This window comes from Cyprinus carpio, chromosome A13 (genome assembly GCF_018340385.1).
Source record: "Cyprinus carpio isolate SPL01 chromosome A13, ASM1834038v1, whole genome shotgun sequence".
NCBI lineage: Eukaryota > Metazoa > Chordata > Actinopteri > Cypriniformes > Cyprinidae > Cyprinus > Cyprinus carpio.
In genome coordinates this window covers 24,034,298-24,178,476 of record NC_056584.1, presented here as the reverse complement: position 1 = coordinate 24,178,476, position 144,179 = coordinate 24,034,298, and the positions used below count along the sequence as shown (strand labels likewise).

Sequence of the window (144,179 nt, the reverse complement as noted above, 5' to 3'; positions counted from 1 at the left end):
TGAGGAATAAAAACCAAATAAAGTCAGATAAGAATCTTTAATATGTGAACGTCCCTCATCTGCACAGAGAAATTGTTTATTTGACTGTTTGTTCTTTCTTTCCATTCATTGCTGCTTACTTTTATTCATCTGCATTCTTATTGACAGCTTTTGTGATAGTCGCCACTTCTCTCAGTGCTGTGAACCTCTTTAGTTCAACAGTAACCTACTCCTCTTGTATTTACTGCCAGTCAGGAAAACACCTACGCTGTGTCTTTATTATGAATTCTCTCCATTTTAGAACAGGAAAGTCATTAAATCTCTGAAATCAAACTCACATCACTCACGGCCCAATATGCCAGATAAAGTGCAACATTGTGAATTCATGAACTTCAACTGCAAATGTATGTCCTGTCCAAAAACATCTTGGTATTGCTGACATGTCAGCTGAAAACCCCCTTTTTTTTTAAAAAATACGGTGTAAAAAAATGGACTTGACATGCCTAATTTAAATATGCGGTGAGGATAGCTTGGCTGAATATTGAGCCTGTGCATTTACCAGGTTCCCAGTGACAAATAAATGACAGGATCACTGTCACTCTAGCGCTCACTTCCAGTTATGCTGCTCAGGAAACTGTCAGTCAGAGAGTCTGTGATGTCTCCATCAAGGTGATTTGTGATAAATGTTCTTTCAGCTCTAAATAATAAAGAGATCTCCAACCGCGGTTATTGTCCTCCCTAGAGAGATTCAGTTGCTGAGGTTACGAGATGGAATGCAATGATCTATAAATACACACATTCACTGAGAGGAAGGGCCCAAACTGCCTCCCCATTTTAAAACACCACTTCACAACACTGATATATATGTGTATGTATGTAAATGTGTATGTATGTATATATATATATATATATATTATATATATATATATATAATATATATATATATATATATATATATGGTATGTATGTATATGTGTATGTATGTATATATATATATATATATATATATATATATATATATATATATATATATATATATATATATACACACACACATATACACACACATATATATATATATATATATATATATATATATACATACACATATATACACACACAACACTCTAAAAAATGCTGGGATAAAATGCCGGTGTGACGCTGAAATTTAACTGACTGATATCTCGTCCATTTAAGTTGCGTTGTGTAAAATAAAATCATTTAAAACACAGTAAAGACTTTATGGATGAAATAAAACATATGTAAACCTTTATTTTACTGAAGAAGTGCACCAGTTAGGAGGCTCTGAGAACCACTGTCTCCTGAAGAGGATGCAGAAAGCCTGCACTCTGACTGTTACTCAAGTGCTGGGTTGTTTTGTCAGAGGGAGGGGGGTGGGGTGTATTTTCAGCTGCCAGTGAGATTGACCCAGCCACTAATCCAACAGATGGGTAACACAAAAACTACCCAACAATGGAAAAAGCAACCCAACACATGACCTAACAGGCTCAACTCAGCGGTTGGTTAGAAAGAAGTATCCCAGTATTTTTTAGAGTGTAAAATTAATTTGATATATTATTAATACCTCGGAATTCTGACTTTTATTCTTGCAATTATGACCTTTTATTTTGTAATTATTAACTTTTTCTCAGAATTCTGAGTTTGCGTCTCACGGTTCAGTTTATTTTCCTGTAGCATAATATATGTATACATATATATATATATATATACATATATATACATATATATACATATATACATATATATATATATATATATATATATATATATATATATATATATATATATATATATATATATATATATATATATATATTAATAGAATTGCAACTTTTTATCTCACAATTCTATCTCACAGTTATGAGTTTATACCACAAAATTCTGACCATTTTCTCAGTATTTGGATTCTGGATTCAAATATTTTTTTTTTTTTTTTTTTATCTTGTGGTGGAAACAAGCTTCTATATTTATTTTACTGGTATTTTATTACATTTGTAAAGCAATTTGTTTTTATTCATTTATTTACTCATTTTGTTTTATATTATTTTTGTTTAATTGATTTTACGTTGTACTTTTTTGTATTACCATAATGACGCCTTATTTTTCTGTCACTTTTAGGCTTCGCTTTAGATATAATGTGTGTAAAAACATACATTTAGTCATATGAGAATGCATAAAGTTATTGATATATGCTAAAATAGCAAAATGCATGAAATGGACACATTTTTCTACAATCATGTGCTCTAGAACTCCACTACATACACACCTATAAAGTCATTTGAAACTGAAAATTGAATTGCTCATAATGGTTAATGAAATGGGTAATATAATCAGCATCACAAAAGAACATTGACTCCCATGTTATAATCACTGTCATCATGTTATCGTTGTGACTTTACCCATTCACTGCTGCTGATGCGATTTTAAAAAAGGGACACAAATAAATCATTACGGGGTAAATGTGAGGCAGGGAAATAGACACTGATATCAACCACAGCATGATGAAACACCCAAAATAATGAGGGTCTGAGAGACAGTGCATCTACCTCCTCTGCAGCGCATGTCGACATGTCCAACTGCTGGCGCCTGGGCACATAGAGTCTGCAAAGGGCAAGATGCCATTAAGAGGTTGAATTTCACCCTCTGACATTTAGAGGTAAGGTTAAAGCACGCACAACAGCAGAACCTGACAATACTGAGGCAGAACTGAGGTGATGCTTCTACAGGACGGGAATATTCTGCAGCTTCTGAAGGATGAATACACAGTTGCATCACTTTTGCGTCTTATTAACCACTCAAAATTCAGCGTACCTTTATATTGACTGAACCGGTTGCATGAGTTTGGGGCGGGACTATCTGTTTGTCCAACCAATAGCAAATGGTGGGAGTATATGGAAAAACCCTTTGAAGAGAGTTTTTACATTTCTGTTAGATGATATTAGTTTTGCGGAATGTCAGCTTTAAAACATTGTCATTCTTTCTGTAAATTAGTCTTATCATAGATTGCATTTTACTCACAGAAGTCAGTGCTGCTGATTTTAAGAGGAGACTTTTGTTTACCTTTTCTTGCATTAATAAACAATGCTATCAAGCAGGCACAGTGCATTAAATGAGTTTCCCTACATGTCTTTATTGATGCCAGAAAAAGAGATAACAATATTCTCTGTTTAATTGCTGTCTTCAGGACTTGATTTCCATTGCACTGTTAATAATTTGTATAATTGCATTAGTGCAGATTGTAAGGAGCGTGTGACGCATGAATGCAAACGGTATGATAAAATGACTCACACATTATTAGGATGACAGCGGATTTGCGGAGGAGAGAAAGGTTCTTATTTCTTTGATTAGAGGTAATAAAACAAGCATTACTGTTTCTGTTTCTCATTGTTAGGGATCAGGATCAGACCTCATACCTGTAAAAATGAGCTACAGATATGAATGATACCTCAAGTCACATGCCTTGTTGAGGAGAAGTTTGATACTAGTTTTCTAAACAGTCAGAGTCAAGATTTAAAAAAAAAAAAAAATAAATAATAATAATAATAATAATAATAATAGAATAAATTCAATATATAGAATATAATATATATTAAAACTCAGAAACTCAACAGCTGAGTACAGTGGAGGTTCTTGTGGTCAGGAGAGGGTTAAACTATTGGACTTTAATATGCCGCCTTCTTCATTAAAATGACAAACAAAAGCATAAAATGAGAGGGTGTTGGAATCTTTTTATTATTATTATTGGGGGGATTAGCCCACTCTAGTCCTGGCTGCTCATTAGCCAGCTAAACCACTGAAGCGAGATCCTGGCCTAATCAAATAATTGGTCTGAGGAGATAGTGGTCTCTGTGACAGATACACTCCTCAACTGAGGCTCAAAGGGGACCAGCGGAGAACAGGGCGATGAAGATGACAGGAACCGGTTGGCAGTTTGTCCTATAGTGTCAGGCATTTGCAGAGATAGAGTGACTGTAGCTGCCAGCACATGCTGGACAGGGCCGGCAGAATGGATATCTGTCTAAGAAGTATGACTTGATTAAGAGATGATGAAAAGACTGAGACTAAAAGCTGCTGGAATAATAGAGACTATTGCACACTCTGTTATCTACAGTAGTTCAGAGTTTCCCAACTCAGAGTTTGCAATGGAACTGCAAGTCAAACTGAATGAAAAATGCATAATTTAAAATATGTGTAAAAATAAAAATAAATAAAAATATATTGCTTTAATCTTATATGAAAAATGGATTTACATAATTGCATAACATAATATTTACAGAAAGGTAAGATTACCTAAAACCAGGTAACTAACAAGTAGGCTAAACCAATAAATTAATTAATAAATAAATAAATAAATAAATAAATAAATAAATAAATAAATAAATAAATCTGAATATTTTTATATGGCTGCCACATCTTCTTTACACTACTTCAACTTCAACTTTATTTATTTATAAAGCACTTTCAAGACCACAATGTGGTAAGCAAAGTGCTGTACAGGAAATATAAATATAAGAATAAAATCAAGCATAAAACATTATAAACATATACCACAACAACAACAACAAAGAACAAATTACAAAACATTTTCAAATGCTAATGAAAACAAATGATCTTTAAACTCACTCCACAGCAATCAGATGCAATTTGCAAAACTCTGCAGAACTGCTTAAGTTCAGTTAAATCTGAGGGTGAGTTTTTGTGGACTGCAGTCTTTAAATCATTCCACAGATTTTCAATGGGGTTTAATGTCATGCAAGGACATTCACCTTTTTCTCATTCAACCACTGTGTGGTCAGTTTCACTGTGTGCTTTGGGTTATTGTCATATTTGAAGGCAAACCTTCTTCCCATTGACAACTTTCTGGCAGAGGGCAGCAGATTTTCCTCAAGAATTTGATAGTATTTTTCGCCATCCATTTTTCCTTCTATCCTGAAGGAAGTGCTCCAGTCCCTGCTGCAGAGAAACAACCCCATGACATCAACATCTGCATGCATTAGCAATGGTGTTATTTGGATTTGGATATATCATTTGGTGTTGAGGCCAAATAATTTAATTGTAGTCTCACGTGGCCTAAGAATATTCAAGGTGTGTTTTGGCAAAACTCAGTCGAGACTGCATGTGGCCTTTCTTGAGGAGTGGCCTTTTTCTTGCGACCCTCCCATACAAGCCACATTTGTGGAGATTTTGTGATGTTGTCACATGCACACAACGACCACTCTTTGCCATAAATTCCTGCAACTGCTTCAGAGCCGCTGTAGGCCTCATGGTTGCCTCTGACCAGTTTCCTCCTGGCTCTTTCATCCAGTTTGGAGTGACGTCCTGATCCAAGGAGGGTCTGTGTTGTACCAAATACCTTCCACTTCTTAATAATAGACTTCACTCTGCTACTAGGTATTGATAAAGCCTTTGAATTTTTTTTGTATCCATCTCCTGTCTTGTGCCTGTCCATAACTTTATCCTGGAGATCTTTTGACAGTGCTTTGCCACCCATAGTTGATTGTTTGCTTCAGTTGCACTACAAAGGACCGGAATGCTTCAGGAAAGCTCTTTTAATGCTGAGCTAATCAAAATGATTAGATGGAAAAAGATGGCGCCACGCATGGCTGCCTCGGTTTGAAAATCCTTGGTACTTTAACTATAATTGTTTGTTTGTCCTGTTTTAAGTAACTTGTTTTCTGATCTGCTTTACTAGGGACGGACTCCTAGACATCAGAAATAGCACACCAAATAACTTTTTGCCAACGTTTGAGCATTCAGACATTTCACTGGACAGTCTAGACATTATTAACTTTAAGCCTTTTTATTCGCACCGAGAGTTTTACACATTGAATGTATACATGCCTCCTGACGTGTGTGAGCTCAGCACTAGAACAGCTGGCTGATCAGATCAAACACACGGAGCAGCATTACCAAAACTCTTTCATTATCATTCCCGGTGATTTAATAAAGCTAATCTCGCCCCCAAATTGCCTAAATACAGACAGAACATCACATGCCCCACCAGGGACAGCAATATACTGGACCATTGCTACATAATTTTAAAGGATGCATACCACTCTGTCCCCCGAGTGGCTCTGGGACTCTCTGAACACTGGTTTGGTTCATCTTCTACCAGCTTACAAGCAGAAACTTAAATCTGCTAATCCTGTAGTAAGAACTGTGAAGAGATGGACTAATGAAGTAGAGCGGAATTTACAAGTCTGCTTCGACAGCACTGACTGAGGTGTTTTTGAGGCTGCAGCCAGTGATCTGGATGAGCTCACTGACACTGTGACATCGTACATCAGTTTCTGTGAGGATTTGTATTTCAACCAGGACTTATTAAACATTTAACAATGACCAACTTTGGTACAAACAGGCAAAGTACAGACTGAATAGGGAGATAAGAGTAGCTATGAGAAGATACTCTGAAAAGCTGAAAAAACAGTTTTCAAGCAACAAGCCTACATTAGTGTTGAAGGCCCTGAAAGCCATCACCAGCTACAAGACTTCATTCCCCAGTACTGTGTAGAATCAACTTTAGCTGACGGTTTGAATGAGTTTTACTGCAGGTTTATAAAGCCTGTTCTCACACCCCACACCTGCTCTGACCATCTCACAACACAGCCATCAACAACCTTCACCCCTCTACTGCTTCTCAGCCTGCACTTAAGATCTGGTAGATGATGTACACAAAGCCTTCAGGAAATAGAAGGTAAGAAAAGTCAAAGCCCAGACGGTGTCTCTCCAGCCTGCCTCAAACCCTGTGCTGTCATCCATCTTCACACTGTTCTTCAACAGATCACTGGAGCTGTGTGAAGTCCGCTCCTGCTTCAAACACTCCATCATCATTCCTGTTTGTCTGTGGTCTGTGGTCATGAAGTCATTTGAGAGACTGGTGTTGGCGTACTTGAAGGACATTACTGGACCCTTGCTGGACTCCCAGCAGTTTGTATACCGAGCAAACAGGTCTGTGGATGATGCAGTCAACATGGGACTTCACTACATCCTCCAACATCTGTACAAACCAGGGACTTATGCAAAGATCCTCTTTGTGGACTTCAGTTCCACTTTCAACACCATCATCCAGGATACCCTCCTGGAAAAACTGACACAGCTCTCTGTACCCACCTCCATGTGCCAGTGGAGCTTTCACAAGCTTTCTAAAAGACAGGCAGCAACTAGTGAGGCTGGGAAAACTCACATCCAATACCTGCACCAGCAGCACTGGAGCTCCTCAGGGGTGTGTGCTCTTTCCACTGCTCTTCTCCCTCTAAACAAATGACTGCACCACTAAAGACCCCTCTGTCAAACTCCTGAAGTCTGCAGATGACACTACAGTCATCGTCCTCATCCAGGACAGCGACGAGTCAGCTTACAGACAATAGGTTGAGCAGCTGGCTGTCTGGTGCAGTCACAACAACCTGGATCTGAACACGCTCAAAACCCTGGAGATGATAGTGGACTTTAGGAGAAACCCCCTTGTTCTCCCCCCACTCACCATCATGAACAGCACTGTGGCTGCAGTAGTGTCATTCACGTTCCTGGGCACCACCATCTCACAAGACCTGAAGTAGGACAATCACATTGACTCCATTGTGAGAAAGGCCCAGCAGAAGTTGTACTTCCTTCGTCAACTGAAAAAGTTCAACCTTCCACAGGCTCAGATGACACAGTTTTGCCGTTATTGAGTCGGTTCTGTGCTCTTCTATAAATGCCTTGTTTGGGTCAGCCAGCAAATCAGATATAAGAAGACTGCAATGGAAAGTTTTTCCCCCATGCCATCTCCAGCCTAAACAGCTAACACAGAAATTACCACCTGTCTTCTGTAAATAATTTCTTAATAACTAACTATAGCCTCTCTCTCAAGTATTATGTAAATACTGTACAGTACATATACATATTTTATTTATGATTCATTTCTATTCTCACTGTATATGGTTTTATATAATAAATGCAGGTAAAGCAGGAAGCACTATATCCAACTTTTAAAATATCACCAGATGATAACATACATGTTTCAACAATAAACTGTAACAATTAAGCAGTTGAAATAGATACTGCTTAATGTGAGTGTACTGGATGAATATACTTCTCCTTTAATTTGATTACAACAGCCAGGCCATGATTGACCTGCCAGGGAAATTATGCTTCTTATGGCCAGGTAGTCCCTGGAAGTAGGGAACAAAGACAGAGAGAGTGACATAAGGTGATCTGATGTGTCCACACTTGTCTGACACAGAGACATGCGATAAGATGGGACACGGTGACAGGAGAAGCTGGTTCAGGAGGTGGCAGCTGTGGAGGGTGACTTGAATCACAGATACTTTCGGCTGCTGTCGTAGTTTTCAGCAATGCTAAACAGCGTGCAGATATTAACTGTCATTCATCGCGTCATATGCTGTTTCAGCACTGCGCCACAGCGTGAGGGAATCTGACACCCTATGGCGGTTAATTACCTGAGCAAGAGCGAGGTCACCTTTCACTTCTCTACCTCCAGGCCAAATATCTTTTCAAACACATGGGCACCCCAGTGGGGCTGAATCATGAGGTGTCAGGAAAGCCTTTCTTGCTCTCTTTCTCTTTCAGACACCTGGCTGCATCCGAAAACTGAAAAATGCTGCCTTCGGAGGACGCATTCCAAGGTAGGAAGGCATCAAGGCTCATCCGAATTCAATGTTAGCTTCAGTTCCTGTCTGCTGAGATGCCTTCATCTGGCCGATTTTTGAAGGCAGCATAGATGTATCCTTCGCTGCCTTTGATATCCCACAATCCTGTGCGTTCTATTCAGTGACAGTTAAGCCAAAAAATAAAGATGGCATCTGAAAGTTGTGGTCGGTGGTCAGTTTGTGTGTAAATGTATGTTTTTGCTCAACGTTTTCCACTTTTCATATAATTTCTAGCGAGAAATTTATATTGCAGTAATGAAATATCCACTTAGTTATCACCAAAGCCCTCTATATTTTGCTGTAGATCATTAAACCATTACTCTGCCTCAGAAGCCTGTCCAAAATCAGTTTCATGAGGTGCCTTGGTGCAAAAACGCTGCCTGCAAAGTCATTGCCTGATACGGCAGCGAGGCAGCAAGTTTTAGGATGCAGCCCCCATGTCTCAAATGACTATATAATATTTAATAGTACTTACAGCTGTTCGGTGTAAGCTCTCGGTGTGGTGATTCCTTCTGTCGTTTGCCCTCAGCAGTGACACCAACTGGCATAGTAATGCATGAAAATGCACAAACCCTAAGGGTACTTAGTGGTGCTCAAAGTGGGCCGGTTCTCACTGTACACAGTACTGTTCGCTTGTATAAAGCCAGCTCTCATAAACAGTACACAGACGAACAGTACCGGTCTCTCTTGCTCTTCTGCTCGACTAGACTCTCTGCACTATTGCATTCACTACAAACAGACTATTAGTTTCACAAGCAGTTGACTAATAGCATTCAACCAATTACATATTCAAACAATTACATATGCTAATCTGATCAAGAATCATCTATTCAAAGGAAGACCTCTGGTTGATATGTTAAAAGGTTTTCACTCAAATATAACTCACTCTCATGTCATTCCAAACCCGGTAGATTTTGTCAAGCAACAGTGTGTTTTTGTGTACATATTTGAGTTGAGAATACGTCCTATGAGAACGTTTTATTAGAAAGTAAGGTTTATCTTGACAGACCTTCAGTGTTAGCTTAAAACATTTTTATAGATGGATGGATGTAGTTGGTTTTGAAATATGAAACATTGTTCAAAACAAAAAATCTCGGACACAGTAAATAAAAAAAAAAAAAAAAAAATTTAAAAAATTAAACTTTAGAAAAGTGAAACAGTCATAAAAAAAATCCAATTACTTCTTGATACCATAATACTATGAACTGTACACTGATTTGTTATGGATGTGCAAATAGTTATATATGTGGGTGAACGTCTAAAACTACACAACGTACACACATTAGTATACATGAACTAAGTAAATGGACTGCTATAGTGCATCATCTTTTGCAGTGATCTAAAGAAAGCAGAACATTACCATTTCACTATTTTTTTTTTTTACAAATATATAAATATAAATAAATAAATAAATAATAGCCATGATATAAAAGAAAAGAGGGAATTATATCAAGTCTACCCAATGAATTTTATTTGTGTGTTTGCTTGTTTATGTATATATTTTGTGAATCTGTGATGTGTTTTTTTTATATTTTATTTTACTTGCACAGTTTCTATAAGATAGACTTTATATGAAATTATATGAAAACACATGATTAACCCGCTAAAACACAAGACCATTCACTTTCATGAGACAACACAGTCGGCCCTTGAGTTCTCAGATTCAAAAGCTCTCAATCCCACAAGCCCTCTCCAGACAATTATCATGAGCCATTTAACCATTTCTAATTACCTCTCTCAATGTACAGTATAATGGAGAAATCCAAATAAGTGGCAATAGCTTTCTCACAGACACACACACACACACACTTCTGACTTTCTCTCACTGCATGTGAAATCGTCTGGAACACGATCACATTCCTTCTGTTCAGGTATGTGATCCAGACAGCTTCTAAAACTGCATTACATCCCTGCCTTTGGCTTTTCTTCTGTAAAGCCATTACACCAAGGGACCATCACTCTAGCGTAAAAATGTCTGCTTAGCACACCTTTCTTCCCCTTCAGAAATGTAATATTGGTATTTCAGTGTAATGAATTTCCAGTGTCATCCACAGAGATCCTAGTGCAATAAAAATGACATTCTAACACCTCTGATGCAATTTGCATTCGGCATAATTCTATTGGAGAATCACTCGATATAATGCTGTCACGTTATGAGCATGTTCCTGCTACCCGGGCTAATAAAACTCAGACAGAACTTCTGAATTTTGAATGATGTGCAGCGAATGGCAGACCACTCTCGTATAATTCTTTATTTCACATGCCAAGGGGGTTCCTGCCTGGCACCGAGAGAGAAAGACAGAGAGCAAAATTACAGAAGAATGGATGGAAAGTCTCCAGAGAGACTGGGGGGGTTATTGAAGAGGGGAATGTGGTGACAAACAGGAGGAAGGGAAAGAGTTTTCTCCTTCAGCTCATAATCAGCTGTGAACATTTCCCTCAAAGCTAGGTGATCATTGAAATTTGTGTCATTATTTACTCACCTTCATGCTATTTTTCCTGTGGAACATGGAGAAGAACCTTTATGCAGCTCTTTTCATACAACAATAGCTATCAAACAAACCAAAAAACTATGTTCAGAATCTTCTGAAGCCATGCAATAGCTATTTATTCAGGGATAAAGTAAACAGAGTGTGTTCAGGTCGGTTTGGTCAGTACCGTAGAGGTCGGGTCATATTTGCAGACCTCTGCCATTTTTAATTCATAGATTAGGTCATTGAGGTCTTGTAGAGATTTTTTTAAAGCATTTCCATCATACATTACCACAGAGACTGAAGCAAAAAAAAAAGAGGATAAATTGCAAATTACCAACATTTGACGTCAAGCAATGCTGATGATTCATCTTTGGAACTGTAATCTTGCATTGGAGGGTTTAATAGATTCATGATTAAAATAAGTTGTGTCTTTATTTTCTTGTCATTTTTTGCTCTCTGCCTGTGCTAATTATAAACGGACAACATTTCCCTAGAACAGTGCTTCCCAAACCTGTCCTGGAGGCCCCCCTGCCCTGTACTTTTTGTATGTCTCCCTTATCTAACACACCTGATTCCACTCATCAGCTCGTTAGTAGAGACTGCAATAACTAAATTGGGTTTGTCTGATTAGGGAGACATACAAAATGTGCAGAGCAGGGGTCCTCCAGGACAGGTTTGGGAAGCACTGGGCTAGAAGCATCAACCTGTAGTTACAGACTTTCATTAATACATATACACAAACTAAATATTTATCACTCGTGTATAATAACAGTTATAAAAACACCCAACTCAACTCACCAGAGCGGCAACATATCAAATCTTGTACAGCTAATAATGACTACATAGTGGTGTTAGTTTGTAATATTAATGCAATGAAGGAATGTTACAAGAAACAAACGTGTTTACATTCTATGTGGTTTCTTTAAGCTTTGAGTTGGTTGAAAGCAAGGCAATTAAAAGAAAAAAAAAACATTCAAATCTATTAAAAAACGTGTATTCAATTACCAAACTAATTATTTGCAGTAACATCAGTATGAATCCAGAGGGATACAGATTCTTAAACACCTGCCTTTCAATATGCGCTAATATATCATAACTTGAAGCTGTGACTGACATAAGACTGATATGTGTATCCCTGTCGAGAATAGAGATAAAATATAGCAATATGCAATAAGAAAAATCTATAGTAATATGTCTAACAAAGAAAAAAAAACAATCAATTTATCCTGACTCTGGCAACTTGATTCCGAGAAAGTTCCATCCTTTCAAGCAGAAGTAGAAAGTAAATTGCAACAGTTTGTTCCTAATTTGTTGAGTTTGGGCCATTTTTGTTAAATGCACTCACGGGGATTGCAGTAATAGGACAAATAAAGCCAGTGTGTATGAGCAATAAAGGAGCAAATGAGGCCCTTCTTCACAACAACGACATCACTCTGCCCTGTAAGCACTTTTAGTAAATTGTCAACAGAAACGTTTGGAAAAATCGAAGATATAGCCTAGAACGTTCTGACCAGACAGCTAAAGAAACTTTGTTCTGGAAGTGGCCTAATAGGTTCAATTTACATCAGTAACTGACTGAAAGGCTCAATATTATTATTTTAATAGTCGAAAAAAGAAAAAAATGTTTTTACCCTTTCAGGTACAGAAACCAAGTATTTTTTGCACCTCTCACTTTGCAGTGAAGTAGGAACATTTCAATTTTGTTATAATATTTTTTTGTTTTATATGGCAAGGAAAAAAAGTAGCATGTAGGTGAGTGCACTTCTAAAGTTTCTCTCTAGCTAAAATGGGTTGACTTTTGCACACATTGAATAAAATATATAGACTGTGTATGGAAAGTGTGTTTTTGCACAATTCAGTCAGATACATAGTGGTCACTAAGAAAAAAAAATCCTTATAAATGACCTTCGACCCCAAGCCTTAGGAATCCAAATCCATACACATGGTAATTTGATGGTTTGTCAAGGTTTCATGGCAAAATAAATAAATATATCTGACAGAGAGTCTGCCATTGTGCCTAAAAGGGTATAAAACCTGTTCTTCAGAGCTCACATCTATAAACACACATTCGTATTAAACATGTAAATGAATACTCACGATGTCACAGTGGAACAACTTTGAGTTTTTCATCCTGGCCCACGTGAATCTTGACTGTTGCCATGAAAACAGACCACTCGCTGTGTCTCTGTCAAAAAATGACGCAGACATGTTTTGGTTTTCACAAAGATGAAAACTCCTGCTGTTGAGTTTTACACTACAAGGACATTAAAATGTACATTTAAATTACATGAAAAGAAAATGGAAGAAACAAAGCCTAAAACCACATTTTCCTTTTGGAAGAGCACTGTTTCAAACCCTGGTGTGTTGCCTAGCTAGACAGCATTTTGAGGCGTCATAGCCAAGCTCTCAAGGTTGTCCCTAAAGTTAGTTCACGTTTGGCCAAAATCTAAGGTAGCATTCATTATAACCTTGGCAAATAAAGCAATCCTAGAATGCGAAAAGCTCTGTGAAAGAAAGAAAAAAGCTAAATAGCAGAAGAGATATGTCAATTATATGTGTTGTTCAGTATCAAAAAACATATAGATGAAAATATATAATAAAAGTATGTGTGTGTGCTCTGTTTGTTTGTGCCAATTAGAGTATTACATTATCTTTGCACCACTTTCTAACAGCAGAACAAAACTGTTTCAAGGGATTGTGAAGCTTTCAGTTACTGTACTACCATGAACGATAGCTCCCTATGTAGACTATAGGCAGCTCACTAGGGTTTGCAACAGAGTTACTGGCTCTCTTCCAAATCCTAGTGAGCTGCCCTGCTGTCTACTGCCTACGTAGGAAGCAACTCACACAAATAGCGACCCTCACAAAGCACATCCGGAACTTGAGTCACATCTCACATCTTAACAATAGTTTTCAAATTAGCACGTTGCTACTATACTAAATAATACTCACAAATATTTTCATTTATTTAAATGCCACTCCTCTCATTTCATGCACAATACTGGATGGATTTTTTCAAATAAAGTGTGTTGGAATGCATCATGGGACTGCCTTCTTTGCAAAGAATACATGCAACCTAGGCTCACTGGAAACATTTCTGCAAAATAATATTATGTTGCTTCTTTGAAATTTCCAAGTGAACTGTTCAGTGAGTGGTGCTAAAAAGACTGCGCTTTTATGTCAAAAAGGGGAATGTGAATCTGTCAACATTTTAAAGTTAGTTGTTGTATGCAGTTCAGAAATGAAGTATCCATTATTTGGCGGAAAAGGTTAATGAAAATAATTGACCAACTACACTAAACTACCTTAAATCTAATCAAATGTGAGATATAACATGTTTGCTGAAGTAACCATGCAAATCCGGCTTTGAGATTTCATGCAATGTTTCATGTTTCATGCGATACTGTACCAGTTGAGCTACCGAGCAAGTTTACTACGTCAGAAAAGCCATACCTTTCTAGCTGGTTATGTGATGCAAATGTCTGAATGTGTTAGTTTACAAATTCTGCACTATGGTAAAAGTGTTTTGAGGTCATAACATAGTATTGTGAAAGGAAACACAAAATAAGTCTTTAGCAATGTGCTTCTGTAATCACAATTTGTGTGAAAAGGAATAAAAGTTGTTGGTGTTTTACTGACACTAGCATTTATTTCAACTGGAAACTGCAGTGAATTGTATGTATAGGTACATTTTGGCTCGGAGGGTATAAAAGATTTCAACCTTTTAAACAGCCTAACTATCACTAACACTAGTCATAATCTTATCTACCCCCAAGACTGCAATTATTCTGTGTGTTTATAATGTGAACATACAGAGCCTTGATCAAATAGAAGCTCTGTAAGCTCACAGAAACTCCCGACACTGATACCAACATCAAACAGACTAAATTATGGGCTACAAATCACGAGTCACATTCAAACAGAAGTTCAGTCATATCAGAGAAATGCAAACCTGGCTGTACAATTATAATGTATGATATGTCAGAGTTATGAATGACCTGTGATGTGTTCTAGTTACAGAGACACATACATACACAAACTGTAGGAAAGCATCCATTCAGACAGAGATTTGTAACCTTATTATCTTGAATGACAGAACATTTTGCTTTGGACATCAGAGAATAAGTCTAAAGTGTTCTTTATGAACATTTTATAAACATAAATACAATAATGATAAACCACTGAACCTTGAGAGTACACCAAATGCTTTGAGTTCAGAGCCGAAAATCTCTGTAAATTATTTTTGGCTCTACTCAAAAGCTCTCTAATCCGCTGGGCTCTCCTGTGATATCAGGGACTTTATCAGACAGACTGCGCCCATGACTAAAACAAATGACATCCAGGTCATTTTTTTCTCTCTTTTTGTGGTGTTGTTGCTCCCTCCTTCACTTAACCCAAAGTAAACTATTATGGCAGCTTGTCAATGGCGGCTGTGAGCTGTGTTAGTCTGCTCTCTGGTGGTCATCAGAGAAAGTTTAAGTAGGTTCACCAGGGTGAAGAAGATGCTTTGGATCATGGTGTGAGGATGTGAGAAGAAAATGTCAAGATTAAAGGTTTGTCTTTTATATGAATGTTTCTTTTGAAAGAAATCATCAAAGTAATCAGGATACTCTCTCCTGTCTCAAAGCAAAATTGATGGAAAATTAAAGGTCCATGCTATACTTTGTCAAGTAATTATTATTATTATTATTTTTTTTTCAGTATCTATTTAAAAAGTAGCTGGGTAAAAGATAAAAGAACAACTACTGAGCTGAACAATGATAATATACGGTATAACAATGCAATTACTTCACATCATGGCCACATAATCACCTAAAGTATCAATTAATTTTCTTTAGTGTGCATTAACTCTAGTAGTTTTTGCAAATGGTATGAAAGCATTCAATTCCAATTCAATAATCCTAAGAAAACTGCCATTGGTGAGTATTAAAAAAATAAACTTTCTGATCAGCGTTCATCAGACTAATGCTGACAGCACCACACAGGCCTGAGGAGCTCTACAGCTTTAACAGACACTTGAGGGACAGGCACTAGTTGTCACACACAGACAGTGTGAAATGACAAAGGTGAGGAAAGGAGAAGAAATCGATGAAGGGGGAGAAAAAGCCACCTCGCGTTTACACCAGCCCAATTAGAGCAGCTGCAATGAGCTGCTGACATTTGAAGGGAGAGTTATGTGTCTCCATGGCCAAGTTCGCCGCAGTTCAGAAGTAATTACGGAAGCGGCAGAGAAATAGAGCGAGAAAGAGATAGAAGGAAAAGGGATTTAGAGGCTCACATTCTCTAGAGCTACCTGTTCTTCTCTGCATTTTGGAGAATAAACATTGAGGTTCATTTATCATTCGTTGATTGCTGTCGCAGATAGAACTGAGATATAATGACTGCAACCAATGAGATGTCTGCGTTTTCCCAAATGTTTGTCCTGGGTCAGGACTGCTCATCACCTCTTAATGACTTCAGTTTTAGATAATTTGTCCTCACAGGAGTGTGGCAACATGGGATTTGTTAACTAATAGTCTAGACCTACTTCATAACCAGAATAGAGAGAGAGAGACTGTAGGAAAGAACAATCACAAATGAGATCCCTTTAATATATATATATATATATATATATATATTTTTTTTTTTTTTTTTTTTTTTTTTTTTTTTTTTTATGGAAAGCAACTTACTTTGGTCTCTCGCTTCTCAGATTATTCTCTTCAGAAAAAGGCCCAATTTAGAGTTCAACAGATCTCAGCAATGTCTCAAACTGCTCAATGTATCAATTTCTTCAAGATTTGAACATAAACTTTATTCCCAGGGTCATGTCAAAGGTAACCGATGCAAATACGCATTGTGCATTGCTTAAATCTATAGTACCATGGCAAAAGTAATTATAATTCACCTTAAGTTGTGAGCTTGCAGTGTGAAATTAATGTGATGAAAAAATGCAAAATAATAGCAAAAAAGTATTTCTATTAAATCATTGAACATTGCATGCAAAAACAAAGTTTGTCCAATTCACTAACAAATCACTCATATGAACCTTTCGTTTAAGTTGAATCAAAAAGATACAGCACTGCCAGTGTAGTTCAGTTCATGAACAAATGACTCCTATAAGTTGGTTCTTTTTAGTAAATCAAAAAGATACAGCGCAGAGCAGGCTGTTTCACAAACAAATAACTATTACGAGCCAGTTCTCTGCAGTGAATCAAAACCAGACAGTGCAACCAGTATAATCAGATTCACTAACAAATGGCTCTTATGAACAATATTGTAACTGAATCAAAATCATACTGTGCGACTCATTTGAGCTAGTTCTTTTCAGTGAGTCAAAAAAGTACATGTAAGCAACGTAATCCGGTTCACGAACAAATAGCTTTTACAATGCAGTTATTTTTAGTGAATCATAACCATACCGTGCAACCATAATTTTTATGACCCGGATCTCTTAGAGAATCATTCAATAAGACATTGTGACGAATCCTGTTCTGAATGAACTCTGAATCAACATCTGACTCACTTCATGATCTGCAAGACTCTGTACTTTCAGTGAAAACTGAGTTCATTATGAAACTCTGTGTATGGTATCAGTTATGCTGAGATCTGGGAACTTTAAAACTCCAAATGATTTCTTACCAGAACACATACAAGTTATTTTTATGTGTATAAAAAATGAACACTAATGCACATACAAATCCACTATTTCCATGAGATTCCAGTCAAAAACAAGGATAGCTTATTCTTCTAACTGCGCTCTTATTAACATGTATTATAAAGCGATCTGAATAAGTTACTTTTCTGGTAATGCATTCTTAATCTGTACTTTTTGATATCCTAAAATATTTGCTCAAAGGCCTCCTGGGACCCTCAGTCAATACTTAAATGATCCGTAACTGAGAACTCCTGAATCTCCTGAAAGAGCAACCTCTGAGCCGTAAAATTTCCCTCTGGGAATCCACTTCACAGCTGCAATCTGGAGAATAATGGCACGTAAAAGCCTTTTTGGATTTTCACTGTTTCCGACACAGCACTGACGTTTTCAAAAACAGTTTAATAGGTAGGGCAAGCCTCCACCTTCAAACACGACTCTGCCATTTCTTCTTTCTTTCTGTCTCTCTCTCTCTCAAAGCTGTCAGGATCGCCTCTGCTTTGGCACAGCAAGAATAGCTCTGAATGAGAGGCAGGGTGTCTATTCTAGGCATCTGAGTGTCTTTATCAGTTCAAGGCTAGAGGGATGCAGAGGTCATGTGTCTGAATGAGACAATACAGAAAAAGTAAGAGAGAACAGTCGCAAGCAAAAAAGTAACGGGGTAAAGGAAAGGATATATATATATAAGAGAAGACATGTAGATGACTTTTAGCACTGGATTTTACAGCCGGCGCCGTGAGACATGTCCAAAAGATGATTCATGCAGAATCCTCTGGCCAATCATAAGTCTGACTATGTGTAAAGTTTTCTAGATATGACTCATAAGATATTTCGAGCGGCAGCAGTATCTGGTATCTCACTGGTTTATCGATTTGATATGTGACAGGTAAATCTGATATTTCATGCCCTGAAAGAATCATTAATTTTTAGTCTGACTGAGGTGTGCGTCAGTGATGACTGTATGGCTGCGGTACATTTATAAACCTGCATACGTGTGTGTAAAGGATGACCTACGGTGATGAATACTGGGGTTGGAAGCTGTCACTGAAAATTTACATCTATCCAGAACTCTGAGATTTACTGGACATACTTTTTATCACATACACATCAATACTCACTCGAAAGCTTTCGGCAACAGGTCTGAATGAACGTAATAGCTGATGGAATAAATGTGGTGAATTTTAGACAGCGGTGTGTATTAATACTAGTACAGGGTTTCTGCAGGTTTGATGAATGTACTGTAAATTTAAGAGCTTTTTAAGAGCACAATGAGTTATATTAGCAACAATTTATAGCCTTCAGGTCACACTGCAAAGAAAGTGATGTTCTTCTGCAGTACTTTTGCCTTGTTTTCCAGTGCAAAAGAGGTGAGTTCATGCTTAAAAAAATAAATAAATATAAAATAAGAAAAAAAAAACCTTAATTCAAAGGAAGATAAAAAGGTTCTTTCTACATGTAAAAAACTAGATTACTGCATTATTTTCAATTCCTCTGCACTCAATAGCTGTTTTTAAACACCTGTAAATGGCCTTTTAGTGTATATTCAAACATGGCAGGTCAAGATGTGTTGCTCCAGATTTGACATCAATAATGACATGGCACGTTTGGATATGTCAAAGCACATATGACATCTGAGAGCTGCAGCAGAAGTCAAGATTTTCAGTGCGTAACGACTTAAAATGTCTAATTTCCACACCATTAGTGTCACCAAAAGGAACGAAAGATAATTAATGTTTTCAATCAATTCCCCTGGTCTGCCACTGACAGAAAAAAAAAAAACATACAGTCCCACCTTAAACTTACTATTAAACTCAATTTTAACATCAAGGAAATTACACACATCCCATCTGTATTCCATAGGAGAAAGTCAGTCATACAGGTTTGGAACAACATAATGGTGAGTAAACAGAATTGTCATTTTTTTAACCGCCCATTGCGGTAACGTTTTGATATGTATTGTGCAAAACCATTTAGCTTTTCATTTCAAATACATCTGTTAATGTGAGACATCTTTTTTTTTTCTATGTAAAATGAATTTTACTGACTGGTGTGAAAGATTTATATCTGTGTTGTGTCTCTTTTAAGGACAAACAGAACGTGGCGTTGTCTGTCCATTAGTCTTATCATCCTTTCCTCCGGTGCTCTCTATATCTGTGACCTTTCTTTTCTCTCTTTTCTTTTTTGTTCCTCTTTTTCACAGACAACCGCACCATACATCATCTCACATGGGACGATTCTGTCTCTCTGTCTCTCTTTTCAGAACCTCGACTGCATTGGTGACATTTGATCCCTGTATGTCTGTGTGGATTCATATGGTAAGTTTGTGTTCATATCAGATTCTAAAGGACTGGGAAGAGATGTGTGTCTACAGCATTTCTATGGAATCATAATATCTCTCAAAAACAGGTTCAGGTCATATTTCACCCAAAAAAATCAAAGGAAAAGAAACATACAAAACTGTTTTAAACACCATAAGCCTGTTTTTAAGCCATTTTGTTTGGCTCAGTTAGCATTCACGTATGTCTAATCTTGTAAAATGCGCTGCGTGAGCTGCTGTTGGTTGTTTTGGCTGAGGGGATGATGGTCTTATCTTCCCAAGATCCATGTGATGCTATTGGCAGGTTTTGTATTATTACACTTCAGTCCACTGAGGACTCTATATTCTTCTGATGCTCCAAATGTAGTGACTTTAAAACACACAGCTGATGGACACTGAGACCGAGAGAGAGAGAGAGATTGAGATGAAGCAAGACTTTCTATCTCTTTTTACCTGCTTCACTGGCTTTGTGGATGTGTGAGCAACAAAAGAGACTGTGTGTGTGTGTGTGTGTGTGTGTGTGTGTGTGTGTGTGTGTGTGTGTGTGTGTGTGTGTGTGTGTGTGTGTGTGTGTGTGTGTGTGTGTGTGTGTGTGTGTGTGAGAGAGAGAGAGAGAGAGTGAGAAAGAGAGCTAGTGAAGAACTGATTGAGTTTACTTTTCTCTTTCAGCAGTCTGTTCGTCCTCAACACCTACACACCTCTGAAATCTAATTTAATTTGCACTTTATTTATTCAGCGCCTTTCCAGCAAACAACGGCATACAAAGTGCCTCACATGAACGGGATGACAAACAAGAATGATCAAAGGTAGAGATAATAAATAAAATAAACATGTATTAAATTGAAGTCAAACAAATAGCGCAAAAGATATGACAAACTGCCTAAAATAAATATGAATTTAATTTGTTTACCAAATTAATTAGAAGGATTAGATAAACCCAAGGCAAAAGTTATTTACAGACTTTTCAACCAAGCCTTTTTTCCAGGTAAGTAAAACATTTATTTAACAACAATAATTTAATAACACTGTTAAGTGTAGAATGTTGTGATACCTTAAAATTATATATTTTAGTTTGTATTTGTGTTTTAATAGTCAGTATTGATCAATATTGTATAAACATTGGCTGATATTGCATATTTAATTGTGCATGTCCACTAATTTTATCTTTAGACAGCAGCTTTGCCAACGACTAAATATTAAAAATAGTTTTTTAAAACAATATAAACTTTTTAAAAACAGTTAAAACAAATATATATTACTGTACATTATAATATTATGATGTCTAAATTCACTTGTAGTGATTTAATGTGTTTATTTTACATACATCTGCATTTATTGGCTATTCATTTGTTAGTTGAAATTGGCTGATATTGGATATTTAATTCTACATGTTTCTCCTAGACAGCAGTATGATTAAAATTAAGCAGTGGTTGATTGCTGTCGCAGACAGTATTGCAATAATAATTTATGCAACCAATGAGATTTCTGCATTTTCCCAAAGGTTTGTCTCAGGTCAGTTTTGTTAATAACCTTTTAATGACTTCAGTTTCAGATAATTTATCTGCACAGGAGTGTGGCATCATGAGACTTTTTTTGACTAATAGTTCACTACCCGGTATGTTATGAGAGAATAGAACAGAAAGAGTTGCAATTTTAGCTCTTAGACAGCTTGGGGTCGGTAAGGCTCTTAATGTTTTTGAAAGAAGTCTCTTCTGCTCACCAAGGCTGCGATTATTTGATCAATACAGTAAAAACAGTAATATTGTGAAATATTATGACAATTTTAAATGTATTTTAAATGTAATTTATTCCTGTGATGCAAAGATGCCAGCATCATTACTCCAGTCTTCAGTGTCACATGATCCTTTAGAAATCATTCTAATATGCAGATTTGGTGCTAATTTGAATCAAACAACATTATAAATGTCTTTACTGTTACTTTTGATCAATTTAATGCATTCTTGTTGAATCGAAGTATGCATTTTATTCTTAACTTCTGAACAGTAACTCTACTTTTGTTAACAACAGTCTCATTTTTGTCTGTTATATTTCTTCTAGGAATTCTGAATATGTCCTGAATATTTCTCAGTTGTTTTGAAGAAGTTTTGTTATTAGTGGAGTCTGTATCTGGAGTGAACTGAGATTTTGGCATGGTTAGTGGTGGATAAGGCTACTAATTGAAATGCGTGTTTGTGTATGACTGCGCGGTCGGCAGCAGCCGGGGTCGGTGTAATTGGGTGGGTGGTTAGCTGTCGGGTCAGAGCTCTGAAGGTCAAAATCATAGAGAGAGGTTGAAACCAGCAACCCTGTTTAATGAGAACAGCGGGGGAGGCCAGACGGATCAGTGCTCAGGGGCTCTGATAAGAAAAGCATTTGTCTCTGTTACTAGTCTATTGTCTGTTCTGGCCCTCAAGCCACCTACAACAGACAGAACTTTACACATGCATTTGATTATGTTGAGTCCATCAGCATGTACAGTACACTACAATATCTTGACTGGATGGTTGTGCACACAGCTCATTTAAAGGAGTGATTAAAAGTTCTTTACTGGCATGTGCGATTCCAAGAAGAACATCCATTGCACAAAAGGTTCTTTATTTTCAACAGTGTAAAGAACCTTTTTCCACTATAAAGAACATTTTGTGGAATAAAAACATTCAATGGAGATTTAAGATTCTTCATGGAACCAAAGAACCTTGCATTGAACAGTTCTTAAAAGAACCTTTTTTATTTGCTTAATGTGAAGACCATTTTAAAATTGAAGAACATTTTTCCGATATAAAGAACATTTTGTGGAAATGGAAAGATTCCATGGATGTTAAAGGTTCTTCACTGAAAGCATCGATGCTACTAAAGAACCTTTATCTTTAAGAGTGTAGATTTTTTTATTTATTATTATTGAAATGTTCTTAATAGGACACTTCTTTTTCTTATTGTGAATAGCATTTCAATAAAAGTTTTTTTGGGGAACCCAGAATGGATTCTGTTGCATCACTGTGAAACCCCTTGATTTTTAAGAATGTATACTGTACTAATTTTACTTTCATTTTAAAGATGTAACTTTCAAAACTCAGAGTCTCAAAGGATCAGGGAAAAATCTATTCCTCATGAAATGTCCCCTTTAACAACCTGTCCAGTCTGTCATTAGATAAGATAGCCTTCTATACATCTACATATCACACTTACATCCACAGTATGATAGAAATGAAATATCAAACCTTATTAAAGCAAACAAAAGGAGAAAAACAACATCTGCTTTTTAAGAGGCCATTATTAAAGCACAGAATAAGAAAATTGCAAAAACATACAGTTGAATAAGAAAATAAAGATCTCATCTAGGCAACCTATGGAGCATGTTTTTCCAAAACCATTCATTCCAGCATCAACACTGCATTAGTCATATCTGTCTGCTCCGTCTGTCCTTTTTATCCCTCCAAATGTGCCTCAGCATGAGCACCAGAGAGAATAGAGCATCTATCTGCAAATGCTTAGCCTGGTTTACAGCACGCACACCAGCCAACACAGAACCAACAACTCCATCTGATCCCAGCGTGCATCTGTAGGCCTGCTGCACTGTGAAAGAGAAGTATTGGAGAAGAGAAAGCAGCAAAACTGCAGGAAATATACTACTGCCACATTCAGCACAGCATTGCATCATGGGAACTGCCAAGTGCAATAATTTTTAATAAAATTTTCTGCCCCTTACAAAGAATTGAAAAGATTTAGTTCTGATTATGCTGGTGAATAAAATGTGTGGAAATTGTGTTCTTTCATACTTAGACTTCTAACATTTTGCAGCTTATCTGGTCAGAAAGAACCAGAATATCTGACTCAAGAACGTCAGTGAAGCATTGACAACACTTTTTATATTAAAAAATCTTTGGAAAAGTTTAAATATACCATTTAAAAGTTTGGGTAAGGTAAGATTTTGAAATGGTTTTAAAAGAAGTTTCTCAGGTTCACCATGGCTGCATTTATTTGATCACAAATACTGTACAAAGAGTAATATTGTGAAATATTATTACTGTTTTCTCTTTGAACATATTTTAGAACATAATTTATTCCTGTGATGTAAAGCTGAATTTTCAGCATCATTACTCCAGTCTTCAGTGTCACATGATCCTTCAGAAATCATTCTAATATGCTGATTTGCTGCTCAGTATTTTTTTTTTATTATTATTATTCTTATCAATGTTGAAAACAGTTGTGCTGATTAACAGTTTTTTTGAAATCATGTTTTTTGTTGTTGTTGTTGTTGTTGTTGTTGTTTTTTAGGATTCTTTGATGAATAGAACATTTAAACGATTAGCATTTATTTTAAATGTAAATCTTTTGTAACATTATAAATCTCTTTACTGTCACTTTTGATCAATGTAATGCATCCTTGCTGAATTAAAGTATTAATTTCTTAAAAAAAAAAAAAAAAAAAAATCAAACAGTGTACATACAACCCATATATATCAGCACACAGGTCATATGGTTTTATATTGTTTTTGCATATTTTTAAGCTTAAGTTATATGTAGGATTCAGATTTTCTTTTAGTCTTTAATCATGAAAATGAAAAAGGACCTGCAGAGTGTGTACTCCATCCACAGTGGCATTTTCTCTTGCCCTTTTGACTCTATAAACGACATACTAACACCTGTCCAACAGCATTTATTAGAGACAACAATGTTGTGCTGATGATTTGACAATTAGAGATGTTAACATCCAGCAGAGACAGTAGTGGATAATGTTTGTAGGTGAGCTGTCAGCATGTATTAAAATGCATCTTGTGAATTCCCCCACTGTTAAACAATAGCTCTTCAGGGCGGCTGTTTATAAAAGAACCAGACAACTAGTCTTATTGACAGCACTGCACTGTTGAGATATCAGAGCGACTGCACAAAAAGAAACTGTCTGCACAGATACAGCATTTCCTAGAAATCTCTCTCATCTCTCGCCACCATAGAGAGGGTTTGAATTCATCTCCAGCCGTCTCTGTTTCTGCCATCCCTCCGGAGCAAAACGTCTGAACAGCTGCATCCCTGTCTGTTAGTAAGCCAGAAAGCATGACATTTATGTTGGTGAAAGGCGATCGTATCATGTCTGCAAGCACACTTTAGCGTAATTCACAGAGGTTTAGGTACATATCAGCACTTCTCAATTAAATCTCACTACTTGTATTTTATGCCTTTTGCTCAGCTCATTGTCACATCACATACCCCTTTATGTATCTTATAAATGGATTCTTTTTCCATTTTGCTTGACCATTTTTGCTTTTCTGCATATTTCTCCTGAATTGTTCCCCAACACAGAGGGGATTTTTTGGCCAATTTTTGCTGTTACACACTCTTACACGCTCTTTATGATGTCAGTTATGTATTAATGCATTTCTACCATTCGAAAGTGAAAACTTGAAAACTTTTTATGCTCACCAAGGCTGCATTTATTTGATCAAATACAGTAAAAAGAATAAAACTGTAAAATATTATTATTAATATTATTATTAATTTAAAATAACTGTTTCCTTTTTTAATATATTCAAAATGCAATTTATTCCTGTTATGGCAATGCTGAATTCTCAGCCATTTGTGCTTAGGAAACATTTCTTATTTTCATCAATGTTGAAACAAAATGTTGCACAGCTTAATATTATCATTATTATTATTATTTATTTTATTTTTTGTGTGTGTATATATATATATATATATATATATATATATATATATATATATATATATATATATATATATATATATATATATAATTTTTTTCAGGATTCTATGATCAATAGAAAGTTTAAAAGAACAGTATTTGTTTGAAATATAAATCTATATGTTACTTTTCATCAATGTATTGCATCCTTGCTGAAAAAAGTATATTAATTTCTTTGAAAAAAAAAGTACATAAAATAAAATCTAGTAACACTTTACAAAGGTACATTAGTTAATGTTAATTAATGCATTAACTAATAATTATTAATTAACTTTAATTAATAAAAGTACAACTGTTCATTCTAAGTTCATGTTAGCCCATGTCCATTAATTAATATTAGCAGATAAAACTTTGGATTTTAAATAATGTATTAGTGAATGTTGAAATTAATATGAACTGAGATTAATGAATGCTTCACAAGTATTTTCCATTGTTAGTTAATTTTAACCATTAAATGCAGCAGCATAATCCCCAGGCACCGCAGCATAAATGGCTGCCCACTGCTCCAGGTGTGTGTTCACGGTGTGTGTGTGTGTTCACGGTGTGTGTGTGCACTTTGGATGGGTTAAATGCAGAGCACGAATTCTGAGTATGGGTCACCATACTTGGCTGTATGTCACGTCACTTTCACTTTTCACTTTCACTTTAATTTTAACTAATGCACTTAACTAATGTAACCTTATTGTAAGGTGTTACCAAAAATCTTACTGACTTAAACTTTAGAATGGTAGTGTACAGTTTGTGTGTTTATTTGTTGATGTATCTGTATAAAATACTATTTAAAAAAGGAACATGAATGTAAACCTAAATATCAGATCTTTCTTGTTGCACGGTATAAACTGTCGAAAGGATATCTTTTTTTTCTGCTGAGAGCTATTAAAAATTAGTTGTTCATTTTTTTTGTGTTATTTATTTATTTATTTTGTTTTTAATTATTTATTTGTGTGTGTGTGTGTGTGTGTGTGTGTGTGTGTGTGTGTGTGTGTGTGTGTGTGTTCGTGTGTGTGTTCGTGTGTGTGTGTGTACATTTAACAAAAAGTTTTTCAAACCTCTAAAAAGTCTTCTTATTAACAGCTACAGACATTAACTAAAAAATCTTTTCTTAATCTCATAAGTTAAGTTACATTTTTTCCATGAGGTTTGGAGTTCAAAACGTTTCTATGAGCAGAAGAGCGAACGAACGGATGAGATAAAGGTTTTGTTGGGTGCATTATTGATCTGTGGACTGTGGAAAATCCGTTTCCAAACACAGTGTCTCATTACAAACAGAAACTCATTAAGGGTGTGGGGGACCAAGGTGGCTTTTGTTTCAGGGCAGGCAACAATTAGCTCTCTCCCTTTGAAAACTTACTAATGAACAGCGAGCCCTAAGAGCACACACGGTCTCTCTCTCAGACACAATCACTTTAAATTAACCCCAGACCTCATCTCCTCTCTCCCAGGCCAATTTGCTGAGCATATATTAGTATTTACTGTTCAATTCCACTGAATTAAACAGCTTGAGCAAGACTCGACAACAAGAAGGTTTAGCTAGGCCCACATTTTTCCCACAATTTAATTAATCACAGGAAGAGTGATTGTGTTTCTCGCAGTCTCCAAGAAAACAGAATATTAATCAGCCTTGGCCTGTCACGTGCTGCATTCATCCCGGTTCAGAAGGCAATAGTCACGAAAGCGCTTTAATCCCCGACCGACAGCGATACGAATCGGAGCTTTCATGCATTAGCATAGTCCCTACGGTCACAGCGACAGATGGCTGGGCCGTCTTTGCGTTTCTTTGTTAAAGATTATAACATGTTGTAATTTTTACAATGCAATTAGATGCTAATGATCCAGGATGAAAAGGTGCCCTGCGAAAACTTTTTCGGCATTAATTATCCTCCGCGTCTGAATGAACACATTTCAAAATATGCCTCCTCTCTTTAAAAATATGTCATTAGGAGTGCGGTACTTTGAAATACAAAAAAAAAGGCATTTAATGGTTGTTGTAATATAAGAACGCATTGAGAGATCACAGCAGGCTTCTTCCCTCGTGGGAGAGTCGGTCTGCAACGATCTGAACTGTGTGAAAAGGAAAACTGAAGCTAAATGAATTATTGCTAAAGTTGACAAAAATCACTTTAATTTAAAATATAGAGACAACCAATAATAATAATCATTCTTGTACTCAGACTGCCATCCTTTACACCAGCATTTGGCAGCAAGTGACTGTTTTTATGAGTGAGACTTTATGCTTATGAATCACTCAGTCATTTGGTTCAAAAACACTGATTCATTCAGGAACAAAATAAGTTACCGTCTTTTTGAGTGAACCATTGAATCAATCACTTAGCCAATTGTTCAGTAGCGGCTCCTGACTGTGATAAATTGTAGCGCTATTTTATAATAAACTCAAGAAAGCTGAACACATGCACACAGAGATCCAATGTTCTTGTGTTATTCAGCCAGTGGGCAGCACGCTAATGTTGATTAACAGGCTTGAAGTACACTCACACAGAAACCTACTACAGAATTATTACCTTAATATTGTCTCTGAATGTTGATTTAGAATGTTACAAGTTGTAGTGGAACTTAAGTGAGGAAACGAATATCATGTAACATAAAACAAACACAACAGAAGTGGACTGTTATATAGTGGACTATTTATTTGTTAATGTTAAAACTGTACAAATGTAAAAAAAAAAGAAAGAAAGAAAGAAAGAAAGAAAGAAAGAAAGAAAGAAAGAAAGAAAGAAAGAAAGAAAGAAAGAAAGAAAGAAAGAAAGAAAGAAAGAAAGAAAGAAAGAAAGAAAGAAAGAAAGAAAGAAAGAACAAGGTGTGGTTGTTCGGCCAAAAAGGAAAGCTTTAAATGATTACAATTAATAAACATCTAATAAACGTCTACCTTTCAGTGTGTTCTGAATTTAAGAGCTAGCTAATTCACTTCACATCCACCTTGTATCGTTATTGGATAATGTAATAATGTTTAAATGAGGCAATCAGTCCTTTTGTAAAAAATGGTTTTAATTTCCTTATTTTAAAAAATTGGGTCAGGTTGTTAGCGGCCCTGAATTATCTCATTTTTTATTCTTTATTCTTCCTCATTATCTGTCTTTTAAAAGCTCCTCTTGGAAGCTAATATTCCATTTTTATTCAGACATTGTAGAAAAGCTGGTAATGGCTAATTTGTTATTATTTCTGAAATTGATTTCCACAACTGATCCTGCTTTTAAGAGGCACCTCAATCATTAAAGCCTTTTACTGAAGGCTACCTAATTACCTTTAATCATTCTTTAGAAATCATTTACATGCAGAAAATGTCCTGTAATAAACTAAGTAATTCCAGAATTTATTAAAGTGCAGAGTTATAAAGTTCCAAAAGGTCCTGGCTCTACATATCCATTCAAGCTCTAAAAGTTTTCCGGTTGGCAGCAACAATAGAAATTTAAAAAGTAGCAAAAAGTATAAGTAAAATAAAGTCATAAACATTTTGTGTGCCACAGATGGTTCTGTGTGGGGAAAAAACTATATATAATTTTTATAACTTATAAGAAATTATTCTTTGTCCAGATTCACTAATTGTTGTCCTCTGCATTATCATTTATTCACTTAAGTCTGCTGCAACCAACAAATGTATAAAGTAGTTCTGAAGTAACACTTGGTCTGTACTTTAAAATCTGTAAACTTTTACAAGACACGGTGGAAATGGAAATCTCCAAGACCGAATAAATCTTCTGCAAATGAAAGTCTCCAAGCTAAACTTATTGGCTGGATTTTATTTTGATTTGGGAGGACCGAGAGAGCACAGAGATATTCATCAATATGAGGAGCCAGTGGTCAAACAGTGATATCAGAGACTTGTCACTTTGCAGATGTTTTTATGCAATAATCTGTCTGCATCATAAACACAGCAAATATAGCCTGTAGGAAAGAAAATAAAATCAAAATCTGGATCTCTTTAATATCTCAATTACAAGATAAAATGTCTCTACTAGAGTTTCAGAAGAGATCAATTTCATAAAATGTGTTCATATTTGCAACCATAACAATCATAAAAGTCAGATTTCAATATGAACTCATTAAATTTGCCCCCCCAAAAATGCTGTTTATTTAACTATTTAACTGTACTTTGCTTGGAAAAAATCATTCACATTTAAATCTTTAATCAGCTAAAGAATAGCAGAAATTAATGATTAAAAAAATAACCATCAAAACAGTGTTATTCCAATATTCCAACAATGGTTTTGTTTTCTGTCTGTTAAAAGCACGTCTGTGCACTAGCCTCATCCTCTGACAGCCTCTTCACTTTCATTTATCTCCTCATTCTTTTTTCTTTCGGACCATAGTAAGGGTATCCCCATGTGCTTGTGTGTGTGTGTGTGTGTGTGTGTGTGTGTGTGTGTGTGTGTGTGTGTGTGTGTGTGTGTGTGTGTGTGTGTGTGTGTGTGTGTGTATGCAGTTGGCTTTCCATTTGTCATTTCAAATGTCTTGTTTCATTTAGTTTCTGTCTTTGAAAGGAGTCTAAAGGAGCTTGCTGATCCACAGCTGGTCGAACTCTTCATAGGAAGTCAAACATAACAGTCTGAATCAAAGTTGAGCACTCATTTGATGTCAACACCTCACACACAATGAAGTAATGAGAAAAAACAGTCATTATAAAATACCATTTGACTTCCACAAATGGTCATACAATAATACACATAGAAACTACTTTCCCTGCATCCAAATATGCCTACTTGCCCACCATATAAAATGTGAAAGTGACGTAACATACAGCCAAGTATGGTGACCCATACTCAGAATTCATGCTCTGCATTTAAACCATCCAAAGTGCACACACACAGCAGTGTGCACATACACACTGTGAACACACACCCGGAGCAGTGGGCAGCCATTTATGCTGTGGCACCCAGGGAGCAGTTGGGGGTTCGGTGCCTTGCTCAAGGGCACCTAAGTCGCGGTCCGAGAGGTCGAACCCACAACATTAGGGTTAGGAGTCAAACTCACTAACCATTAGGCCACGACTTCCCATATAGTAGCCAAAAAAATAGTAGTAATTCATAGCATTTGTAGAACAGTAGCCAAAATGTACATGGATGACCCTCAGTACTTCCTCTGGCATGATTCTTAAGAGCGCATTCAGTGAATTTGTATGTTTGTTTCGCTTTAGTTTGTTCACTATAATGAAAATACTTTTTTATTGGTTGTGAATTAAGTTTCAAAACAAATGTAGTAACTATTCAGTTTTTAAGGCTTTCAGACTTTAAGACCAAGTATATTTAAAGAATAAACTGAAGAGTATATCATAGTTTAAGGCATGAATAGTTCTACTCCCAAACACTAGAATATGGAAATAACCTGTTTTCAGCCTGATCTCACGGCAATTCATACATCTTTGAGAAGGTGGCTAATTTGTACCTCATAAAATACGTATGAATTGGGCGTGAAATAGTGTTGCTTGTTTTCCAGTGCAATGTTTAATGCTATGGCTGAATAAATTTAAGACTTTCATCTCTAATTTAGCACCTCTTAAGGACTTAATTTGTGGAATTTAAATTCTGCTACTTAGAAGGTATGCGATTTCAGACACAGCTTTTCTGATCAGAATTTTTGTTCATTCAAAATAAATACATATGGATTATTTCACAGACGGAAAAGGAAGCAAAATGTACTAGTCTGTAATAGCAAACTGTGATTATAATTCAAAGAAACTAAAAAACTTGAAAATTAAACAAGTTTCTTTTTTTAAATCAAACCTTAAAAAAAAAAAAAAAAAAAAAAAAAAACTGAATGAGAATGTCAGGAGTAATCATTAAAAATAATTTTTCCTATGCTAGCTGAACGCATATTAATGGTGGGCTGCACAGCAAAACTACCTACAGTATTCAAAGAGCTCTTGAGGCATGGATTTTGGTGTGTACAGTAAATGGTTTGCATAAATGCCTTCAGGTTCATAGGTTTTGATCGTTTAGCAGTACATTTTGTTTGATAAAAAGCCTCTTTCTTTTAGCTTTAGTGTGCAAGACTTTCAAGTTAAAGGCAAGCCACTGTTTTGAACAGGTTTGGTGAGTGACCATTATACAAACGTTCACTTGATCTATCCTGCCAACCTGATGGCTTTGTGTAATATTCTGTACCCACTTGACATCTCTCGTTTGGCATTAGTACTTGCGGGCTTTCAAGGCTGTCAAGACTAGCTTTTGGAGAGCCCACATCCCTGTGCTGTCATGGTAACAGTCTTCAGTGCCAGGTGAGTAATGAATATTTACACAACTAAAAGCCAAGTGCGTTAAGTAGAAGTAACTGCATAAAATAATATAATATAATAATAAAATAATAAAATAATATATATATTTTTTTATGTTTCTGAAAGAAGTCTCTTATCCTCACCAAGGCTGCATTTATTTGATTAAATAAACAGTAATATTGTGAAATATTATTACAATTTAAAATAACTATTTTCTATTTTAATATACAAGCTGAATTTTCAGCATCATTACTCCAGCCTTCAGAGTCACATGATCTTTCAGAAATTATTCTAATATGCGGATTTGCTCCTCAAGAAACATTTCTTATTATCAATGTTGAAAACAGTTGATGCTTAATGTTTTGTTTTGTTTATGTTTATTTTTTTATTTTTTATTTTTTTGAGGGCTGAAATAGAAAGTTCACAAACAACATTTATTTTAAATATAATTTTCTGGAAAAATGTAAATGACTTTAATGTAACTTTTGATCAATGTAATGCATCTTGCTGAATGAACGTATTAATTTCTAATATATTATATTCCATAGAATTCCATATATTACTTTAATAGTATTTTATTTATAATATTATAGAGAGAGAGAGAGAGAGAGAGAGAGAGAGAGAGTTAGAGTTCAGATGCAAAAGCCTCTAAGTGGCATTTGAAATTTTCCTGTAAAATTAGCTTTTTTATTAAGCTCCTGTGTTTAGGTTCGGTAATTTTACTCAAATGGCAATGTATAGGTCCTTTCCTATGCAATTACAGTGAAATAATTGAACATAAATATAGGAGCCTGATAAAAATGCTCATTTTAGAAGAAAATTTCAGATTGCACTTAGAGGCTTTTGCATCTGAACTCTTTATATATATATATATATATATATATATATATATATATATATATATATATATATATATATATATATAAAGAGTTCAGATGCAAAAGCCTCTAAGTGCAATCTGAAATTTTCTTATATATATGTTTTTTTTTTTTTTTTTTTTTTTTTTGTGAACTATGCCTTTATTTGTAGACATGTACTCAAATGATTAAACATCAATTTGTTCAAAAACTAAAATTGTGCTAAAAACATTTTGCTAAAAATATTTCAGTGGGTCAGTGGTGGTGACTAGTTGATTCTTCGATGTTCTGATTTCATCAAATGTGAACTAAAATGTTTCAAATTTACCAGTGCAAATAACCCAGCAGCACATAGTGCCATTTTAAAAACACAACCTCTTTTTATTAAACACATCAGACAACTAGTGGAGATGTCTTTAAAATGATCTCTGTGTTCTTCCTGAGAGCAGTAAGAGTCTCTCTAGGTGAGAGTCACTGCAGATTGGATCAAGATCAAACAGTGTTGAGAAATGCTATGGGACCGAGCAGCAAAGAGCCTTATTATTTCTTTCTCACCTCTAATTTACTCCCGTACATTTAGAATCTTGTCTCTTTAAGTGCTTGTGTAATGGAGAACAGTTATGCTGATGCATGTTCAGGAAAGACACTGACTCACTCAGGAAAGGCGTGAAATTAGTACAATTTCTCAGAGGGGCAGAGGACCAAGCAGCGTAAATTGCTCCGTTTTCAATGGACAGAAACCAATTTCCAACACTCTGTGCAACGCGAGGCCTATAGAGACCCTACTGGGGCATTTTTCAGAAGCAGGAGCTGGCAGATTACATCTGGAGAGCTCTCAGTCAGCATGGAGACAAAGCAAGAGGTGAAGATTGACTATCACTATGACCGTTTTATATTTCAAATCAATGGCAGATTACAGTCATTACAGTGACACTCTAAATCCGAAACAATCTTCTTAGGAATGCCAGAACACAGCATATATCTCTTTTTGGTCTCTTATTTAAGAAAGTGACTCCTGTTGAAATTCTGGGCCACATCATGAGGAATTAACTGAGTTCATAGCACTATGAAAACATACAGTAAGATTCGCTTGATTTGTTACCTATTCCTGTGGCTCAGTGGTAGAGCATTGCGTTAGAAGCACAATGGGTTGTGGGTTCAACTCCTAGGGAACACACATACTGGTAAAAAAAAAAAAAATGTATAGCCTGAATGCATTGTAAGTTGCTTTGGATAAAAGTGTCTGCTAAATGCATAAATGTAAAAAAAAAAAAAAAATAAATATTGAATGCATTAATATATGACTGCCTACATTTATACGTCAATGATGCATGTTCACTCTGGTCTCATGAGAAGCCATCAATATGTTTGAGACGACAAAATTATGACCCCTCCCAAACCTAAACTAAACCCAAACCATTAAGCTCAATCCCAAAACTTACTGCATCAAACAATTTCACCATCTCACAAATTATGAGTTGCTGTGAAATTGTGTTGTACATAACAATAGTGTTGTTAAAAAGCACAGATGCTTCAGTACAAAATCTATATTTAATTTTAAAAATGTAATGATACCAGCCTTTCCAAAGTACCAAGTACCGGGTCGATTCAGTAGCTGCTAATAAGCAACGGTTTCAATTTACAAAAGGTTTCCATTTTTGCTATAACCAAAAACTATAAAGAATATATAAATAAGAGAATCATTGTGCAGTATAGACAGATTTTTCTGAATATAACGTGCTTGTGCTGCAGCTGAACTGAAGTGATATCAGCTTCATTGATTATAAAGGGAAAGCTCTTTGCTAAGTTTTTTGTATATAACCCAACTATAATTTGAAGTGAAGTGGCATGACATTTGGCCAAGTATGGGTAACCCATACTCAGAAGCTGTGCGCAACATTTAACCCATCCAAGCACACAGTGAGTAGTGAACACATACACAGCATGAACACACAGGCAGCCATTGCTGTGGCGCCCAGGAAGCAATTGGGGGGTTCGGTGCCTTGCTCAAAGGCACCTCAGTTGCGGGCATTGAAAGTAGAAGAGAGCGCTGTACATTCACTCCTCCCACCTACAACTCCTGCCAGTACTGAGACTCAAACCCCCAACCTTTGAGTTACACAGCCAACTCTCTAACCATAAGGCCACAACTGCCCCTAACTTGAATAAAGCTTTAATTTTCATGCAGCAAAATATACACTGGAAAGTTTTGGGTGTAACAACTGTATTTAAATGTGGGCCTGAATCTAAAATTGCAATGTTTGACACAGTGATAATAGGAAAGACAAAAAGAAAACCCTGATGTGTCAAAATAGATCTGTGCATTAAGTCTTGCGGTGTAAATTCAATAGACCTGCCACTTTTTGTTAACTATAATGTGTTTCTACACTCTATTTTATTAATTTAATTTGATCTTTTTGATTCAATGTTTATATAATTGAACAATATTGGAAGTCTACATGCTAATGTGTCTGATGGAATTATCATCATGAAGGTGAAATCTCTGTAAGCTTAGTTTTATCTTTATAAAACAAGTCAATCTAGCATTCTTTTCAATAATTTTACATCACCACAAGTGACCTCAAAACTCTGCATTCAGCATCAAATCATTTTCAGAGAGAGAAAAAAAAGAAGTGTGTGTGATATGATAAATAGAGTGATTGATTGAACTATTTGAGCTGAATATGAATTAATTTGAAATATTTTATTGAACTATTTTCAAAGTATTTCAGCTGTCATGGTTGGCATGGTCCAGTCAGCCCCTACTGGTAAATGCCATAACTAAACTTTGTGGGAAAAATGCATCTTTCTCCTTTGACAATACAGCTTTGTATTGTAGTAGCATTTGCAATTAATATGTTGCTTGCAAAATGTATTTCTTCAGAATGCATGACTATTTTAAAATGTCCATCAGTGCAGAAACAGTCACTTTGCTCACATAATATACTTTAACATAAGTACCATTTACAAAGTACCGCTTTAATTTTCAAAGTTTTCTGTAATGAGCTAACAATAATGCGCATTTCAAAGTGTCACCAAAGTCTGAGATTTCTCTCTCAACTGTTAACCAGCTGAATATGTTTTCATTTATGTTAAAACACCTTTTCAATCGAATGTTTGCACCCACAGCGCTGATTTTTAAGGAGTTAAAGAACACGGATATTAGATGTTTCTGACAACGTGCCGTGTTTACTTGAAGTATGTCAGAGTCGGTTCTCTGTGGCAAGGGGCCGACGAGGCATCTGATTTGATCAGGGAAAACCAAAGACCCCAGTTAGAACTGCTGTAATTGGGGGTCAAAATGAAGAAAAGTTGCAGTTATATTGCCTGTAATTCAGTGCAAGCACAACATCTATTAGGATATATTGAGCCCTCGGGATACAGAAATAGCAGGGGATGGAGGGGTCAGAAAGTACCATGTTCCTCCTCACAGAGGATTGTGTGCTATAGAACGTTCTGGAATCACTCAGGGAGATTAAAAGGAGAGTTCGGTGAGGGAAAGAGAAAGAGAGAGAGAGGCTTTGTGAATCTACTGAACCTCCGTTGACTTTATAAATGCGATTGGATCTACAAAGCAATTGGATTACAGAGCTCTTATTTCATTACACATTCTCTTCTTGATTGTATTATTTCAGAAAGAGTTGGAAACAAGTCTAATAGCTTTTTAAACAGGTTCCTGTCAGTGGCGTTTTAAGCTGCTGTTATTTACCATGAGCGTCTCTTCTAAGCAATCGATCAGACGCCTTCATTTCAGCATTTTGCTGTCACTCTGAGATGAAGCTGTGAAATAGATTTGAGGACAGGAGGGTGGAAAACTGAACGAAAGCCGCATTTCTCCCCAGCATGGCTGGCCACAATATAGCATTTGGTTTCTTTTCTGCCAAAGACGCGTTCTTCTGCCTTTGAATATAACACTAGTGACAGATCTATTAAGAGCTTCAGAATTAAATTAAATTCAAAAAGCTGTGAAAAACATAAGAGTGCAGCTATTTAACCTGAACCTGCTTCTGGCCTTGTGCTGCATGCTTGAACACTCTGGCAGGTAATATCTCACTCTCTGAAGTGTCACAGAAATACTGGAGTGAAATGGAAGAGATCTGCAAAGAACTTTACCGTTTATAATCCAGTATCGATCATCGTTCCCTCAGAACATTTAAGAGACTGAATATTTACAAACAGTATCATACTTTTTGTTAAAGGGTGAATCTCATAATAATAATACATTTTTTAGGACAATGATGTATCTGCCATTGTTTTATTATAGAAAATTAATAGTTACATTTGCTAATTTAGTTGTTATAGCACAAAACAAAGTATTATGCACATAAAATATTATGCACATTAATCATTGCATAATCATATTATGCAATGATTAAGATATTATTTAAAGTGTCAGTGATGTAAAATACTCAGCTATTCTGTGTAAAATTTAATTTTGAAAGTTTAGTTGTGTAATTAAATAACAGACGACAGACATCTAAGGAAAAGAGATTCATCTGAAAAGTTAAATTATTATATAACTTATAATATACAGACATATAAATATTTACAAATTTAAATGCCCATGTTTTAATTAAAAAAAAAATATATATATATGTCATAATAGCAACACCCTAAATGCAAGTTCAGTGATTTCACTCAATTAACCTTTAGGTTTTACTGAAAGTGAAGGTGTCTCAAATGTACATCTAATTCATGGAAATATTAAATAATAATCCCATTAGTTATAGAATGTAAAAAAAATAATAATAATAATTACTCCACAAATCTAAAAACATAAATGTGTCTGCATATCCTTCATTAACATACACACACACAAAATGATACTCAACATAATGCAGATCATTATTTTCCAGAGAAATAAAATTTGATCAGTTAACCTCAAAATTGTTATGACTGACTATATCTCACAAATGTTGATATTCAGATGAAATGAAAAAAAAAAAATAGTGTAGACATTTATCAAAATATCTGAGATGAGATTTTGTGCCATCTATGATCAAAAGAAACATGATAGCAGAGTAAAAGTACAAAACATGCTGCCGCTTGTCATTAAAGGGATAGTTCACATAGACAGCACTCTCCTGTTGTCCCAAACCTGTATTAAATTCTTTCTTGTGCTGTATACAAAAGAAGATATTTTGAAGAATATGGGTATACAAACAGTTGCTGGCCCCACTGACTGATAATAAGGGGGAAAATACTGTGGAAGTTAATTCAGTTTCTTGAATGCTACTGCTAAATACACCTACTGTACCTGAAAAATATAGCACTATCTGTTTTATTTGTATAGTATGTGTATTTGTAATGTGTATCTCTGTTCTTATTTTATAATAACAATGATTTTTATCTTCGCCCACTTGTCTGCCATTCTTTTTTATTTTATATTTTGTCACCTTGTAAGGCTTTGTTATTCAAATAGGCAAATTAGTTTGGCTGTACTGTTCTATGTTAACTGAACATCTCGATAAAGAAAAATAGAAAAAGAACATTTATCATCCTTTGAACATTTTAAATAAAGATATTGAGTAGTTGCTAGGCAGTTGATAATGTCTTCCGAATGGTCGCTAGCCTGTTGCTAAGGCATCTGAATGGTTGCTAGGTAGTTGTTCTGGCATTGCTAGGTGGTGACTAAGGTGTTCCAAATGAATGCTAAGTCAAATAATGAACAAGCTCTAGGAAAAGTTACAATCAGAAGTTTTGAAAATAGAAAATTATATATAGTTTTGTATATAATATATATAACAATATTATGACAAAACTGGAATACTGAGATGGCCCTGTTTCTATGGTTACTGTCTCCACTAAATACTCTACATCCAGCCATGTAACCCTGCATAACGCTACATCATCTCCTAAATAGTCACAAAAATATATTTAATTATACTGATTATATTTTATTTTGTAGTTAATTACTGTAATGTGAAACAATATATATATTTCCTTTTATTTTGGGTAGAACTGTTACATGTTTACATGAGATTCATATATAAACCCTATTTACAAAAAGTTATGAATGTATATTTCACAACTGCCAACAGCAGAAAATAAACGCATTACTGTAAGAAGGGATAAACTCTGTAGGACCATATCCTTTTACCACTGTATGATTCAATCCTGCAACCTGTGTAAATGCAGACCAAGGCATAAAGAAGAGGTGATTTGTGGTTTGGTGAAAGCTGCAGTAAGGAATTCATAATGAACGAATAGACAGGAGAAGATGAAAAACAACAGGGGAGACCCATTAAGAGAGGGAACAATCACTGCTATCAGGATCATTATAATCATCAGGCGCATGTAATAAATGATTAACATCTCTGAACAGCATCTTTACCACAGAGATAATGTTTGTTTGTTAAAAAGACAGGTGTTGGACACCACAACCAGAAGATAATGAAATCACAGGACTCTGTATTTAAAGTTAAACACTTGGGAATGCATACTGTAAAAGAAAGGATGCATAGTGTAAAAATACTGTTAATGAATATATTATTATTAGAATAAATAACTATGCACCTATGTTAGACGAATCTCTATTTTTTTATTATTTATTTATGTATTTATTTATTTATTTAACTTTGAGCAGAACTCACACTTCACCTTTTTTTTTTTTTGCTGTATCTATGCTGGTGTACTCTATCTTCTGTAAACTTCTTTCAAAAGAACTGAACATTAAATATATATGTAAGGGGAGAGAGAGAGAGAAAGTAAAGGAGAAAGACCAAACTCAGAGAGAATTTGGGGAAAGTAGCAGGGGTCTTTAACTTTTAATATCTCCAACATATCAGTCCAACCTCCATAATACCAGAATTCAGAGGCAAGCAGCACCTATGGTGACACGATCACAAAGTCCCGTCCAACACTCAGAAAACTTTACAAAAGTAATTCCGCAGATTGTCTAACCCAATACTTTTCAATTCCAGCAGATTTACTGAACAACCAAAACAAATGGAGTCATACCGGTACGCCTTGCACAAAATTCAACCACTTGCTCCTGCATCTCAAGCCATGCATTTATCTCCAGCATTGTGCTGTTCTGCTAAATCAGGATGAGAGTCACTCCTGAAAATAAACCTCAATAAAACAATTAAGACAAGAAACATGGGATCTGTGAGAAGCATACATTTGTAATACAAATCACATGTGGCAAGCTGCATAAAGGACAAAAAAAAAAGGTACCTTTTTAAAAGGCACAACTTTGTACCTAAAGAGTCCATGTTGGTTCCTTAAAGGTTCATATTAGTACCTAAAGTGTACATCTTAGTACCTTAAAGGTACAAAAGTGTACCTTTTGAAAAGGTACCGCCCCAGTGACAGCTTTTGTACCTTTTTTTCCAGATAGTGTACTGCAAGTAATACGATAGTTTTGTGCGAGGAATACAATGAAACTGAAGAATTTAAGCACATTGTAAACTTGATTGCTGATGTGCTTGACATCACATGTAGCACACGACATTGCAGCCATTCAAATATACAGAATGGAGAATGAAATTTGAAAGATTTTAATATAAAAGAAGAGAAGTGAAGATTTACAGTGATTTTGGGTTCCTCACAAATCAGTTGTATGAGTAAAAAACACAGGTCATATATATAATGCCTCTTTTATATCTTCTTTGAAGTCGTTTTGCTTCAGTCACGATTTCTTGTTGCATGATTTAAAAAATGTTTAGAACAAAATGAGGGTCAGAGAATATTAACTGAAGTTTCATCATTTGGAAGAACTATTCCTTTAATCACTAGCTGAATCTGTGAAAGTGTTTTTTTTTTCTTTGAGAGACAGTATCTGACCTTGATTTGCCATGAACACTCTCAAAGCCTTGAACTTCTCTGCATCATGATCATGATTGAGTGATGCCTCCAGTTTCGAAGCAAGAAGATGGAGAAAAAAAATCGGATAGTACAAAAAGCTTTTGATCCAGAAAATACCACATCAGCTGGCAAAGTCAAGGCTGACCATACTGTGCATTTAACAGTACAGTTTTCCACTGATTTAAGATCAAATTCTTACTATAGCAGGCTGATGTGAACCACTGAAACACAAATCACACTCCTTATCGGAGACAGGGAAGGTTGGATGAGCAGAAAAGGCTGCATCCTGTGATCTTTCTGGAGTTTTTGTGATTGGTGAACCACATGCCAATGTGATGCAATTAAGTTCCTTTCGGAGCAATCCCCTAACCCTCCTCCAGCTCCAATTTATTCCACAGCGTTACCAACCTCTGGTGTTTTAATGACAGATATTTTGAAAACTGCTACAAACTGTAATAAAGATTTTGTCACTGGTTTGTCCAAATTTACAAAGTTACTGCCAAGTAATCTTTTTAAGAATTTTGGTAAACAGTTGCAAGTAAATTTTGATGCTTATTCAATTATTAATTATAATTAAGTCAACTGCTAGATTGCTATGCTTGTCCAATTCATATCTGCATTAGTGATGGTGAATTTTCATTAACTCTTACTGCAAGTTACATGGTTACACCAATAGGTGGCAATAAGTATTTTCACTGGAAGAGCGAAATCAAAAGAACTTAATGTCAGTATTTTTTTGTTTTTCTAAAAATTGCTCAATATTAATTTCTTGTTTAAAGGGATTGTTCACCCAAGTTTCTTTCTTCTGCTGAACACCAATTATGATGTTTTGGAGAATGTTGGTAACCAAACAGTTGCTGGTAGCCATTGGCCTCCATAGAATGGGAGGGGAAAAAAACATCAGTGGCTACCAGCAACTGTCAACTCTCCAAATTTCACATTTATTTACATAGCACCAAATACAAAACAGAAGTAGCTTTGAAAAAAAAAATCCATTCATCTCCATTTTATTTTTTGTTTTCATTTATTACTCGAGCAAGCTGTCGAGCAGTATCGACACCTTTTCCACTGATTCTTTTTAGTAAATTGGAATGTATGCAAATATTGTGTTGGTGTTTCGAGGATACAAAGACAACACATTAGGATGCAGCCAAAGCCGCTCTAAGGCAAACTTCCAAGATTAGCAACAAAAGTGTAACGCTGCATGGAGGGAGACCACAGGCCATTTTTTTATTGGATGTCAATGAAGGAGAAGCTCAACTACACTGAATAAACTGCTTATGTGTTAAAACAGCTTATCATTTAATGAATGACAAACTATCTGCAAACCTTCAACATGTTTCCCTTTAAAATGTATTCTGAATTGATCCATTTTTAGGGTTTACACCAAAAATGGCTGTTTTATAAGAGAAGTCACTATTTTTTGACTATTCGGATACTTCTCTTTAATTTCTATGATATCAGCGAACAGTGACTGACTGTCACACAACTCTGACAGAAATTCAATGACTTCAATGCTTTAATCAAGACACATATGATCCAAACTGAACATTAAACTTTCTCCAATTGTAAAGCTGGTATCTCTAAATAATAAGGCCATCTCTGATTGAGAAATACTCTGTCATTTAGTTTACAGTAAGCAGTCCCTAACATTAATCTCTAAAGAACAATTCCTTACATCTCATCTTGTTTCTGTTATTACCAAAAATCAAGAAATTCTCATGTGACTGAGTGGGCGGGCCTTTCACCCTGTAAATGACTGCTTGTAAACACACTTGTGTCTAATTCTAACAATGTCTTCATAGGTTCTACTTTACTGCACGCGGATTGAATACTGCTTGTGGTAATTACAACTAGACTCCTATTATGAATGTGTTTCATGCCTTAATTTAATTACATTTATTAATCAGTGCTAGAGAGCAAAAGAGCTGCAGAGAGAGAAGTGAAGAAGAAAATATAGAGCCAGGAAGAGAATATGAGTTGATGGGGGTGTTTATTTGTTCTAGCTTAGGTAGAGAGATATTGCATTGTGCTTTGCTGCCCATAATTGGATCTGATAATGATGAATTATGGAACATTTCCAGGAGATAAAACATCGCCCAGGCGCTTATTTGAAGCTGGGGCAATATACATCAAAATGAGAGGTGTGGAACAGCCACCCCCCCTCACTGAGTGGAGGTGGGGGCCTTGGTGGCCTTTCACCATCAATTTCATTTATTTCTCTCAAGGAGTTATGTCTATAAACAATTCTGCAGTAGCTGCACAAAGCCAGATTAGGGATGAAAAGTGGACTGGTTGTGTTTAAAGTAATAAGGGTGAAGGCTGTTTAGTGGATAGATTGAGTACACAGCCAGGCCCAGAAATATTTTTGAGCCACTTAAGTCACATTTAAAAATGTGCAAATGTTATTTCATGAGATAACACAATAGTGGCATTTATTTTAAAGCAGCACAATTACACTTTTCCAGCAATCATGATTACAAAATATATATATATATATATATATATATATATATATATATATATATATATATATATATATATATATATATATATATATATATATATATATATATATAGATATAGATATATATATAGATATATCTCAGCAATACAGAAAACATGACTGAAAATATCTGATCTTTGAGATGGTATAATGTAATATATACACTTTTTTTTTTTCCTAAACTCAGAAAACAAGAGGGAATTTATAGTTCTGTTCTTGTGTTTCAAACAAAACTCTAATTTTAACTTGCTCATTGTATCAGTGTGTTACTTTGTAAACATGACTTTGCTTCTAGGTAGATAAATAAATCAGTGAAATTTTTGTCTTTGCTGTAATGGAAAGCAGGATTGTGATTGTATTAACAGGGTGCTAGTTTAAACTAGCTACAGTTTGATTGTGTGTGTGTGTGTTTAACTCCTTGCCCTGCTGGTTGACATTAAGCTGATGAAAGTAAAGGCCATTTCCACAGCAGTGCCGAGGATATGAGAGATCACAGTGTGGGTTTTAACAGGAGCTACTTATAACTATAAGTGTTTTCTAATAAGATCCCTTGCGGAACAAACAGCCATAGAGAGAGGAAGAATCCAGGCACCTAGGCCAGACAGTGATAGAGAGAGGTAAAGGGTAATGAGTAGTAGAAGGACAAAAATGACAAGTAGAAGTTCTGCAAAAGACAGGTCTGCTTTTGATATGAAGAAAACAACAAATAATCTGGTCACGGTGCCTGACGAAAAATATAATATTACAATTATTATTTTTTTTTAAAATGCACAAAAGTAATCATTGTATTCATGTTGGTTTCATCTTTTAAAACTATTATATCATTTTCAACAAAATATATTTGAAAAAAGATTTTCAAGTAGGTCTTTTTAAATTTAAGTCATGTCTGTATTTTAATGTATTTTTGAAACATTATAGATCTGGACCTAAAACAGAAATAAAGTGAGACACATCAATGACCAGAATATGTTAATAAATAAATAAATAAAATATTAGCATATTATTAAATATTAAGCTTTTATAATTTAGACTTTTTTGGCGAGTGTGTGTCTTTATTGGATAGGATAGTAGGGGAAAGTACAGAAAGAGAGAGATACAAGATAAATGCAGAGAGGAAATAGGATACATGTTTAATGATACTTAACTGCATTATATTCAAAATGCAGCTTTTAAAGATTTATGATCATACAAACTGTATTTGTGATTTTATATGAGGCTATGTTCCTCATGAGGGCAGCAGAGAGACACAAAGTGCACGCTGCACAATGCTGGATTTCATGGATCTTGACTCTCCTCTACTGTTCATTCAAAAAACTATTTTCCATTACAGCTGGATTTTTTTTTTTTTTTTTTTTTTTTTTTTTTTTTTTTTTTACTTTAACATAAAACAAATGTAATTTCAATACGATCTAAAGATAAGCTGCAGGTCTGTGCATTAAACTGTGTGATGAATACAGCAAAACCAAACAAATTCATATTTCACTGAACACAGATGCAAGTGCTAATATTATTGCCTATGTTTGCAAATAGAATACTAGCTCACTACACAGTTTTCTGCAGTAATTTAGTGACACGTGACCTTATAATGCTACATGTGAGTGAAACCAGTTATCAGTAAAATATATATATTTTTTAAATCTAATTTTGTAAAATATATATATATATATTATTTTATTAAATTGGAAATGGAAGGTCAAATTGAGTGCATTGCATTGTGGGATGTTTTCCACCAAGTGTACTTTGTTGTATACTGCATACAGTAAAACAACTTATTAAATGCTTGCTAAATTTAACATACACAATTATATTTGAGCCAAGATAGAACAACTTTCACTTTCAATGTTTGAAATGATTCATTGTCAGAAAGGATGATAATTATAAAATAATTATATAATTAAATATGAATATTTAAATATGAAAATTAAAAAAATGTTTCTGCAAAAAATAAATATTGTTATGCTGACTATCATTTGTAGTGGGATAAAAAAGGGGGGAAAAAGTTAAGATTTTCTTTCATTGAACTAAGAGATGCTTTAGAGATGCTTTATATATAAATATTTTCAAATCTGGAGAACGTTAATCAGGTTAATCACAAATTCAAGTTTCAATTACTTATTATACTGATTGATGGAGAGGAAAAAAAAAAACTTTAATTAAAAAAAGAATGCTGCACAATAGACAACATACATTGCTAATAAAGTTAACACCATCATTGCCCCTTTAGTCCATTCCGCACATACTGAAAGCTTATCTGCACTCCTCCTCTCTCACAGCATGTCTGGAAGTTAGTGAAAAATGAATGGATTTTGTTCAAGTCTCCTGATACTGTAGAGAGACGCCTCTCTTCCATATTCTGAATGTTTTACACACCTACAGCTTTACTAAACACGCTATTTTACACCCCCAACATCATACCCTTGTTGTGACAACCTGCTGACGACTGACCCACAATCAGTTATTTACTGCTGTGAGCATGTAGACAAACTCAATAAGATCAGACTTGAGGGATGCAGGGAAAGTGATTAGCATCCAGTAACAGCTCAAACCAGCATCAATACAAACCTCAAACATGAAAACTTTAGCTTCACTGTGGTGCAATAACAAGCGAACAAAAAGAGTTTCTCACAAACACCGAGTTTAGTTTAGTTTAGTTTAGTTTAGTTTAGTTCGATAGGAAAATTAGTTTACCATTCGTTTGAAATAAGAAGGGCTGAAACCAAGTGGTTTTAAGATGTTTAAGAAGGTTGATAGATCTTGTCCCAAATGGTCCGCACAGCACATGACTGTCCACAATATGGTGTCCCATTTGTTATTTTATGACAAGCAAATTAATTTAGCAAATCCTCTTCCACATTTTCAATATCTGCATTAGTGTTAGAAGAGCTATAATAGTGTAATGTCTTGGTTTCTCTAGTCTAATTAAACTGAATGAATGTCTTGATCTGTTGTCAGATGAAAACAAGAGGGCAGCAGCAGCCCATCACCAGAAAAAGATCATGACTGTGTTCAGAACAGATCTCAATCATCCTAGACACCATATTGAACTGAACTAAAGCAGACTGAGTTATTGACTTACAATGGCATGCACTGTATAAAGGTTCTAGATCATGTCATTTTCACAACTCACTGCTTTCAAAATTGTTTTATGTAGTTTTGCTTGTACGGAGTATTGCTTGTTTTTTTCCTTTCATTTCAGAAAGAACCCATCAGAACAATCAGAACAGTACAATCTATTAAACAAACTGCTTCAATCTCTTACAGGCCCGACAACTGAGATCCCTGTTTAATACAAACAGATATGTCAACTGTATTTCATGCTACTCGTGTAGGGTGCGTAAAGCACAGTGGCTTACAATAGGTAGTTTTGAAATTGGTGTCCAGGGACCACAAAGGGGCTACAAGGGAGTGCTAGGGGATCCACTGAATAGCCTACTTTAGACAAAAACACTGTAAAAATAGATAAATAAATAAATAACTACATAAGAAAACAGTGTGAAATTAAAGTAAGATTTAACTAGATTTAACTTTAGGTAAGTTGAGAAACCTCATTAAATCACTTTATATGCATTTTTCACAACATATTTGTGCCTTTATTACCATGCATATGTCGTTTTCTTTTGAAAAAAAAAACAGCTTTTTTAAATTACAGTTATTTTAAGAGGGCTTTGACATGCAAACATGAGTGAGTGATTTAAAAAAATAAATAAATAAAATAAAAAAAACACCCGGTATTGCTGTGATCTAAGCTTATTTTTCATTCAAATGTCTGGGGTCTATTTAACGAATCCTGATGAAAAAAAGGCCTATTTATCACATTTAGGCCCGGTTTCATAGACAGGGCTTAGCCTAAGCCAGGATTAGGCCATAGTTTAGTTAGCACATTTAAGTAATTTTTATAAACATGCCTTAGAAAAAAAGCATTACTGGTGTGCATCTTAAGACAAAACAAAGACATGTTTTAAGATCAGTCAGTGCAAGTTTCTATTAGCTGAAACAGCTCAGATTTACATAGCCTTAAGCCTTGGGGTTAACATCTGTTTTTGTTGTTTTTTAACAAAAACAAATCAGCATATTACAATGATTTCTGAAGTATCATGTAACTGAAGACTAATGATGCTGAAAATTCAGCTTTAATCACATAAATTACATTTGAAAATATATTCACATAAAAACAGTTGTTCTGAATTGTAATATAATTTCACTGTGTTACTGTTTTACTGTATTTTGAAGCATAAGAGACTTCTTTCAAAGATGAAATAAAAAAAAATCATACTGCCCCCCAAACTTTTGAATGGTAGAGTAAATTATAATTATGATGGCCTATGTTTGTTCCACTTAAATGATACTGTGCTATATACACTCCATATACATATAGCCTACTCTATACCATTGAGACTGTGTCTTTTCCCTGAATAATGAGGATAAATAATACATTTATTAAGGGATCTAGAATAAAATCTGATTGTTATTAAACCAGAGAATAGCTTAATAAGGTCACAAAACTCTGGACTGTTGATATACCCAGGATAGGCGAACAAAGGCCAGTAAAGGAGGCAGAGCTCTTTCGCATTTTACTCCTAAACTCTGCAAACAGCCTTCCTGATCATCTTTGAGGCTCAGAAACACTCTCCTAGTATAAATCTAGATTAAAAACATATCTTTTAGCCAAGCCAAGTTGGTGAAGTTTAAGATATATTTGAGTTGTCGATAGGTGTCTAAAAAATTTACTTTCCACCTAATATATGAACATGATAATGCATGAAAGGTCAAGGAGATTGTTTGGTTGTATGTAGAGTGTTCTTGTTTTCATAAAGCTTCAGTTTCTGGTCTATTGTGTAGTGGACACAAGAGGGCAGCAGCAGTCCATCATGAGAGCGTGGAGATGATTCCTCTGCAGCCCTCTGAGAAGGATGAATGAAACCTGCCATCTGTTGCAAAAAGGACATTTCTGCATCACAAACAAAAAGTCATTTTTCACACCTAATAAAAGGATTTTTTTTTAAAATATGTTTAAAATTACACTGACATGGGATGAAGACTTAAGCTGTATTAGTGGCTTAGGAATTTTTTTTTTTTCTCTACGTCAGGGTGGCCATCATGTCATCAATGTACACCAAAAAGCCTGATATTTTAATTTAATTTAAATTAACATACATATAAAATTCCAAAGGTCTGAGATCAAGTGAAAATGTTTCTATTTTTATATAATTTAAATAATGTATGTATGCATGCAAACATGCATATTTATTTTAAGAAGGCATGAATGTTGTAATATACACAATCATTTTCTAATGTATTTTATGAACTTTTAGCCCAGTACTTAAATTTAAAAAATGTCAAGACCTGAAAAACGTTCTCAAGTAAATGAATACAGATATAAATTGGTCAGTCGTGGACTGAAGATGTTTATTTGGTGTACATGAAAAACTGAAAATTAACAAACAAAACCTGATGACCTAGAACAAAGTTTAATATGACTCCAGGCAATCTGGCCGCTTTAATTTCAGTTTTCTAAAAAAGGGAAATCTTGCTCTGCAGACGCAAACACATTTCTAAAAAATTACGACCTGAAACATCATTCTGTAGTGTAGGAAAAACAAGTGTTTCAAATATGTTTAGAAAGAAAACATAACTACACATTGTAAATACTTGGGCAGTAAAAAGCACATACTCGGGAGTTTGTGTTAAAATAAGAATATCTGACAAAATATATTTAGTTTACAAAACTTTGATACGTGAGACTACACTTAAAGCATCTGTTAAATGGTGTTTATATATTATCATACATGTCCATATTGCACGAGAATCGTCGGAAAACTTGGTCCCCCCTCTTGGCACAGACAGAGAGGTTGTAAGTAAATCTGTCTCAACAGGGAGTAGAAGCAAAAGATTGAATAGAAATCATACAAGCATCTTAGAGTACATGTAAGACTGAATAACACATAATACTTGGTTTTAATCTCTCTCCCCTCCGTTTTGTTCTGTCTCCAGCACTGTGTCATTTCACTGGTCCCTTGACTCATACAACAGTTTGGCAGCCTAGAGACAAAACGGAATAGAAAACATAATATTATATAATACAGTTCAAAAACTCACTTGTTTACAACTAGGGCTGGGTGATTTGTCAGATATTAAAATGTGCAGATTAACATTACGATTGCTACCATACCATTATTATCAGGTTTGACTGCTGATTTGAAATATATTAAAAATATGTTTGACAAACAGTTTTGGAGATTTTCTTCCTATTTAAATAGAATATACTTAAAGCTGACTTGCCTTTAAGGGACTTATTTAAAGCAATTTATGTAATTAGAGACCTATTTATTTAATTGCAGGTAACGTTTAGAATATATTCACACATTAATTTTGCTAGAAATTTAAAATTAAACTTGATTACATATTATACTACGGGGCCGTTGAATACTTGAATCTGATTGGCTGATGTTCTGAGGTGTGCAATTATTTTCAGGGAAACGCACAGCGAACGTAGTAACATATGTCGCGTTCCAGGCAACCCGTAACCCGTGTTTTTCCAACCTTCTACCTGTGAAAGTCCAATGGAACAGCAGCTAAACCCATGACTTCCCACCGAGAGGCAACCTCCCGCTCTCTCGTGTGAAGCCAACACGGAAGTGACTAAAATTCATCGACTGGCTGCTTGAGGCTGGCTGCAAAAGGGAGTCAGTCCCATAGACTCTCCATGTTAAAAATGCCCAACTTTACAGCAAAAAAAAAAAAAAATATATATATATATATATATATATATATATATATATATATATATATATACATATACATATATGTTTACAGCCTGGTTCAAAAAATGATTTTGGTCTATATAGCTAATTTTGCCCTTCATGACAACTGTGAGGGATGTGAATTTTTTTATAACTCATCCGTTTAAGTGTAATAACGGAAATTAGCATACAGTACCTATACAGCACACAGGACTAACAAAAACAACAACAGGACGAGAAAAGAAAATACACATGATATTTCTCACTACCTCGAGGTAATAACAGCGCGTTTTAGAGACGCTTCTGCAGAACACTGTTGAGGGACTCTCTCTCTTTCTTTTTCTTTCTCTGTGTGTCTCTGTCTCTCTCGCTCCCTTTCTAATAACTTCATTAATAACTGCATTAGAATGCTATCAACGGCTCAAGCCTCCATTACCAGCTTTAAGATGACGTTTTGGAACAATAGCGATTTAAGTACAAAAACCGGACAAATACCTTTAAATATATCATCTGATCGATGTCTTGAGGTGTGGGAACCGTAGTATAAGCGGAATAATTGACAACAGGCCGTTGAATATTAGAAAAATAATGCACACCCGAGGTGTAACGGCCACGACGCGAATCACCACCTCAGGTGTGCATTATTTTTCAAATAATCAATGGCCCGTTGTCAATTATTCCTTACATAAATGCAATTACGGCAATTAAACCAAAAGCATGTCCGATTTAGATTTCAGTTAAAAACTAAGAGTGGTAAGATTTAAATTATTATTCCTCAGTGGAAAAACCCACCACTCATTTCAGAATACCGACATAAATTTTTATACCTCTTTGACACTCTAAACAAAAATAAAATGTCCTTTTTTTTTTTTACAGTGCACTCTTTCACTCACACCTACTTTGTGCATGGCTGCGAGCCAGGCAGACGCGACGCGCTTGTCATCGGCTGTGTCCATGTGGAGCTGCTGAAGGTTCAGAGATCCTGGTGGCTTGTACTGAAGCACCATGCCACTGGCTCGAAGAGACCCTCCTGAAAACAGGTCAAAGTCAGTGGTACAGATTTGGGTTTTTCAGATGTCCTTCACATAATACGACAGTAGCATGGTGCTGAAGTGCAACTGTAATATCTCCAGCAAACATAAATGATGAAACCATGAACAACTTGATGTCTTGAACACCAGAGGTCTGAGGGATCATTACCATAAACATGCACATGCAGCCGTTCATTAGACTGCCTTGCTTTGACACTATTACTTACAGCCATGTCACAGGAAATGAGTGCATGCGAGGTTACTTACATCATATGAAGGGGACAACAAGGAAAACAAACTAAATGGCACATATTTTAGATGAGGAAGAAGAAGAAATAAAAGAGAGATATAGGGACGCTGACCTTCAGATATTTGACTGTCCAGCAAGCTCGTGTACGAGCATACATCTTTCTCTTAATGCAGAAGAGAACAAGGAAATTAAAGAAAAGAACGTTAAAAAGGGAAAGAAACAGAAACAGAAAAAGTCTGTTCAAGTGTATGTATGCATCATAAGATGTATATAAATTGAAGGGAACAACAAGGAAGACAAACTAAATGGCACATATTTTACTCGAGGAAGAAGAAATGAGAGAGAGATAAAGGGACGCTGACCTTCAGATTTTTGACTGTCCAGCAAGCTCATGTACGAGCATATATCTTTCTCTCATGCAGAAGAGAACAAGGAAATTAAAGAAAAGAAGAGAAAGTTAAAAGGAAAGAGATATAAACAGAAAAAGTACGTTCAAGTGTATGTATGCATCATAAGATGTATATAAATTGGCCTCAAAAAGTTTTTGAAGTCAGTCAAGTCACACTTAATGTTTTTGCATGAATATCAAAATAAGTGCCATTTAAGTGTGAACTTGAGATTAACTGACTTCAAACATCCATTAAAAATCACCAGTGAGTTTTAAAGTCATTGCAAAAAAAATGGCTCAGAAACATCAAGTTAGTTCAGAGAATCTGTAGTTCGTTCAGTGAAAGGTTTGATATATCTAATGCAATGACATTCAGACATTTTAAGTGTCCAAAAACCTACTGGGGCCACCTTATAGTGTGTATATTTCAGTTGTATAGAGTTAGGTTCACTCAGTACTACAGTGTAATGTTAACAGACATCAGCATTCAGTTAACGCAGAAACTGACGCAGCATTCATATAGTCATGTGATTATTTGAAGATACATTGTGAAGCTTTCAAAAAAAATCTCTCTTTATCCAATTATCAGTATCAGATCAGCCCATATTGTCCATCTAGCGTATTTTGTAAACAAAATATTTCTCAGTTCATAATCATACTTCCATGAATTCATATTTAAAAACAAACCCCAAGTAGGATTCATGCTGAACCCTCACTTTCTTCTGAAACAGAAAGGAGGCAGTAAAAGTCTTTATTGATTAGTATTACAGGAAGTTATGAGCATCTGGGATCCATCCGTAAAAAATGCCCATTAGAAGTAATTTATGACAATCTGATAAGAAGACTATCGATGCTCTATAAAAGTGGAGCATGTGATTACCAGACAGACATAGCACTCACTAATTCAAGTTTGGTAATGATAGTTAACTAGTTTTCCAACAACAACTAACTAGATTATTGAGGACAACTAGTAAGTCTACCTGAACTTATTGTTTAGCAGCAGTGCTTTAAAATTGATTAATTTGAATTTAATGGTTTCCAAAAAAATATTAAGCAGCACAACCGTTTTCAACATTTATAATAATCACAAATGTTTTTTTTAAGGCATCAAATCAGCATATTATAATTTTAAAATACATTCAAATAGAAAACAGTTATTTTAGATTGTAATAATATAACACAATATTACTGTTTCAAATGCATTTTAATTACACAAATGCAGCCTTGGTGAACATGGTGATTTGTTCTAAATATTTTAATAATTGTGCCGACCTCAAACTTTTGAACAGTATTTTAAGTCGCTAAGATAAAAGCGTCGATCAGATGCATAAAAGTAATGTAACTATTCAGAGTTTACGCAATGCTAGCAAATGTGCTAAAATCACTAACAAGTTTTTGATTCTGTTTTCTGTTATTATATTTGGCTAAGTGTCCAGAGAATAGTCTCAAAAATCAATGTTTGTATTGCTGTGAAACGTTTGTCCACATAAAGCCTCACCTCCCGGGGTTGAGCCCTCAGTCAACACCTGCATACTGGAAATGCGAGATAGCTCCACCTCAAAATGACTCTCACCATCTAGAAAGAGATATCTGAGAGCAAAAAAACAAATCAAAAGAGAGAGAGATTCAAGACAGAATAGATCACATTTAAAGAGGTGAATTTGTGGGTTCTACCTGTGATTATTGGACAAACGGCAGACCATGGTCTCTGATATCTCTGAGGAATCCACTTTGACCAGGAAAGTGCCACCTATAATACAAGGTTGTAAAAGGCTGTAATGTTGTGAGTGGAAAGACTTATTAATGTATTTGACAACATTTTCCACATAAATAAAAGAGCTCATGAATGTTTACAGCACCAAATTCCTAGTAGTCATTCACTTTTGTGGCACTGCATTAATAAACATCTTCAAACGTCAATGTTTTCAGAGTCACAACAGACTGTTCAGACTTCCATTATGAGGCAGAAGAATATGCTCAAAAATCTATTACATCCAGATGAAAACGCACACATATGGGTGATGTACACTACTATTCAAAGGCTTGTGGTCAATAAGAATATGAAAAGTTTTTGAAAGAAGTGTATTTTGCTTTTTACCAAGGCTGCAATTATTTGTTACAAAAATACAGTAAAAACAGAAATACTGTGAAATGTTAATACAATTTAAAATAGCAGTCTTATATTAGAATATATAAAAAAATAATAATAATAATTTATTCCTGTGATTGAAAAGCTTGGTTTTCAGCAGCATTAATCTGTTGTGTATCTGCTGAAAAAGGTAAGAATTCCTTTAAATAAATAAGTTATGATCGACTTCAAATTTTATATTGCATGTGTGCTATTAAAGAAACATTAAAATATTTTCATGGTAAAAAAAAAAAAAAAAAACTGAATAAAGGAAAATATGTTTTTAATTAATTAAAATATATAATTTAAATAATGAATGCTACAAGTGGACTTGGGTATTATGCATTTTTTTTAAAATGTATGCATTTAGTAGACGCTTTTATCCAAAGCGACTTGCAGTGCATTCAGGCTATCAATTTTTACCTATCATGTGTTCCTGGGGAATCGAACCCCCAACCTTGCGCTTGTTAACGCATTATTATTTAACGCAATTATTAGCGTATTTAAACATGAACTTTAAGAGTGTTGAATGACAGCAAATGTAATTTGAATATAAAAACAGGGCAAATGAACATGAAAAGTTAAATATTCAATATTAGCCGAGCCTCTTAAATCTAAAAAAAAAAAGTGATTATGTACATAGTATTGACATATCTTGCATTCCTAGTCGTGATCACAGAACACAGTCTTTGTATTTTATTCAATTCAATTCAAGTTTATTTGTATAGTGCTTTTTACGATACAAATCACTGCAAAGCAACTTTACAGAAAATTAAGTTTCTACAATATTTAGTAGTAGCTTATCAGTGATGACTGTCAGTTTATGTATATACGGCAGAAATGTTCAGAAAAATCAATAAAAGACGTAAACAAACAGACAATTAACACTATTAACAGCAATTATGCAATCAAACTTATAGCAAAATGTGGTAGTTCTGTATTTTGTATTTTACCCGATTCCATCAGAACAACCTTTTCCAAACACACACTCATGCAAACACAGTTACTAGATTCTGTTTCCAACAGCAGTCAAGTTGAGTCTCAGGTAAAGGATTACTTATTAAGTCAGTGTACATTGAAGATGAGTTACATAACATTCATATGCTTTCCCTGGCCTGTACTTAGTGACATCATAAACTTCAGTGAGTCTGTGAATGGAAAAGCAGGCATAAGTGTGTCAGTGGTTTCAAGTTAAAAGCATCCCAGTGTGCATTCGTTCAACCCACCGGCAGTGAGCACTTTAAGCTGTTTGTCGTAAAACTCCACCTCTTTCTGTGAGATGAGGCTGCACTCCGCACACTGCCTCACCGGATCCACAAAACACATCCTGGGAAGAGCCACCTTCTGACTGCAGCATTTATCACAGAAACACCGGCCGCAGCGCCGACAGTGATGCTGACGTACACAGAAGAAACACTTAGTGCTTTAAATCCATCACAATTCCATCAAACAGCAACAAACGAATAAAACAAAGCATGACCAAATTAAAGGAATAGTCCTTCCAAAAATGGAAATTCTGTCATCATTTACTCACCCAAATGAGCACAAAAGAATATATTTTGAAGAATGGTGGTAACCTAACAGCTGCTAGTATCCAGTGACTTCGTTTGGAGAGAAAAAAAAAATACTATGGAAGTCAATGGCTACATTCAACTGTTTGGTTAGCAACATTCTTCAAAATATCTTCTTTTGTGCTTAACAGAAGAAAGAAATTCATACACGATTGGAAAAACATGAGGGTGAGTAAATGATGACAGAATTTTCATTTTTGGGTGAACTACCCCTTTACCAGTTATAAATAAGTGATAAGACCAAAATCAAAATAACAAGATGAGCAATTTTATATCATGGTAACAGTTCTGTATGTATATTACAATATAGTTATTAGTTTTCATTTTTGAGGAGGTCACACTTCGACATTTCGATAATCCACTTTAGACCTTCTACTAACTAGAAGTAACTTTGCAACTACATGTCAACTAACTCTCTCTTTACAGTATTTGCAGAGCTTAGGGCTGGTAGAATAAGTTGACACATACTTGCAAAGTTACTTATAGTCAGTATATTGTCTGTTGGGGAACCATCGAAATAATGTGTTAGCAGATATTATGCAGACAGTCTACTAATACTGTAATGACTGACATGTAGTTGTAAAGTTACTTAGTATGTCTAAAGTGTTATCTTTGAGGAAAGGGGAGTTTACAATTTGATGTATGTGAACTAATAATATATATATATATAAAATGTATTTATTTATTTAGACAGAATTGTAAGCCCTGACACAGAACACTATCATGTAACCACTAAGACGCACAACAAAGGCAGGAAGAAGAGGGAAGCAAAAAATGAGAAAAAAAGGAAACAGGAAGGAAAACTTGCAACGGCATATTATTGCAAAACTAAAAACAAAGACACTTAAAAAGAAAGAAATGAAACTGCTCAAGCTTAAGGAAGACAATCATAAAGAGCCATTCACACAAACACACAGATTTGAAGCAACAGTTACAGTTATTGTAGGGATGTGACAAAACTGGATGAAGAGTAGTGCTGTCAAATAATTAATCACAATTAATCGCATGCAAAATAAAAGTTTTTGTTTACAATATATCAGTGTGTGTATTGTGTATATTTATTATGTATATAAACACACACAAATGCAGCATGTATTTAGAAAATATTTACATGTATATATTTATATTCATATAATATATAAATATATTTAATGTATAAACGTAACATATTTGTCTTAAATGTATACATTCATGTGTGTATTTATATATACATAATAAATATACACAGCACACACACATATATTATGTAAACAAAAACTTTTATTGTGGATGCATTTAATCGTGATTAATCGTTTGACAGCACTAATGAAGAGTGATGAAATATGGCAATTAACAAAAATGAGGGATACCCACATATAGGGATATACATAAGTATATATTATCTATCTGCCCAGATAGATAGTAGATAGATTTTTTTAATTCAAATTGTCAAATGCTATTTTTCAATCAATATATTCCATTTGCAATCAGATTTCCAAAAGATACAGACAAAGACCATCAATAAAGCTAGGACATCCAGATGTAGGAAAGGCCACTTATGAGCAACAATACAACCACTTGTCGACTTCAAATGAAATGGTGACTTGTCACTTGAAATTACTCCTGACACATGACGGTCCATGTGCTTACCTTCCTGGTGATGAAGTCAAACTTAGTGTCACACTGCATACATCTGGGGCACTAAGAGAGAGAAGTGAAGAATAACCTTAATTCTTAAAATGTTCTTTATAACACAAATAAAAGGAAGATCAAACACATTCAGAACACTTATAACACTTTATAACAATGCAACACTTGTTGCACAAGTCAATATCATTTCATAAGAAAGTTGTGGCAGAACATCCTAGAGACTTTAACTGAATTTAGGCCATATACATATATGGGCTTAACAGCAATACAGTCATGGCCAAAACCTTTAAGGCAAAATACACAGGGCCTTTTGGTAATGTTATCTGACAGCTGCCACAGCAAGCCTAGAACGGTTCAGGTCTGACCGGATTTTTAAGCCCAGGCATAAAATACATATTTCTGCCAACATATCATGTGCTTTATAACTGATTAACATGCTTGCATAACATAGCACAGCTTTTTGCTCCTCCCACAATGATCAAAATCGAATAGTTTTGACTCATTTCATAGTTTACAGTAGTGCACTTGCAAAAGAAATCTGTGAGGCAAGGTACCGCAGCAGAATAAGCATTATAATACACAATGCAATGCTACAAGAATGAAACATTAAATGACACTTGTGTGGTAAATTGCTTACTAAACCCATTCAACTTCTATCAAAACCAAGTAAAGCATGGTAAAACTTGGTATGTTTCACATAAATGAGTGCAACAGTGCCCGTCCACCTTCTAAGTGGCTGGTTGTGCAAGTATTTTCCCATAGGGATTTTTAAAAAGTGTTTACTTTATCGTTGTTTAATCACACCACTACAAACTTTGATTTGAAGCAAAAAAAAAAAAAAGTATGTGAAAATAGTACCGTGTCTGGTAGCCATTGACTTCCATAGTATCCATGGCTATCAACAACTGTCTGGTTACCAACATTCTTCAAAATCTCTTCTTTTGTGTTCAACAGGAGAAAGAAACTCATACATGTTTGGAACGACATGAGGGCTAGTAAATGACAAAATATTCATTTTTCGATTAACTATGTAAGATGTATGCATTTGTTCGTCAGGGGTTTCTGCGTAAGTTATCTCCGAATATTATTAATAAGTAGGCGTGACCTAAAATTTGACAGTCGCTTTTCCGCCATACAGAAGCATTGGATTTTTTTTTTTTTTAAGACAAACGCCCCAAATATCAATCTTCTAACGTTATCATATGAAGAGTTCATTTACACACAGTCGCAGATGGTCACTCACATGCACACTCTAAAAAGCATTAATTTAACTTGCATGCATCTGAGATCAAATCTGTTCAAAAGACCCAAGTCTTGCTATCTATTTTATTTGTGACACCATCTGAGAAACTTCAAAAATATTTTCCACTGGCTCTTGCTCTCTTGAACAAACAACGCCCAAAGATAGAGACAGACCAACCACAGCATCATCATCATAACCATAATCTGATCAACATTCGTTACCTCTTTGTCCGGAACCCACTGCGGCTCGTCCAGGGAAAACGGACTGGTGAAAGCACCGTTCTCCGGTACCATGCGGAGTCCGCTCGGGCTCCGGACCAGCTTTTTGCCGTCAGGCACCGCGGACATGTTTGTGTTTATGAGTGCGCAGCTGCTGCTCCAGAGAAGAACAGTACCGACATCAGCAGCACTACCAGTCACACAGACACACCTTCAGCATAAGAGTCCTTCATCTCACTATTATAATAATAATAATATCTTCATTTTTAGCATCTAAACAACTATACACTTTTTTTCTCAATCCGAACAGAGTGTTGTATTGTCCAACTACAGTGGCCCGAAACGTAGGCCTATTTAAATGGCAAAATAAATTAGTTTCAAGCCAAGTGTGAATCACTATAATAAACCAATACTAGTCCCTGATTTTAGAATAAGAGTCCTCTTGGTTTTATTATTATTGTAAGTAGTAGTAGTAGTAGTATCAATAATAATAATAATAATAATAATAATAATAATAATAATAAGGACAACAATAATGTACACAGTTTTAAAAGAGGTGTGACATTTTAAGAGAATTGTGCAATGCCCCGTCTTTCATTATAGGTCTTGTCAATTTTTATTTACAATATATTTTTTTTTTCAGTTATTTTTTAAAATAATTATCTAAGTTTTTATAACGTCCAATAAAAGACAATATCAGTACAACCTGTAATTAAATATCGTAATTAATTTTTTTGCAATATTTCAGTTTGCCGGGGTGTGATGTGGTTCGGCAGAAGTATTCAGTGATCTCAGTGTTTGTTCGAGCGCAATGAAAGTGCCACCGTGGCCTTAAAAAAAAAAAATCCCGTATTATTATTTCAGTGTAGCAGTACGTGTTGTTTTTCTTAACCTGCATTAGGTTAAATACACACTAGCACTCTATCGGTACACATGTAACGTATTCAAGTGTGTTTTAGTGTAAGCGTTCAATCTGGATCACCGCAGAAGGAGCAGAGGGAAGAGAGAGGAGACCTCCAGAGCAAAACTCCTCCTGTCCAAAACCAACATGTTCTCCAAATTCACCTCCATCCTACAGCACGCCGTCGAAGCGGTGAGAGCTTTCAAAACTACATCTGATCATATTTAAATGACTGTTTGACTAGGAAAATTATGAAGTGAGAGTCGATTAGTGTTGATGTGTCGAAGGCCTGTTAGCCACACACATGAGCTAACAGCTTGTCTAATAAAAAACAGATGACAGACAAAACCTCTGAAACTGTTTTAACTGTCTCCTCACGTGTGCTTAAGGGTGTGTGTCCGCTCGATTGTCGTTTATTGTGTTTTTATGATTCCTCGGGACATATTAAGCCTTTGTTTGCTGTGTGTTCATTTTAGCAGCTGTGCTAAATCTTGCGCAATTCTCGGCTGGTTTTAACTAAAGGTCTTCATGTACGCAAACCTGTTGGGGTTCTAATCGATTTAAAGTGATATGTATAACTTTTTATAAGATAAATTGGCTATAAAATCTGAAACGTACATCAAATTAATCGGCGTTAGCCAGTTAGCATGCTAGCAGCAGATTTGCAGGATGTAAACAAAACAGCTGTTACTATGACAAGCGGACAAATGTAAGAATTTTTTTTTTCTTTTTTTTCACGGTAACATCTAAATCCACATATTCGCCTATGTTTATATTCATATTCCTTTGCAAAGCACAAACGCTGTATTGTTTTGTGAACATACTAAGTGTCCCCATACAGCGTTTTGATACTTGATTGTATAAATGTCATTACATTAGAGGATAAATCATCAACGCAGTTGTAATTTATGTTAAAGATAGATTGCACGAGTACTATTTTTAAGCAAAATGTTTCTCAGAAATAAGTTTGTTAATTCCTAAACAAATGATGTGCAGTTCAAAATGTTCATAGGACACCTGTGTGAAATTGAGCCAAAATGACTAAATACATCTGCTTAAATCACCAAACAGTTCAAATTAACTTACAGAAAGTTATATAAAACTTATTCTGAGAAAAGCAGCATTTGTTTGAAGAGAAAACTTGATTTATTTTTTTAATAAATATAATGAGATGACTTTAAGACATTTCTAAGGAGCCAATTATTAGGGATTTTTAGGAGCCATTGTAGTATGGTGTGGTAGTGTTACACACAAACATGCATTGTTGCTGTAAAATGCATATATCATATAGTAGGCATTTTGTTTTTATGATTTTGTTATTCAGCTTGCGCCGTCACTGCCATTGCAAGAGGACTTTGTCTATCATTGGAAGGCCATTACACATTATTACATAGAAACCTCAGGTAAGAGACGCAGTGATAGTCAGTCTTGCTTATTGTGCTTTTCTACCAAAGAACCATATGTGATCGTCTGTTTATGTTTTTGTAGACGACAAAGCCCCAGTGACCGACACCAACATTCCCTCCCACCTGGAGCAGATGCTGGATATTCTGACCCAGGAGGAGAGGGAGAGAGAGTCAGGAGAGACGGGACCATGTATGGAGTATCTTCTCCACCACAAGATCCTGGAGACGCTCTACACCCTGGGCAAAGCAGATGTGAGTGTTTTACTTAGAATCAGTGCTGGTTTCTATCAGTTGTTGACTTGTAAATATGAGGAATGTCATCGGATTGCTTTTTTGTTAAGTGGGCTCTGATCCAAAACCTTCTTATGCAGCATCTTAACTGAAATAAAACATCATAAATGATAAATCTGGAGCTCTTGCACACACAACAGCTTGTTTCAGTAGAGTTTTCCATTAGCATAATCATGCCTAACTTTTGGAACATCCTTTGTGTCACTTACTTTGCTGTTATACTTAATATTGCTGCCTATATGTGGGCAGCTCACTAGGCTTTAGAAGAGAGCAGAGAGACTCTTCTAAATTGTGAGCCCAGTAGAGATTAACTTATTTACAGTTGCTTTGCCTCATTAGGAAAATAACTGCTGGCTGTGAACAGAATGCATAGTGTCCCAACCCCATTTAACGAACTTTCACACTGGATTATATTGCTATAAAGAGTATTTATATTCAAAGAGAATGTAAATTATTATTTCTGTATAACTGTAATATTGTAGCTTATCATTTATTTTAGTAATCTAAACTGGAATCAGTGCAGTCCTGTGGCATGGGTTGAGTTGACTGTTGATTACCTGTAATATAGTTCAGCAAGTATTTTGGTTCAAATTGTTATAAAATGTATAATTCTGTCTCTAAATGCTGATTTGGTGAGCTGCGTTCAAAGCATTTATAAAATGTTGACCATACTTTCTTTATTAATGCTAGAAGATATGGTGTTTGGTTGCCATTAACCATTCAGTGACCCCAAAGGGCTTTCTGTACATTTCTTTCCATATAGGTACTTTATTATTTAAATAATAAATCATTATTTTAATTTGTATTATAGCAGTATAAAGTTTTGCTCACATTTGCAATAAAAGTTATATGAAAAGACTAATTTTAACCAATTTGCACGAGAGATCATTTTAATTTCTACCTTTTGCAAAAAAAACCAGCTCCTACTGGCAGTATTAACGTGCAATATATTAATTTATTAATATGCAATACATTAATTTATCTCATGGTTTGAAACATCTACCTTTCAATGGGGTAGTGTGAGGTCAGTAATGTTTTTTCAATTGATACATTCAATTGATAAGAAGTGACAGTAAAGACATTTTATAAGATTTCTGGTGTTCTTTTGAACTTTCTATTCATCAAAATAAATAAAAACATGAAATCATGGTTTACACACAAAATATAAAGCGACACAACTGCTTTCAACCTTGATAATAATCAGAAATGTTTCACAAACAAATATCAACCTATTAGAATGATTTCTGAAGGATCATGTGACACTGAAGACTGGAGTAATGATGCTGAAAATTCAGCTTTACCATCACAGGAATAAGTAACATTTTAAATTAAATTTGAAAAGAAAGCAATTTTAATAATATTTCACAATATTACTGTTTTTATTGTATTTTAATTGAAGAAATGCAGCTTTGGTGATCAAAAGAGACTTATTTCAAGAACATTAAAAATCTTGCAGATTGTCAGTACCTAATGCTTAATAGCTAAATCTCAAAGAACCAGTAAACTGAGAATTAAACTTCTTTTTTTTTCTCCTGTGTGCTCCTCCTTAGTGCCCTCCTGGAATGAAACAGCAGGTTCTGAGTTTCTACACCAAGCTTTTAGGTCGAATTCGCCAACCACTCCTGCCTCACATCAACGTGCACAGACCTGTACAGGTGATTAGAATTACAGTTTTAAACTCTCTTCGCCCTTTAAAGGTAAAAAACGGCTCAAATGCTCAAGCAACCATGCATGATGTATCTGATTATGTTTCCTCAGAAACTGATCCGCCTCTGCGGCGAGGTTCTGGCTGCTCCTACAGAGAATGAAGAGATCCAGTTTCTGTGTACTGTCTGTGCCAAACTTAAGCAGGACCCTTACCTCGTCAACTTCTTCCTGGAAGTGAGTGATTTAGATATATGGGATCTGCTTGTGTAGGCAGCATTTATTTTGGCACTGTGGCTGTACCTACCATTTTCATGTCTGCATTTGTTTCTGCAGAATAAGACTAAAAAGTTGGAGGCTTCTAAAGACAGTGGAGCTGGTTTGGTGAAAGAGGATCCTTGTTCTCCAGATACGGGACAGAACCAAAACCAAACTCCCAGTCTGGTCACATCAACACTAGAAGCAGCAGCCTGTCAAGCCACCAGCCCAGGGGAAGCTAGTCCATCCCCCGTCCACAGTACACTGCCAAACAATGATAACTACAACCTAGTCAGCTCCCTTCTTAACCTCACAAAGAGTCCAGTAAGTGCAGCTCTCCGTCTGACACAAGACAAGCCATCCTGATGATTTGAATTTTATGTGTGTTAACTGATCTTGTCTCTTTCTCAGGACGGCCGTATTGTGGTGAAGGCATGTGAGGGTCTGATGCTGGTAGTCAGTTTGCCTGAGCCAGCTGCAGCCAAATGCCTTACAGAGAACACTGAACTCAGTCAACTCCTCACAGACCGGCTGGCACAGTTCTACCGGGCCCTTCCTCAGTCCATGGACCCTCTTGACATCGAAACTGTGGAATCCGTAAACTGGGGGTACATGACATCTAATTTAGTACCTATATTATATTGCTAACACTTGAGTTTAGGAGCAATAAAAATTAATGGAATTTGTTAATTGAGTTTTTTGTAAATGTATTTATAACGATTTAAAAATACTATTAATTGTTATTATTATTGTTTTAACTGATTATTATATATTTTGACCAAACAATTATTCTTACCTGTTAGTTTCAAAATGCAAGAAGTAAAATATATCATATATAATATTTTAACTAGAAAAATTTTTTATGCATGATTTCTGTATTTTTTATATTTACATTTCATTTAAATCAAAAAGTCTGTTAAAACAGCTGCCCTGTTGCTTAATGCATTTAGATCATTGCAATATTTATGATTATGATCAATTTTTATTGGCAGCAAACTTATCACAAATATATAATGATTTTTCCCTTTATTAGCAAGAGATACATAGATCTGTTTTGAATGAGTCTGTGTGTATTTATAGGTTGGATGTGTATAATCTAAAGGAAGATGCTGCTGCTTTTGCGGGCAAACGTGCACTTATTTCTTTCCTATCATGGCTGGACTATTGTGATCAACTCATCAAAGAGGCACAGAAGGTAAAAAAAAAAAAAAAAAAAATTTTAAATATTGAGTCATGCTCAATATAAATCTCAATCTGTCTGCAAATGGCAGGAACGTATAAAAATAGTCAGTCATATTTCTAAATCAGATGGGTTTCATAAAAGGAGGATTAAAATTCACATATTGAAGTGTTTGCTTTTATAACATGTTTGTGATTTGCTCTTCTGTAACATTAGACAGCTGCTGCAGTTCTGGCCCGGGCTGTGAGAGAACGATTCTTTGTTGCCGTAATGGAGCCTCAGCTAATGCAAACGTAAGTTATCTAAGCCATCTCAGGTTTGTTTGCCAGTCTCACGTACTTTGCAATTGAACTGGAACACCAATGCTTTGAACTGAACAGTAAAAAAGCTTTTCCTTCTCACCCATATTCACATTCTTTCTCAAATTTGTCACATTCCAGGTCAGAGGTTGGCATTCTGACTTCAACAGCCCTGTTAAACAGGATCATCAGGCAGGTGACATCAGAGGCCCTGCTTCAGGAGACTGTTTACTTCCTTTTGGGAGAGGAAACGGGGCCAGAGACGCTTGCTGGCATTACCCAGCATCCCCTGAGACACAGACTCATAGAACATTGTGACCACTTATCAGATGAGGTAACCCTGGCTGCCATGACTGCATAAATTGATGCATTTCATCCTCCTTAGACTAGATGATCTAGATAAAAGTGTTTAAAAACGAAGATTTATAAAGTGAAATTATAAAGTGAATATAAATATTTGTCAATGTAAACTTATAGATATAATGGATGGTTAACTCATTATAGGTCTTCTGCAGCAATTTTTAATGTCTTTAAGTATATGCATTTCTGGTTCTTTGTCTGGTTCTAGATAAGCATCATGACTCTACGGCTCTTTGAGCATCTGCTGCAGAAACCATGTCAGCACATTCTGCAGAACCTGGTGCTGCGCTGCTTGGAAGAACGGAACTACATAGAGAACAAACAGCAGGAGGAACGAGAGGAGCGCGAACACATGGAGAACGGCCAGCCGCATGACGCCGTGTAAGAGCTGCTGTCTCCATTGCTGCTAACCTTCAAGATCATTCTGATCAGTGTGTCTGCATGGTTCTAGAACGTGCAGGATCATAATGCACTGCGATTTCTAAATGAATAAAACTTAAGTGCAAGTCAACCAAAGTGATACTTTTTTAAATGTGTTTTGGTTGGACGTTGTATAATGATACTGTTTTGTGATGGGGTTTAGAGTTATTGAGTAATTAAAGGATGTGTGTATTTTTGGTAAGGTGACTTCCCCTGAAAAGTTTAACACTGAGTCTCAGTGACGCTGTAAAACAATGCTCTGTTTGAGCATGCATTGTAACATACCAACATTATCATGTCCGGTGAACTGAATTTAAGATGGAATTATGTGTTTGGCGATCAATGGCAAATGGGGAGAGTGTTTGGGAAAACCTGTTTGACAACAATCAAATTACAAACAACAATATCTCATGCCTTTGAGAAACGAACAAGCAAACAGTAGTGCATTTATACTGATTCAGCTGTTGTGCTGAATCCCAAACTGGAGAGGATTGCATGAGCTAGAGTTGATTATAAAGCACTGGTAACAGCATCTAAAAGACAAGCTCACAAGCCAAAAATGGGTTTGATTTATCAAAAATGTGCCGGACATTAATCCATAGTCCTTCATTATAATAAATGGGACTATATTATGAAAACTATATTATGGTGTTATTGCACTACACTTTATTCCTTTTAATAATTTTGCTGTAGTTGTGCTTTATACTATCGTTTACTTGATTTTTGTTCTTATGTCATCTCTTGTGTATCTTCAGAGATCAAAGCAGCTATATCAGTGAGATGTAATATTCAGGTAATCATCTAATTATATTTTGTATTGTATTTCCCCAGAGATCTGGAAGAAGACCCGTTGTTCTCAGATCTTTCCCCTGATAACAGACTCTCTAGCCCTGATTGGTTAAGTTGCTCTCCGCCCCCAAGCACAGAACACACCAAGCCTGATGGGAAGACGGAGGTTCACAAAATAGTTAACAGGTACCACAGGACACCTTTTCATGTCACATCTGAACAGCTCTATGTGCCAGATTTATCATTTTGTTATAAAATAATAGCTTCCCAGATAATAATTTAGTGTGCTTTCCCTGTAGTTTCCTGTGTTTGGTGCCTGATGAGGCAAAGTCATCCTATCAGGTTGAGGGCACAGGCTATGACACCTACTTGAGAGATGCACACAGACAGGTGAGAAATAAATAAAATAACAAGAACAAAATATGGTGAATATTCAATAGATTCCATAGCTTTAATCAACCAAAGCTTTAAGAATGTTAACTCTTTTAACTCATGATAATTATATAAGATAAAGATAAGAATAAGTAAATATAAAATAATTTAAATTCATAACCTCATCTCCTTTGTATTTATGGATATTTAAATACTCTTGAAGTGGCACTCTGGTGTTGCCAATACAGTATTTTGTATAATAATAGTTATTATTATTGTTATTTTATTATATTTTTATTTTTACATCAATTTTTATTATTATTTGGAATATATATATTTTATTCATTCATTGGATTGATTTGAGGGTTTACAGACCTGCATAAAATTACTGGCAAAAAAAGTGTCACAATAATTATAATATTTATTATAATAAATGAAAGAATAGAGAGTTTTTGTGATGAAATCACTGTTCATTTGAGCATGCAGTGCAATGCTAGAACTGTCACAACCAACGGAGTAATTTCTTTCTGTTTGGCAACCAATGGCATAATTAGGAAGTAATTATTATAATGTTACTTAATTTTTTTTGTATGCATTGTGAATTTATTGTGATGTCATCTTATCATATGTCTCATCAGACATTTGCACTGAATGTCTTTTTTTTGTTTTTGATAAATATTCAAATACTCTTGAAGTGACATTGGTGTTGCTAATAATGCATTGTGAGTGTTTTTTGATATTTTCCTGTTTAAATGCGATTATCATCATATTTGGTTGCATGTTGACAGTTTCGGGACTATTGTGGAGTTTGTCAGAGGTGGGACTGGCGTAGCAGTCCAAAATCCTTTGAGAAGTGTAATCTGGACAGTCCTTTTTTCGAGGGACACTTCCTCAAAGTGTTGTTTGACAGAATGGGACGAATCCTCGATCAGGTGTGTGAACCTAAGATGACCCCAACATGACAAAAGGGCATCACAAATGTTGTTAGTACAACCTGTGCACTATATCCCAAATCTCTCTCTCTCAACACACACACACACACACACACACACACACACACACACACACACACACATATATATATATATATATATATATATATATATATATATATATATATATATATATATATATTGCTTCAGAAGATGTGCAATATAGTGTACAAGTTGCATTTACTATTTCTATACTTGTATGGTGTTTTTGTAATTTTAGAATGCTTGTTTTTTTTCTTTACATAGATTATGGCTTTTATTTTGTTTAAGCAACCTTTAAGTCAGTGTTGGATGCCCTGCTGATGTCTCTCTTGGTTTCTCTATCTCCATCCAGCCGTATGATGTTAACCTGCAGGTGACGTCTGTGTTGTCTAAGCTGTCTCTGCTGCCTCATGCTCATCTTCACGAGTACTTGCTGGATCCGTACATTAACCTAGCGCCAGGCTGCAGGTCTCTCTTCTCAGTCATCGTCAGGGTAGGTCTGCTGTTCTCCGCGCTGAATCACTACTGTAAACACAGTTTGTGCCCATCAAAATGATCCCAGCAGTGTTCAAGATGCAAACCTGCCCTTTTTAAACGGACTGCTTCATATATGCTAATCATTTAGCATTATATAATTGCTGAATATCCTTTGATGATGACCATATTAGCTTATTGTTGGATGATTTAAATGAAACTCTGACAGGATTAATTTAGTTTTTAATTTAGATACCTCATAGACGGTTTAACCCATTGTGTGTATGGATGGTTTGATCAGGTGGTTGGTGATTTGATGTTGAGAACTCACCACATCCCTGAATTCACCCCTAAACTCCTGCTGGTGAGGAAAAGACTTCTGGGACTGGAGCCAGAGGGGATGAGGTAAGGCTTGGATGTATGTAGCTGTATTTGCACAAAAATTGAGAGCAAAGATGCAGTTTTCAAACTGTTTCTTAATATTAAATCAGTGTGAATATATTTTGATTCAATGTAAATTAGAAATATGATATATATATATATATATATATAATTTGGAAATTTGATATTTCATGCAGCCTGGCCCTGAAGAGAGATTGTTTCTTTGCTGAGTATCTGTTTTTCTGTGAATAAGAGGTTCATGTTTTGTCTTACAGCGTTGATCATGTGACGTTGCTCGAGGGTGTCATTGTTCTGGAGGAATTTTGCAAAGAGCTCGCTGCTATCGCGTTTGTGAAGTTCCATGCATCCGTCTCCACTTCCCCCGATCCTCTCGCCACTGTGCATAGGAAACAAACAGATGAGTAAATGGGGGAGTGGAGTGGGGATGACATGGGAGCGACAAACCAAACTGCACTCATCCCTCAGCACAGACTGTTGCCTGCGGCAGGACTCGCATACAAGGATGTTTCATTCGCGTTATCTCTGGGATGTTTCCATAACTCTGACTGAGCGTACTGTCCTAAAGGCATCCAGAGAGGAGAATTTTGTAATGAGACGAGGGAATTGTGACTCTAGTGGAACAGCCCATCTGGAGAGGATTTTGTAGCATTGAAATGGAAAAAAAAGTATAAAACTTCATGCCAAAAAATTAGGTTCAAAAAGTACAAAAAGAAATCGACTTGAAATTCGATTCAAGTAATGAAAAAATATATGGTTAAAAAAAAAGCTGAATGTGCTAAATTAAATATTTAATTATTGATTGTTTGTCATTTGCAGTATCAAAGATACTGTCATCTGTTGCTCTCTGCTTTTCCTAGAAAAATAGTTCTAATACAAATGTCAAATGCATTTGTAATGACAAATTACAATAACTCAGGATTCAATGTCTATCTGTTTTTAAATAATTGGAGAACCAGAAAACATGCAAAGGTTTTAAGCGAATCCTCTCTCATTTTTCTTTCTGGTAGTGAATGGGGGGATTTTTTTTTCTTTTTTCTTAAGTGAACCGAAAGCAATGCGGACTGGATAGATTTGTGATTGGGCACATTTGCACTCAAACCGGTTTCCACTGGTGCATCCCTGGAGAGTTGGTCATCCTTTATGTTCCTGACAGTGTTCCTAAATCATTTCAGTTGTTAAACCTGACGTGTTATGTGTGTGCCTTGGTCTCAGCTAGACAGTAGCTTTGTCCTTCATCCTGTATTTATTATAGATTTTTAAAAAAAGGAATAGTTCACCTAAAATAACAATGATAATGTATTCATTCTTTTGTTGTTGAAACTCAGAGTTTCTATGAAACAACATGCAATAAGGATGAACCGTGATGGACATAAAAAGTACCGTGAAATCACTTCTGTGCTTTATGCAGAGTCTTCTGAAGCCATTGCGATAGATTTATGAACTAAAAGGGGAAATGTAAGTCATAAATCAAGAATTTCATTGAATGACTTCTTTGTCACACTGAGCTTATGTATGATCTAGGAAGACTTGGAATATATTGCACAAGTCATGTATTTTAATATATTTTCAATTTTTGTTTCTTTTTTTTTTTGAAAAAAAATCACTGAGTGAATGGGAAAATTAATAAAGAAAATGGTTCGGAACAATATTAGGGTGAGTAAATTATGACAAAATGTTCATTTTTAGGTGAACTATTCCTTTTAGAGCTCCAAAACGATCAGCTGGTTTAGAGTTTAGCTGCTTCCTTACAAGGGATCTTTAACATTGTATGTTTGCATTATATGGCAGTGTGGTATTATACCAGCAATAGTGTTATTCATCAGGCTGCTCTCTTCATCTGCTCCTGCTCTTTGTAAAGGACATGCTGTGCTAAATGCACACTATGTACATTTGGCAAAGAAGGGGCACAGATTGAAATAGGGTTGGGTTTTTTATTTCTGGACGACTAGCTTCCAGGGCCTTTTCACAATGCCTTGGCATCGTGGCTTTATTTAACAATCTTTACAGGTTTCAGATTTATGTATCTCAATCATTACTTAGCAATTTTCCATCCGTACTACAAGTGTATATTTAAAGCTGCATCGCGTCAAGATTTGCGTCTATTTAAAAGATTTGCACACTAGTGTCTATTTATCCATTTTACATGTCTGTCTTTTTAATTTTGTTTTCTTTAAAAACCAAAGGATGTATCATCATCGGAGCAGCATGACTGCTTCCGAGAGAAAGACAATTAATGCATCTTTTCTTTCTTTTCTTTTTTAATTCTTGATCATGCACATTTTATACTGAGTTCAGAACTGTGTATATACAAATGTACAGTTATAACAGTAGTGATGTCTGGTGTGAAATGCATGCAAGGCCATATCTGGTAATTTGCAGCAGAGGAAAGCATATTCTCTTTCTATCTGCCCTTCCACTGTTGTTGTTGTTGTTGTTTTGTCTTCTTTTGCCTATTTATGGGGAATTTTGTGATGCCTTATTTTAGATGCAGTATTTGGTTATAGCCTATATCCTCTGCAGTCTTATTTTTGAGTTATACACCTGAGAAAAAAAAGGTCTTTATTTTAATGCTGCCCATTTTATTTAAAAAAAAAAAACAAATGTTGTAAAGCAATGTATTCCATTGGTTAAAATGATTCTGGGCTTTCTGCTGTAAACTTATTTTTGTTTTCTCTGAATATGTATTTCTGCTTGGACCCAATCACTGTTCTGCTTGACTTATTTATTCCTGTCACTTGTACAAATGTAGCTCACTTGTTTATCAGACGTGTCAGGAGGTATCTTCTGTTGAATTTGAGTGTCACTGCCATGGTGTCACGATGTGACACTTTTTAGCAGAACAGAGTTAACAGATTACAATTTTAGGGATGAAATATCATGTGATCTCAGTTTGATTCTGCTGGGCTTGTAAATCTCTGTAATGAGGTTTGCTGTGTCCTGTGGCTTCTTTAATTCATTTTCCTCCGTCCCAATTAAAACATTTGCTTTCTTCAAATTTGTTATGGATTGGTTTTGCTGTGCAGTATATTCTGACTAAATTGAATGTTGTAACATTATTGTGTGTTTTTGATATTTCATCTCAGGAGTTGCAGATGGGATGGGGGTCTCTCCCAATGGAAATCTAACATTTTCTGAACTCATGTTTGACTCTCACAGTGGATGAAGTCGATCTGGAGTGTTTAGCTGTTACAAGAGGGCAACAAAACTTATGCATCATCATCATCAGCCCAGACTTCCAGCACCTGTCATGACCTGTAACTCCAGTCATCAACCTTACCTGCTCATGCTGCAGAATTTGAGCGCTTATAATCTGGCTCGTCGAGAATATGCGGTATGAAAATCTATTTCCATCTTCTCAGGAGCTCTCATCAATATTTCGATTACTCAATAGGTCACACTTAACTCAGTAAGGGACTGAAGGTCTGTCATAATTTAATATCAGTGTGTCAGAATATATACATATATATATTTGTGAAGATTCAAAAAACAAATAATTGCATTGGTAAAAAAATTGTATCGTTACGCTGTTAGGCTATGTAGAAATATCCAATATTAACCAGAGCCTTTGGAAATATCGTAACACTTCTAACCAACAGATGGCCCCAGAGTAAAGCTCATCATAGTATAGCTGACCGGGGCTAGTTGTCACACCTCTTTACTTACGTGATTATTTCTCTGAGTGCGTCTATACCTGAAAGTCGATTGCTGTAGATGCATAAGGCATAACCTTGGCCACAAAATACATATAGTATCAATCTATTGCGTGTTTTTTCTCTTTGATAGATCTTAAGTCAGGGACAGGGTAGCATCATATTTATTTTTTGACAGGAATGAAACCGGGCTGTGAGTGAGGGACTGAAGTACAGTGCATTCAATGGATTGTACTGTTGTTTAACAACAACGTCTTTCTGTCTTTCAGTAGACAAAAACTCCATAAAACAGCTTTGAAAGTTTGAAAATTTATTGTAAATATTTTTTCTATCCCTCACAGCCTCGTTTTCGTCCGAGTTAACTTCAGTATGGCGTCTAACCTGATTTAGGTCCAATGTGGTCACTGAGACGGATTCAAGATTTTTTGGTGCTGTCTATTACCAGGCTTAATGGTGTGTTGTAACATCTTTGAGTAGTGTCTAGATTACGGTTAGCACATTTGCCGCCTAAAAGAACCTCAGCAGGTAGGTCATTGTGCATCAACCCTAAAGTCACATGTTCAGTTTCTACACATATGGTGCTATAAGATCCCAGAGAGTACACGTACATCTGCAAGATGTCTGTTAAAGATCGCTTCATCTGGAAAGCATCTGCTGTGTACAAACATCTGATAGACGTCTCTAAGATGTCAGTTTTACGTACATTCTAAATCATAAACATCTTAAAGACATTTTCATGTCTATTTGTCATCTGATGGGAAACGTCCTGTAGATGTATTGCAAATGAGCAAACACTCTAAAAAAAAAAAAATACATTTTGCAGATGTCAAATAGACGTCTCCGTGATGTACATGTGCTATCAGGGGATGTACTTGTTTCTAAACATGCTTGACTGCGATGATCAGACACATTGGCTACACATATAACAATGTCAGATTAGTTTAGGTTATGAAAATATGTTACCGTTAAATACACATAATGATATTAATGGTGGAATGTTAAGCATAACTGAGGTTTGCAAAATGTTCAAGTGGTTAAGTATCCCACAGCTCGGCATTTTGTCATCTTAATGCTGAAGCTTTTAGGTAAATCAATATATCAGGCCGTGTTACTGAACAAAGACCATGTTCCCATGTTCAGCAATTGATCTGTGTGAAGGAGTGAAGCAGCTTTACCACTACTGCATGTCTGAGAAACATCCTGAGATAATTACTAGAGATATTATATTTTATAAGCATCTTTTCTTTTGGGAAAACCATAATATTTGATTTCTGATCTTTAAATTATTTATTATTTATTTATTTATTTTTTTAATTAAAGGTGGCTTTAAATATATACATTTTAAGAAGCAATACCTTAAGTCTAATCCTAATATTTTTTTTTTTTTTTTTTTTTTTTTTCGGAAGCAGTTTTGGACTTTGAATCAAAGTTTAAATTGAATTATTAAATATATATATAAAAAAAAGTGTTAATGACAAATGCCTTTTATGCTCACCAAGGCTGTTTATTTAATATATATATTATTAAAAATATTACCATTTAAATAACTCTTTTCTATTTGAATATATTTTAAAATGAAATTTATTCCTGTGACCAAAGCTGAATTTTCAGCATCATTTCTCTAGTCTTTAGTGTCACATGATCTTTCAGAAATCATTCTAATATGCTGATTTGCTGCTCAATAAACATTTCTTATTATTATCAATGCTGAAAACAGTTGCGCTGCTTATTTTATTTTTTTTGGAATCTGTGAATGTTTTTATTTTTATTTTTTCAGGATTCTTTGATGGATAGAAAATTAAAAAAACAACATTTATTCTAAATACAATTTTTTGTTAAGCTGTCACTTTTGATCAATTGAATTATTTTTAGTTTAAAAATAATTAAAGATCTTACTGACGCAAAACTGAAAAGTAGTGTGTATTAACATTATATTGGCCATCTTCCATCTAGATATCAGCATTAACATTGAAAAAACATTATCAGTCGATCATTATTGCAAACCACAAAAGCTGGTTTTCTAAACAGTTCACGAAAAATTTAGTTCTGTAGAAAATAATAATGAAATATTAAGATATATTACGACATATTATTTTATAATAATGATGATAAACATCATTAATTAGTATCTGGTAATAATGAGAAACTTTCTCATAATAATGATTTCTCAATGTAATGGATTAATTACATTTTTAATCAACTGTGACAAAAATCGGCTTCCATACCAGACACACTGAACTAGGAAAGAGTATTTCTTTAAAAATCGACTGGATTGGAGTGTGTGTTCTTGCATCTTTGTGTCCGACAGTAGTGCTGCTCATCCCGTAAATGCCCCGCCCTTCCTCTGCACCAGGGCAGCAGAGCTCTACCTGTTAGACTGCCGCATCACTGGCCTATCCTTGGCAACCGGTACCGCGGTAACCTGAGTCTCCTCCTCCACTTCCTCCCAGTCCGGACACCAGAATGCATGCAGCGAGGACACTACACCTCAGCACTTTTTGTGTGTGTGTGTGTGTGCATGTGTGTGCAAGTGTGCGCGTACGAATGTGAATTATTGATGAGGACGCAGTCTCAGAAGGTCCTGCCGGGCCGTCCTGTGTGTGTGTGAGGTTGGAAGGGTGTGAGTGTGTTTATGTCTGTCAGTAGAGATGGGGGAGAAGAGTGCAGTGCACCAGCCAAAACAGCCTCCTTACGATGGACTGTGCAACTACGCCCAAAAAATTACGTCCTGCTTCGGCTTGGATGGTAAGCGTAGTTTTGGATCTCTCAGTTTTCTTTTTTGCACATGATTTATGTGCTTATCTCTAGAGGAGCCTTGTTTTCTTTGTATTTGCGCTCGGTTTGTGTTCATGTGGCATTGTTTTCCTTTGTAAGGGAGTTGTCTCTGATATGTGTGCTGGAGCTGGATCGGTTTTTGTAAGGAGAAATGGGGCGGTTTGCTTTGCAGCAGAGAGATTTGTTCTCACTCTGCCTCTGCCTTTAATGTGCTGTATTTATTTGTAGCTAATTTGCTATATGCTCCACTTCACATAAGAAACTCATCCGTCCGGTGCATGTAGGATGGAAGCGAGTGAATTAAAAAAATACAAATAAAAGATAGCAGATTAACATAGATGGTGAGAGCTTGGTGTGCCACTTAAAAAAAAGATGAGTAGGACATGTTGTCCTGCCCATTCATTGACTTTGGTGCTCTGTGGTGCCAGTGTTGTTTTGCTCAGATACTGAACTGAAATCAGTGAATGAATGATTTCAGTGCTCCAGAGCATGTTAAAGGGATACTCCACCCCAAAATGAAAATTTTGTCATTAATCACTTAAGGCCAATTTATACTTCTGCGTCGGGTGCGCGTAGTAGGTACGGCGTAGCATACGCATTGATGTGTACCATACGTCGTACCCTTCGCCGTACCCTGACGCGCACCTCCTCAAAAATTTATATACGCGTCACGACGACGCGGACTGCAAGATCTGTGATTGGTCGGCTTGGTAGTATCACGTTTCCTCCTACGCATTTCCGGAATGATCTTCTGCACTCTGGACCGCCCGCCATTTTTAAATTCCGAAATTCAGTGAAGAGCCAACATGGAAATGGACCAAGTGGCCGAGCGATTAATTGAAGAAGTGAGGAAATACAGCCATCTGTATGACTCCTCTTCGGGAGATTACAAAGACTGCCAGATGGGAGCGAATTCGTGTATGTAAACACAATGGAACCCGCTCGCGTCAACTAGCGTTTCGGCGGTGTAACTGCAGAGCAAAACAGACATACGCAGAAGTATAAATGCTCACGACGGCGTCGCCTACGTGTGTAGCCTACGACGTACACTACGGCGTACACTCGACGCAGAAGTATAAATTGGCCTTTACCCCCATGTCGTTCCAAACCCGTAAAAGCTTTGTTCATCTTAGGAACACAATTATGATGTTTTGGATGAAAACCGGGAGGCCTGTGACTGTCCCATAGACTGCCAAGTAAATTACAGTGTCAAGGTCCATAAAAGGTATGAAAGTCGTCGTCAGAATACTCCATTTCCATCCTTTCATCCATTTATTCAACAATTTCTTTGTCAACAGTCTCCTCTGTGTCTCTCCATATCACCGTATGCTGTGTATGCTCTTCTGATGGCAGATGGAGTATTTTGACGACGACTTTCGTACCTTCTATGGACCTTGACACTGTTATTTACTTGGCAGTCTATGGGACAGTCACAAAATTTTCATTTTGGGGTGGAGAATCCCTTTAAACCCTTCAGTCTGTTTGCTGTTTCATGCCAAGTTCATGTGTCAAGTTTGAGGCATGTTTGATGTTATTGCTCAAGCATCATTTGAGTAGAGTCTAAGAAGATTTACCATTTTTTGGCATTTGCTGTATTCACAAACAAAAACAGCTGAAAGTGACTTGGCGGTTTTTAGGATTACTGCAAATATTGTGCAGTTTTAAAAGTTGTAATACTAATACTAGAGTTTATTCTTGTTTAGTCTTGCGTAGCCAGACGGCTGAAGGTCTGGAATCCATGGCAGCTTTCATTGGCCAAGTCCCACCCACAAGGCCGTTTGACTGACATGTCAAACAACCAATCACAGTTCATTTCGTTTAGCCTCACGCCACAATAACAGACCGGTGTGTAAAACTCTCTGATGTATTTAAAGATTCTATGCCGTGAACTTTAAATATTTCACATACTTTCGTAACTCCAGTGTTTAGTTGATCCTGATAAGCGCTTGTCGTCACAGTTGTGAATACTATGGCTTTCTTCTCACGTGAGGGGGTTTGGCGCCACGGTATCTTTGTTTCCAGGCGGAACGTTAAAGAACGCGACACACACGTCTCGCGGAATCCTGTAGAATTCAACCAATCCGATGACGACTTTGACACTCCTGAAGTGTTTCCAATTTTGTGTCCCATATGCATCAGACGTTTAGCCAACCGTCTGAGTGTGACGTCTGAGGCTGAGACTAATTCTTGTTAAACATCTATCTATATATTTATATACCTGTAATATGTTTACATATGTATTTATGATTAACTAACAGAAGCATTCCCATTTGTTGCCATTGATCTTTCTTTTCTCTTTTTTTTTTTTTTTGTGAATATTTACGAAGAACAATATTTATTTTTGTAATCTTACTGTTATTAAAGTGATTTAGCCAGTTTTCCAATCTCTTTCCAAAGACATGTCAAATCTGAAGTCAGCAGTCCAAAATGCACAAAATGATAGACAAGCTGAGTTACTTACTGGCTAAATAAGCTCTGTGCATTTTCTTCAGCATGCACTTCAAACCTTCTTTAAACCCCTTTCAGTCAACCACCTTAGCCTGAATTTTAGCATCAACACTGTCCAATGCATTTGACTGCTGTTCTTGGACTAATTTATATTCACCAAGAGCATCCAGACAGAGACAGTAAAGTGTTTATTGGGACATTTCCCACTATCTTGCTATACCTTTTTGGAAACACTTTTCATATTGAGGTCAAAGCAGTGCGTGAGTCATGTCAAAGGAGTTGAGAGAGATCGGAAGAGAGCTTCATATAACAGAACAGCAGAGCTCTATTATTCATGAAGCCCTATATCACTCCGAAGCAGAGAAACATCATGAGAAACACAAGTTCATCCCTCTTTCTCTCTCCCTCTAACCTTCTTCCATCTCAATCTAAGTCCATCTCTTTTCCCCCTCCCTTTAGAATCTAATTTTCAGTTGATGTAAATTATGTTCAACATTTGACAGTTTAAAGATTACATGCAAAATACTAATCCTCCTCAGTTGGTTATAAAATCACCAGCATCTGCAAAACCCTTTGAGGCCATTTTCGAAAACCTAGTGAGCTACATTGTTATAAGATATTATTAAATGTTAGAAAATATTAAATGCGGCACACATATTAAACATGATTTTTCTTTCTTTCTTGCGGTTTCTTTTTTAAATGAATTGTAAATGTCTACTCACACAAAAATATCATAAACATATGTGTCCTCTATCCAGATTTTTCAGTAAACTTTTGCATTGCGGAATTACCTTCTCCGTCAAGGATAAATATGATGAAGCAGTTTGGCCAAAAGAAAGCAAGATTACCTTTTTGAACAACCTTTCTTGAAATGCTGCTTATGTAGGCATCTCTGTAGGTTTTGGAACACAGCCTGTGTCTGTTTAATAAGCATAAATTGCTGATGCACAGCCTCTCTCTAATGCATCTGCAGAAAAACTCTCCTCGGGGTCTGTCAGAGCAGCACACGTCTGTTGTTTGATTCTTCTTGTAATTTAATAAAGGCTGAGGGTTAGTGCCTTTCTCTAGGATTTATTAGCATTTAGCATTATCAGTGACAGTGACTGAAGTACTCTTGGACAGGATTAGTTTCCTAAACAATGTTTGAATAATAATTAATAAATGTCAATGTCATTTACTGAACTAGTTTTTATCAGATCTTGTTTGGATGCGGGTGTTACAAAGGGTCATGTGCTCTGGTTGCGTTTTGTATTATTAAATATTATAATAAATTGTCACTTTGTGTTAAGATCCTGTTCTCGCTATTTACCATTTACTACAACTTTTGCCTCAACTCCTAATTTGCTGCTTATTAATATTTAGTAAGGCAGTTGTTAGGTTAAGGTACAGAATAAGTGCATTATATACTAATAATGAAGGTCAAAATAAATGAAAAGCTATGTGAAAATATTCCTATGTGCACATTCAAGTTATTATAATAAATAACTGATGTTTCTTGTTTTCTCTGATTGCAATGACTGCAAAACAAAAGAGACATACTGTATGTTTAAGAGGCAATCCCCAAAAGCATAAACAGACTATTTTTTTTTTTTCCAGAGAGACGAGTCTGTGTTGATTAACGGCCATATGTTCTCACCTATTTCCTCCAGGGGTGAAGGATCAACTGGAGAGGTGTGGGTGGGATTCATGAATTTTGCAATCTCTAATCGCATTTTAGACTTCCAAGACATTATTTGGGCTACAGTAGTTTGCTTTCTTATTTTAGCACTGCTTATGCATTGCGCCAAACAATTGCTTTTATATTAATAATAATAGTACAAAATGTATTGCTCAAAAATATAGAATCTGCATGCATATATGGAAAAAATAGCATTTTGTTTATTGCTGCAAAGTAGTCTCTTTTTTTGTTGTTACATCAGATATTTTAATTCTGATGGCTTTACTTTGAAAATTAGATTATCTAAATGAGAAAATCCTGTGATTAAAAATTTAAAGGAGTTTATGGGATTATTACTGATCTATATCTCTCAGAATCTGCACAGATGTGTTTCCAGCTAATCTTGTGCATTACATTTCAGTTGTACACTTAAAAATAAAGGAGGGTTTTGCAGCAATGCCATAGAAGAACCATTTTGGGCTCCCCAAAGGACCTTTCAGTGAACCGTTTTTTTTTTTTTTTTTTTTTTTTTTATTCATGGGAAGAACATTTTAATAATCTAAAGAATCGATTTCCACTATAAAGACATTTTTTTTTGCAATGGAATGGTTCTGTGGATGTTAAAGGTTCTTTATGGAACCATAAATGCCAATAAATGGCCTTTATTTTTAAGAGTGTATTAATAGAAAACAGACAGTGCTAGGGAATTGTCTAAAAGCTGACCATTCTTGATTTGGATCAAGAAGAGAGTATTTTTAGTTGTGTTGGTAAACTCTCACCAAGTAGCTTGAACCATTGCAGCTGCTATGGTGGCATTGCTTGGCCCCATCCAAGAAATAATCACCGAGCAGACGTCAGGGTTAATCCGCTTAGGAGAAGGCAAGGAGCTATTTGAACCACTTCTTACTTTCCACTCTGGCATGGGGTTCACCTGTGTTCTTCACCTGAAGCGGAGGTAAGGCGTATCATTTTCAGGTGAGGAGCATTACATCTGGCAATCACTTAATCAGGACAAGCGAGCATTTGGTTGAAGGTTTAAGATTTGTTAATCTGAAGATCAGAGGTTGAGATCTTTTGGTTGGAGTTTGGCCCTTTCTGCAGACTCGCCTGCTGGTACGTGACCTCTGACCGCTGAGTCAAAGGGCTCTTTGGAAGACCATCGGCTATCATTTAGCCTGGATATTGAGTCTGCTGTGGAAAAGACTAATTCCTAAAGCATTTTTGGCCTAGTTTGTGTTTTTTGGAGGACTAATTGAGAATTTTGAGGTACCGCCGCCATGCCTTCCCTTCCCACTTTGAACAGCCTGGGGAAGCTCTGTGGCTCAGGACGCAGTCAGCATGTGAATCGCACCCGGATCAAACGCACAAACTCTGTCAAACGCATATCTGTCATGGAGGATGGACGTGTGGCAGAAGTATTGTACCTCATCCCGAAAGAGTCTGTGATGCAACAGCTGCCGTTCATCAACCCTGAAGACTATTACTTGGCTGAGAGCCTGACACCTGGTATGAACAGCTATGGAAACTGGTGAAGGGTTGCATTTAATGTTGATATTGTTCTTCATATCACACATCTTGTTTATTGCATAATACATAAGTAAGCTGAATTTAATTTAGATCAGTTTTGCTCCAGAAACCTGTCAAATTTAGACCAACTGAGCAACTGTAATTGTACAGTTTAACTGTACATTAAGAAACTTAGTGTGTCCTAGTTATGTTGTCTTTGCCTTCAACGTGATCTCATTATCATTCATTTTAATATGCTCACTTGCTTTTTTATGAATATTTAAAGAGCTTCCAAAACATGAATCTTTTAACATGTGTTCAACTTCACAAAGCCACACACAAACAGTGTTCCCGCAAAATTCTATGCAATCCCTTGACTTGGTAAATTCAAGAATTTCTTAAATTGATTGTACTTTATATATATATTTTAATTGCATACAATTATTTAATCAATTTAACATTTAGGCCAATTTAACACTATACATTTTTTATGTATGGATATAAAGTGACACACTTTTATATCTTCTTTTGTTTTTGTCTTTCTCTAAATAGATCTAAATATCGCTATATATAGCAATTTCATTAAGTAGAATTAAGTTTTGTGAGTGTTTATGACAAGGATAGAGCATTATACAATGTATTAATCAGTACACAGAAATTGAGTTTAAGTTTTATGTAACTGTAAACTTCTTCAAGCATGCTTGAGGCAAGTTACTACAAGAGAACTGCAAGGCTTACTACAAAGGCTTTAGTACTACAAGAGAACATCAGACAAATCCAGCATGTCAGATTTTCTCAGTTTTTGATTTCTTGGGATTTGCTCTTCTTTGGGTAAAGATTTACAAATATTGACCAGTGGACTGTGGAAAAGGAACTTTATTTTGCTTTTTTAAGAAAACAATATTATTATTTAGGCTGCTTTTCAAAATTATGGAGTCAGTAAGTATTAATGGAGTCAGTTTGTCAGTAATTTTTTTTTTTGAAAAGGATGCATTTAAGTGTCATTAGAGTGTTAAAGACATTCGAAAATGTTTCAGAACATTTCTATTTCAAATAAATTCAAAACTTTTTATTTATTCATTCATCAAAGAATCTTGAAAAAAGTAAAAGTAAAAAATGTATGATGGTTTTGGCAAAAAAACTATTTTCAACATTGATAATAAGAAATGTTCCATGAGCAGCAAATCAGGATAATATAATTATTTCTGAAGGATCACGTGACACTGAAATAATGATGCTGAAAGTTCAGCTTTGTGACATAATTATATTTTAAAATCTATTCAAATATAATTTATGTATTTTATATGGTAATAATAATGTCATAAATATTACAGTTTTACTGTATTTTTGATTAAATAAATGCAGCCTTAATAAGCATAAGAGACTTCTTTCAAAAACATTAAATATCTTACTGACCCCAAACTTTTGAACCGTCTGTTGCCATTGTAATTATGTCTCTTGTAGATAATGGTGACAATGAAACAACAGCTGCTCAGCTCAATGCATATATTTCTTTTTACGTTTGTAGGATTTGACAATTTAAAAGGAGTTGCATCTCTTGCTACCTTTCTTTCATTGCATGCATTGTGCTCCGTCTAGCTGGAACTCATCCTGTACAAACAGCCCATAACTGCATATTTCTATTTATTTTCAAATCGCATTTTCCTCAGCCTTGCATTCCAGATTATACCATATAGATCTGCTTGGCCCAGGGAGAGGAGTTTACTTCCTGACATACAGTGGAGAACTAAGAGCTTCTACAGGGTCATCTGAGAAGGGCAGAGAGAGTGTGGAGTCTTGCAGCGGTGTTATTGGAAAAGTCAATGGGATGACAAATCAATGAAAATGCTCTTATGTAAATAACAATGAGTCATAATCATTTCACAGTGCAGTGCTTTTGCATAGTCATTCAAACAAATTGCACTGAGTTTGACACGTCAAAACAATTTAAAGATCTAAATTGGAAGCAGAACTGACTGAACGAGACTTCAGACTAGTGCAGCAGTCACATAAATTTAGTTCTCCATAGTATTTAGCTATTAAAAATGTGCTGGCTATGCACTAAACCAGTCTAGGATGAGGTGAATTACGTTTTACTTACGGAAAAGTGTCCATTGATGCTTCTAGGCATGTGAAGGAAGTGTTCTGATTCATTATGATTGCTTCTGGAGACCCACCTGGACGTTAAGCTGTGTTTACAGTGTTGAATAAGTGCTTTTGAAGAAGAAATAATCATTTCCAGCCAGGTTAGTGATGTCAAATATTTGACTTTTTGTTTTTTTGGCAAGTTAACCAGATATTCACAATCCGAAAAGTGCATTCTACTTTTTGGTTTATGCTTCTGAAATTATTGTATTAATTTAAACAAACAGAAATTCTGATCCCAGAGTCTACAGACATGTTCAGTATAGCTGCTTGTGAATCAATACTGCTATGCAGTTGTTTGAGTTGTTTCTGTGCTTCTATTGTGGTTGTTGAGATTTCACATAAACCTGTTCAAAGCGGCATGAACAAAATGAACGGCAGCAGACAGAAAAAGTCAGTTTCATGCTTTTAAGAGCCCTCTAACAAAACAGTCACTAGTGAAACTTCTACTATAATGAAATATTTGCAGTTTATATGTTGCTTGCAGAATGTTTTATTTCATCATGAGTCCATTCTGCTGATGTAGTTGAGACTCAGTGTCACTCAGACAGCTGTTGTACTGTGATGAGGCTAATAGGATCATCACAGCTTAATCACAGGGATATTCATGATGGATTAAAACATGTCTGCTGTCATGACCCACACTAGCTTGTGTGATCTGTAAGGAGACTTCAGGTGAAGACGGCAGGGCTGTGTCTGTTCCTGCACAGTTGCTGACTTGGCTGTTTAGTTATTTTTGAGTGTTGAGCACATGATTTTTGTAATGAAGAATATTTTTTTAGGTTAATATTTTTTATACAAATGTTTTTAATATTTATTTATTTATTTGCAGTACTTTAGAAAAAAATACATTTAATATTTTAAAATGAACATTGAAAGGTGAAGAGTGTGAATGTATTCAGTTTTAATTGTATTTTTTTGTGCTAAAATCCAAGCTTAATAAGTGGAAGCCATTGGTAGGTTGAATCCTCTAAAAATGTGAACACTACACCAGAAAACTGTTTATTCCAGCGTTCTAGAATAAATCAGCGTTGTTCACTTGTCCTTTGAATGTACTGATGGCTCTATTTGTCTGACCATCCCGATCAGCCCAAGACTGAAAAATGGACTCAACCTATAGTGCGAGTTTGTGTTGTTCAACCAGTGACAAGCAGTGAATGTTTGGGAAACCTCTTTGAAAAAAAAAAAAAAAAAAAAAAATTTTTTTTTTTTGAATTATTATTATTATTATTATTATTATTTTATTCCATTTGCTGATATTATTAGAATAAGAAATTATTCTAATAATAATAATCTAAAATTATTATTATTATTATTATTGTAAATTTACCTTGAATATTTACATTTAATATTAGTCTATAATTGAATATTTTTGACCAAAAAGTTGATTTCAAGCATCAAAATAAAAAAAGTTTAATACAACGTTAAGTATAATTTTTTCTCTACGGACATTAGAATGTCCTGTTCATTTTAAAATGTTTTATTTCTGAGCAAAAAATAACAACTGTCATACATTTTTTTTTTACCATTATTTACAAAAGACACCAAAAAATATGTTGCCATAAAATGTAGCCCCCTTTTTTTATCTTGAGCTACTTAAGCTTTTTAAGGTTTTTTTTTTTTTTTTTTTTTTTTTTTTTTTTTAGCTTAATCAAGCCAAATTGGCAGTTATATTCATAAATTCTGCCAATAACTTCCAGACTGCAGAGGAAGATGGGCAAGTCCTTGGACTGAGACAGAAAGGGGGATGGGACGGATGGACGGAGGGGAGGGTGGGGGTGGTAGGAGGAGGAGACAGAGGGGTACAGGGGAGCAGGCACGAGCCCGCCTGCCTCTGTTGTTACGGGACACGTTTAGCTTTTTGTAATTTGCGTATTCCTCTTTTATTCATCCATATTAATTGACTGGATTTTTTGTTCAGCTTTTAAATGCTGCATTTCTCCTCTCACTGGATACGACTCCACCAGGGCTGATTATTGATTCATCTTCACTTACTACTGATGGTCATGGTCAAGAAGAAAGGTAATTAAGAGCGTGTGTGTGTGTTGGTGAGAGTAACTGACCATTTATATGTTAGTGTCACGTTTCACATTATTAAGAGTAAATTGTCACTTTCAAAGGTTTACCAGAAATGCATCATGAGAATCACATGCTGTTCTTTATCTGCAGAGATGCTGGATTATCTCACCTCTTATTTAAGGTGATTCTGATGCTGTATTGGTTAAACACAGGTTTAAAATCTTAGTTTATGTCCAGATTGCACCACACGTTTGGCTTTAGCCGCTGTGTGTGAGCAATTTGAACCACAGGAACTGTTATATAAGAGAGTGCTGCAGTCGTACCTGTCAGGTCTACAGGTTATTTGATCAGAGTCATAGATTGTGGGATTGTTTAATAGCGGCAGTCTCCTGACGTTGCTGTTGTTTCAGCAGTGTTGCAGTTTTAAATGGGACGCAAAAGCATGAGGTAGACATGCGCAGCCCGCACCTGTCACCATAGCAACGCTCACAGGAAGGTAAAGTCCATTGTTGTGTCTCGCCTGCAGTGGCCTCTTTTGGTTTTAGGGTGTCTCTTTAAAGATGTCTGCCGCAGTTCATCTGCAGAGACGCAGAGTTTAGGTTCACTTCCAGCATTGTGTCTTTGACTGATGAATACAGTCTTTTTTCAGTACTATAGAGGGAAGACTGCAAGTGTAACATTTTGTAGATTTGTAGGCACAAACAATTTTAAGATTTGTCCTTATAGATTTTTATCCTCATAGACTTTTGGTATTGATTTATTTGAAAACATATTTAGTAGATAATTTGATATATGTATCAAATAAGTAATAATATGATACTGCAGTATTGGCTTGCTGCATAAAAATGTTTGAGCTATGGATGTACATGAGCTGTTCTTACTAAAAGTACTGTGGCAGTACCGAGTGCTTATGTTATGTGCTTAAGTCACCATGTAGAAATAAAAAAATACAAAAAAGGTCCTTGTGAAAATGATTCATAATTCTGTGACCATGTGCACTTTTGTTGATTTTGCACAACTTGGTGCTCATGGTGGCATTTCATTTAGTTAGTTTCTACCAAGTGAGTTAGTTTATCCTTTTTTTTTTTTTCCAGCACAGATGCATTAACTTGATCAAAAGTGACAGTGACAGAGGGGGAAATGGTGTATTTAATTGGTTTAAGCTGGTCCTTAGTTGGTCATGAACTGGTTCAAGCTGGTCCTGAGTTGGTTATAAGCTGGTTATGAGCTGGTTCTGAGCAGGAGCTAGTTGCTTAGGACCATCTTAGGACCAGCACATGACCAGATAACCAGCTGATGTGAAGCTGATGTGATATCAGTAATAGTGTGCTCTCAGAGCTGGAGGTTAACTCCTCTGACCAGCCCACTTCATCATGTGCCACTTAGGAGCTTAATCAGCAGAAATGCCTGCTTGTGTGGAGGAAGTGTTCTATAAAGCATCACTAAGAGTTTGGAAGAAGTACTTGAAGTACAGCAGCTGTCATCTACTCTCCACTCATTCGATTTTTCTATACATGCAAAACCCCTCAGTGCAGGTGTTTTTTTTTTTTTTTTTTTTTTTTTTTAAACATTAGTAAATCATTTATACAGCTTGTAGACTTGAGAACTGTTATGCAAGAGAAATAAGCAAAAGTCACAATTACCTTTTTTTATTATTATAATTTTTTTTACTGGCTTCCATAAGGACTTGGGTCATATCTAGAGACCAGAATATCTCTTTGTAAAGTATAAGCATATGCCATGTTCTTTTTCACTTCAAAAATGTACATTTTACAGTATTTTATTGTAAAATAGCATGAAATGTCCCATTATATCAACTGCAGTTTTTCACCATATAGCATAAGGGAACTTAACCAATTAATAGTTTTTTATCGTAGCATTTTAACAGTCTTCTTAAGATTTGTTGTTGTTTTTATTTACTGTAAATTTAGGTTAAATCTGTAGAACTTAACATGTTATTACTGTATTTTTTACAGTTATTACCTCTAGTTATTTTACAGTTTGTTTGTTTTTCCTCACCATATGCACCATATTAAGGAAAGTTACCAGGTTTTACCATTAAAATTATGATTAATTTTAAAAAAGCTAGTATCATTGAAATCTTGCAATTATATAAAAGCGGGGAAACATTTGAGGCTGGTTCATTTACATTTGATCTCACTGTACTTGTTCCGAACTGTAATGTTTCTAAATGTAATTTCATTGATGTTTTCATGAATACTAAATGTTTTGTAGATAATGATGCTTTAGCTCTGGCAGTGAGAGATACGGCTCTGATCCCACTTTCCAGTGCTTTGTTTGGCCTGGGATGGGAGGGTGGAGAGGGTATGGAAAGGGGGCAGGGGAAGAGATTCTCCTCATAAATATGTATGAAAAAAGTGTGTGTCTGCGAGTCCCACGAGACTCGTACAAGCTAACACACATGCACACACATCCAGCGCTGCTCTGGCCCTGTGACAGGGACTGTGTGTGTTTGATGTTCAACTCTCTGGGACAGAATCAGTCACTCCTCCTGGATTAGTATAGACACAGCTGAGAGGGGGACTGGGCTAGATTGGAGTACACTTAAAAATAAAGCCTCCAAAAGGGGTTTTTCACAGACTAACAACTATTTTGGGTTGCCCAATGAACCTTTCAGTGAACAGTTCTAGCACTTTTTTCTTAGCTTAGTCTTAGCTTTTGTAATATACTGAATGTAATATTTTATTTTAGATGCAGAAGCTCTACACAAGCAGCTCATGTTCCACACATACTTGCACTGTTGCAGTACTGTTACAGATCATGACAACTTGTTTTCTTCCTATACAGTGGCACATACACAGGAAGCTCACCACCAGACGGGGAAGCCTTTGATACGCTGTGCTAAATGTGGGGAGGTGTGCAAGGGAGAGGCATTACGAGTGCAGGCCAAACACTTCCACATCAAGTGCTTCACGTGCAAAGGTGAGTGAGTTAATGTCACTTATGCACATAAATAAACCATCAGTCCCTGTTACATACAAGACATTCAGTGCAATGAAGCCAAATGCTGAATGAGGAAGAGATGTAAATTAGAATTATGATATGAATGGAATATTCAGAGACAGAATCTAATATCTTCAGAAAAGGAGAGGTGTATGCTGGACGTTTACTGTTTACTTAAACTGAGAGCACAACAATTTAATAACATGTCTGGTTCATATTTTACCATGCACAAAATCAAAAGAAAAGCATAAGAAATTAATGTTAGCTACACATTTCTTGACAGGTTGTTTGCATTTGGTTGCATATTCAAAGTGAAATCCTCTCTGTCTGAGATGTTGTAGTTCTGGTTTGCTGAGTTTTTCCTATGAAGTCTGTCTAACACCTGGTTCTACGGGAGTGCTTGAGGGTGCTAAGCACCCCCAAACAAAAGCGAAAGCACCCTCAGATAAAATTATTACTAGCGTATTATTTTTCACCATCAATAAACACATAGACAGCTGCACACACATACACAAATGTGCAAAATTAATGCATAAACACAATCTTTCAAATTATGATATTATTTTCATCATGCTTTCATGCATAGTCGGAGGGTGAACCAACTCTAGGGTAAGGCTAAAAGCAGCCAAATCTATTAAATACAAACATCATAAACATGTCTTTTTAGGCAAGAACCAGACATGGGTGTCATGTAAAATATGTTTAATGGGACTGAATTTGTATTTAATGTGATTACCATTTAATTAAAACATTAGAAATTGATAACGTTTCCTTCCCACGGTTATTCAAACGGCGAAAAAAATATGTACAGAAATGACAATATCACTAACTTTGATCTATCTCACTCTCAAAAAACAAAACTATCATTATAATCACTGAAGCTGTCTACGCTGCGAAATGAATTCCTTACTTACATTGTATGTACATCTGCGCTTTGTTGTTTATGATGAGAGAATTTGCAGAATTCAGTCAGAGAACACGTGCACATTCAACAGAGCTGATAAGTTTCAGTTTTCAGACTCATGTGAACGCCTCTGTTTGGCTATTGCATTCCTAAACTCAACAGAATCATGTGTGATTGGTTATAATCCGCAATACTGTAAAAGCGCCTAAAATTAACACTTTCTATTCACTTACAATTTGTTAGCAACAGACGTAATAGATTTAATTTGTTTGTGCAGAGGCATTTTTGTCCAATTTAGTGGCAATTTAACTTGGAGAGGCAAAGCAGTTCTGCTGTGACTTTGTTTGGAACTATTTTCGTTGGGAAAGGCAGTAGCCTATTGTGTCTGTAAGTTACTTAATATTAACTTCTTGTTTACTCAAACGCATTATAAAACCATAATTACATTTGCAGTCGTGCTGATATTTGGGGGAAGACCAGCACTCTATATGGTATATAAAAGAAGAAAAAAATCACAGGGGATGGAAATTTTACCCTATATCTTGCTTTTACACAGCAAAACGTGCAGTCTAAATGTGCATACAGTAGTCTAACCTATCACAGTGTGTGTGGCTTTTTTATTTATTTATTTATTTTTGCAAAGTGATGGACATACTCTATTATGTTAGATTGCACATCATTGAAATGAAGCCCTATTTGGTTATACTATTTTCATACAGTTATTTGTGAGCACCCTCACAATTTTCAGAAGCACCCTCAGTGATTTGGTTCTGAAACCGGGCCTGTGTGTGCATCTCCTATGACTTATCTCTCCTGCCAGAGTTCAGGATCACTGTGTTATTGTTAAGACCATTATAGATGAGTTCCAGCTTGACCTATTTAGCATAAGTTTCTCAGAAACTACAATAAGTTTTAAAAATAGACCCAACTCACTTGTGTTTGTAGTCAATATAGCATTTACTCTTTATGGACAGGTGAGGTTACCACATGGCAGCAGTGAACATGAAATTCTATAATTTTTCTATAATTAATTTAAGCATTTTAATAATTTTTATCAGAGGGTTAATATATTTTTTTAATCATATAATTATTATTATACAGTTGTGTGTGTGTGTGTGTGTGTGTGTGTGTGTGTGATAAAGTTTGGTCATTAGGTGACGTCCAGGCTGTCTTTCTTGCTTTAGTGCTTTCTTTTGAGCTTACTGGTATAGTGTCATGATTTAGCATGTCACTTCAGGGTCTTTATTTAGTAAGCCCACCAAATCCATCTGCTTTTAACACTCAAGATTATGCTGACACTTTTGTCAGCAACACTTGAGTCACGTAGACCTGGATACAATACAGTCCTACATTACGAAGTTAATCCTGTCATGTCTGAGCTGCGATCCAATTAACCCAGAGACTTTCCCTCTGTCCTGCTGTCCCACTTCAATTAGAGAGAGCAGCATTATGATGGAAGATCTGCACAAATCTGACTGACACAGTCACATCTATTATGTGGCACATGACAAATTTTGGGGATTAATTAACGGAAGTAGCCTTGTATGTATATACACTACCTGTCAAAGTATGGACATTTATTATTACTATTTTTCATATTTTAGATTTATAGTCATCAAAATTATGAAATTCTCTAACATCTGACCTTACTGTGGCCTCTTAATACATCACAGACACACAGAGACAATGACACTGACTGAGGGAGAGATAGAAAAAGAGTGCCTATTTTTGGACTACGGATTTAACAGTTCTTGAATTATAAATATGCACGGTGATAATGAATATGAGATATTAAACTCTTTAGTGTCAACTCTTGATCAAACTACGCAGAAATTAGATTTGAATTTGAACATGACCTGTAGTAATCTGAGCAGATAATCAGTGTAAGAGCTAATCATCTACTTTGTGTTCAACACCCTCAGGGATTATTCCATCCTTGCTGTAAGTCTGTGTAATAATAATCATCTTATCTAATCATCTTATCCCTTCAGAGCAGCATAAACACGACTAGATCATTCCGTTCTTCATTTGTAGACAACCTGCTCACACCCTGCTTTACTTACATAATGTGTTTAAATCATGTGCACTAAGACCAATATGAATAGTTCACTCAAAAATGAAAATTTGCTGAAAATGTACTCACCCACAAACCATCTAAGATGTAGTTTTTGTTTTTTCATGGGAACTGGTTTGGTCAAAATTTAGCATTGCATCACCTGCTCACCAATGGATCTTCTGCAGTGAATGGGTGCCGTCAGAATAAGAGTCCAATCAGCTTATATAAACATAATCAGAAGTAATCCACACGACTTCATAAATTAACATCTTGTGAAGCAAAAAGCTGCGTGTTTATAAGAAACAAATTCATCAAGACACTTAAACTTTAAACTGTACTTCTGTCCAAAAAACGAGTCCATAATCCATAATAATGCTTCCATCAGTGAAAAAAAGTCTATCCCCTGTTGTCCTCTCACATCAAAATCCACCAACACCAACTGTTTTAGATTGTTTTCATCTGTAAATTGTACTTGATCTGTGCATATTTCTCTCCCGATTCAGACAAGATTACTTTTGCACTGGAGAAAGCAATATAATGCATTGAGGCCTTGTATTTTAGCTGGAAGAAATGGTTGGAATTTAAAAAAGTCTTGATGGATTTGTTTCTTACAAACACGCAGCTTTTCACTTCACAAGATGTTTACTAATGGACTGGAGTCTTGTCAATTATTGTGATGTTTTTATAAGCTTTTTGGACTCTTATTCTGACGGCTTTTTTTTAATGAGCATTGTTACGTTGGTTATTTGGTGATGTGGTTCTATTTTTCACCAAATCTGTTCTATGAAGAAACAAACTCATCTACATCTTGGATGGCCTGTGGGAGAATGAAAGTTTAATATCTGAATATTAGATTTAATGAATTCTGTTGCGTCTGCGTCGCCCAGAGATGAAAGTCTGCTTGTAGGAAATGTGCCAAAGGACGTTCTTACCAAGTCCATTACTTTTTAAGTTTTTTCATGAGAAATGTATTAATTCCCTCACCTGCTCACCAGTGGATCCTCTGCAGTAAATGGGTGCCGTCAGAATGAGAGTAGCTGATAAAAACATAATCAATAATCCACAAATAATCCACACAACTTCATAAGAATGTCAGATGAAAGTCCGCCTGCAGGAAAGGTGCCAAAGGATGTTACAAAGTCCATTACTTTTTCATTTATTCATTAGATCAAATGTTTCAGTGATGATTTTCACATTTTCAAAGGAGACGCTGTCATGTTGTTTATTCCCTTTGGGTTGATATTGGTTGTGGTACGTTTTTTGAGATGCTGGTTAACTTAAGGATGTTGGGATGAATATTTTTAAATAATTGTGTCTCTTTTTTGTGTTAAAGGTGCACTTAATACCTTTTTCCACACACATATATATAATATTTATCTCGCTTTATCTGTGAGACATATGGGGTCCCACTGTCCTCATACGGCCCCTGCAGAAGTTTCTCAGTGCATAAACTCTTTTTATCGGAGCGGATCATGTAGAAGGCAATGAGAATCACTAGAGTCAGTTACATAACAGCACTGCAGGGCTCTCCTGCATACTACATATACATTGTACACATCTATTATACTTCCACTCGCTCATTCTCCAAATAGAAAGTGGGTGAAGGAGCTCTTAAGAGCTGAAAATGAAACACAATGAGCTCTAAATGTGTTTAAGATAGGCTATTGGTTCAAATTAGACATTTCAAGGCTTCTGACTATTATGTTTTCTCAAGATCATGGCTGGTCCATTGTCCTCCACTGAGGTTTATTTTTACAGTTGCTATTTCTAGTGCGCCAATTATGTTGCATTATCCTGTTACAAGAACAGAAATGTATGACAAAGAAGCCATTATAACAAAAATCAAAGTTCACTATAAAAAAGTTTTGTCATTGTTTACTTACCAACTGTTCTTTTACTCCTCATTGGGACATAAAATATGATTGTTTGAAAAATGTCCCTGTCTAGTATAATATAAGTGAATGAGGATCAAAAATACAGTAAAACAGTTATTTTGTGAAATATTTTTACAGTTCAAAATGACTGTTTTCTATTTTAATGTATTTTAACATGTAATTTATTCCTGTGATCAAAGCTGAATTTTCAGCATCATTAATCCAGTCAATGTCACATGATCCTTCAGAAATGTTTTTATGAAGCACTTAATCATCTCTTTAATTGTTTTATATTTATATAATATTATTTTATTTTATTATTCTATAATATTTTTAGGAAGGGTGTGTGTATATAACATACCATGATTTAAGATTTTGATAACATTCACAACTTCAGAATGAGTGTTTGTGTGTTTTGCTGTAGTATGTGGCTGCGATCTGGCTCAAGGAGGATTCTTCATGAAGAATGGAGAATATTTGTGCACTCTGGATTACCAACGCATCCATGGCACCCGCTGTAACATCTGTGGAGAGTTTGTGGAGGGGGAGGTGGTGACTGCACTCGGAAAGACCTACCACCCAGCATGCTTTGTGTGCACAATCTGCAAGTAAGAGCCTACGGACACACACACACACTTGCAAACAGACACACACTGGACATTATACAATATATAGTCATAGACATTGCAGAGGAGTTTTAGCTGGGTTCGTATATTTTATGACCTACAGGAAACCATTTCCTGCTGGAGACAGAGTGACGTTCAATGGCAAGGACTGTCTGTGTCAGTACTGCGCAGAGCCCATGTCTCCAGGACCCACCAAAGACGTCGTCGGACGCAGCAGTGAGTGCAGGAACCGCACATCTAAACCACCATTTGAGTGAATTGCACATAACTGGTCAAAAACATGTCTGGGTCATATTTAAATCTAGGAAAAATCATTTAATGTTTAGAAATGTGAATAGTCACATTTCTAATCAAATGAATAAAAAGCTCATTCCTATTTGTGAAATATGGGGAAAATATCAATACAATACAATACCAAATCAATACAAATCTCTTTTTCAGTGGTGAAATGTAATATATATATATATATATATATATATATATATATATATATATATATATATATATATATATATATATATATATATATATAATTCTACCTAGAATTTTTGCATTATTTATGAATTCTTTAACTCCAACATTTGGATATATTTAAGTAGAAATACTATTTTACATTAAATCACTGTAGAAAATAATGAAAAAAAAAATCAAAAGTAAAGCATCTGAACTAACTGTTTTAATGAAAATATTATCACAATTCAGTAGGCTTCATTTTCTTTAGACACAGTGTAATTCCTGATTTAATTCCTTATAAATGATAAATGCCATTGTGTGAGTCATCAGTGTCCTGATGTAATAGATCAATACCCTTAACAGATGCCAAAATTGTGTTCACAATATACTGATTCATGACATTAAATGATCAAGTTGAAGTCTAAAAAATGGTTTGCATGTTTTGACACAATAAAAAAAAATGGCCCAAACGGAGTTGTTCAAGTGAAACTTTAAATCATGTGCAGAATTTAAATATTTTTTTTTTTTTTTTTTTTACACAGGAAAAAGCCTCAATCGAGTCAGACTGTCAAATGAGGTTTTTTTTGTGTGTGTATGTGTGTGTGTGTTTCAGGTTGTGCGGGCTGTGGCAGAGATATTAAGAATGGTCAGGCTCTGTTGGCTTTAGAGAGTCAGTGGCATTTGGGCTGTTTTAAATGTAAGGCCTGTGCCAAAGTATTAACTGGAGAATACATCAGCAAGTAAGATGCATTTATACACAAAATTCATCTATTCCGTCCTAAATAATGGATGATGGTATGCATTGGTTTGTTCTCTGTATGTGCACAGAGATGGCACCCCCTACTGTGAGCATGATTATCAGGTCCTGTTTGGAGTGCATTGTGAAGCGTGTCAGCAGTTCATCACCGGGAAAGTCCTGGAGGTACAGAAACACACACACACAGTTCTGGACTAGTAACAAACTGATCCCTTAAAATACTTTTTTGTGGCTTTTCATTCATGTCTGTAGCTTTGAGCAGTGTTGTTATTGTTAAAGGGATAGTACACCCGAAAATGAAAATTACCCCTTGATTTACTCACCCTTAAGCCATCCTAGGTGCCTTTCTTAAAGACGAATACAATCGGAATTGCATTAAAAAAATGTCCTGGCTCTTCTAACTTAAGTTTTATATTTGCAGCGAAAGGCTGTTGAGATTTTGAAGTCCAATAAAAGTGCATCCATCCCTCATAAAAAGTGCTACACACAGCTCCGGTGAGGTTAATAAAGGCATTCTGGAGTTAAGCAATGCCTAACATTTAGACACCTCAACACCCTGTCAGAATATTTCCATCTTCCTGTTTGAATAGGAAATATGTCAACACAGGAAAGAAAATTGCGTTCATCAATCTAGCTATAAAGTGACAACTTTGTACTCAGTAGTACACGGTACTAGAATTTATTATTATTATTATTATTATTATTATTTTTGTATCGTTTTCAGTTGCTTCGTGCAGTCGTCAGACAGTAATCCTCTGCATTAAACACTTTATGGTCAGAAAAACCGTGTATCCATGTATTTATCTGTGTATTTATTATAGTCTGGGTCATATTTCCTTAATTTTCTTTTTTAGATTTTTCAGAACAGACCTGTGGCCCATTTTGGAGTCCTATCCCACCATTTGAGAATGACTGTTTTTAGATGACATGCAACATGAACAGTATATTTATCGCTTGACAGCATGTATGTCCGATAACAAAACACTTATTGTGACACAGACCTGCAGCACAAAAGCATGTTACACACATCTGATGTCTCACAGATAACCGTCTAGAGTTTCACAACAGGCTCACAGCAGACTTCACAGTATTGCAACAGGAAGTTTCATCCGGCTAACTGAATCTGATTGGCTGTGAGAGAAACAGTTGTCCTTACTCATCACACTTGTGACTGTTTTCCTGTTTGTTATAATGGAATGTGTTTGTGCATCGCTGCTCAGCATTGAAATGGGCCCTGTATGAATTACTTTGAGTAGTTTGAGAGCACAAGAAACTGCACAGGACCTGTAAGTCTCCCTCAAGACTGATTTTTGTTCATGAATATAAAGTAAATAATATTTAATAATAATTTAAAATTGTAAAAAATGTTGTTAAAAACTGTTTTCACTCAAAAATTGCCAGTAAATGTAACAAATAATTACAGAAACAGCAAGTGAATTAAACATGAAATAAGCATTGGTTGTGCATTAATCATTACATTAAAAAATTAATTAAGCATTGAATTAAATGTGAGATTTTGAAGTAGAAAGACTAAAATAGTATTTTTAATGTAAAATGTACTCCAGTAATCTTTGTTTTATTTACAACTTTAAATGATTGAATGAACAGATGATTTCTGCTCTTTAAAGAGAGTCTGCAAACACAGAACATTTCTGTATTATATTTGATAAGCTCGTTGGTTCTGGTCATTTGAATAAAATATGTGTTGTCTCACATGATACACATGCAAAACATCAGCTTCTCTTTAACAGTCTGTTTAAGTTATCTGTAATAGCTGCTTTACGGTTTAACTTTGAGCGTGTTTCTCCACAGGCAGGGGACAAGCACTACCACCCCAGCTGTGCTCGCTGTAGCAGGTGTAACCAGATGTTTACTGAAGGAGAGGAGATGTACCTGCAAGGTGAGTCTCACCCTTTATTATTATCTTTTTTTTTTCTTTTTCTTTTTTTAAATGCTATTTAATTGCTGGACTATATTTAACCAAATTATTCTGACTTAGCCTGTGTTTATTCAATCAAAACTACAGTTAAAACTATAATAATGTGAAATATTATTAGAATTTAAAATATATTGTAAAATGTAATTAATTCCTGTGATGCACATGATCCTCCAGAAATCATTCTAATATGCTGATTTGGTGCTCACAAAACATTTCTTATTACTATCAATGTTGAAAACAGTGTTAATTTATTTTCAGGATTCTTTGATGAATGGAAAGTTTAAAAGAAGTGCATTTATTTGAAATATCAATCTTTTGTGGAATTATGCAAATTCTACTTCTTTACTGTCGCTTTTGATCAATTTAATGCATCTTGCTAAATACATTTTTTTCCAATAAAATTGTATTTATATTTATTTTTAATTACATTGTAGCAGAATGACTGAAGATGTGCCACATAAAGGTCACCTCTGAAAATTACAGTTCTGCTTTAAATTCTTTGTCAAAAAGTGACCCAAGTGACATGACTGAATGACCATCTCTTTCATTGTTTGTACAGGATCAACAGTTTGGCATCCAAGCTGTAAACATTCACTCAGAGGGGAGGAGAGACAGCAGGTACGGTCCTTTCCTTGTCATTCTGAGTCCTGTGTTTACATGTGTGTCCTGTTTTGTTCCTGTCTGTATGTTCTTCTCTGCTAACTCTTTTCTAAAAGTAAACAGATAGTATTGTTAGCTGTGAGGCTGTACTTTCTCCTTCTGGCAGTTTTTAGTAGACATGTCGCTCAAACAATCATTCCGGGAACACCACTATAGATTAGGCGGTTCACAAGCTTGCGTGATGTCCGACCAAACCCTTGTGTCTTCCTCCACAGCTACTGCCTGCGTCTCTAGCTCTCCTCAGCAAAACAGAAAGGCAGGTACTGTACTCGCTGTTAGCTGCCATGGCATCGCATGACCATGTGCTGCCCCCTGAAGGCGGCAGGTTGCAGTGCTCCTCACTTGCAGTTACACTGCAGCTCTCAGACCGCCTGCTCTCAGTTTTAGCCATAAACCATCATTAACATCTGGTTTATTCCATTTCATAGATGCTAGTGCTGCAGAACAGATAGTTTAGCCCAGTTACTCTGCTATTGTGCCAAATAGGCATCGAATCCAGCTAGGCTGCTGTAATCATGCATGGTGCATTTCAGCATTTCAGCATTTCAGTATGCTGAGTAATATCAGATGCACTTGCATTTCGATCCGCAAGCATTTCCTGCCATCGGAAAGATGAAATTGCCATTGACGAGTCTCATTCATTGTGTGGAAGGCAAATGAATGATTTTCTTTACTTTTAGGTTTGTTTAAGGATGCTGTCATCATTTAGCCCTATCCTTCACAATATATATCATTGTTTACAGGTCAAAGTTTTCTTACATTTATATTTGAATATGTTATATTTATTAGAGCATATATATTTTGATGCTAACAATGATTATTATTTATGTATTTATAATATATTTCTGTCGCAATCATTTCAGATTTCTTTTGCATTCTTTGTTGTTTAGGATGAGTCTTAGCCTTGATCAGCTGATTGATTTCTGCAGCATGATTGGCCAGTAGGTCATGAATATTTTAATATATCATAATGGATCTCTTTACAGCCATGTGCAAGCAGGCAAAAAATGTGTTGACATAAAAGTTAAACTACTTTATTGTGATGCACAGTAAAGCATATATAAGTAACACACTCCAAAACAACTCTTCTGGTAAAGGCTAATGCAACATTGAATAATGACGTAAGTGGGGGATATAGTTGTTTAGATGAAAATCCAAATAATGATCTTTTTATTTGTTGCTTGTGTTGAATATAGGTTGTGGGTTCTAAACCTGTGCTTGTTCCACAGCCGACACGCTCGTCGTCCGAGAGTATATGTTCCAGACCTGGTTCAAGCATACCTAGCTCACCGGGTCACACCATATATGTAAGTGCATCAGTTCATCAAAGTGTAAATATATTTCCACAAAAACATTAAGCAGCACAACTGTTTTCAACATTGATTAAGATAAGAAATGTTTCTTAAGTTTCTTGTGAGGATATTAGGTTTATTTGTTTGGGATCACGTGACACTGAAGACTGGAGTTATGATGCTGAAAATCCAGCTTTGCATCCCATGAATGAATTATATATTCAAATAGAAAACAATTATTTTAAATTGTAATAATATTTCACAATATTACCTGATTTTTCAAATATCTATGGCTATTAAACATTTTATTGCAATGTTACAAATTGGCTTAGCCGAGTCATCTTATAGTTTTCTGGTTGTTAAAACAGATCCTAATAGATGGCTTTCTTTCCAGTCACTGTGAATTCTGACAGCAGTGTTGAAATATAAATGTTAGCTTATTAAAGCAACAACTGTGGTAAAATCACTGTTACATAAGTGGCTTTTTGCTTTTTTTGTTAATTTTTTATTTAAATTCTGATGCTCAGACCCTTATGTTGGCCTAGGAAAGGCTTTTTATAGAACTTTATATTTTCACTGCTGTCATGGAGAAATTCAGACATCTGTGACTCCCTGTGTTTGTTTGTGTCCTCTAGGCAAAAGTAGACAATGAGATCCTTGATTACAAGGATTTAGCAGCCATTCCCAAGGTCAAAGCCATTTATGACATTGAGCGTCCAGATCTTATCAACTATGAACCACTTTACACCACCTCACTGGATGAGTCAGAGGAGAGAGAGAGTGTGGGAGAGGTAAAAATAAGTCAAACAGAAGCTCTGTTCCAAGCCCTAGTGACCTTTCTATCTAGACAGCGTCATAGGTCACGTGCTCCAGATGTGAAGACTGGTTAAGAAGGTGAAGTAGGTAGCAAAATTATGCCACATTCTAGCCAAATTCTACAGCGGCATATATATGCACTTAAATTTTATTCATCAGATGAAATTTTCATAGGATATTATAGGATGCTGCCTTAGAAGACAGATATCTAGGTAGTGAACAGGGATGCAACTCACTAGGGTTTGAAACAGCTCTTGAGTTCAGTATAGTATTGAACACAGACTGATACATTTTTTTTTCTGCTTGTATAAAATTGATATTTATGTTGTTTCATACTGACCTGGACTTTATCCCAACACAACACCTTTCTGTTGACAGCTGCAGAGCTCCAGGAGAGAGTGTTCACCTATGCCAGAAGACAGAGTAAGTTAGTCACATGACCTTTCACCTGTTTCACTGTAATTTGCGTGTTATTGGTACGGTTCCTAAATCCCAGACTGGATGTGGACTAGTAGTCTTGAGGTAGTCCAGGAGATTGTATTGAGTCCCATTTGTGATTTTATGATTCAGATGGATGCTCATGAGTGCCCCTTTGTGGCCACTTATCCACACAATTTATCGGCAGATGTTTTTGTTTACTTTTTATAAGTCCTTTAATTTTCAGTGATGACTCTCATTAGATTATCACTATTGTGATACAATAATGCTTTTATGCTTCATTATTGTAATGCATTTTTTTTTTAATAAATAAATAAATTACCATAAATTCAAGGCAATACAACACATATGATGGTACCATGATAAATACTTTATCACATACTTAATTTTTATGAAGAAATAAATGCATTTCTTCAGCCACAATCCATTAAATTCATCAAAAGTGACAGTAGAAACAATTATAATGTAATAAAATATTAAGCAGCACAGCTTTTAGTATTGATAATAATGTACGTAATGAATAAAAAGCCAAAATACATAAATAAATGCATAAAGCAATGCGTAAATACATACATACATGCATGCAAACAAATAAATAAATATGCAAAAACTGAAAATATGATATGATTACTCATTTCTGAAAACTATAATTTCTTAAATTTGATTTTGAGTTTAAATTTGACCCAGGCATCTCTTTTCTGAGATTCACCACCATAAATAAATGAATGAATTAATTAATAGTTTGTTAGTTAGCTCGTTTGTGTATTAATTTCCCCAGTTCAGTGGTGTCCCAGTGACAGTCTAAATTTGTTTACAAAGTTTTCTTTGTATATTTATATTTATTTTTCAGACCAGGTCACCCACACCGACTGCTGAGGTGAGTCATATTTGGAGTTTTATTTTGCTTGCAGGCAAAAATCAAATGATTACATAATATTACTGAATATTTATGTGTTGTATTGGAGAAATGCAGTTTAATTTTCATTCTAAATATTTAATAATTTATTTATAGATTTTGTATTGTAATTGGATCACATCTAGATTTTCAAATTAAACAATAGTGATTTGTTTATTTATTTATTTATTTTTACGGTGTATCTTTCCTGTTTTTTTCAGGGTTACTACGACATGAGAGAACGAATCCTCCACCGGTCGACAAGTCAAGGCTCCATCGGGTCGCCCATTTACAGCCGCCACAATTACACCCCCACCCTGTCACGCTCTCCACAGCACTTCCACAGACCCGGTGAGCTGTGAGCCCTGTCTGCTGTGCTCGAAAGACTCGTATTAAAATTTCATCAAATTAATTTATCTTTTCCTTTCATGGATTATTTACAGTTTTCTAATATAGCACTGTTCTCCTCCAGTGTCCAAATTTAGTTTTAGAATAGAGAAAGCCTATCTCTAAAAACTAGAGCTGGGTGCTCTAACTAGTATCATTTTGAATGACATTTTCATGATGAGCAGTTTTTCACCAGATGTTTTTTGCATACAGATGTTTAACTTTTTTGTAAGTCCCATAATTTTCAGTGGTGATTCTGATTCGATTATTAGATTATCATTACTGTGATAAAATAATGTTGTAATGGTTCGTTATTGTAATGCAGTGGGGTTCTTATTTTAATAAATGACCATAAATTAGCAATACAACACATGCTACCATACTACCATACCATGGGTCAATGCACTTAATTGTGAATTGAATATAAAGCTTAAACAAACAATAAATAATTTAAATAAGACCTTATTTTCTGTAATAATAAAAAAAAAAGTTTATTTCTTTTGATTTTGGTTCAAATTTGCCTCTCTTTTTTTAAGATTAACCCCATAGTTAGTTTTTGTATTTTTTATTTATTTATTGAAAACACTGTGTAAACATGGCTTATTTTAGTTTTTAACTTGATTGATTATTTTATTTATTTGTTTATTTATTTATTTACAAATATCTATCTATCTATCTATCTATCTATCTATCTATCTATCTATCTATCTATCTATCTATCTATCTATCTATCTATCTGTATGCATACTTCGCTCAGCCCTAATTTGAATTATTCTGCCTATTGAACTTTGACCGTGTTTGTGATTGGAGGCACTGAGCCGTCCAGTGGTCGGAGTTCCCCAGGGGGCAGCACCCCTCCTCTCCCTCTGACTCCTAAACATTTTCACCTGCCAGGTACTGTTGGAGTCTTCCAGTGGCCCACTGTGTGTCAATCCCAGCATGCCCCTGTGTCTAAGCATATGTTCACTATTTATAGCACTTTCTGTGTCTGGTTATCTTTCTGTCTTAAAGCAACAGTTCACGCAGAAATGAAAAGTCAATGAAAAGTCTGCACAAACAAACACCACTAACTCTTTGGTAATAGTGTATCAAAACTATATGTGGTGCAGTTGTCAGTTTCTCTGACTTGATTGTTCATCAGTGAATTTTGTATGTGTTATTGTTTTGTTTCTCTGTTTAAAAACCTAGTTCTCTTATTAAGAACTAAAATGAACTAATTTGACTTTTCCTTTCTTTCAGATCAAGGAGTAAACATCTACAGAAAGCCCCCTATCTACAAACAGTATGGTACAGTCATTCAGAATCTTTGAATTCAATACTTTAACTTTCACAATAAATAGATGTTTAGAATTTAGACATACTGTATGCCTCATGATTTATAATATACACTAAAGCAGTGTTTCCCAACCATTTTTGTCTTATGTACCCACACAGCTCCGTATTAAGTCACTTACACCATAATTCATATTATACTGGATATCGTTTAGCATTAGCATTAATGTTATTTAAATGCTTAATATTATGATTCACTTTGTAACCAGGTTGTTTCCTCTGTCTTCAGTGAGACTCTTGGGTCCAGGCACCAACTGTTAAGACCAACTAGGAGTTAGTCAAGTCTTAAAGGGATACTCCACCCCAAAATAAACATTTTGTCATTAATCACTTACCCCCATGTCGTTCCAAACCCGTAAAAGCTCTGTTCATCTTCGGAACTCAATTGAAGATATTTTGGATGAAAACCGGGAGGCCTGTGACTGTCCCATAGACTGCCAAGTAAATAACAGTGTCAAGGTCCATAAAAGGTATGAAAGTCGTTGTCAGAATACTCCATCTGATGGCAAAAAGTGTTCCCGTCGCTTCATATAACCCAGATGAACCCAGTCTGATGGCAGATGGAGTATTCTGATGACAACTTTCATACCTTTTCTGGACCTTGACACTGTTATTTACTTGGTAGTCTATGGGACAGTCACAGGCCTCCCGGTTTTCATCCAAAATATCTTAAATTGTGTTCCGAAGATGAACGGAGCTTTTACGGGTTTGGAACGACATGGGGGTAAGTAATTAATGACAAAATTTTCATTTTGGGGTGTAGTATCCCTTTAATTTTTAGATTCAAATTAGACCAGTTTACCTTATTATGTACCTGAATTTTAAAAATTAGAATATATAATTTTTACAACTAGAACATTTGTCAAAATTAAAGTAATTTGCATTTTTGATGAGAAGCTGCAACTTAAAGGATAAAGGCTTAAATTTTTAATAATGCAAAATCAAAAATTTTAAGCACACCCTGAGGTACATGCAGCCATGGTTTGGAATCACTGTTTTTAAAGGAATACTTCACCTAGAAATGAAAACTTGCCCATTCACTCACCCTCAGGCCATCCAAGATGTAGATAAGTTTGTTTCTTCATCCTCTGCAGTGAATGGGTGCCGTCAGAATGAGAATCCAGACAACTGATAAAAACTTCACAGTAATTCGAAAGTAAACTTAAGTCCATCAATTAATGTCTTGTGAAGCAAAAAGCTGCATGTTTGTAAGAAACAAATCCATCAAGATGTTTTAACTTTAAATGGTCGCTTCTGGCCAAAATACGAGTACATAATCCATAATAACGCTTCCTCCAGTGAAAGTCCATTCCTTGTTGTCCTCTCACATCAAAACCAACATATTTGTTTAGAACTGTTTTGGGCTGTTTTTGCTTGTAAACGGTGCTTATTCTGTGCATATTTCTCTCCTGATTCAGACAAGTCAACTTTTTCACTGGAGAAAGCAATATTATGGATGGATAGAGGACTCATATTTTAGCCGGAAGCAACCATTTCAAAGTTAAAAACATCTTAACCTTTTGTTTATTTCTTACAAACACGCAAGTTTTCACTTCACAAGATGTTAATTGATGGACTGGACTGGACTGGTGTAGATTACATGGGATATTGTGATGTTTTTATGAGCTGTTTGGACTCTCATTCTGACGGCACCCATTCACTGCAGATGATCCATTGGTGATCAAGTGATGTAATGCTAAATTTCTCCAAATTTGTTCCGATGAAGAAACATACCAATCTACTGTACATCTTGGATGCCCTGAGGGTGAGAGAATTTTCAGCAAATTTTTCATTTTCTGTGAACTAATCCTGTAAGTATTGCATTGTGAACATTGCATCTGATTGAGTTCTTAAAATTCTTATCCAAATATTTATTTACTACAGTTTATTGATTGTATTTAAAATTACTTTATAGTTTCATCATTGCAAGCATTAAAGCACACATGTTGAGCAACTAGCTGTTCTGTTTACTGTTTAAGTCTGTTTACACAGTTTTATTCAGCAACTGCATGACATTTAAAACAACATAGTAAATATACAGGCAAGACTGGCAATGTGTACTATGCAAAGACTGCTGCTTGGCTCACAACAGCAGGGCATTTCTACAAAGTGGTCAATAAAAGACAGACCTTAACAGTTAATTGGTAAACTAGTTAACAGCCAAAACTAGCAGCCAGAGAGAAAATCAAGGTCAAGGAATTTCAGAATATTTCACGTCATGACTGTGTATATGTTTGTATGTCATTTTACCATATTTCTGTGTTTTGTTTGTTTGTTTTTATTTGGAAACTGTGAGTCCCTTCACCTTATTAATATCTGCTTGTGTGCCATTAAACACCAACTCAATGTAAACATGTAAGTATTGTTTGAAGTCTTCTCAACTGAACTCATTTCACTATAAATATTAATCAACTGATAAATCAATCATCATTAAAGCATCTTCTCCTAATGAGTGCTTGATGAGCTTTCATTCATATTCATAGATATCAAAAGATTGCAAGATTTTCTAAAGTTAGATATGCATAGTATCAGCTAATGTATTTACTGGCCCCTTATTTCCAGACCTTTAATATCATATTTGCTATTAAAAAAAGATACATTGTTGCATTTAAAATTAAAAATGACAGCCTAGTATTATTGCTTGTCAACAAGTATTGAAATAAAATTGAAAGAAAGAAAAAAAATTGGTTTGGGCTAAATATTCACTTATAATATTAATATATAATATCTATGCCAAAATATTATAAGTTGACAGTTTTCCACTTCCTCTCTGGCCCTTAGAATCGAATTGGCTGTTTATGTTCTTGTTCTTGTTGTTTTAATTAATTTTCCAGCTGCTCCCTGTATGTAAATGCCTTATTTGCATGTGAAATGAGATACAATGCTTTTGCTCTTGCTTACGAGCTGCAGGTTTGCTGTTGAGTTCATATTGTTCTACTCCATCTCTCAATAACCTCCACTGAATCTGTATGTGTGGCTAAATCTGTTAAGATCAGCCTAAAATGATATGGGATCTTGTTAAAAAGAAACTTTAACTGTTCATTTCTATTGTCAAATGCAGTGCTGTAGGTGCTACACACCAGGGTTATTATAGTTAACTAAAAATTAAATAAAACTTCAAATAAAATAAACGTTAACTTAAATAAAATAAAAAATATTTTATTTTAGCTGTTACCAAAGCAACATTTTTCATTTAGCTTTACTTGATTAAAATGACTAAAACTGAAAAAAAAAAAATTATATATATATAAATAAAAAAAGTTTAGACAAATAAAAAACAAATATACAACAGAATTACAAAAAGAAAAAAGAAAATGCACAAATTTAATTAAAAATATAAAAAAATAACAAAATAATTATAATAAGGATAATAGCACTGCTGCACATAGCCAGGAACAGCACAATGTTTTAGCCGAAATTCTCATATTTTACTAGTTTTCATTATTACATCTAGTGTTTAGGTATAATGTGTCTTCATCCATATAATTACAAATATTGTAAATATCGCAGTGATCATTTTTAGTAATCAGTCTGATGTCAGTAAATTAAGAAAAAGAGGGGGTTTTATTTCAGCTTAGTTTCATTTGCCTTCTTCTGACTGTTACTGTATGATTCATAGCACATTAAACTCTTTTACCTCACAGAGAATTTGGATTCTTCATGATAAGACCCCTTTAAAGTTGCTATAGTCATCTGTAGATGGATTCAACAGGTCGGATCCCACTGTGTCTGCCTATTAACATTCATGCTATTTGTTCTGAAGCCAGTGATGGTTTGTCAGATTGCTGCATGGCTTATTTTGGCTGATTGATTTATGATAGAGCTATGCATGTTTAGAGTGCAAGCAGACAAGCAGTAGGTTCTAATATTGAATACTGCTTCTTATATGTTGTAAAAAGTGATTGTGGGATATCAATGGTCTTAAACCCCTGACCATGTGCCACATATGGCTTGTAGTAGGCATTTTCTGCTATCTGTTGGTTAGATGTTGGTCTAGCCACACTGATGGTCCACAGCCTCCCCTCGGTTTATTCAGATTCAGCTGCCTTTGCAGCCCAGAGTAAGTCTGCTGATGACATCATCAAATCAGCCAAATTCCCCTCGGCGTACACCTCTGGTCCAGACTACCCAGCAAAGATAGAGACAGACTGCTGGTCCTCCCCGATCTCCCATGCTGCGCTAGGTACTGTGGACACCCATGATACATCTGTTCCCAAAGTCTCGTTGCTTCTGCCTTAAAGGGACAGTTCACCCAAAATCTAAAAATTCCCATCATTTACTCACACTAATGATTTTTAGACTCCGTATTATTATAATTTTTTTTGTTCTGTAAAACACAATTGAGGTGTGTTTCAAAGAAAAAAAAAGAAAAGAATATTAGTTAGGAATATGTGTGAGTAATGTTTAAATTTTTCAGTGAACTATAACATTGCCGTGAAGATTTAAAGCTGATTTATGAACAGATTTGTGTAGATACAGTAAAATGCTAGTATTACTAAAGCTGCTTCTTCGCTGAAAAGAATGTGGTGTAGGAAAAATTTCATTCCGAAATTGCTAGTAAATTTCACAAATAATTTCAAAGAAACACATTGTATTAAACATGAAATTTTGAAGTAGAAACACTTAAATAGTAATAGTATTTCAGTATAGTATTTTAGTACTTAAAGTGTACACATAATCTGTTTTATTGACAACTCTTTTTTTCATCCTGATTTAGGTACTAATATTTAATATTCAATATCAAACTGAAGCCTTATATACAGTGCTGTCAGAGTTTGTTTATTTTTGTATTATTATGCTGTACTTAAAAAAAAAACAGAATAATACTGAATTGGTTAAAAAATTTAATTACAAAATAATAATAATAATAATAATAATAATAATAAATGCAAGTTTTAAATCGCCCAGCTAACAGAAAACATTCTCAGAACATTCTGGCAAATTATGAGCAAACATTCTTCCAATAACGCTAACACAGCATTTGTTCAAACCTTTCTTGTGCTCTCAAAAAGCTCATTTAAAAAAATAGATTTTTTTGAACATTCAGATTACATTCAGAAATAACATTTTCATAGCTTAATGAGAACATTGACAAAATGTTCTTAGAACATATATCTGTTAGCTGGGCGACTACTGAGATTGACTTCAAAGGTTTGTGTTGTCTCTCTGTCTATGTGTTAATGTGTAATCATTTTTCTTGTAATACACAAGTGATCATTTCATTACTATTCTGTATACTAGTTCTGTAAATATCAGGAGGTAGAAAAAACTGTGATTTATCATATAAAAACAGACCCTGCTTAATGCAGCATTTCTCATAGCACAGATTGGCTAGTCTTTACTCAATCTGGATTTGCTTTTAGGTCTTCTGGTGTGTGTGTGTGTGTGTGTGTGTGTGTGTGTGTGTGTCCTACTAATGTGTTTTTGTTGTGGTGGTGGTGCTCAGGAACAGACGGGAGGAGAAGGTCAAGAGAAGAGGACGAGGAGGAGCACCAGAAACGCAGACAGATTCAGGAGGAACATCTCATCAAGGTTAGGAGATGTCTGTAACTAAAAGATTGATGCAACCTACTCAACAATGCAACACAAAGTCTAAAATGATTCTTGTTTCTGATTCCAGATCCAATCTGGTTTGGGGAAAATGATTCTTAAAGAGGAGATGGAGAAAGAGATGATCAGAGAGCGTCATGCACGGAGCCTGTCAGCACAACGCTTCGAACATGGAAGCAGTAATGCTCCTCAGTACAATAGATTGCATACTAGATGTTCATGTTCTGGATCTTGACTTTCTTCAAGATTAAGGAACAGGGTCATTCAGAATATAATCGAGAATTTAAAATTCCAACTGAATTCCTGAATTTGAATTGAGGTAGCAAATAGGATGCACAATTGTAATTTTAATTTAGAGGGATAGATAGTCCACCCAAAAATGAAAATTCTGTTATTATTTACTCACTCTCATGTTGTTCCAAACCTGCATGCATTTCGTTCCTCTGTGGAAATCAAAAAGAAGATATTTTGAAGAATGTTGGTAACCAAATAGTTTATGGTCCCATTGACATCAATAGTATAGCCTAAAAAAACACTGGAAGCCAATGGGACATGATATGGATGCATTTTTTAGTACATGTGCATGGAACTTTGTCTTTGTTGTTTGATTCTTTAAAATATCTTCTTTTGTGTTTCTCACAAGAAAGAAATGCATTGGGGCAGTAAATGATGACAGAATTAAAATTTTTGGGTGGAGTATCCCTTTAAAGAATCATAATTAATGGAATTAAATAGATATTATATTACATATTATATTTTAAATAAATTTGAACAGTATATTAAAAAATAATGCTTACACTTATATACTTATACACTTATATATATATGTGTGTGTGTGTGTGTGTGTGTGCATTATTGAACTTTTTTTTTTTTCATAGTGAATGTGTACAATATTATTAAAATTGCAGATCGAAATTCACCTTCTAAAACAGGCTCACTGCCTGGATACGGGCGAAATGCACTGCAACGGGTAAGATCCCTTTATTCTTGTCACTCATTATTTAATATAATATAATAATGATAAAAGATTATTCAATCCACTTTGTCTGTTTCTGATGTATATTTTGTTCCAGCCTCAGTCGACTGATTTTACTCAGTACAACAGTTATGGAGACGTGTGCAGTGGGATGAGAGGTTGGTTTCATCCATCTTTTAGTTTAACTTTAATTGCATACATTAATATGTAATGAGAGCAATAATAATCACAGTCATATATTGTGGAAGTAGTATAAATTCATATAGACGATAAAGCATCATGTAGTGCAGAAACTGAGATAGCTAGCATTTCTCAAAGTGGCTATTTTAATGTATAAATATAAAAACATATTTTTTCTTTATTTCTTTCTTTTTAACAGAGTTTCAGGTATGTAGATTACTGTTTTTAATCACTCTGTGTGTTTCCATGTATCCTTATTGCATCCTTATTATAATAATATGTAAAATTCTTTAAAATACATGTTCATACTCATTCATCTTACATGATGTGAAATTAGATTGAAAGCTACAGTTGACCTCTCATTAAGTACTAGCTTCTCTCTCGATTCATGATTTGTTTCTAGCCCTTGCATGATGGCCAGCGTACAGCCACCAGAATGGACAGAGGAGTGTCTATGCCTAATATGCTGGAACCAAAAGCAAGTGTAACATAAAACTAGCATAAAATTATCTGATATTTAATATGATTTTAATTATTAGGCTGTTCAGCATTCAGTGAATTACTTGGATGTATTGTAACTATGCAGCCTGATTTATTGGACCCTACATTTCAAACTTTAAAATGAGTTTGTGCAAATTTTGCATTTTTGAACTGATTGATATGTCTCATTCGGGTATATCCATATGAAATGCTTATGGTGACCAGCCGTAGTCGCTCCAAACTGCCCAGAGATGTGGACAGAACCAGACTAGAGGTATTTTCTTACAGTGTTTGTGCAACAAAACCCTGTATTATAATATATCCAAAATTCCCACTCATATTTAGGCTTTAAGATTTAGGATTTTTGTATTTGAATTGGAAGTTAAATTTCCACCCATTTGGATTACACAGTTTTAACACAGTATTAACAAACTTATAAACGTAATGTGATGCATATTTGTCACTCATACATAAATAAAATCGGTATGAAAGGAGTAAGATTTCTGGAATAGTACTTAACCTAGTAATTAAACTGAAGATTTGACCATATTTTAACTATGTTCACTTTTTACTGAATTTAAACATATTTATGATGATTTTAAGCAATTTGAATCATGCCATTTTGAATTATTATTTAAATAAACTCAAATAGATGCAAACTGTAAATAATTAACATTTAATAATTATTTTTTTTCCCCATTTTTTTAAGTCTGTTTCCACCACAGGATAGATGAATAAATAAATAAATACAATTTTTCAATTCTGAGTTTATATATTTTATTTTTAATATTCTGAATTTTTTGAGGGTTTTAGGGATGAATTGCTGGATTTGAACTCTATAAATTCGCAATTCTGAGTTGAAAAATCTGAACTGTGAAATATAAACTCATTTACAGGGACAAAAAATTCTGAATTGTGTAATAAAAAGTAGCAATGAAAAAAGTATGAGAACTGAGAAAAAAAATCAAAGTCTAAATTGTGATATAAATAATTGCATTTTTTTATTTTTAGTTATTTTTTTAACCTGTGTGGCCTTAGTTTTATTAGTTTGCCTATGTTAAAACCAATCTGAACTATGTCATCCAAATGGATGGTTATTTTATTAATCTTAACATTAAATAATTTAAATACTTAAAATATACTTAAATATTTTTTTGAGTTATTTTTGCTCTTTTTCTTCTTTTTCATCTGCATTTCTAGCGCCATCTGGCTCCGGAGATGTTCTTTGAAATCTTTGGGATGGAAATTAAGGAATTCAACAGGTTACCTCTGTGGAAACGCAATGAACTGAAGAAGAAAGCCAGACTCTTCTAACCAGGATCTACAACATCTGCACACACTCACATGATGTATCACACAGCTGTTTACTCCTCTTCTGTTGTTTCTTGCTAAAACTATAGCCAGAAGAAAGCTCCATGCTGCAATATTATCATATGATGTCAGTTTGTAATAAACAGAGGGTCTACGCATTTCATCTGTATCTCCAAATTCTCAACACTTTATTTTTAGTCTCTGTCGCTTTAATTTCTCTCATCTAGAAATGAGTAATCCTTTTTTGTTCTTTGTTGTTCTTGCACATTTTTGTAAATCATGTTAATGCAGGCCTGATTATCTGAGCCTTTGTAAATTTGCAGTTATAATGCTTTTAATTCACTGTTCCAGTAAAGATTTCTCTGTTAGCATCACTTTAGGTTCTTTGAGGTATTGTAGATGCTACACTGATAGGTGTCTGTTTCTTTGTACCTGTTCATGTACGTTTTGAGTGCATTCAGCGACACTTAATCCATACTAGCACATATCCATGTATTCACCCTTTGCTATTGTACCAGCCTCCAATTAACATCTATTAATTAAAGGTCAAGTGTATCATTTCTGTGCCAACAGCAGCCCTAAACAGAATTGAAAAAAATATATATTGATCACTGTCAAACATGTCCATTTTTCATTGGTCAAACCCTCATCATTGGTTACTGGCTTCTCAAACTGGTAACTTTTCCATTTTATACAGTACCACTAATGGTTTAGAAGTGACACACTTCACCTTTACGCTTTCTATGCTGATTCAATGCTGATGTCCCTGGTATATTGTAAATTTAAATAATAGAATACAAATTTAAGGTAAACATTAACTGCATTTGACTTTTTTTTAAAGAGCGAATACTCAGTCACACTGCCAATTTATTGTATTTCAATTGTATTTCTGATTAAAATTTAAATTTCTCAATGTGCAGCTCAGTAAAAACCAAAGGCATTACATTATATGAGAGCTGTAGTCTACAGCTGTTTATTATTTCATCCTCATTAACCAGATCAGATGTATTATTGTGTCATATTTCTTCATGCAAACTAGAGTGCACTGGACTTCCCGTGAAGCTAGTACAGTGAATTATAAGCTAGACCAAATCAATGAATTCAGCTGAAAACATACTCAATAAACACACATAACTACATTTACAGGTTTGAATAAAATTTGGGTAAATAGAATACATTTCCTTTCTCCACTTCTCTCTCTTTCTTCATCACATATACTCACAAACATATTCATATGTTATGTGTAACTGACTGGAGTTGCTGTCAGTGTTTATGACTATATATTTGTGTGTGTGTGTGTGTATATAATATATATAGATATATATATATATATATATATATACATATGAAAAAAGTTTGATTGAGAATTTGGCTGCATTAAAATACAGTATGTGAGCACAGAGAGGCAAACAAATGTAAAAGGCAATACGACGCAATGACGTCGTAAATATGCTAATTAGCGTATGACATCATACAGCGACTTTTCAAGCGGGCTTTAGCTACTTTCCACTCACTGAAAGAGTCCACAACACAAACATCAGTACGTAAGCGAAGGGTTTAATCAGCTCTGTGATGTTTTGCGTTATTAGTTGGTTTGTCTAACATTTCATCCGGTCTGATAAAATTTAAAGCGGGTTAAAAATATCAAAATCTGATAAAATTTAAAGCGGGTTAAAAATATCAAAATGAACCTCAAACTTTCGCTCCCTCACCAAGCAGTGACTGACTTTAGCTAATTATTCCCATTCTGTCAGGCATGATGATATTTATTTGCTGAGTTATTTCTAAATGTCTGGTTTACCCTTTTATAATGACGATTCTTTAAATTACAACGAATTTTGTAAATGTCAAAAGGACCCGCATAAGAATGAGTTGAATTCTGCATTTCTCCACCAGAGGGCCACAGTGTCGCATTGTGTATATTTGCTGGTGTCCATACAGTACAAGTATAAAGCTCACACTCACAGGGTGTTTAATATAATAATCCACTAGAATGATTGTATCTCTTTGTCTCAGATCAGTGCAGCTGCCAGTGACCTTTTGGTTTCAATCATTTGACCTTGATATAAAATAAAAGTTCAGTAATATGCATGAATGGAGATGTAAATCATAACTCATAAAACTGCCATAAAGGTCAACAGAGACACTCGGGTAATTAGCAAATTAGTAACAACCTACAAATCTCTATTAATTAAACTGTAACATTCAAATGATGTATTTCTTAACCATCCGATTTCACTTCACAATTATAGTCATAAAAAACCCATCACAATAGAGCTGTGTTTGATCTTATGATGATGTTTCAGCAAACAGTCCAACCTATTATGGATATTTGTCTTGGATTATAATAGTGTAATATCACCAGCGAATGACATGATTCATTGTAAAAGATGTTTAGCAGCAAAGCATTACAATAGTATCCTGCTGCAGGCCTGCAGTTTCATTATGTGGTGAACTATTCATTTATATTTTAAGTTAAATGGTTATCTTATAAATATCGATTATGTGCATGTCTTTCACATTTCACTACTGAAGGTTAAAGTAGTTGTCATCTTTTATTGTTTTCAGTATTTTTATGCGGACAGTTCGATTACGTTTTAGATTGGGTGTTGGAAATGGGCTTCATGATGAAGCCACTTTATGTTTTGAATTTATTATTTTTAATATAATTAATGCTTTGTTTTATTACAGTTCTTGTTTGTGGGTTTATGAGCATTTTAAATTTTTTATTGACTTTGTCAAAGTTGAGATAAGCCAATGTGTGTTAGGCTTTTTTCATGTCAAAATCTCATCGACAATGTGCAAGATTCCAGAGACCCATTTATGATAAATTTTACTTTTTTTATTAAGTGTAATGAAAACGGGGGACCAAAATGAACCTTCTTGTCATGACTGATAATGATAATAATAATTATAATTATTATTTGCTTTTTATTGTTTTTATTACAATTATACAAGTTTTAAATTGTGATTTTAGTTTTATTTATTCATTTATTTATTTATTTATTTTGTCTTTTTATGTGAGAAGTACATAGCACTTTTTAATGTTTATCTTAAATTTTTAAATAAAAAAGTATATTTGACATTAAATGTCCATTCTCTGTTCTTAAGCAGCAATGCACAGTTCAAATCACATCATCAAGTTTGCCAATGACACGTCAGTGGTGGGTCACATCAGTAAGAATGACGTGCCAGCATTCAGAGAGAAAGTGCAAAGGTTTTCAGGAATTGCGATCACTCCTCACTGACCATCAACAGCTCCTCTGTGGAGATCATCAAGAACACCAAATTCCTTGGTGTTTACCTAGCGGAGAACCTTACCTTGTCCCTCAACACCAGCTCCATTACAAAGAAAGCCCAGCAGCATCTTCTTGAGAAACCTGAGTAAAGCCCAGCTCCCACCACCCATCCTCAACACGTTCTACAGAGGGACTATTGAACGCATCCTGAGCAGCTGCATCACCACATGGTTTGCGAATTGCGCTGCCTTGGAACGTAAGACCCTTCAGCGGAGAGTGGTCTATCTTCTCTCCATCATGGACATTTATACAACATGCTGCATCTGGACCAGCATTGTGGCCGATCACACACTCTTCACACTCTTGCCATCTGGAAAAAGGTACCAAAGCATTTGGGCCCTCACAGTAAGACTGTGCAACAATTTCTTTCCACAATCCATCCAAAATGAATATAAATGATCAGATTTTGTATTTTTAGCAATACATGTATTGCTATCAAATGTTTTGCATATAAATCCTATCAAAATATATGATGTTTCATTCATTAACTACATTGATCAAAATGAATATGAATAAATAATCAGGTTACATATTTCTAGTATTTCAGGTATTGTTATTAAAGGTTGTAATATAAATCCTATCAAAATCCAAACAAAAGAAACAAACCATATATGGTTCGCCTCGCTTCTGTCCTGGATCGTGTGCTGGCAACTTCACAGCTGGATTTTCTAACACATTGCTTAGCATGCATATTTAGACCCATTGCAGGTTACTTTTATTTTTGTGCACACTTGGTTTCTATAATGTAGGCAAAACCTATTGCAGAGGCTCTCTCTTGACAGTGTTGTATGTTGACACTATTTGCACGTAAAACAGATGACATAAGTGTGTGTGTGAGTGTGAGTGTGTGTGTGTGTGTGTGTGTGTGTGTGTGTGTGTGTGTGTGTGTGTGTGTGTGTGTGTGTGTGTGTGTGTGTGTGTGTGGTGCCAGACAGTGATCGATTCTGTGACTTTTGTTTGTCTTTGTAGGTTGGGCTATCAACAGTGCTGTCTTTAATTAAACTGTCCTGTCTTTAATTTAAACAGACCAGCAGGACGTATTAATCTTTAGCCTTTTCTCTCTCTCTTTTCCTGAAATGAACACAATCCATCCAAGATGACAGATGAAACAGGAATATTGTTGATTATAAATGCAATTAATTCAATACATGAAAATAATTGAATAAAGATAATGTTGTATTATATTAACTGTGCTCTTTAAAGGAATAGTTTGCCTCAAAATTTAAATTTGCAGAAAATAAAAATACTCACCCTGAGGGCATTCAAGATGTAGATGAATTTGTTTCTTCATGGGAACAAATTTGGTGGAAATTTAGCATTATATCACTTGTTCACCAATGGATCCTCTGCAGTGAATGGGTGCCATCAGAATGAGAGTCAAAACAGCTGATAAAAACATCACAATAATCCACACAACTCCAATCCATCAATTAACATCTTGTGAGGTGAAAAGCTGCGTGTTTGTAAGAAACAAATACATCATTAAGGTATTTTAACTAAAGCATCGTTTCAGTCCGTAATCCATAATAATGTTTCCATAAGTGAAAAAGTTCACCCCCTACTGTCTTCTCAACAGGGCAACGGTGTTGATCTGCATATTTCTCTCCTGATTCAGACTTTTATACTGGAGAAAGCAATATTATGGAAAGATGACTCTATGGTTTGAAGTTAAAAAACGTCTTAATGTTGGATTTGTTTCTTACAAACATGCAGCTTTTCGCTTTACAAGCTGTTAATTGATTCTGACGGTACCCATTCACTGCAGAGGATCAAAGTGGTGTAATGCTAAATTTCTCCAAATCTGTTGCAGTGAAGATACAAACTCAACTACATGTTGGATGACTTGAAGGTGAGTAAATTTTCAGCAAATTTTCATATTTGGGTGAACAATTCCTTTAATATAAATAGCTTAGCAACTCTATTGTAATAATTTGTGATGGGTTGAGGCTCAAGTTGCTGCTTATGTAGAGTGTTCCAAATTGATTACTTATGAGTTTTCTCTCTCTTTCTGTGTGTGTGTGTCTTAATGGCTGAAAGGTATGTATGTGTTGTGTGTTATCGGTCTGATGTTGACCTGGATAAGCAGGAAAGAGCAAACAGATCATAAAAAGCCATAAAGTCTGTGTTTATTGTCTAGAGCAAACCAGCTCAACAGACACGGTGCTCTCTCTCTTGTGCACTCATTCTGGGGTTTTTCTGTCTGTATGCATCTGAAAATCTGCTTATGCATTGTTTTTTCTACATATATGGATATCCAGATGGCCTGCTGTAGAATTCTTCAATATTTATAAATACATTTATCTCTGAGTCTCCTTCCAGCTCTTTCTTATCCAGTGAATCTTGGAAATGTTGACCTTAGTGTGATCTGGAGCAGATGACAGAGGTTCAATCAGACAGTGAATATGATCTATCTATCTATCTATGTATATATGTATTTGTATTTTTTTGTTTTTTTTTTATATTTTTATTTTTTTATTTTTGTTTCTGTTTTTCTATTTATTGTTCTGTCCATCATTCTATCTATCGTTTCTTCTATCACTTTTTCCCCCCAAACTCCTCCATTCAGTCATATTCATAACTATAATCTGTGGCAGTTGACTCTACGAGCGGATGAGGAATCCTATCCTCTCCCTGAATGGCTCTTAATCTCACATATGATTTCTCTGTTGTGTTTTTTACATATTCTGCTTTGACTGATGACTTTATGTCCTGTTCCTGCTTGTTGACTTGTTGATTTGTTCGCAGGACTGAGATAAGAGTCCAGAAAGGTGGAAGTTATACGCTGTCACGTGCAGGCCCTGTTTACTATTAAAGATAAAGTGTGCAATATCTATGCGACTAGTGGAACAAAATGAAATTGTTTTTTTTATTTTTTAGATAATAATAAACCTATTGCGAGTTTGGAGCAACACTACTTGTTGAGTTTACTTTTTAACTTGTTTGGTGTCACTAGTGGTGCAGAAATGGTCCACTTTGCTTTTAAATGCACTTGTAAACAGGGTCCAAAACATTTTGTGACTCACTCAAACCACTTTCAGAGTTGATTATTTCCAGATTCGCTAATGCATGGTTCTGGTTTGTCTGTTGTGCTGTTTTCGCTCTGAGGGGGGTGAAGATCTGCCTTGTTTTGTTCTTTGCACCTCAGTGTGGGGCCGTCTGATAAAACTGCATTGGTATGTGGTTGTGTGTTTAAGGAGCAGATGATAATGTGGCACTGCAGGAGAGATCCTTCAGACTGTGATGTAAAAGTCTAGTTATGCCTTTGTATTATAATTCTGTGGGAAAATTTGCACTTAAAAAACAGCAACAAAAGTTTATAGATCAGCAAAAATGTTATGTTGTTTTTTTACAGTCTTGACTTGGTTCTGCTTCCACTTAAAAAGGTCATTAATATATTTCAACTGTCATGTTGTAGACTAATCTATATTGTTGCAAAGCAATGTATTTGCCAGAAAAAGCAATGCATTTATTTATTAATTAATGTATTTGTATTTGAACTAACATTGATATTTTGTGTGTGTGTGTGTGTGTGTGGGAATACTTTTATTCAGCAAGGACACTAATGATGCAAAAAAAAAGAAAAAAAAAAAAAAAATATATATATATATATATATATATATATATATATATATATATATATATATATATATATATATATATATATATATCTTTTTTTTTTTTTTTTTTTAAATAAATGCTTTTAACTTATGGCTGCAGTTTAACCATCTTAGGAATATATTACATTTTAAAATATAAATGCTTTTAACTTATGGCTGCAGTTTAACACAGTAATAAGAGATTTGTTTTTTTTTTCAAAAAAGAAGAAATTTTTCATTACCTCAAACATTTGAATTAATTTTTTTTTTGTTTATATGTTTTTATAGTTTTTTTTTTTTATATATATATATATATATTTCACAGTGTTGAAATAGGCTTCCATACTAATATTGTGCAATAACATTTAAAAATTATTGCAAAATAAAAAAGGCAATAAATAGAGTTTAATATAAAGAAATAAATACAATATATTGTATATGTACAGATGATTAAGAGAGGTACATTGTGTTCACTGGATGAATGCAGGATTTAATTCGATTTTCATCTATTGAAAGATGGAAACAACACTTAATTAACCAGTGTAACACAAATGATAAAATATTAGAAAGCACACTATGTAATGAGAATAGATTGAATAGAATCGGAACCTTGTTAAGTGTCTTTATGAGCAACCTTGGCTGAAGTGCTGATTATGTCAGTTGAGTGCAATTGATTATTCGGGATGCAAACGATGACCACATGCAAACAGCTGCTAACCCAAATTAAACTTAGGCACAGAAGCACATTTACACCAGCAGTCACTGTCACTTCCATAAAGCAGGACTGACTGTGTGGCACATCTCGTAACAGGAAATGGTTGTGCAAAAGAATGAGAAGCAGATTTAGTTGAGCTGCTATTGATTCTTGAATCAATATGTCTGTAAGTGGACTTTTATTACTGCTTTAAATCATGGCATCTTTAATTAGTGAGACTGGACCAAGGGTCACGCGTAAAATGAGAGGCTCACGATATGACACAAAAGAAGCTTATGGTAACCCAAACATTATTAATCCACATATCACATGACTAGGACAGCTTACATTGATACATTTCCTACAGTCAGGTGGAGTCATGTCTCTATATCTCAAGTTTGAGCTCAACAATCCTTGCCTCTTAGCATCTTGGGATTAATATTTCCCTGCTAAACAGACCAACATTGACTAGCACCAGGCCAGCACTAACCAGCATAAACTATCCCTCCTCACATTCAAATGAGTTTTTTTGTATATTCATTAAAATAAAACATTAGCAGCCAGTTAGCACCTGGTTTATAGCCATGTGAGAGGTGTTCATGCAATTTAATGAGTGTTTTTGCTTATGTCTACCACACTGACCTCATGCTACCATTTAAACTGATCTCATTAAGGTGTGTGTGTGTGTGTGTGTGTGTGTGTGTGTGTGTGTGGTAGTTAAATGTTCCTGACATGCTGGGCTGTCACCTTAGGTTTTTGTTGTCTCAGAGCATATGTTATTAAAATAAGATTAAAATATGCAAGTACAGGATCATGCATAGTTTGATATAAATAAACTGTACTCTAGTGGCCAAATGCCTAATGCCTGAGTTATAATGACTAATGAGAGCTTGGTGAAATAATGCATGCAAAATTATTTTCATTGTAGTAACTCCTCTACAATGAAAATAATTTTGCATGCATTATTTCACCAAGCTCTTATTAGTCTTTATTAATTAATCACAACTCTAACACACATGATTGTGTTACATGATTGAAATAATTAAGATTTTTATGGTCACTAAAAAAAAAAAAAATAGGACAAGGCTGTAACAACCACATACAGTGTGAAAATAGTGGATTACAAGTAGAGTTACATCACATAAAATGTATAAAATTAAAAACTATTTAATTACACCAATGTGAGTATTTTTACTGCCTATTTGAATGATTTCTGAAGGATCGTGCGACACTGAAGTCTGGAGTAATCTGCTGAAAATTCAGCTTTGCATCACAGCAATAAATTACATTTGACAATATATTCAAATAGAACAGTTATTTTACATTTTAAGTATATTTCACAATATTACTGTTTTTGCTGCATTTTTGATCAAATATATATGCATATGTATGTGTGTATATATATATATATCTTATGCAGTGTTGATTCAGAAATATATTAAAGTTTGACTTGTTACGACCATAGACTGTACGACATGTAATGAATGCAATGTGGAAATATAGCAATATGTGTCCTAAATCATGACTTAAAATTATAATTTTGGTCCTAATTCTAGGCATTCTAAGCATTCTTTAGTACTTTTAAGCCCCTTTTTGTGTGAGATTATTTATATTATATTGTTATACACACTCAAATTAAAAAGTAACAAAAGCCAGTTTTGCCCCTTTCACACTGCCAGTTTGCTGCATTTTTATACAAATATATATGCATATGTATGTGTGTATGTATTATATATATTATTTAATCAGGATGTGACGTGTAATGTATGAGTGGAAAACGCTAGGCACGTTAACTTTCACTTAACCTGGTGAACGATCTCTGCTTCAGTGCAGATAGTGAGGAGCTTACTGATCTCTGCTTCATTACAGTTAGCACTATTTTTTCGTCGCGAATGTTTATCTGCCTTTAAAACACCTGGTAAAAGTCGTCACTATGACACACCCTTTACGACATTGGTTCTGGCTTATGTTCACACAGAGCTTGTTCCGAGACTGAACCCGGCAATGTTACTAGGTCCCCAACCCGGGATCGCAATTTTACGGGACCAACATGCAGTGTGAAAGGGGCTTTAGACTAGACTGTACTAGCCTTAAGCACTCTGTAAATGTGTTCCTCTAAAGCTTCCATTGTGGGTTGCCGTGGAGAATGTGCCTTATGGTGCAGGAAGTGAGCGGATTTGCCCTCTGACTGTTTGGACAGGGGTTCCCGCTGTGGGGACAAGCTGTGATACCAAACACCTTTTGAATAAAAGCTTCAGTGCACTTACAAAGGCGAGAGTTGAAGCACAGATCCATGTTTATTGACTGTAACATGTAAATGCAGGGCCTAGAAATTGAGAAAAACAAAGTTCTTTGTTCAGTAGAAATGTATAAATGCCAGATGTCTCCGTGAATGACTTTATGAATGACAGCGCTTTACACTGAATGTGTATGTGAGAACAAAGCTGTTCATGAATACTGATTTCTGGATTAACAAAATCCAGTATTTTTTCAGTTATGAGGATGTCTCCATTTTTCCAAGGTGTCTTAAATGTTTGTGGCCAAAGTGACGTGTGGCGACCCATACTCAGAATTTGTGCTATGCATTTAACCCATCCGAGTACACACACACACAGTAGTGAGCACACACACACACACACACACACACACCGTGAACAGCCATATTACTGCACCCGGCGAACAGTTGGGGGTTCGTTGCCTTGCTCAAGGGTCTCACCTCTGTCGTGGTATTGATGGTGGAAGAAAGCACTGGTTATTCACTGACAATTCCTGCCGGACCTGAGACTCAACTCTGCAACCTTTGTGTTACAAGTCCAACTCTCTAACCATTAGGCCACGACATTAGCGTGTCACAGACCTTTCTGCTCATTCTGTGTCTTTACAAAGCACATCAGGGACATGTCAGACAGTCAAGGCACTTGTGTTCTGTCAGCTCTACACATTTTTCATGTCACAGGACACAGGAAACATCTCTTTACAGAGAGTTGTACATACTCATAGACACCAGTTTGCACTGATTGATTCATTATATCACAAACATATGCCTTATCAATCAAATCATTTTCGTTATTCATCCATCGGTGCTTGAGTGCTTGTATCCTCATGCATGTGATGTGCTGTGACCCTACAATCAAAACACGCGTTAAGAAAGACTGCAGGAAGTTGATTAATGAGAGCTCATGACCCCATGACCTGAACAGCCTAACCCCACCCTATGAGCTCAGTGCTCTTTACCGCAGGCAGGTGTAGGAGAATGCCCGGGATGTGCCGACAGCAAGGGTGTAGGTTTGATTTCAGCATTTGTGAGGACATAACGGCAGACAACAGATATTTAATAGTTTGATCAAAATTATTGCAAGGGACAATTTAGAAGTTGTTGGATATAGGGACATGTCATAGTGTCCCTACTAAAGTCTACGCCCTTGAAAATCATAACTAGCGATGTCTGACTTTGGAAACTATTGTTCTCCCCTTGAACATGGAGAGGTCAATCAACAGATTAATAAGTTACTCCAAATGTCACAAAAAGTAATCATAATATAAGTCAGAAACTGAAGTGAGTTGCTGTTTTTGTCACAGCAGCATGTTGAAATCTATTCTGCTTAAACCAAATACATTAACTTTGTCATGTACATTACCATGCCAATCCCTCCAAGAGTTGTCATGACAGAAATACACACACACACACACACACACACACACACACACACACACACACACACACATACACACATACACTGATTGCGATTATTAATTACGATTATTGAATAATGTTTATACCATTGTTTGATGCAACTGCATGCCGTACTTTTATATGAAAATAAACAAGCTGAAAGCACTCTAACTGAAAAACTTTAAGTGCTTTTCTATGGTATTAAGCCTCAAGTGTCAACTATACATCAGATTGGTTTCTTCTTTAAATTATAAAAAGAGTAAAAATATGAATGGTATTATAGTGTTATCCTAGAACTAAAATTAAAACAATGGAAAACCCCTTAAGATAATATGTATAAAGAAAAAAAAGCATCTTAAGCACACAGAATAACATAAGTGGACTTTGAGCAACTAATTGCCACTTTGAACGATTATGTAATTGTGGTATCCGTAATTGTTATCATATATATATATATATATATATGTGTGTGTGTGTGTGTATAAGTATATCCATCATAAAAAATGTGTATAGCCATCTTTTATATTTACCTATATAATAGTAACACATATTGACAGATTTTATGGTGGATATACATATATACATGTATGTACATATATATATATATATATATATATATATATATATATATATATATATATATATATATATATATATATATATATGTATTCTTTTTTTTCTTAAATGTTTTCAATGTTGAATCTCACTGACAGTGCATATAAGCAGAACCATGTGTGGTTCATAGTAATCAGTGTCCACTGCAGCAGATGACATCAATGTTGGGTTAATTATCATTTGTTGGATAATGAGCTCATAGAAATTGCTGATTTGTAGAATGGAAACATACAATTTGAACGACCGATTTATTGTTAATGACATTGATCCAGCTCATTGATGTTTATTTTAGGCTTCACTCCTGTGGTAGCGGACTGGTACCAGAAATTCGAGAAGGTCGCTGGCTTGATGCCAGCTTGGGCAAGCAGGGGAGAGACGCTCCGACGCCACCCTGCTGAGAGCCGGTAGGATTACTGTTTACACTGAGCTCCATGGGAAATGGCTTTCATTGAAGGGAACAGTGAAGTCATACACACACACACACTATAATCCCAGAGCAATTAACCGCTGCATGTGATGATGGATAGACATCGTCTAATGAAGCATAATTGACTCCAGATGTGTGACTCAGCCGCTATGTTTACTAATGGTTCACTCACAAAAAACAGTATGCAATTGCATACAAATCCTGACATTTTCGAGGCAGATTGAGGATGTTATTGCATAGCTATATTTATAACATCTTAATTCAACAAGTTATTAGGTGCACAATACTGAAATCAATCTTTATATATGCCAAATATAAATAGTATTTGCATATTAGCCACTAAATAAACATTTAGACATGAATGTCTTACTTAAAGGTCATTGCATTATATAACAATATATCAAACCATGTAGCATTTTACTTAATATATAAATATAGCATGACAAAACTTTTCAAGTAAAACATTTAATTTTAAGACGTTCGTTGGTATTAAATGATAAAAACAGACAGATATTATGGAGAATGCCCCTCTTTTTCATATAACTGTAGAACAACCTTAAACACTTAAGTATGAAAACCTTTGAAACATTCTTCAAAATATCTTATTTTGTGATCTGCAGATTAAATAAAGTCATTCAGGTTTGAAATGACATGAAGGTGTGTAAATAATTTTTTAATTTTGGTGTGAACCATTCCTTCAAGTGTCCTAATACTTTTTGGAGCCTGTGTAAATAATACATCCATTGGGGACAAGCCTTTAGAAATCTAGTGTACATATACTAAAGCATTTACCACTGCTCATCTTACAGTTGTTAGCTGGGGCATTGTGTTGTGTGCAGAAATATAGAATGTTTTATGATCCTTATGTGATTAGAAACTTATCTGAACCTATTCCACAGCTGTTCTGCACCTGTTCAGGTTCCTCAATAAATATTTATTATAACTTTTGAGGGATCATTTCACTGTATAGATAGAAACTACAAACAAACATATAACTGCCCTTAAAGACATTTGATACGTCATGCATAGAAAGATTATTATGATGTTTTTATCAGCTGTTTGGACTCTGACGGCACCCATTCACTGCAGAGGATCCATTAGTGAGCAAGTGATGGAATGCTACATTTCTCCAGATCTCTTCAGATGAAGAAACAAAGTCTTAGATGGCCTGAGGGTGAGTAAATTGTCAGCAAATTTTCATTTTTGGGTTGACCTATAAACTTAGGCATGCAATTCATCTCACACTGTTTGTGCTAGACCTGAATGAAACCTCAAATTTTAGCCTGTGTTAAATGGTTAACTTTATAAGTGATCAGACTTACAATTTTTGTGTGGAAGACAGTAAAACATGCACCACCTAGCAGAACGCCTTACTAACTGCTTAGCAACAACCCTGCAATATGTTAACAACCACTGCACCCTAATATTGTGCCTGTGGGTTTTGCACAGGCAAGCACCATCTTATTTAGATCATATAAGAATCTAGTAATTATCGTAATACCACAAAAGTGTCTTCAGAACAACAGAGTTTAGTGAGCTGGATTAATGTGTAGCAGGCAGCAGATGTTGTTCGTAATGCTAATGAAGGCGTATTGTTTGGAGGGGATGAGTGGAGATTTGGAGATGTTTTTAATTTCCCACCCATGCAGCTCTGTCTAAAGTCTTTCACGTGTATCACTGACAACAGAGAACAAAGACGTCTTATCTGCTGCGTAAAGAGTGTGGATTGTCTTTCTTTAACTCTCTCTGTCTCTCATTTTCTCGCCGTCTTTGTTTTGCAACTGCTGCAGCGTGTCGTGCTTTTAACATCCATCAGTCAGCTGTCGCATGCCTCACGTCAACACTCTGCTAATGGCATGTCTTATGGGATTTTATGGCCAGAGCAAAGTATCCAGAAAATGTTATCTCCTCAGGAATTTATGGGACATGGTGAAAAAGTCAAATACAAACTTAGCAATCTGTCTTCAAACACATGCTTTAGAGCAAAATGACAACAAAATGACAGAGAAAAGATGAACAGATAGAGGTGGATACAAACACATGCAATAAACTCATTAAGATTGCTGGTCTCTGAGCTGTTATCATTCCCGTGTTTCCTGATTTTTGAATTTGTGTGTTTTAAGGATATTGTTCAAATCAGTATGTTGCTGTGTTCAGCAAGTGGCATCATTAACAAGTTCACCTTAGCACAATATAATTTGTTTGTCAAGCATAACACATCCAACTGTCATCAGAAATCTACAGGGAAATAATATTTAATTTACTTAGTTAAAGAGTAGTCATGTCACACATGATTGTTAGCAGGATGAGCAGCAGCCATTTCCACCCTGTTATATTCTCCCCATGAATATGCAAAGTTGTGTTGTCTTTCCTCTTTCACTCTTTGATCAGTGGCTCTGTTTTTAGGAGATCAGGTAATGACAGCAGTGGGATCCTGAATGGAGACTGAGAGCCTAAAATCAGGGCATGTACCAACACGCCCCAATTTTGGTAAAGAAGATGCCCAATCATGCTGCACTCCTCCTGTGAGATGCTGAAAAACAATTCTAGAGAGAATCCCGGGACCCAGAGGAGATGATGTTTTCCTCTACAACAAGCACTAAACACAGAACACTAGGTATACACTTAATTGGATATTCCCTAAAGTTTGAGCAATGAGCTTGTTGGTCAAGCTGTTTTGGTTCACTTATTCCAAGGTGATAAATAGAATATGTTCCTTTTTTTCCCTTCGAGTAAACAGAGTAATGATGCTCAGCGGTGTCTGAAGGAGTGGGTGGAGAACTCAAACTCACCTCAAACTGAGATGGCAAACAAATGAATGGTCAGCATCAGTGAGACTGTTTGCTCTGAGAGCTTGTGAGGATGGTATAAGTTTGATTTGAAATTTAGTAGAGATTAAGTTTTGTTGTTGCCTTTTTTAACCTTCAACCAACCTCTTTAACCTTCTAAACTCCATGAAGTCTTTGCAAATAAACAGATGAAAGTATGATACTTAAAATATAACAACGATAATATCATTTTAACCCAAAAGTTTGGGTTCTGTAAGATTTTCTTTTTCTTTCTTTTTTTTATTTATTTATTTTAGAAATGTGTCTCTTGGGTGCCCTAAGTTTGCATAATTTGATCAAATAAATGCAGATTAAATACAGTAATGACTGTACAATTATGAAATATTATTACAATATAAAATAACAGTTTTCTATTTGATAATTTTTAAAAAAAAATCTAATTTATTTCTGTGATGCAAAACTACATTTTCAGCATCATTAGCATCAAAGTTCAAAGGAATCGCATTTATTTGAAATTTAAAATAGAAATCTTTTGATATATATTAAATCACTTTTAATCAATTTAATGCATCCTTACTGAATAAAAGCATTAATTTTTAACAGTAACAGTAAAATGCTGTATATGCATTTAAAATATACATGCCTAAATATCTATGGTTAATAATTGTGGTTCTTAACATGTTTTATTGGTTTTGTTGTAGCCTCATGCGTGTCACATGCATTGTGGTTCATGTTGAATAGCACCATGCTCTATTCCAGTATATTGCACATTTTATGATCTTGTCACTTTGGCATCCCTTACCAGTACATCTGGTGGTATCAGTATAATCAGCATTAATGTATATAATGTGTGGGTGATTCTGAGGCTTATAGGTTATTGTTCCTTATGATCTTCGAATAGCCTGGTTTCTCAGTCTTGGCAGATGATCTAGAATGATAAGATTCCTGGCATTGGCCAGTCAACTCACTGGCATTTGAAACTCACAACAGCTTGTCTAGAATGCATATGAATTGAGATTTGCTCTCTCCTGTTTATTCAATAGAGACAAGCAACAATATACTGAGTGTTAATGGTCCAGTGAAAGGAACAAAAGTAATGGTTTCTGTGCATTTGTAGGGACATGTCTGTACCATCCAACCCCATTCCTACACCTGTGGATCACAGTACCAGCTGGTCACAGCTAACTTAAAGGGGTTATATGATGCGTTTTCAAGTTTTCCTTTCTCTTTGGAGTGTTACAAGGTCTTGGTGCATGAAGAAGATCTGTAAAGTTGCAAAGACTAAAGTCTCAAATCCAAAGAGATATTCTTTATCAAAGTTAAGACTCTGCCACGCCCCCCTAAAACGGCTCATTCAAACACGCCCCTACATATCTACGTCAATATGTGGAAAATTTGCAAAATGCCACCCAAATGTTCATGCAAAGAAAGAAGACGTGGTTTCAGTAACCGTAGTTAGTGTTAGAGCAGCCATGTCAGGGAGATACTGTGTGTTTCTAGGGGAAAGCAAAAGCACTTTATTTGGCCATCCGAAAGTAGATGCATTTAGGAAGCTTTAAGATTACTTACAACAGAACAGCAGCGCATTTTATGGACGACCGATTCGTGAACCTAGGAGAGCAGGTAATTCTGACTTTGCTATGACAATCTGGCGCTTCTGAATCAGCTACTGTAAGTATGTTTTGTTATTAAAGTATTTGCTGTTGACTGTTCAAATGTGGAGTTTTGCGCGTCGTGTCTGTGTGTGTTTGCACAAGAGGGTCACACAGTGGAGTCTTAACCGTCCATGGCTTGTGTACTACAAACACATATGAGCTTCATCACTGTGTCTGTCACTCTGTTCCTCTTTCGAGCTTGAACTGATGGTAAAACTAAGGATATTATTAACTGTCTTTACTTTAAAGATGAAGCTCGCGATTAGGGAAAGGGGATTGTCAGAAGGAGGGACTTTGTAGAAAACGAGGTGTTTGAGAGAGGCGGGGCATAGAGGACCTACAATAATGTACAGTATTTGAAAAATAATGTGTTTTTTGAACATTAAAGCATGTTAACATATTCTGTTACACCAAATACACAAAATAATGATCTTTAAAAAAGCATCATATGACCCCCTTTAACACGTTTTGCTGGTATATTGCTGTAAGCGTATCATTTATAAATGTCAAGAGAAAAGACATTGCTCTGATGAATACTTAAATCTGATTGGCCAATTGCAGCATTCTGCAGCTGAATTTTTTGTTTAATAATGCTAAAGTATATAATTGACCATTGCTCCAAGCAGCCGATTTTCTATCTACACTAAAAAAAAAAAAAAAAAAAAAAAAAAAAAAAAAAAAACGTGGTGTAGTAGGATTTAGTTTGAAACAATTCTGAATCAGAAATTGCTAGTAAATTTCACAAAGAATTACAAAGAAACAGCAAGTACCACATAGAATTAAACATAATATTTTGAAGTAGAAGTATTTTAATGTAAAACCTACTCCAATAATCTTTTGTTCACAACTTACAAAAATCGATTTTACAGTGTGCATCTTTTATCATATCTTCTTCTTACAGTATTATGTGTGTGTGTGTGTGTGTGTGTGTGTGTGTGTGTGTGTGTGTGTATATATAAGTTGTGGGAAGTTGTGGCCTAATGGTTAGAGACCTAATGGTTAGAGAATATATATATAGTGGGATAATGTTGATAACCTCCACCTGCATGTGCAATAAGGGCCCCAAAACAGGTGGAAAGATCTTGTATTGCTTTTATCTAGTCATTTGCTGGCATTTCAAATTTTCATTATTTTGTAGACAAAGACTGTTTTTTAAGGGAGTCAACTTGAAATACATCGTCAAAAAGTAATTCAACCACAGTATTTTCCTAACAGAAGTGTTGTTGACAGGTGACAAGCTCCAGAGTCCATTAGGACTTGAATTTAAGAATCTGTGTCTTTCAAGTGGTCATCCTAGCAGCACTTCCAGTGGTTTTATGGCTTCTGCCCAGGCAAACGCTCTCACACATGCACGAGGAGATACAGGAAGGGATGAGAGAGAGGTGTCTGACTGGGGCAGTTTTCCTCAGGGGAGATGAAAAGACACGTCCTGCTGAGTCTGAGCTCATTGTCTGCTGAAGTGTTATGGATGTAACCAGGAGTGTTGAATCTTCAATAAAAACACTGTCTCTCTTTGTTAAGCATGTCATTTAAGATGCTTTAAAAAAAAATACTGCTTTGAAAAGTTAGCACTCCTGATAGAGCCACGACATAAACCAATTTTTTTTTATCTGTAATTGCAACTTCCTTTGCATGTTCATTAGTGGTGGGAAGTTTCAAAAAGGAAGGAAATCCTGACTGAGGCTTGGGAGGAAATCCTAATTGTTCCTCTTCAATTCCCCAATTGCCCAGTTCCCCATACCCTTAGAGACATGGTAAAAATTCATAAACCGGTGTGGAGCAGAATGAATCGGTTAAACCTCAGCTCTCTGAGGGATATCCTTTTTTTCCTCTGAGGCTTCTGTTATCTTGAGACCTTATGTGGTGTGGAGGACAGGAAAGACCATCTGTTCTTTTGCAGGGTCTTTGATGTGGTCAACACCAGCACATCAACCTCATTTTAACACATCTGTTACCCACAACAGCCATGGAAAAGGCTTTCTGAACTCATCAGGATGTCAAGGCAAGCATCACTGTTATTATTGTACATACTCAGGGTTAGGATTTAAGCATATGTCTAATTGGTGTGTAGCTCGACCCATAGTGTTTGTGCCACATTGACAAACCACTACCAATGAGATTTGTATTGGCACCACTCAATCCTAAAAAAAAAAGTAAATATGTAGTTTCTTCAAGACCCGGTGATAATAAAACTGGAGTTTTGTAGCTGCTAATTAATGTCTATTATAGCTTATTATAATTAATACTGTTCAAAAGCTTTGGGTCAAAGAAGAAAGTCTTTGATCAAACATACAGTAACAACAGTAAAATTGCAAAATATTATTACAATTTAAAATAACTGTTTTCTATTTGAATATATTTTCTTCAGTGAACTTGTTTTAATATGCTAATTTGGTGCTCAAGAAACATTTCTAATTATTATGAATGTAGAAAAAAAGTTATTGATACAATGGTGATATATTTTTTGGTTTGATTATTTATTTGAAATAGAAATATTTTTATAACATTATGCATTTCTTTACCTTCACTTTTGATCAATTAATGCATCCTTGCTAAATACAATTTTTAATTTCTTTATGTACTGACATACTGACCCCAAACTTTTAAATAGCCATAAATATGTATGAAAAAGCTGATTTATTTATTTATTTTATTTTTAGCAGATATACATGAATAGATTTAACATAACAGAGACATTTTGAAGTTTTATATGAGGCACATCATGTCTTGTATCCTCCAGTTTTTATTAGTAAGCTGAATTGGAAAATTGAGTCTATATATCAGAAAAAAATAATGTTTTAAAAACATTTATTATTGGATATGTCACATGAATGGATTCTAAACTAGACAATTCCCAGGGAGTGAGTTGAGATTATGGGTGATCCTGGGAACTAATCTGACCACTACTGAACATTGGCATGAGAATAGAGCTGGTTAGTTAATCAATTTCCTGTTTATCTTATAAGTCTTAAAGGAAGTGCTGAAGAAACATCTGGAGGTTGTTTGGAGCTCCTTCCAGGGCTGTAAGAGGGTTAGGAGCCTCGGATGTCTGCTGTTGATGGGGAGAACACCACCTGTCTGGAGCTGTTGACAACAGAGGAACCAAGTATGTATTCTGACATAATACTCAACTTCCTCTCTCCCAAACGCCGCAATTACAGGCAAGCAAAGAGAAAGACAGCACATGTGTATTCATGCACATAAACATTGCATCTTTACATGCAAAAAGTTGATGGTAGCCATTGACTTCCATAGTATGGAACAAAATACTTTGGCAGTCAGCGGCTATACCGTAAATTTTTTGCTTGCCAGCATTCTTCAAAGTATCGTCTTTTGTGTTCAACAGAAGAAACTAATTCACACTCAGGTTTGGAATAATTTGATGGTGAGTAAATGATAACAGTATTTTCATTTTTAAGTCAACTAAAAAAAACTCAAAAACAACACCCTGTTGGTGAGAGTCACTGTGGATGTGTTTGTGGTCCCTAGGGTTCGCTGTGAACTCTTGAACTGTTCCCTGCATTTGTGGCATAATGCTGATTACCACAGAAAATAATGTTGCCTCATCCCACAGTTTTACAGTAAGGCACTTAAAAAGGATGTGACCACAATAAGCACTGAAATATTCACTGATGCAAGTGTAGACTTGATGTTTAAAGATTACATGTGTTTTGAGAGTAGAAGCATAGAATCAAACTAGAACGAGACTATTTACATGGCTCAAACTTCACAGTTACACTGTAAAATATGATTTTCCAAAGTTGTAAAAAAGACTATACGAGTATGTTTTAAAAGAAAATACTTTTGAAAAATGTATTTCAAAGTAAACCCTACACAAAATTTTTCTCAGTTCATGAGAAGTTCATCCACTTAAAAAAAGTAGCCAAGCTTTAAGTAGGGTGATTTAGTCAACTTCACAGCCCAAAAATAAACATTTATTTTTTTATTTTATTTATGTTTACATCTAATGTGTATTAGAGTATCCTTAATTTTTGCTTTAAAACTTAATATAATTTGGATAATTAATCTATAGGAAACTAGATTGTAGGATAGGAAACTTAACTAGGATCATATGTTTTCAGTAGACTTGTGCCTGAAACTTCATTATAAAAGCCTGACAGAGCAACAAGCTCAAGTATATTTAGTTGCATTTACCATTATTGCTCTTCAATCTCGAACACAGATCTCATAGTTAGATCTTAGATCTCACAGTGTCCTGTTTTGTCAGTGTCTCCCTTACCTCAGCCCCCATTCTCTGGGATACACACATAAACACACTATCAGAGGGAGGGGCGGCCGTACCCTTTGTCCTTCTGGTTACTGTACATATGAATGGATGCAGGCAGGGACAGGAACCCCTCAGCTCATGAATGTGAATAGAGTCCGGACACCGGCCTGACAAGCAGGTCTCAATGGTTATTAGAAGTGTGTGTGTGTGTGTGTCTGTGCATTTATTTGATCATGCTTTTATCCAAAGTGATTTACAGTTGAGGAATACAACAAGCGATTCATCATAAAGAGGCAAAGTTTCAGACGTTGTTCAGATTAGTACAAGACTTAAATCTTAAATCATACCCCTCTTTCTCAAAATACATCTATGTATGAAAAGGTTCAGAAGTGTCTGGATCCTTGTATGAAATTGTTTTCTTGTTAAGCTTTGCTGCAAAACAACAATGACTGAGTTTCATGCTCCGTGCATGCACAAAATTACAGACCGAGTGAATAGAGAGAGACTTGTAGCATTGCTAGAGGAGACATCTGTTGAACAGGGGGACGGTCAGTGAATTGTGACACAGATGACAGTGGGCTGCCGTGTGTTTGGACTGGGGATTACCTCATCACTAAAAGAAAGCAGAGACCCTTGCATCCCCCTCTCCTCTCTGCTTTTCTCCCTCCCACCATTCTGGCTTTAATTATCACCCGTCTGTTGGATGGCCACTGTTCCTTTGTGGTTTCTCTCTCTATCTCTCATCCCCCATTAAAAACCCTGTTTCACTCGTCTGTCACGTTAACATTGTATTAGAGATGTGACATTGACATAGAGCAGTTAGCAGCACACTTTGAAACTAAACACAACACAGTAATATCAGCAAATAATGATGCTAAGTAGTTCAGTGGTACAGTCATATAGAAAACAGATTTGTGCAACATGTTTTGTTTTATGTAAATTTTTGTTATAAATATTAAATTTTATTATAAATATTAAATAATATAATAATAATAAATGATATATTTAAAATTATGTTTTCATATACACACACACACACACACACACACACACATATTTTTATATTTATATATAATTATTATAACATAATATATAATTTATTTAAATGTAAAGTTTAAAATTAAAGTATTTACAATTTTTATTTATTATTTAAAGTATAATTTCAACATGTACTTTAATATAAACATTCTACTTTATGAATATAGAATTAAACCTTTTTTCTTATAAATTATACATAGTAGAGTATTTAAGCTGCTATATAATATAATATAAGCAAAAGTATTAATACATTTGCGGTGTAAACCTTTGTTTAAGAGTTGTACATGTCTGAATCTTCAAGTCTTTTTTTGTCAAATGCATCAGTTTATTTTAACATCAGTATCAAAATATCCTCTTAGGAATCATTTTGCATGTTCAAACCGAATCATTCATGTGGATTAATCTATCAAAGGCTGTCCAGGTCAGTGGAGGCTGGAGTCTCAGCAGGTGTTGACTGTGCATGGAAGACTTGAGCCATAATGAGATCCCTAATAACAGCAGTAACCCTTCAGAGTAATATGCCTCCTGTGGATAACCAGAATTCACAGCTATTCACAGTCTGTCTGTTTCTTCATCTTTTGTCCTGTATATGTCTAACTTCCTTTGGGTTTGTTTGGGAGAAATATATATTGTTTGGGAGATAGATATATATATATCTCTCTCGTGACCCAAGCATCTTCCTGATTTGTATTGATCCTCTCAATAATCTTTTCTCCTCATTTCTCCATCATCATTCTGCACTGTAGACGAGTATGAAATTAGGTTAATACATTAACATCTAGGTGTGCCAATTAGGTTTTGCATAGAATGTTTTTTACTTTTATCTGATAAAAGAACAACATTTAAGGCATTTACATGACCATTTCACATACATTCTCAAGTAATTAAACATAATTGGTGTAAGTACCATGCATATTAATAAACTCTGAAACAAGATTCCAAAGCTGTTTATCATGCTTTTGTGTTGCTTGAATAGGACTGCCTCATAAGATCTTACATGATTAAACAAGCATGTTAAAGGTCAACATCGCAACAGTAAGTCATGGGATAGTAGAGCTGGGTCAGAGAGTATGGTTATTAAGTTAGCATGGCATGATTTATTCAACTTTTCCATAGATAGAAAACTTTTAATACTTAAAAATCAACTTAAAAAAAACAAAACAATATGCTTACTATTGCAACAGTAGCAAACCGTGAATTAGGCTTTGTCACATACAATAGCCTTAAAAAAAACTTTTTGGATGACTGTAGACTATAACATATCTGAGTAATTTAACAACTTGACTTTTGTCAAATGTTTTAATAAATCAAGCTTTCATTTAAATTTAAAATGAGGGGTAAATGCAGCCAATACAACACAATTCATTTAGGCAACTAAAAGTATTGGAAGGCCAAGGCTAAAGGCCGAAATGAGACAGAAAGGTTTGGGAGTGTGTGGTCATGACCTCTTAGTTGAACCTGTTGACTAGCTCCATTGTGAGATCAGTGTGTGAGATGATCTAGCTAGACAGCTGGTGAAGGTGAATGCAAACACAGGGTCAGGCTTGCTGGCCTTGACCCAGCGTCAAAGAAAAACAGTGTGACCTATGCTCTCTCTTTAATCTCGTGATTTGCTTGATTTTTTCAGTCATAGATGCAACTCTGTCTGCCACAATCATGAACACAACACATGACTTTAGGGTCTTATGACACTGTGCATTTAGAGGAAATTAGTGTTTCTCAAAATAAAACTATTTAGAACTAACAATAATATTTTAGTATCAGGTGTTGCATGGTAAGACTTGATCAAAGTTAATCTATTAACAAACATTGTCTATTTTTGTTAGCTGTTCATAAAAAAACACAGCATTACACATTAAGCTGCATTAAGATTATATGGTTAAATAGATGCAAAAATGTCAGAGACAATTTAGTTTGCAAGCGCAACAAAGCAGGCCAAGTGCAATAATTTTGAAAAAATGAAGGAGTAAAAGTAAAAAGAAATTTCAATACAGTGCTCGCCTAACAGGTGCTTTTTGTATAAATTCACTTTCCAGAGCCAGAAATAGACCTAAAATACATGGTCATTTGTGCTGAAGGGGTATGTGTGCATTGCCATGGTGATGAGACCAAGCAGTGCAATAAAATGCAAGTAAAAGTTGATTAAATTCTAGAGTCTGTTAGAGAGTTAAGCTCCTTTCAACCCAGACTAGCAAAGATAAAACATCCCAGGGGCCCAAGGACCATCTGGTCTTCACCTGTGTTGAGTCTATTCAGAACCCTAAACACAACCTCTGTGACACTACAAGAATTTTAATAGAGATTCTAAAACTGAGTAAAAGGAGATTTAGAGATTGTCCAGTCTTTGATGTCTGTCTGACAACTGTTTTTTTCTTCTTTCTTCGTTTAATGCTCATCTTTCATTGCCTGTTGTTTTAACTTTTTTTTTTCTCCTTAAAATCTTTGCAGCCCTCACCTTATTCAGTTAAATCCATATCATTCACATATTAATTGAAAACAGAAGAGCTCCTGTCTTGTGTATATGGATCTGACCTTGCATGGATAGAAAGCCAGATAAAAGCACACTCTGAGGTGGGACAATGGACCGTTGAAATTTCTTCTGGTATGGTAATAATAATTAATTTTACAAAATGTTTCTGTGTTGTATTTATACTATAATTTGAGAATTGACAATATGCATAAGAATGGAAAAGATCTTTAAGTAATATTTATTTTGAGAGAAAAATAAGATGCACAGCTGAAATGAATGTGAAAAAAGACATTTTTATTGAGTTACATCAAGTAGTTTTGTTCCCAAAGCAATTCTCATTGTGCTATTTACACAGCGGTTTTGATTATAGTTAATTTTGTAAAGATATTCAGTGACCTTATTTACAGTATATCGTTTTTATACATATCAACATAGACTGTTGATGTTGTTGTGAAGTCAAATTTTTTTTTTTTTTTTTTTTACAAAATATAACAGAATTGCTCTTCCTTTGTGATAGATGAACAGTGAGTCAATGGTGGGGGGTGAGTCGTGGCCTAATGGTTAGAGAGTTTGACTCCTAACCCTAAGGTTGTGGGTTCGAGTCTCCGGCCAGCAATATCACAACTGAGGTGACATTGAACAATGCACCGAGCCCCCAACTGCTCCCCGGGGGCCGCAGCATAAATGGAGGCCCACTGCTCGGTGTGTGTGTGTGTTCACTGCTGTGTGTGTGCACTTTGGATGGGTTAAATGCAGAGCATGAATTCTGAGTATGGGTCACCATACTTGGCTGTATGTCATGTCACTCAATGTATGAAACTTTTACACATAGTCGTGTCCTGGGTAAAGTTGGGTGGAGATCAGTGATCGGGTTTGGCCATTACAACATGAGGCATTTTTTGGATTTGAAGTCTCCAAATACTCTTATGAGTTTGCTTGGATCACAAGTTTGGGGATCCATGTCAGTCCCAAATTTCAGGTGAGGCTAAAGGTTTACTTGACAGGATCCATCCTAAGCTTTAGTGAAGCTACACCAAAGTCATAACCTTGAGTGAAGCTGGCTGAAAACGGCGAATCTTCTTCTTCAGAGCTCTGGAAGCTTTGATGCGACAGACTGCTGGCTCTGGGCGATGATGTTGCTGAAGAGAAAAGCCCGCTGCCGTGGTCCCCAACGCAGCCTGAGCCCACACTAAACCACCTTCATCTTCCTCTTCTTCCTCCAACAGGTCCTCCTCATCCAGCGAGAGACTACTGTCCGAGTCTGAAGCTGTCTGAGAGCCCTGACTGGACTCGCTGTCTCCAAAACGGTTTGTGGTGTAATCGCTCAACTCTCCATCACTACTTGCTGCAATAGTAGAGTGAAAGAGTGATGCACACTCTGCAGAGTACTCCGAAAACTCAGACTCGCTAAGAGGAGGATAGCGGCTGGAGATTGGCGCTGCTGGATATCTAGATTCCAAGTAACTGAAGTAAGAAGAAGTGGAGAGCGAGTGGGGAAGGGCTCGTGGAGGACAGCCCCAATGACCTGAGCGAGGCCTGGCACTAACACTCCTTACCATGGCCCCCTTTTGAGAGTTTAACATCTCTTTGGATCTCTGGGTGTGGAGAGCTGGGGGCAAACGGATTTCAGAGGAGGAAGGCCATTTCAGAGAACTTTGTTTCTTTATGGCTTGGTCTAGAGGAAGGTGCACAAGTTCAGGGGCTTTATGGGTCTTAGTGGACTTGGAGGTTTGGCTCTGTTGAAGGTGAGAGTTGTTCTGGATGCAGCTCGAGTTGAAAAGTCCATTACAACTGCAATCTGAGCAAGAGTTCATCTGGGACTCTTCTAGATTTGTTAATCTCCCTTTGCATGAGCCGGACTGTTTTAAGTCAGCTCGGGTTTTGGTGCAGAACTCCCGAGACAAGTGTTTATGCTGATGTTTCTTTGCTGAAGGCTTCTCAGAGCTCTTCTTTCTCAGTTTTACAGATTTTGTTTTCTTGTCTGCTTGACGCACTTTCACCCTCTGAGACCCTGCTGGAACAAACTGTGCATGGACAAATTCTGATTGAGGGGTGCTGCTCTTATCACCAAAAGAAGCTCTACTCTCTTCTCTTCTGAAGGTAAAACTTGATCTCCTCTCTATTGGCTTTGGGACCATAGATGACTCCTTGGAAAAATGTCCACTCACTTTGTCTGTGAGTCCATTCTCAGACTCAGTACCGGCCTTGCTTGTGGCATTCTTTATGCAAAGGTAATTCTTTTGGAGATCCATGGAAGGTGCTGGGTGTGTGCCATGGCACAATGTCTGGACCTCATTTGCTTCAGAATTGGGCTCCAGACCAGGTGCATTCCTCTGCTGCTGATTGCTGTTTAGTGCTGAAGATGTTATTCCAGTCTCCAGTGCATTTTCGAAGGGCATTGTAATTTGTTGAAGGGAACCCAGGAGTTGAGGACCATTCAGCTGTCCGTAGGACATTTCCTGGGGTCTGGGTCTTTGCTCCTGTGTACTGCTAACAGTGTCAGTTCTTTTTATTATTTTAATGTTTCTTCTCTGTAGTACCTTGTTGATGTATCCAGCAGACCTGGAATTTGTGGACCTTCCATTTGGGTTTTTGGTTTCCTCTTCAAGACCCACTCCAGAAATTCCATCAAGTGCTACTGGATTTTCCTGATCAGTGGTGCAACTGAAGATGGGGCTTTGTAAGGCCACAGCATGCAGTGGACTGGGGTAACAGTACACTTCTGTCCCATTGCTAGATACCAGGTTACTCTGATATTTGGGGTCTACTGGGGCATTTTGGAGGCCACCACAAGGGGTGGAGCTCTTCACATCAGTGGATTTGAAGGAGCCAAAACCAGGTGCCATCATTCGGTCAAGGTCCCCTGAAAGAAAGACATAAGAAAAATGGCATCAAGATAATGTACTGTACATTTCAGAAGTTAATCTGTTTATGACTATACTGTCTACAAGAATACAGAATGCCCATATATCTCCTAGTTCTTTGTTCAAACTTTACCCAAATAAACACATTTTCATGCTTACCTGTGGAAACAGGTCTTTGTCTTGCTCTTTCTGCTTGAGCCGGTGCCGTTCGTATACAACTGCTACCGAGCTTCACTCCTGATCGTGGTGCATCGGACTGGGCAGTGCTCTCATCAGCAGAACGACGACGGGACACACCGGTCTGCCTGGAACCACTATAGCCATGTGGCGTATATGATGTGGAGAGATGAGGAAGCAGACTGGTTTGAGATGAGGAGGAGAGACTCTCGCTGTAGACGGAGGTGCATGAATTTGACAATGAGCCTGAACCACCATCACTGAGCTCGTAGAACCCTGGAACAGAAATGAGCACTGTTAGATTCAATACAGAGATCATTTTTACAGGTGAAGTGTGTAATTTATAACTGTTACATCCAACACATTAAGGCCATTCAAACAAACAGTTTGCAATTCCATTTGTTTTTGGAAAATGGAACAGAAATTACAATTAGTGATATGTAAATGGGTATGTTTGGTCACCTGAACTGGGTCTGCTGTCACTCTCTAGGTGTTCAGTGGATGCTTTACACACATCAAGTTTCAGGTCATTTATCTGTTGATCTAGCTGCTGGAGATGAGTCTTCAATCCCACATCCTGTTTGCGTAGACGTGTCTGCAGGTACAACACACATTCACAAATTTCAGTCTGCAAATAAATCTCCTTCATATCATGCATTATCATATACAGTTTATGAGGCAGCAGTGTTTAGTACATTTATTAACCACACGTGCAGACTTGTATATAAACTCAGTCAAGCACAACAGAACAGAACTAAGTGCTCTTTGTTAAACTATTCTTCACTCTTATTCCAAACTAACCACAGGAGAATATGGAAAACTGGATGCTTCCAGACATTTAATGGCTGATATGACTCCTGCTGTTATACGACGTAGAAAAGACAGAGAGAGAGGAAGCAAATAAAGAAGGAGAGCTGTTGACTATTAACTAGGCAAGGATAAAGGGTAGCCCAGGGGAAGTGCTGTAAGATTACTAATCTCTCTCCTGGAGAGGAACACAAACTATTGTGTAAACCAAATGTATAGGAACAAGTGGAAATGACATGCCAAATACATAACATCAGTAATGGTTGACTGTAAACCAGCTTTGCAAAGTAAAGAGTCACACCTGTGCCAAACTCTGACAATGCACAAATTTTAATCTGTCTGGTTAAGGTGTTTGTTGCAGCTGGGTGCAGATATTTGAGTAAATATAAAGGCAGACCTGCCAGATGTTTTCTCTGGGTTTCTAGACATCTTGATAAATGAATCCTTTCTTTTTAAAGATTGCACAATGAACAATTTCTAGGCGATGAAATAATTTTGCACAGCTTGAAAAGTGTAATTTACTATGAAAATCTTAATGACATTTTCAGGACATTTTTTTACAGATACATCAAAATTATAAATATTTTGTTTAGTTTTCTGTTAATTTTAGGAAGTGGATTTACAAACAGCATATCAGAATCTCAGTGCACATATACGTCAACATTGTTGGAGCTCTTATTGTAGATGACATCAACTGTGCAATTTCCTTGTGCTTTGGGAAAAAAAAAAAGATGCCATTTCGTGATTTATTTAAATGTTGTAAGAACACTGCTGCCTGTCTCTAATATGTCTAGAGACCAGAGTCACTTTGACCGTCAAGCATTAGAAAGGTTCAACAAAAGTCCAGAAGGTTCAAACGTGCATCGGCTACGGGGTCAAATCTGTGTCGCCGACCGGGCCACAGTTCCTCTGTTGCCATTCTCATTAAATTAGGTTAATCATCAGAAACGGACTGGCCCCCCTCAGAGCCCTTGATTTATGACCACTCACTATATGACCCCCAGCTGAGCCTGTAATTCAGCACAGGATTCAGTCATCAAGGGCACTGCCAAACCATGCACAAAATACACCAATGAATCCTCACTACAGTAAGAGCACATGGGAATGTAGGCTTTATGCAAAGATTCTCATTTGATGCTGGAAAGTCCAGTCAATAATGTAAGAACTGACTGAATCACAGAAAACATCTGGTAGATCTTACCATATCCATTCAAAATGATCACATCAGGATCTGTTCTTTGTTACCACATTTGTAACCAAAATTTAGGTTTGCATGTTTTAAAAGAGTCGTTAATGTATTTTACATGGTTTTTTGCACTAAATGAAAGGACATTTTGTCTTGATGTCATAAGCATTTTTTTTTCTTGGCTGGTGTAAATAGTCATATGACTAGAACTGTTGAATTCAGTTTGCTTCTCTAAGATGATGTCTTTGTCAAAGCTCCATAAAAGTAAGGCAAATAAAAGCTGTAAAAGCATAATACAAATACTATACTTGATACATATAATAATATTTACATGGCTCATCATTGATTATATTAATAATATCAATAAGATACATGTCAATGGTCACAATTGTGAGCCGCAACTAAAAAAACACAGAGCCCAATGATGGACTGATTGATTCACACTGTTTTATTATTTAATGCAAAGTAAATTTACATATGCATATGTAAGCAAAAAAAAAAAAAAAAAAAAAAAAAAAACTTTTCCACTGCATGTCACCAAAATAAATCACATACTTTCATCAAAACTATTATTAAGATGTCTTACCAGCTGTTGTTTGAGTAGAGTAAGTGTTGCCTCCAGTCTCAGTTCCTCTGTGCTCACGGTCTCATGTTTTGATATCTCGGGCTCCTCTCTGTTCAGGGTCAGAGCCCAGTGCACCATGGCCCTCTGTTTGTCCCGGAGGAAATGCAGCTCTTGCAGTCCGGCCAGCGCTGCGTGCAGTCTCTCTCCTGTCCTCCCTCGGTCCATTCCTACAGCAGCTGCGCTCAGCACACCTGATCCAGGTACTTTTCTTCCCAACATTATCAGACGTGCTGCTTTGACATTTCCAGAAAGACGAAGAATTAACGTGCTCCGCTATGTGACCGAGTTCGTCCAATGTGCGTCCCAGTGTGAATCAACGAAGCGCGTGTGTGTATACAGTGTTCGTGTGATGTGCGTACCCAGTGTGAATCCGCCCAGACCGTGGAAAACCCCGCCCATCGCTGGCTGATTGGCGGACATTGACTGGGGCTGGTCAGCAGTGTTGCCAAGTATGCGGTTTTCCCTTCTCAGGCCCACCCGCGGAATGGCGGTTTTCACGCGAAGAAGTATGCGGTTTTCCCGCGGAATACCAAAAACGTGCGTTTTCGTTTATTTTACCCCCCGGGAAGCGATTGTGCTAGTTTGGGGATAGTTTTGAGCAGCAATTGGGAGGTTTTGTTGTGAAAACTTGGCAACCCTGCTGGTCAGATAATTTGCCAATCTTGCTTTGGTAAATGTCAGGGATATGAATATTAATGAGGTGATGTGATCAAACGCTCAAAGCAGTGAATCAAGAAAAAAAAATATTAATATTCACGAGCTGAACCTTTGGTCTGTCTGCAGCAGTATTCGCTTGTGGTCACGAAAAAAAACGTATAAAACATAGGAGTTGTTCATACCAAACATCACTTTAAAACTGTATATTAAACTGTACACCTTCTACATGTGTTAAATACATTTATCAACGTAATAATGAAATCGCTTATTGAACTTCGTTTGTACAATTGCGCCCTCTTGCGTACGATGACTGACTTACTGAAAACCTGTAAACCTTAAAATAACCTTATGATAAACATTGATCATTAAAATAAGTTTAATGGAAACATTTTAACACTAAAATTAAAAAATAAAGTATCCCAAAGTGAAATGCTGTTATAATGGTTTTGGACATACCATGATGTATGTCTTGTTTGTATAATGCCTTTCCAAAAGCTGAAAGTGAAAAAAAAAAAATACAAAAAGCAATAATAATAAAAATAATAATGTAAAAATAAATAAATAAATATATTTTTTAAATGTTGACCATCAATCAGAGTTCATTAGTCTGAGAGTATCTGAAATCCATGTGCATTTTATTTTGTGTGTGTGTGTGTGTGTGTGTGTGTGTGTGTGTGTGTGTGTGTGTGTGATGTACACAGGAAACGTGTGGTGATGAGAACAGGACTTTAGATAGCATCAGGGTTCGAGCCCTCATCGCTGGCAGTGGCACTGCGAGGTAAAGTCAAACTGTGCCACACTGTCTTTCCCCTACAGCTTGGATGAGTTTACCTCTGACAGCCACAGGATGTGGGAGAGGAAGTGAGATGCCAGAGAGATACAAAAATCCATGCAACAAACAGACCTTTTATGTATAAGGCAGAGGAAGCAAAATCTGATCGAGATTAAAAACATTGTTTTATCAATGTCATAAAATGGGCGATGGTCTGATTAGGTTTTCGAGTTAACCATCTAAACAAACGAATCTTACAAATCCTGTCTGGGTCATATTCACCACAAAATCAAAGGATAGAAAGTAATTACATTTTGCATTAGGAAAATTGGTATTTTTAGGTCTTTTATAATGTTTTGCACCCTAATTATCATTATGATTTAGCACAGAGACATTTCTTATTACCATAATTAAAATAAATAAGCAAATAAAAAATAAAAAGATAAGCAATTATGTTTTGTACTACATTTGTACAATAATTTATGCACCTAAATTTCTGTGAATTTTGAAAAGCTATTGTGCCCAGACAGGACTTTTTATTCTGTATACAGTAATAAAATTTTAATTAGAAATATCAATGAATAAATGGGTTTAATTTTATTTACAAAAAAATATACATTTCTCATTTTGTTGACTTATTTGGCAATAATATGGCCCAGGAAGAAATGTCTTTGTGAGATTCATCCATACAGTGATACTGCCGAAGTCAGAAACACAATTTTGTGTAAGACACTGACTCTAATGTACGTGCTATTGTTGTTTACATAAACTTGCCAAAGGGAGACACTGTACTGTGTTATGATGAGGATGTCTGCTGTTGCCAGCAGGTGGCGCTATGACCTAAGCATTAAGTGCAGTATTTGACCCCTGATGTGAATCTCAGGAAAACGATGCAAGTTACACTTTACCCTTAAAAGCAAAATAAATTGTATAAAATATATAAATATTTTGTATAAATATATAGTATAAAATATATTCTTTTTTTTTTTCTTTTTTTTTTTTTTTTTTGGTCTCTTGCCTCTGGATGTTTTACTTTCATTTTACTTCCAAGTTTTAATAGCAACTAAATCTTTTGGTTTATTTGATGGTTTTTATATAACATATTTTTATAATAATTCTCATCACCTTCACAGTGGTGATTTTCATTAGATTTTAAGTCTTTTTAAACTGTTTTACAGTAATGTACAGTGATTTTTGTTTATTCATTTATTTATTGCATTACAGTAATGAGAATGAGATATTTTTGCCTTATGGTAATGCAATATGGTAAGATGGTTAATTATCTTATTTTGATTTTGGGTTAATTATAATTAAATCCATCAAAAAAAAATAAAATAAATAAGTAAATCAAATATAAGATCACTGCCTGAGATTTTGAACTACGGATGATCTGCTAGTTTTCAATAAGGATGTTTACTAAAATACTTTTCTGTAAAAACGTGACATATGTGTGATGTTGGAAAATGTCATCTTGCAGAGTTGTGAGGGTCCAGGGTCTCAGCCGTTTGCTTTCATCAGTGTGAGGCGAAGGTCTTGGACTGTAAACCAGAGATACTGCATGAGCCCGTAAGGGGAAGTGTTGTTTTTATTTTGTTTTGTTTTATATTTTCTGGTGTGTATAGGTGTAGTGTGGATAATAATGCTAACATTGTGATCTCTGGATGTCCCTATGCCCTTATCCTCTTCAAAGCACTTCCTTACAGTGATGTCACAATGGTTTTGATCCCTCAGTGTCCTCCTCTGCCACAATGCATACCAATAAGGTTGTGAGTAAATCGCTACATGCTGATGTAATGTCAAATAAACACACATGCTCTGTTGCAAAACCTAGTGAGCCACTCTGATGTCTACAAAGCACACAGCCTACACTCTTAAAGGAATGATTCACCTAAAAAAGAAATTTGCTTAAAATGTACTAACCCCTCAGGCCATCCTAGATGTAGATGAGTTTGTTTCTTCATCAGAACATATTTGGAGAAATGTGGCATTACATAATTTGCTCACCAAAGGATCCTCTGCAGTGAATGGGTGCCGTCAGGGTGAGAGTCCAAAGCAACATAATGAAAAGAAGACTCACCGGAAACAACAGTTTGAAGTTACAAATGCCTTGGTGATGAATTTGTTTATTTAAAAAACACAGCTTTTCACTTCACTAGATGTTAACTGATGGGCTGGAGTGGTATGGATTACTTGTGGATTATTGTGATGTTTTTATCAACTGTTTGGACTCTCATTCTGACGGCACCCATTCACTACAGAGGATGGACTGGTGAGCAAGTGTTGTGATGCTAAATTTCCCCAAACCTGTTCTGATGAAGAAACAGACTCGTCTACGTCTTAGATGTAAATATTAAGCAAATATTTCATTTTGGGCTTTCTATTC

At 35.5% G+C, this 144,179-nt stretch overlaps 4 protein-coding genes and 2 long non-coding RNA genes across 22 annotated transcripts; 4 read left to right on the top strand and 2 right to left on the bottom strand.

Annotated features, from left to right (window-relative positions):
• Positions 1-48,543: 48,543 nt before the first annotated feature.
• LOC109061485 (zinc finger FYVE domain-containing protein 21-like) lies at positions 48,544-58,577 on the bottom strand. 3 transcript variants are annotated; one of them, XM_019078589.2, is made up of 9 exons: positions 58,368-58,577; positions 56,904-56,954; positions 54,930-55,098; positions 53,250-53,325; positions 53,074-53,165; positions 51,550-51,600; positions 51,300-51,350; positions 50,806-50,936; positions 48,544-49,205 (listed from the first exon to the last, which is right to left on the bottom strand). In XM_019078589.2, the coding sequence occupies exons 1-9, from the start codon at positions 58,491-58,493 to the stop codon at positions 49,170-49,172; spliced, it is 783 nt and encodes a 260-aa protein (XP_018934134.2). In that variant the 5' UTR covers positions 58,494-58,577; the 3' UTR covers positions 48,544-49,169. The 3 variants fall into 3 exon arrangements, with proteins under 3 accessions (XP_018934134.2, XP_042625377.1, XP_042625378.1); XM_042769443.1 differs by lacking the exon at positions 51,550-51,600; XM_042769444.1 differs by lacking the exons at positions 51,300-51,350; positions 51,550-51,600 and having other exon boundaries at positions 58,368-58,573.
• Positions 58,578-59,127: 550 nt separating this feature from the next.
• On the top strand, positions 59,128-71,129 carry LOC109067216 (FHF complex subunit HOOK interacting protein 2A-like). The gene is made up of 17 exons (XM_042769442.1): positions 59,128-59,457; positions 60,590-60,668; positions 60,754-60,923; positions 62,513-62,617; positions 62,721-62,843; positions 62,943-63,188; positions 63,276-63,472; positions 63,945-64,059; positions 64,261-64,337; positions 64,485-64,677; positions 64,912-65,084; positions 65,955-66,098; positions 66,212-66,302; positions 67,073-67,216; positions 67,611-67,751; positions 68,034-68,137; positions 68,389-71,129. Exons 1-17 carry the CDS (start codon positions 59,413-59,415, stop codon positions 68,537-68,539), a joined length of 2,298 nt encoding a protein of 765 aa, XP_042625376.1. The 5' UTR covers positions 59,128-59,412; the 3' UTR covers positions 68,540-71,129.
• Positions 71,130-74,120: 2,991 nt separating this feature from the next.
• On the top strand, positions 74,121-111,401 carry LOC109046882 (actin-binding LIM protein 1-like). Of its 15 annotated transcripts, XM_042769441.1 has the most exons (25): positions 79,519-80,170; positions 87,143-87,277; positions 92,557-92,740; positions 92,862-92,974; positions 93,825-93,951; positions 94,040-94,133; positions 95,781-95,868; positions 96,467-96,525; positions 96,783-96,827; positions 97,797-97,874; positions 98,495-98,650; positions 99,054-99,098; positions 99,964-99,990; positions 100,230-100,359; positions 101,206-101,289; positions 101,635-101,682; positions 105,764-105,910; positions 107,174-107,259; positions 107,348-107,456; positions 108,186-108,247; positions 108,351-108,411; positions 108,633-108,640; positions 108,837-108,911; positions 109,107-109,187; positions 110,114-111,401. In XM_042769441.1, exons 1-25 carry the CDS (start codon positions 79,942-79,944, stop codon positions 110,225-110,227), a joined length of 2,385 nt encoding a protein of 794 aa, XP_042625375.1. In that variant the 5' UTR covers positions 79,519-79,941; the 3' UTR covers positions 110,228-111,401. The 15 variants fall into 15 exon arrangements, 14 of the variants coding, with proteins under 14 accessions (XP_042625371.1, XP_042625374.1, XP_042625363.1 ...); XM_042769429.1 differs by lacking the exons at positions 79,519-80,170; positions 96,783-96,827 and adding an exon at positions 74,123-74,529 and having other exon boundaries at positions 105,782-105,910; positions 108,156-108,247; XM_042769428.1 differs by lacking the exons at positions 79,519-80,170; positions 96,783-96,827 and adding an exon at positions 74,123-74,529 and having other exon boundaries at positions 105,770-105,910; positions 108,156-108,247.
• A 12,240-nt stretch (positions 111,402-123,641) lies between these two features.
• Positions 123,642-129,143, top strand: LOC122147345. The gene is made up of 4 exons (XR_006161585.1): positions 123,642-123,702; positions 124,935-125,145; positions 125,269-125,349; positions 128,873-129,143. It is a non-coding gene; the product is annotated as an uncharacterized LOC122147345 (long non-coding RNA).
• Positions 129,144-134,981: 5,838 nt separating this feature from the next.
• LOC109100985 (dapper homolog 2-like) lies at positions 134,982-140,705 on the bottom strand. The gene is made up of 4 exons (XM_042769425.1): positions 140,329-140,705; positions 138,212-138,344; positions 137,732-138,025; positions 134,982-137,571 (listed from the first exon to the last, which is right to left on the bottom strand). The coding sequence occupies exons 1-4, from the start codon at positions 140,584-140,586 to the stop codon at positions 135,737-135,739; spliced, it is 2,520 nt and encodes an 839-aa protein (XP_042625359.1). The 5' UTR covers positions 140,587-140,705; the 3' UTR covers positions 134,982-135,736.
• Positions 138,214-143,375, top strand: LOC122147285. Its single transcript, XR_006161553.1, has 3 exons — positions 138,214-138,350; positions 140,425-140,567; positions 141,726-143,375. It is a non-coding gene; the product is annotated as an uncharacterized LOC122147285 (long non-coding RNA).
• Positions 143,376-144,179: the final 804 nt, after the last annotated feature.

Coding starts and splice junctions, on each gene's coding strand:
- LOC109046882 (XM_042769441.1), top strand. CDS start 79,942: ATGCCTTCCCTTCCCACTTTGAACAGCCTGGGGAAGCTCTGTGGCTCA. Junction 97,875..98,494: donor CACCGGGTCACACCATATAT/GTAAGTGCATCA, acceptor TGTGTCCTCTAG/GCAAAAGTAGACAATGAGAT. Junction 101,290..101,634: donor TAAACATTTTCACCTGCCAG/GTACTGTTGGAG, acceptor CCTTTCTTTCAG/ATCAAGGAGTAAACATCTAC.
- LOC109100985 (XM_042769425.1), bottom strand. CDS start 140,586: ATGTTGGGAAGAAAAGTACCTGGATCAGGTGTGCTGAGCGCAGCTGCT. Junction 138,345..140,328: donor CTCTACTCAAACAACAGCTG/GTAAGACATCTT, acceptor TTGTACCTGCAG/ACACGTCTACGCAAACAGGA. Junction 137,572..137,731: donor ACAAAGACCTGTTTCCACAG/GTAAGCATGAAA, acceptor TCTTTCTTTCAG/GGGACCTTGACCGAATGATG.
- LOC109067216 (XM_042769442.1), top strand. CDS start 59,413: ATGTTCTCCAAATTCACCTCCATCCTACAGCACGCCGTCGAAGCG. Junction 65,085..65,954: donor GGCCAGCCGCATGACGCCGT/GTAAGAGCTGCT, acceptor GTATTTCCCCAG/AGATCTGGAAGAAGACCCGT. Junction 66,303..67,072: donor TGAGAGATGCACACAGACAG/GTGAGAAATAAA, acceptor GCATGTTGACAG/TTTCGGGACTATTGTGGAGT.
- LOC109061485 (XM_019078589.2), bottom strand. CDS start 58,493: ATGTCCGCGGTGCCTGACGGCAAAAAGCTGGTCCGGAGCCCGAGCGGA. Junction 55,099..56,903: donor TTGACTTCATCACCAGGAAG/GTAAGCACATGG, acceptor TGTGTACGTCAG/CATCACTGTCGGCGCTGCGG. Junction 53,326..54,929: donor GCTTAAAGTGCTCACTGCCG/GTGGGTTGAACG, acceptor CTTGTATTATAG/GTGGCACTTTCCTGGTCAAA.